Below are 121,310 nucleotides of genomic sequence, written 5' to 3'. Positions count from 1 at the left end.
GCATTTTGCATTTACGGTTTCGTGAAATAATAAATAATAAAAAAAATAAAAAACAAAATTAATGATTAATTTCAGTTCAATACATTATTTGTTTAATCCTACGAATATAATTAATGCGAAATTATGCGAGAATGGATAACTTTCTCTTTCACTGCTGAACCGATTACAATGAAATTTGGAAAAATTACTTTTGATCCCGTAAATCCCACAGGAATGGGAACTATGCGGGTTTTTCTTTGAAAACGCATGTATATCAAGTATGTAGTCAGGGCCGGATCTACCCATGGGCTTTATGGGCTGCAGCCCAGGGCCCCGAGGTTAAAAGGGCCCCCATACCCCGATAAAAACAATGGGCGATAATTTGAAAAAAAATCTGTAGTCGGTTTTCGAAAAAAAAATTGATGAAAATCGCATAACTACCTACTTCAATAACTTTTGCTAACATGTACCTAAAAGGATGTTTGCATGTTGATTTTCAACTTATAGAAAATAAATCTCATTTATTGAAACTATTTGGTTATTTTATATAGGTAGTTATGCATAATAATAACTAGCTGCGCCCCGCGATTTCACTCACGTGGCTCAGATCCTGTTGGTCTTAGCCTGATGATATAATAGCCTTCCACTATAAATGGGCTATCTAACACCGAAATAATTTTTTTATAACTATCAACGTACTATTAAAAATTTATATACTTATAAACATTTGTCATTTTTTAACGAAATGCGTTATTGAATGCGTTTTAACTCTTATGTACGAGCCCGAACGAGTTATGGCCAAGTCATGTAAGGTTAAATTAGGTAAGAATCTCGGAATTCGAGATACCCAGCTGTAAGTCTGTAAATACTTACACAGGGTGTAATCGTTAAGTGTGCACAGGCGATATTTCCGTAAGTATTACAGATAACAAAAAACTTTAAACTGATATCGAAAGTACTTAACCTTATGAGTAAAATGGCCGTAATAAATTTTTAAAAATAAATCGAGAAATATCTAAAAAAATATCTTTAAACCCTCCCATACATTAAGTATGAAATATGAATATCCCATATACATTTAATATGAAAGATTTTAGCTTTCTTTTTCTTTTTTTGGTTTTCTGCTTTAATTACTTCGCAAATTTGAAGTGGCATTTTCCACGCTTTTTCCAGACATTTTCACGCATTTTCCGGGACATTTTCACGCATTTTCCGGGCATTTTCCGGGCATTTTCTGGGCATTTCCCAGGCATTTTCCGGATATTTCCCAGGCATTTTCCGGATATTTTCCAGGCATTTTCCGGGAATTTTCCGGGAATTTCCCAGGCATTTTCCGGATATTTTCCAGGCTTTTCCCTGGCATTTTCCGAGGATTTTCCAGGCATTTTCCGAGGATTTTCCAGGCGTTTTCCACACTTTTCCCGGACATTTTCACGCATTTTCCGGATATTTTCCGGGCATTTTCCGGGCATTTCCCAGGCATTTTCCGGATATTTCCCAGGCATTTTCCGGATATTTTCCAGACATTTTCCGGGAATTTTCATTTTGAATTTTCATTTGACCTTGAAATTAAATAGTTGCATAGACCCTACCATATGTAGGTTTTGAGGCAACTTTTAGGGTGTCAATATATAACTATTTACGTTTTACTACTATTTACATATTTATTTACATTGTGATCTAACAAAAGACTTGCAATGTGATGACCAATAAAAGAATTTGCAGCACAAAAATGGAGAAAGGTTATTTCTAATTTATAATAAACTAGTGGTCTGCCCCGGCTTCGCCCGTGGTACATATTTTGCAATAAAAGGTAGCCTTTGTCCTTTCTCGGGTATCAAAATATCTCTATACCAAATTTCATGCAAATTGGTTCTGTATTTTAGGCGTGATTGAGTAACAGACAGACAGACAGAGTTACTTTCGCATTTATAATATTAGTATGGATGAATAACATTATTTTTTTATTTTTTTATTATCTAAATATGTATAAAAAAATTACGTGTTAGGTACTTTGTTTGTCTCTCTTCTCCTGAATTAATAAAACGATTTAAAATCAAATTTGAATATGTTAAAATAACAAAATTGCGAAAGTAAGTATTAAGAAAATATAAACATTTCCAAAAAAAAAGGCCCCTGGGTAGTTTCAGCCCAGGGCCCCACAAGTTCACGGTCCGGCCCTGTATGTAGTAGTTTCTCATCTATGAGAACTGTCATTTAATCAACCGTTCAATTTTCACATAGTTACACAAGTAACTTATGTGTAAAAAAATTCCAAATAAAAATTCACCTTCTTTATTCAAATGTATTTATTATGTACAGGAACAAAAAAAACGTAAGCGTAAGATTGCACAATTCTTCTAGAGTTCGAAATGCAGTGAACACAATCTAGCAAATTTCGACGGCGTCCAATCTACTCGTCTCATGTTTTATACCCATTTTTTATTTAGCTCTGGAAATCTAAAACAAAATGAATTTCAAAAATCTAAAAGAGAAAATAATAAACAACAAACTAAACACATAAGTCAAATAAAACAACCACGTGGTATTTTTTCTTTTTCTGCTGTTGAAAATTTACATCTTATTTGCAACAGCAACTACATATAAATCTGATATAAGAAACAAAATAAATAAATCAACGTTAATATGAAATAGATTTTATGTCATAAATCGATAATATACGCTGGATGTGTTACATCACTACGGTGGTAAACAAAATGCCAAAATGCCAAATATTGTAACATTTTTTAAAATCATTTAATTATTTTGTATTCCACAACCCCATAAAGTGGGTAAATGTTACAGTTACAACATATAATTATAAAAAAGCGCTTGATAAAACTTTCAAATAGGGTTAAAACATAAATATTTATCAATTTGCTGAAAATCACTTACCGATGGAAAGATATTTTTTCATTGTTTTCATCCAAAACTCCCATTCGACTAGTGATAGCCGGTAGCTAAACATACAATAGTCATTTTAGCACACTGACAAATAAAAAGAAACACTATACACTTTATATTTTCTAAATATTTCGTTAAAAACACTTGATGCACCGAGACCTCCAGCTGGAAGGCAAACAAAATATAGCCGGCGCGCTACGTTTGAAGACAGTGCAGATACTCTATCGCTATCTCAATCTGGCTTATGCTGTTATTGACTAAGAGTAAGTAGATTAGAAAATATGTATTTTGTTCTGTCTCAATATAAGAACTCTATAGGTTTATTGCTCTGAGTTGTGTGGTAACAAAAGTTTTATGCACGTCAAATTAAAATCTGTTAAAGAGAGTTCTAATTTTTCCACAACACTTTAGAAAGACGCTCCATTACCGTTTTTAATAACATTTAGTCGATTTAGAGAAATAAGCTTTTTTCTCTCTTACACTAGTATTTCGACCATTATTATCTATCTCTTTACCTTTTGTTTTATTTAACATATAATATAATATAATATCATTAATTTTTTTAAGTCGTAGATACCACAAAATATAGTGCTAGAAGTGTTCTTTAAACATACGCACTTCTTCGTCTTAACAATTTTCTTAAAAAGCGATAATAAAAATTCACGTATAATATCTCGTATACGTGAATTTTTTTGCACGACGATGCGAAGCATCAGAGAGTGCTTTACGATCGAAAAATTTTTTTCGCCTAATTTTTGCAGCTATTCTTATTATTATAGCCTTGTTAGTTCACGGAATCAAGATATTTTGCACACTATTGTCGAGATAATTTAATGGAGATTAATCCCATACTTTTTAAAAATTGATTTACTTCAATAGAATTGAAAAAAAACACCGAAATAGGTCAAAAAATTTTCCTGTCCGTCAAGTGTGAAACCTGAAAACACTATAACTTGTGAAAAAATCCATCATTGGACGCGTTTACGAATCTGACAAAAATAAGCAGTTTTTCGGTACATTTTGCGACATAATAATACAAAACCAAATTTAACTAATAATTACTATAGATAGATTAATCCTTAATCTTTAAATGGTAGCAATTTTTTAGTCGAAAATTTTGGTTTATAATATTATAAAAAATATTTTCCGTTGCCCTTTCACACAAAATTGACAATATCGTGCTGAATACAGGAACATTTTTCTTGTATTTAATAAAATAAATTTATTGATTTAAAAATATTTTAAGTAAGCAGACATGTCCAACTCAAAAAGGTAGCAAAGAAAACTATCAAAATGTTACAAATAGGCTGAGAAAAAAATTAAAATCAAATCTTATTTTTTCACATATTTAACTGTAACGCGTGATACTTATTGCATGGAAATAAGGGTTATTTTATTTGACACTATCTTGATTTATTGTACAAAAATTTGTAATGAAATATTTTAGTAATTTAGTCGGCGCTCGGACGCCTTTGTGAGTAGACGCTGTGACGCTTGTAGGCAGCTCCTCGTTTACGAAAAGATCGCTGTACGTATACAAAATATTTGACCTAATAAACTTGATCATTGACGCATTCTGCACCGACAACCAAGGCACACCAGGGAAAGATTTTATTTATAATTTTTCATACTTATGGGATTATAAATTTCATATTTAGTTTCTGACTTGATGGAGTGACCTGCATGTGTACTTCGAAGACTGCTACTGGAACTAATAGACGAGTAGAGCTAGGTGTGCCGAGTTTGGGCTCGTTTTGTTAGTTATGTTGAGACCTTATCTCCGGACTTGATGGAGTGACCTGCAGGTGTACTTCGAAGACTGCTACTGGAACTAAAAGACGAGTAGAGCTAGGTGTGCCGAGTTTGGGCTCGTTTTATTAGTTATGTTGAGACCTTACCTCCGGACTTGATGGAATGACCTGCAGGTGTACTTCGAAGACTGCTACTGGAACTAAAAGATGGTTAGAGCTAGGTGTGCCGAGTTTGGGCTCATTTTGTTAGTTATGTTGAGACCTTACCTCCGGACTTGATGGAGTGACCTGCAGGTGCATTTACAAAATATGTTTTATTAATTAATGTAATAATATAGTGTCGACTTATAAAAATACTACAGGTTTGCCGGCAGCTTCGCCTGCATCATTTTTAAATTTAACCCAAATTCGGCGCCATTTTGAAATTTTCTGTTATTGTACCGATTTCGTTCAAAATCGATATCTGAGGCTCCCTGGGATCGCAAAACAGGAAACTGGTACCAAAATTTTAAAAAGTCAGCGCCATTTTGAAATTCTTTGTTATTGTACCGATTTCGTTCAAAATCGATATCTGAGGCTCCCTGGGATCGCAAAACAGGAAACTGGTACCAAAATTTTTAAAAGTCAGCGCCATTTTGAAATTCTTTGTTATTGTACCGATTTCGTTCAAAATCGATATCTGAGGCTCCCTGGGATCGCAAAACAGGAAATTGGTACCAAAATTTTAAAAAGTCAGCGCCATTTTGAAATTCTTTGTTATTGTACCGATTTCGTTCAAAATCGATATCTGAGGATCCTTAGGATCACAAAACAGGAAACTGTTACCAAAATTGAAAAAAAGTCAACGCCATTTTGAAATTTTCTGTTATTGTACCGATTTCGTTCAAAATCGATATCTGAGGCTCCCTGGGATCGCAAAACAGGAAACTGGTACCAAAATTTTAAAAAGTCAGCGCCATTTTGAAATTCTTTGTTATTGTACCGATTTCGTTCAAAATCGATATCTGAGGCTCCCTGGGATCGCAAAACAGGAAACTGGTACCAAAACTTTTAAAAGTCAGCGCCATTTTGAAATTCTTTGTTATTGTACCGGTTTCATTCAAAATCGATATCTGAGGCTCCCTGGGATCGCAAAACAGGAAACTGGTACCAAAATTTTAAAAAGTCAGCGCCATTTTGAAATTCTTTGTTATTGTACCGATTTCGTTCAAAATCGATATCTGAGGATCCTTAGGATCACAAAACAGGAAACTGTTACCAAAATTGAAAAAAAGTCAACGCCATTTTGAAATTTTCTGTTATTGTACCGATTTCGTTCAAAATCGATATCTGAGGCTCCCTGGGATCGCAAAACAGGAAACTGGTACCAAAATTTTTAAAAGTCAGCGCCATTTTGAAATTCTTTGTTATTGTACCGATTTCGTTCAAAATCAATATCTAAGGATCCCTAGGATCGCAAAACAGGTAACTGGTACCAATATTTAAAAAGCCAGCGCCATTTTGAAATTCGTTGTTATTGTACCGATTTCGCTCAAAATCGATATCTGAGACTCCCTGGGATCGCAAAACAGGAAACTGGTACCAAAATTTTAAAAAGTCAGCGCCATTTTGAATTTTTTTGTTATTGTAGAGATTTCGTTCCAAATCGATATCTGAGGATCCTTAGGATCACAAAACAGGAAACTGTTACCAAAATTGAAAAAAAGTCAACGCCATTTTGAAATTTTCTGTTATTGTACCGATTTCGTTCAAAATCGATATCTGAGGCTCCCTGGGATCACAAAACAGGAAAATGGTACCGAAATTTAAAAAAGTCAACGCCATTTTGATTTTTTGTTATTGTACTGATTTCGTTCAAAATCGATATCTAAAGATCTCTAGGATCACAAAACCGGAAACTGGTACCAAAATTTTAAAAAATCAGCGCCATTTTGAAATTCTTTGTTGTACCGATTTCCTTCAAAATCGATATCTGAGGATCTACGATCGCAAAATAGGAAACTGGTACCAAAATTTAATAAATTCAGCCGGTAAAGAAGCAAAATATACAATTCTTGCAGTTTCTATGTCAGTTAACTGTCGAATCTTTCTGCCAGCGTAACCAGCAGAGCTGAGTTTGATCCTAAGGATCCTCAGGTATCGATTTTGAACGAAATATGTCAATTAACAAAGAATTTCAAAATGGCGCCGAATTTTTTAAATTTCGGTACCATTTTCCTATTTTGTGATCCCAGGGAGTCTCAGATATCGATTTTGAACGAAATCGGTACAATAACAGAAAATTTCAAAATGACGGTCTTTTTTTCAATTTTGGTAACAGTTTCCTGTTTTGTGATCCTAAGGATCCTCAGATATCGATTTTGAACGAAATCGGTACAATAACAAAGAATTTCAAAATGGCGCTGACTTTTTAAAATTTTGGTACCAGTTTCCTGTTTTGCGATCCCAGGGAGCCTCAGATATCGATTTTGAACGAAATCGGTCAATTAACAAAGAATTTCAAAATGGCGCCGAATTTGGGTTAAATTTAAAAATGATGCAGGCGAAGCTGCCGGCAAACCTGTAGTATTTTTATAAGTCGACACTATATTATTACATTAATTAATAAAACATATTTTGTAAATGCACCTGCAGGTCACTCCATCAAGTCCGGAGGTAAGGTCTCAACATAACTAACAAAATGAGCCCAAACTCGGCACACCTAGCTCTAACCATCTTTTAGTTCCAGTAGCAGTCTTCGAAGTACACCTGCAGGTCATTCCATCAAGTCCGGAGGTAAGGTCTCAACATAACTAATAAAACGAGCCCAAACTCGGCACACCTAGCTCTACTCGTCTTTTAGTTCCAGTAGCAGTCTTCGAAGTACACCTGCAGGTCACTCCATCAAGTCCGGAGGTAAGGTCTCAACATAACTAACAAAACGAGCCCAAACTCGGCACACCTAGCTCTACTCGTCTATTAGTTCCAGTAGCAGTCTTCGAAGTACACCTGCAGGTCATTCCATCAAGTCCGGAGGTAAGGTCTCAACATTACTAACAAAACGAGCCCAAACTCGGCACACCTAGCTCCACTCGTCTATGAGTTCCAGTACCAGTCTTCGAAGTACACTTCGGCAAGTACTTGTTTACCAAACAATCACTGTCCAATGAAATTAGATAAATGGTATCTACTTTTGTGACCATTCAACGTTACAAACTTTACAAATCAAAGTAAAGTTAAAAAAAACATAGCAATAAAAATAAGCTCAATTATTATCAAGTCGTGTCAGTTTACTCATAATTTCGCCGCTTCGCGCATTTCGATGTGTGTGTGAGCCGTGCACGTGTAGTAGTAAGACTCAATACCTAAAATTGATGCGCGTCAATTTGTAAATACGTCCTTAAATATTCTAATCGACGATTGTAGGTCACTGAATGCGAATGATTAATTAATTCAGTGTCGTTTAATTGCAATTAATAAAAAACGAAAACTACAAGACTGTATATCTATATACAGGGTGTCCCAAAAAGTAGTGATGAACGGAAGCTGGGAGGTAGAGGACCTAGAGGGCTATCCGAATCACCCCCATGTATGTTATGCGATTTTTCGTATTTTCGGAGTTATGACATTTTTTTCAATTTTTCATCTATCGCTGAGTACGATGATATTTTCACTCATGGTGACGTCAATTATTGCGCTAGATGCTTGATTTTTTTTTTGTGTGCTAAGCTGAAAGATAGGCCAATTTAGTATGGTAACATTTACTATCTATAGATCTTTGGATGGAATAAAAAAAAGAATTAAATGCCAAGAAAGATAAAATTACCCAGTATGTTCGCCACTTCAAGGGCCCGTAAAAAAATAAAATCACATAAAAAAAGTTTTCCGTTTGGCTTTTAAAAACTTGCTCCATCTATCAGGTAGCTACCCTGAAAATTTTATTTTATTATTCAGAAGACTTCAATCGAAAAATTGAAATCTAAATGTGGTAAGTGCAAAAATTGAATTAACATGATGATAAATAAAAACAAATTAAAACCAATAACAAGGTGTTTAATTACTAGAAATTTTTAAAATAACCCCGCTGTTGCTCAGTGCAAGTGCGACATCACCGTAAAAAGTTGCTTTAAAATGTCTGAATGCCCTTTTATCATTTTTAATGGTTTCTTCTGCTACTATGAATTTCCGGGTTATTTCGTCCAAATTGTGGCATTCTCTCAAGTAGCCAAGGTCTTTTTTAGTATCCCCATTGAAACAAATCAATGGGGCTTAGGTCGTGGGACCGTGGAGGTCAGGCTTTAAGGCAAGCGTCACCGGCGCATGCGCAGGCTGCAACGACCAATCCATCTTTCAGGGTATGTTTGCCCTTTAGCCTGGAGTCCACGGTCCCCGGACATAAACCCTATTGATTTTTTTTCCGTGGGGATACTACAAAGACGAGAGACTGCCACAATTTGGACGACATAACCTGGAAATTCATAGTAGCAAAAGAAACCATTAAAAATGATAAAAGGGCATTCAGACATTTTAAAGCAACTTTTTACAGTGATGTCGCACTTGCACTGAGCAACAGCGGGGTTATTTTAAAAATTTCTAGTAATTAAACACCTTGTTATTGGTTTTAATTTGTTTTTATTTATCATTATGTTAATTCAATTTTTGCACTTACCACATTTAGATTTCAATTTTTCGATTGAAGTCTTCTGAATAATTAAATAAAATTTTCAGGGTAGCTACCTGATAGATGGAGCAAGTTTTTAAAAGCCAAACGGAAAACTTTTTTATGTGATTTTATTTTTTTACGGGCCCTTGAAGTGGCGAACATACTGGGTAATTTTATCTTTCTTGGCATTTAATTCTTTTTTTTATTCCATCCAAAGATCTATAGATAGTAAATGTTACCATACTAAATTGGCCTATCTTTCAGCTTAGCACACAAAAAAAAATCAAGCATCTAGCGCAATAATTGACGTCACCATGAGTGAAAATATCATCGTACTCAGCAATAGATGAAAAATTGAAAAAAAATGTCATAACTCCGAAAATACGAAAAATCGCATAACATACATGGGGGTGATTCGGATAGTTCTCTAGGTCCTCTACCTCCCAACTTCCGTTCATCACTTCTTTTTGGGACACCCTGTATATATTATATATTATTTTTTTTTATATTTCATAATTAAATGAGCATTATGAGTCGTGCACTTTTGGATTTTCCAAATTTTTCTTTATTTTTTTTTTTTGTTGGCAAATTCTATGATTTCACCGATGTGAGCAAATGCCAAGCACTTATAAATGAAGATACCATATTTTAAAAACTTAGTTTCACCAAACATGCGCAAACAGCACATGTGTAGACGTGAAGTTTGAGGTACCTACAGCTTTGAAGTTGGCGGGAAAGCACAGTTTCAATTTGCGGCTCCACATTAGTTCCGTGAAGCATAAAGAGTAGCATACAGTGGGTAACACAATACAAAGTATAACGCCACAAATCAATAATGGCAAATAATATTATAATAATGTAATGATTTATATTAATAATTATAGTAGGTACCTATACTGCTGTTTAAGATTTTTAATTCAAACAAGTATTTTTATTTCCTAGCTAAGCAATATTTTATCCATTTTCGTTTTCTTCTTTTTTTCAAATGGATATTATAGCTACTGCTCTTACTACTGCTATTATGATCTTGTGATAAATGTAGACTATCTTTTAAAAACCGAACATTTAGAACAGCACCCACACAGCACCTTTTTTCAATCATAGACTATAGAGTTTAAGCCGCAGTTGTTTTATTATCTGTCGAACTCTACATAATCTGTACTATCTTCCAAGTAGAACAATGTTTACTCTATTCACTGTGGTGAGTGGTCAAATTATTGATAGGTTCAGCTTGCCGGCTTTAGCCTATTTACATTTTGCTAATTAACATTTTAATTACTTATAGTAAGAAAATGTGTTGACATAAAACGTGTGTCTTAGGTTATTTCAGGGCAACTACATTATATTGCCTTATCTCTATTTGTTGTAAAAAAATATGTTTGGAATTGAAACATGTACTTTAACTTTCCTCTTCTATTTAATCAAGTGTGCGACGGGTTTGGGTGAAATTATTTACGCTGTCAATGCAGGAGGACCGGCACATACAGATATTTATGGCATTCATTATGAAAAAGACCCACTTCAAGGGAGAATAGGCACCGCATCAGACTATGGAAAACAATTTGTGATGATCGGAAGAGTGAATTCCAAAGATGAAATACTTTATCAAACCGAGCGTTACCATCACAGTACATTTGGGTATGATATTCCAGCCAATAAGGATGGTGATTATGTGTTAGTGCTTAAATTTAGTGAAGTATATTTTAATGCCCCCAATATGAAAGTTTTTGACGTGGTGTTGAATGGAGACCATACAATAGTTGCTGACTTGGATATTTTCGATAAGGTGGGCCGAGGTGTTGCTCATGATGAGTATATCCCATATTCAATAAAGAACGGCAAACTATATTACAATGATGAAGAGTCTGATATAAGAGGAGGTAAAATTAAGGTAGAATTCATTAAAGGCTACAGGGATAACCCAAAAATAAATGCACTATATGTAATGAAAGGTACTATTGATGAAATACCGAAATTACCACCAATAGTTTGGCCAGAGGCAGAGGCTGAAGAACCACGGGAAGAAGTGGAAGAAAAAGCCACTAAGTCGAGACGAGCAAGCGGTCCAAAACAACCAGATCCATACTCAATAGATGACAGCTCAGTTATGGTTCCCTTATTTATTACTATTGGTGCTTTCATACCATTGTTATTTTGCCTTTGTAAACTCTAACCAATCCTGTATATTCTGTTATATTTGTAAAAACAAGGGCGTAGCATCATAAAGACTTAAAATATATATTTTGCTTTGTCAAATGCACCAAATTATTATATTATATTGAACTTTTAGATTTGCTTTTTATCCCTTAACTTCTTGCGACCACTTAAAAAGTTCTGCTATGCCAATGTTTTTTAACTATAAATATTTTGGTTTTGTCATAAATTTCCATAATGGGTTTGGAAATCAGATCTATTTAAAATTTGATACTATTATGCCAAATAGTACAAATATAACAATTCACTAGAACCCGTCCCACATAATATATTTACATAAATGACATTATATGCACTTATCACTGCAGATGCACTTAGAATATAAATAAATTATTATAAACACTTATTATTTTTATTTATTACAATATTAATTAATTATGAAAAATGTTAATACATTAATCCCACAAATATATTTTAATTGTTACCATGCAGTCTTACAAATGTTCAAATAATTATTACAGAAAATTGTCAGCTTTCAACTTGAACTACCTAATTTTATTTGTAGGAAGTAACATTATCTTCACTATGTTAATCTTCGTCCTTATTTTCTCTCCTTAATTTTAATTTCTGGGATAATTTAACTAACTTTAGTAAGCTGAAACAAAAAAAGCAACTTTATAATACAAATTAGGTAATTATGTTTAATATGTATTTTGAGATCAGATGTATTATTTTATAAAAATATTAGGCTCAGATATTCATTATCCTTTTAATTTAAAACTTTTTATTTATTAAGAGAAAAATATAACGAGATTATTCTAATTTGTATTTTTTTTATTCACACTTGTAATGTTAAATGCGAACTTTTTATGAACTTGGTAAGACTGACCCCTTACTAGCTGAGCCCCGCGGTTTTACCCGCAATTCTCCGCTCCTGTTAGTCTTAGCGTGATGATATATTATAAGTTATAACCTATACTCTATAGCCTTCCTCGATAAATGGACTATCGAACACCGAAATAATTTTTCAAATCGGACCCTACTGGTCCCTACTGGTTCCTGAGATTAGCGAGTTGAAACAAACAAACTCTTCAGCTTTAAAATATTAGCATAGATTATATCGCAGAACACGCATAATATGTATAGGTACTTCTTTTAGTTAAAAACCTATTCATACCTAATTAATTCTTAAAAATTCACTGAAATAATGTTTTCAATTAGATCAAAATAATTCTCATCTTAAAACTATAAGTAGGAATTTTGAATACTATATTCCATTTCTAAGTATACAATTCTTCCAATAAAATCGCTCAGTACAAAATATTAACTTACGCGTTTCCAGAGCTTTGCATTTTTAATTCGCAATCTCCTTTGTAATTTAATACAAATCCTTTTTTGCATTTATTACTGTTCGCTGTCGTATTCAGAGAGACAGTTTCGTTTTTATTTATAGATATTAGTTTTTCCGTTGATGATTGAATATTATTTTTGACCGTTGTACTGAAATCGGTAACCGTCACATCGGTAGGTCCATCAGAAAAGTCCGTAATTGGAGCTTTTGTTGAGAATTCTGTTTGTTCATTGTACACCGGTGTAATAGTCGCCTTACTGCTTATCCCAGCTTCACTTGCCGGTGTGGTTGTTCCGTTTAGTGGCCTCGGTGTTGTCCGGTTTTGTGGTTTTATAGTCATTTCGTTGTAATCATAAGCATAATCATAATCCTGAAAACAGAATATTCAAGACATGTATAAATATGAATGAAGACTAATGTATTCATATATTCTTCGTATATTAATATATACAATAATAATATGTGATAATAACATATAAAAAATCTTAATAAATACTGTTTTATATGATAGGTAACTTCACTCTTCGTTAATTAAATAAAATAAATTAATAATATTTCATCGACCTTAATCTTTTTTCAAAATTATAAATGCGAAAATAACTTGTCTCTTCTTAACGCGTAAACCACTGACCCAATTTTGATGAAATTTTGTACAAGAGTATAGTCTGAGACCCGAGTAAAAAATAGGATAGTTTTAATCCCGAATCTCACAAAATAGGAACTATGCTGGTTAAACCCCGTAACTATTAATTTTTTCACAGGCGTTGTTGCTAAAAAGCGGAAAGCTAGTAGGTTAGTACAAATAGGTACTTAGTATAGAATGAAGTTATGTACGTACCACATATTCTTCTTTTCCTCCTTTTAGAAGTGCAATTATTTGTAAATCCTTTAAATCAACCTGAACATTTAAATTGCCGGATTGACTTTGATCGAATCTAGCGCAATACACACATCCTATCACGAAATAAATGATACAAAAAATATTACTCTTCATTTTGATTTAATTTTTTATACCTAATTAGAATATTTATTTATTTTTGTTCCGCAAACTAACGTAACTGGACCGTTGTCATCACAAGTCGCTTAACACGCTTCTGAGACACCAAGTTATTTCCATCAACAGAACAGTTACTTCACGTACCTAACCGAGGTAAGGTCGATAGCCTTTGCTAGTGAGCTGCGTCCTGAGATTGAGTTAAAATGCCAATACATAATAAATGAATACCATACCAGTCATCGGTTAATTGAACTACGTAAATTCGCGAACTTGACAAAATTTAATCACTAGGTGATGAAAGAATCTCACATAACTAATACATTTTTCGTAATTTAATAAAAATAATTTTAAGTATTTTGAGAGTTTTTTTTTATCTATTATTTATCAGCTTTATTACCAGTTTGGTTTTAAAGTGTGTCAAGAATTAAATATTATATCAATGCATTTAAACATACCATAAGATTTAAGTTGTAATAAAAAGGTCTATTAATACTGGTACAACTTAAGATTTATTTTTATTTATTATATTTTTTCGCTCAATTATATGTTTTCGCGCATATGCCTAACTACTATGTTTCAAATAAATGTAAGTTCTGGACCTTTCAAGACGTCCACTGCAAGACATAGGCCTCCCCGTTCCCCCAAATATTTCCATAACGATCTATCACCCGCACAGCGGCCTGACTAATATAATAATAGTCTAGTTAGATACCTATATTATATGCGAATGTTTGTGAGGATGGATGCATATTGTATGTTTGTTACTCTTTCACAGGAAAACTGCATTCAAAAGGAATTTGATTATACTTGGCTGTGATATAGCTTAACTATGTACCAGAATAACAAATGAGATTAGATAAAGACTTGATTTTTAGCGTGAATTGATCCGCGGGTGAAATAAAGCTATAATACATTTTTGGAGTGATTCAAATACGAGTACTTGAATGGAATTCAACCCCCAAACTTGAAACTGTCTCTAGGACCCAGACACAAAAATTATACCATAATTTAATAGCTCCGTTACGACGTGAAAGAAAGACAAACAAACACTTTCGCACATATAATAATTCTGTGCCTCCAGTGAATAAGGGAATAACTCAAAAACAGCACTTTTCAGGAGAGACAAAAAACTATATATCAACACTAAATCTTTATAACTTCAAATTTTTAAGCTTGTATGGGTAAGATATGATGTTAGACTTTAATTTTACATATAAACAGATATTGTAACAACCCCATAAATGTACTTTTTTCGTGTTTTTTTGTAGTTGTGGCCTTATGAACGAGTACTTCATGGAATAACTCAATGTATTCACATAAATTTTTTTTTGCTCTTTGCAATATAACGACTTATGCCCTAAAGCACTATGTTCATAGTCGCATAACACGACTTATATTATTGCCAGTTTTGGTTTTATAGAAATAATGCGACTTATCATGCTTGAAATTTGTGTACTTTATGACTCAATTGAAGCCTTTTAGTGGAACAACCATGCATGTAGCTTGAAAAACGAGTGAAATCAACGGATTTTTTAACGTTATTAGATATAATAAAAACAAAACAACATTTAGGTGTTTATGTGTTATGCATTTAACCCTAGAAGTCCAATCTACGTAAATTTGATGTACACCGCGGCGAAATATCTTTGCCTTTTCTTCTATATTTTATTATTTACCATCGAATCACTTCGAAATCCAGAAACAACTCATTAGCCGTCGAGACCTAGCAGTACATAGTTGGCTCTTCCCGGTAAATTCCGCCATTTTGTAATAAAGAGGATGTTGTACGTCATTTTGACGTATAGGTAATTGGGCTTTTCGTAACTTTTACGATTGTTTAAAAAAAAATATTTTGTGATTTATGTGAATATTTTTTTTTCCAAGTCACGTTTTACATGATATAGTATTATATACTATATATTGAGTATAAAATAGGATCCAGAAAACTTTAACACTAGGACGAAAAACCTTCAATTTTAGTAAATGACTGTTGTCCTCCGCTGGATTTGGACTCCAAGAAAGAGGATTGGGTGGCTGAGATGTTGTCTGGTGGTTATAAACGAATATGTGTTATACATTGAGGATACAAGCACTATAAAGAGTTAAGAGAAGCTCGAAAACCATATTCCTGTATGTTCAGTTACCTTACAGGGAAAGTTATAGGTGGTCTGTGGCGATATTTTACGGCATGATATGAAATTTTAACAATTTCTATATCTTATAATATCAAAATAATATAGATAAATAAAGAAAAAACAATGAGCCGCAGAGATTTTATGAAAAAATTAAGCACAGATTTGAAGGTGCCTTGGATGCAAATACGACTTGAAGAGACTCTACAAGACTGGTTATAATTTTTTTTTCTATGCGTCTATAATTATAGTATTACTGGTTAGATTAAATTAAAAAAAAGATTAAAAACTAGTTATTTTTTAGAAAACTTACCCAATTAAAAGAAGAAAATATAAGTTTAACATTTTTGTTGGCTTTTTTAGATAATTCAATTATTATCGTTCTGTATTTATATAAACAAAGAGTATAATATCATTAAATGCACTTAATGCGTTAATTAAAACTGTATTTTTATCTATTGCAAAAAATAGTTAATTTCCATAGAAATATTATTAGTATTCCAAGTTGATTGATAAATACCTTTTTTTTTTTAAATATAAAGATTTATTGTTGCATATTTATTGAAAAAACGATTGAAAAATATTATTAAGCAAAAAGAAATAGTGTCTGTTGTTTCCGTGCAGTATTCAAATAGACCAATTACAACACGGCATTAGTGCGAAACTGTCTCATGTCGTCACTTGAACCAATGACACTAAGAGTTGTTCCTTTATGCTCATGTTAGAAAAATGACACAAATGCGTTTATATACTAAAATAGTGTTAGCACGGATGGAACAAAATGAATTATGTCTTTATTCAAAAAGTATAACTACACATATAGGTAAACCAGAATCTGATGGCAATTGGGGAAATCAAAATTTTGAGTGTGCAACCCTAGGGAAAATGGACTGACCGATCTTGATACTGCTTATTTTTTATTTTGTCCTCAACATCATTAGTCACATTACATAAGTGAACAATATTGTACCAAATAATGAGATATCCACTTAATATTTTGTAGGTACTACTTACATGTATAATATACATATTACTTTTATCTATATTTGTATGTTCATTATCATTATGCCAGTTGAAAATATCGATGTTATATCGATAGAAAACTAGACTGCTTATAATTTTTTATAAAATAAAATAAAAGTAAAATAAAACTATGTTTATTTTCGTAAGTATTAACAGATACACACATTATAAAATTGACTTGGACAGCTTGGACTTGACGAATAGCCGTATTGGAAACTCCTGTAATAAGTTTTCATAAAATTATATTCCAATCAACAAACAATATTATAGTTACCTACATATAATATTTTTTAATTAAAAGTATCAAAGCGGGTAAGTCCAATTTACCAATAAAATCTTCTAAATTGAAAATTGTGATGTGTTTGACCCTTCTTCATCAAATATTTTTCTATACACATTATAAACAACACCTCTTGCTTGTGATCACAGCGGCTTTTTCGACATTTTCGAAGATTTTTTAGACAAAATCCTAAAAATTATTTATCAACTGCAAAAAAGACAAATAATTTGACAACCAATTTGATAGTTGTCAAATAAGTTGCCACATGAAAATCTTTTATTTCTTAAATATAAATATGCCATCAGATTCTGGTAGACCTATACGTCCTTGTGTTCGTGGGTTATTTTGACTCGAGACGAATAGTTCCTTTGCGATTGCCTAAAATGATGGATAAGGTAACTTATACCGTTAATCACACCCTACTTATACCGTTTGGGTCTTTCGAAAAAATGGGTTAGGATGCAGCTAGAGATATGTCCTTTTGATATGTTGTGTATTTTGACGAGCTGAATCCAATGGTGCAATAAAAACCAAAGGGAATAACTCGTCTTACTCCCTTATTCACTGGAGGCACAGAATTATAATATTAAAAGGTACATACCTAGGTAATATATGTATTATCTTATAGTTAAAGTAATCTATACATATTATAATAAATCTGTAGAAGTTCTGTACATTGAAAATATTGAAAAAATAAATAGCAGGGGGTGTTACTGGATCGATACCTACCAAACCCAAATATGTGATTAAATAATTTTTTGTCTGTCTGTCTGTCTGTATGTTCAGGCATCACGTGAAAACTAACGGTTCGATTTCGATGAAACTTGGTATAATTAATAATTATACTTTATTATCCTGGGCATAAAATAGGATACTTTTTATCCCGGAAAAATACGTAGAAAAAAATAAATCTTAATTTTTCCGCGCGGACGGAGTCGCGGGCGGAAGCTAGTTTAATAAATAAATTACGTATAATAATATATTAGTACATAAGGATCTTAGTTTTGTATTTTTTGGGATTCATCTTCATTTATTAACATCAAGAGTACCTACCTAGTGTCACAGAGACATCTTCAGAGACAATATATTATCATAGAGTACCTATGGTCTAAGATCCGAACATAAGGCGAAATTCAACGGCGTGATAATAGAATGAGACCAATTTTATAATAAATTTAGTCTATTAAAAAATGTATTAAAAATGGGTTGACTGGGAAAATACTGGACAGGACATTTTTAATGAATTAAAAAAAATACATTTTTTTTAATTAATTGCAGTATCAAGATAATACCGGGACAAACGGCTAGGTTGGAAGGTATAAACAGGTATGTCGGTACCAGTTATTTTCACTTGATAGGATCATGAAAAAAAAATTATGTCAGCACTGTTTTATTACAAAATTGTTTAAATATTATCTCGAAACTACAATTAATAAAAAATTAAAATAAATGTTTTTTTTTTAATTCATTAAAAATGTCCTGTCCAGGATTTTCCAAGTCAACCCATTTTTAATACATTTTTTAATATACTAAATTAATTATAAAATTGGTCTCATTCTATTATCACGCCCTTAGAATCACGCCGTTGAATTTCGCCTTATGTTCGGATCTTAGACCAGTACCTATATGATATTCTCTGGACATGATCATGTATTTCTATATGCCTAATGTGATAATTTGATATACAATAAAGGTTATTAGTTACTATAAAGTTTCGTGAAAACCCCGCCAATTTTTTCGTGCGACACTAACAAACTGACTTACACCCATCCTCACAACTTTCGCATAAATTATTTATTTATTTATTTATTTATTTATATTTTAGGAGAATCTACAGCTGTATTCTTAAAAAGTAGTCACATAATATAATAATCACAATAAGCCATTTACAGATTCTCACGATTAGAATAACACTAATATGTAACAGATTCAAATGTAAGCGATTACGCACACGAATCAAATGCTTTCGAATTTACTAATACTTATTAAATTAACACTTATTAAATTACATAGTAACACTTATTAAATTACATATTAACTCGACCACCAAACTGACGAAAGAACTCATTTGCTAACTGACGCTTAATGGAGTAAGGACTGCTGCAGAATAAGTCAAAATCAAACTGTTTAGATAGCTTGTTAAAGTTATTGCTTACGCGCAGAATAAACGAGTTTTGACGATAGTTAGTGCTGACTGCGGAAGTAAAGATAGGAGTATATTTACGAGATAGAATTGAGGGTGTGTATAATGAAATTTTGGCTAGTAGATCTGGGCAGTCTATTTTGTTGGATGTAATACCTAAAAGTAATAAGATATCAGCAATCTCCCGGCGATTTGTAAGAGGTAGGAAATGAAATTTGCTGCAGATCTCGAAATAATCCTCAGATTTGTACGGGACATGTAATCGGTAACATAGGAATTTCAAAAACTTCATCTGTATTCGTTCTATCCTAGTTATATATTTATCGTATCTCGGATTCCATATTGGCGACGCATATTCTAAGATGCTGCGTACGTAAGCACAAAATAGAATTTTAAACGTTTTCGCCTTTTTGAAATCAGACGAAATTCTCATTATAAAGCCTAAAGCTTTAGAAGCTTTAGCTAGAATACAATCAATATGTTTATCAAACATGAGTTTTGGGTCATGTATTACTCCTAAATCTCTTATGTCAGGGCTAGTTCCAAGATCTTGATTTTTTATTCGATAGTTGAAATGCAGTGTTTGTTTTTTACGACTAAATGAGACAACTGTGCATTTACTAGGATTGAGATCTAATTTATTTTGAGAACAATAGAAGTCTAGATTATTAAGGTCCTCTTGAAGCATAGCAGCATCAGCAGAAGAATCAATAGTCCTAAATATCTTCATGTCATCAGCAAAGCAAAGAAGATTTGAGTATGTGAGGCAACTTGGGATATCGTTTATGAATACGCAAAATAGAAGAGGACCTAAAAGGGAGCCCTGAGGTACTCCACTTGGTATTACAACCCAACTTGATATGTAGTTACTTATTACAACTGCTTGAGATCTATTGTTGATATACGAAGAAAACCACCTTAGTAAGTTACCTCTAATGCCCATAATGTATAACTTATGCAAGAGAATCTTGTGATCTATGCGGTCAAAACATTTACTGTAATCCGTGTAGATTACATCAACCTGATGGCCTGTCTCCATAGCGTCAGTAATATAATCATTCAGAAGCACCAGGTTAGTCACGGTTGATCGACCTTTCAAAAATCCATGCTGACAACTCATGAAAGTGTTTTTAAATACTGCATAAACCTGGTCGTATACTATTCTTTCGAAGACTTTGGCTATAATACACAATTTAGATATGGGTCTGTAATTGACAGCTTCTAACTTAGAACCTTTTTTGTGGATAGGTGTAACGAATGCCCTTTTCCACATTGAGGGGAATTCCATAACAGTAAGTGATTTCTTAAATAAATAGGTTAGTGGAATGGCTATTGAATCAGCACATTTTATAAGAAGCAGTGGACTGACTTCATCAGGACCTGCAGATTTTGAAGGATCTAGTTGGGATAATGCCTTTTTTATCGTTTTCAAGTCAATATTAATCGAACAAAGGTCAAAATTTGATTCAAAATTACTAAGTTCCAATTCAGATACATAATTTGATAAGTTTGTGTCAGTTTTATCTAGGAATGTAGTATAAAAATATTCTGAGAATGCATTACAAATATCGTTACCAGATGTGAATAGATTTTTATTATATTTAATATTGCTAGGTAAGCCTTTAGATTTCGATCTACATTTGAAAAAGGACCAGAAATATTTAGGATTCTGTTCAATGGAATTTTCAACAGAATTTATATATTTTAGGTAACAATCATTTTCTACAGTCTTAACTCGATCCCTTAACAGTTTGTATGATTCTAAGCTACTAAGGTTTTTGTAAATCTTGTATTTGCGAAAGTGTTTAAATTTTTCTTTAATTATCTTTATTAAAGCTGGTGAATACCAAATAGGAAATTTATTGTCAACCACGGTTTTGCTTGGGATGTAAGTGTGTATTAAATTATTAACAATCGAATAAAAATAATTCACACTTTCTTCGATGGAATGAGTCCTGTCAAACTCTTGTGACCAATTAATTTTTAATAATTCTGCATTTATTGCCTCGTAATCCCCTTTGTTAAATAATATTTTCTTCCTAGTATTAGATTTTAAATACGATATGTGAACAAATTCTACATCTATTACGAGCGCTTTATGATAAGGATCAATCGGTAAAAGCGGACAGACACATTCATGCACAACGATTGAATCATTTGATAACACCAAGTCGAGTATTCGGTTGCTAACGTTATGTACGAAGTTGTACTGCTGCAAACCGTGAGTATATAATTCGTCGATAAACAAACATTCATCACCATTCGAGTAGTTTGAAGGGAGAAGCAGACCTTCAGAATTTATATTCCACGATATATTACTCATGTTGAAGTCGCCCGCAATAATTATTTTATCCGAGGGATGATTAAGAATTATATTATTTAGTGCTTCTAGAAAGTTATGCAATTGTTGAGAAAATGATCTGCCTAAGTTTTGTTTACAAAGATATAATACACATATATGAATATTTATAATTTCGTTATGATATTTAACACGTAAAGTCAACCAGAGGTCCTCAGCAGATGACTGAAATTGCTCCTGTGACGTCACGATTAATTCCTTTCGGGCTGCGATAAGCACGCCCCCTCCCCGCGTTTGTCCTGTCGTCTCATAATTCCGATCCCTACGCCACACTACATAACGATCATCAAAAAATTCGGAATCCGATATACCATCCACAAGCCATGTTTCCGTTAACAGTATAATATCATATGAGGTTAAACATAAATTACGAAAAAATAATAAGGACTTTGTCCTTAATCCTCTTACGTTTTGATAGTAAATTGATAATTTTATATTTTCGTTAGCCATTTAGTTTTGATACATTCAATAAACGTTTAAAAGGCATTTTATAATCGAATAAAACCATTAGAATATTAAACCGTGCGTACGTATGTTTGCAGGATAAAATAATAATTGTAAGAATGATAATTATTAAAACGAACGTTACACAGTTTGTATCAAGGTCAGCGCTAACTTCGGCAAAGCAGGCGAATGTAACCATTAATTTTAGTGCGATAAGTAATAAATTAGCGTATTGTAAATAATTTTGACTTACCCTCAACAAAAAGAAATATAGTTGAAATGCGTTAGTAACAACGTCAGTGTTAGGTGTGTTAAACCTTTTTTGCAATCCGGTGATCGTGTATTTTTTTAACAGTAATAATTTATACAAATCGAGTAAGCTAGGAAGTAATGAACAATGGTAGCCACACATTAAGAAATTTTGTTTAAATCGCTTTTTCTGGAGATTATCAATACGCGAGAGGTATTATTTTTACGCACGTGGATTTTCCCGTATTTGATCCAGGTGTATTGATAGTCTTTTTCTTTTGCTAACAATTTGACACTATTTAAAAGCAATTTGGTGTTTGAGCTGAGATGGTCGTTAATATAGATTCTATGGGAAAAGTCCTTAAAACCAATGTTTGACGCACATAAGTTGGTCGTTGCACGCCCAGCAGCTACAAAGTCTTCTTTAATGTATCTATTCAAAAAGCTAACAATTATAGATTTTTCTTTGGACTGACTACTCTGAATTCTGTAAATATAATTTATTTGATTTCTGTCAATGTTACAATTTATTGACTTGCTGATCGAATCCAATATAGAGAAAAGATTTTCATCTTTTTTGACCGGCACGCCCTTTATCTCAATATTGTTAAGCCTGGATCTGTTGTCGCTGTCCTGCGCCTGCGTTTTTAAGGCGGATATCTCCTCCTCAAGAGCACGCACAGCTCCATCCAATTTCTCCAAGTTAAACAGACGGTCCTCAAAGTTATTAATTTTGATTGAAAAGTCTTCCAATTTGCCTCCTAAGAATTCGCAGCTTGCTTTTATATCTGATAGCTCAGTTTTTATGTCATTAAAACTTTCGACAAGGTTAGGTAAGCCCGTGAGTTGATTTTTCATGGAGCGAATCTCTCTCATAATGGACTCGAGTGAAACAGATTCCGGTAGCGAGGTGCTGACGGTAGCAGTTTTGCAGGACCCACATTTCCATGCTGCTCTCCGGTCTGCTCCTAGTTTGCGCCAACCAGTTTCAGTAATTTGAGCACACCCATAGTCGAAGTATCTTTTGCAGGTGCCACAGAGGACACCATCATTAAATAAGGCATTGCACATACAGCACTCCATTATTATTTATATTAATTTTGAACTTTCGAACCAAGTGTTTACGCCCTCAGATTAGTAATTAGCACAGAATCGAGTAATACGCAACCGCTCACAGCTGTTTCGCGAAGCGAACTTTATTAATATAGTAATAAAAGAACAACTGTTAATTTCATTTTTACAACACAAGTAAAGCGGTGGCGGCTGTCAACAGCTTATATAAAATACGTACATATGCATTTATTTAGGCAACGGCAACCACATAGTTATAAGTATTTTATTTATAAGGCAAGTAACTGTAGCGCAGAGTGAAATCTGGAAGGGAGTAAGGCGCATAATGTCACGACTCATGCCCGTAATTTATGTACAATTCAGTAGGTACAATTACTCAGAAACCTTATTTTTTAATTATTCCCAGGTTCGGGCACAAAACAAATTTGCCGTTACTTATTGAAAAAGTCTGTAACTCCGTAAAAATATTTTTCTTAAAGTCACATTTACGTATTTTTTTACCAAGACTGTTAGAATATAAAACCATTTTCACAAGAATTAGTAACTATAACTGAAGATAAAGGCTTGCTAATACATACTTCAGAAAAAAAGCTTGAAACTTATAAGCGCTTATCGGCGCTTGTCAACGCTGGTTCGTTCTACACAAAGGAAGCAGGTTGAAGCAGACCAAAACAAATTATATGCCAGCGCCGAGCGCTGACCAGGCGCTTGTTGAAGCTTGTCGGAACTTGTCGGCGCCGATCAGCGCGTGTTCATATATTTTCCTGCGCGGGTTACCAGCGTTGACAAGCGCCGATAAGCGTTTATAAGCGCTTATAAGTTTCAAGCTTTCTTTCTGAATACGCCCTAAGACTCTAAGTAAAGGCAGCAAAGCTGATTGACGAATTTTGTGAGAATCAATATGCCCAAAAATCGAGATCTCTGGACATTTGAAAACGGTAATAAAAAAAAACAAAATGTCAGACGACAGTCATTGACATTTGACAGTTGTTATGTTGTTACACCTTATTTACAAAATATAATTTTTTGCTATTGTTTTGTAACTATAGTTTGTGAAAAAGACTAGTTTTATAGTTTGGGCCAAGTAAACCTTAGGTATCACTTGTTTAAAGTTCCAATGTAAATAAAATGATTAAGTTTTGGAAAAGTGCAGGTACCAGCATAATAATATACAATGCAATTTTCACTTACTATGTTAATGCCGACCATTTTCCTATTAGTTTAAATACCTATATCAGTTGTGTAATACAATTAAATCATTTTTAAAAGCAGTAGCTATAAATAATATATTTTATTTAAACTGTGCATCTGATTTTTAGCAAAAGGTAAAACAGGTTGTCCTGTTAGACCCCCTGAGGAAAGTTTTGTAAAAACTCCCCAATTCAGCGGTATTGTATTTGAATTGGTAAATGATTTTGATGATGGTGAGATATATTTATAAAATTTAATTTTTCCCTTTGCTGTTTGTTTTCTCTTGTACTATCATAAACTATCAATTTTATTGCAGATGTTACTGGGGTTTTTGAAAAAAAATCTAAGCTGTGTTTGACATTAAAAGAAATACTTAAAGATAAAAAAGCCATCAAAAATTTTATGATGTTCATGGATTCTATAGGAAATCAATTAGTCATAAAATGTTGGCTTGAATTAGAAAACTTTCGTCTGAAATTGCTCTCTTGGAATTCTAATAATGAGGGAAGTCATGTTAAACTAAGCCACACTAAAAGTTTAGACATTCACTGTACTTGTGATAATTTTAAAAGCGACTTGAGTGGTTTATCATCAAATAATTGGAGAGCAAGTACAAGTAATCTCAAAAAACTTCACAAAATACCTACAAGAAATTCTTGTGGAAATTTAAATGACAACACAGTATTTCAAGAATCCTGTGATTTTTGTGAAAACAGACAATATGTGGACTTAACCCAAGAAGCTGTTAAATTATTTAAGAAATATGTGGCATTGGAAGCACCTTGCCAATTAGAAATACCGGATGCTTTACGAAAGGTGCTCATATCAAATATATGCCAACCAGAAGGGCAAATAAAAGAAGACTGCTTTAAACCTGTTCAAGACTATCTGTTACATCAAATGGAGACAAAATATTTTTATGAATTCAAAAAGAATTCTTTGTACACAAAAACACAAATTGATATTTTAACCAGTGGATGCATAGAATTGAAAGATATTCTTTATAACGAAAATATATTATTTTACTTTACAGAATATTTAGAGCAAGAATCAAGTAGTATATTACTTGAATTTCTTATAGCACTTACCCATTTTCGAGATAACCTGATAAATAGTAACACAAACCCTGAACAAGCACAAGCTGATGCAATTATATTGTATGATAAATATTTTTCTCTACAAGCCACTAGCCCGATTGGTTTTCCGACAGAAATCAGGTTACAAACTGAAAGCAACATATGCAGAGAGGGTGGACCCCTCGCTACATGCTTTGATGTACCATATGTTATTGTTTATAAAACATTAAACAATCATGTAAAGGCTTTTTTAGAATCTGAAATATATTATACATATCTGTCAGAGATGGTGAAATCTGTAGATCTACTGTCACCAACTAGTTGCAAGTCTCAATCAGACTGCAGTAGTGAATATAGTATAAGTACTCAAAATACATTATTAGCGATGGGAGATCCCATTTATAGGAAAAAACGTAATCACTCTGTACCTGACATGACAATAGATTCTCATCAACTGTATAATGCTGATGCGTTATGGCAAAGAAAAAAACATGATGGACTAAGTTTAGGTAGAATAAATAGTTTAGGGAGGTTTGAATCTAAATTGGAACCAGATCCTGATAAAAAAGATAAGTCTATGCTTAAGAAAATGGTAAGTAAATTCGTACCAACAAGTACTTCTCGAGTGGAAGAAGAAATGGCTTGGCAAATAGCTCATATGATTGTTAAAGATGTAACGGATCTAACAATGGCTCCACCAGAAAATGATCATGATGATTAAATGTGATAGTTAAGATAAAATTTTATATTTAAATGTAAATATCCAAATAAATGTGTATTTAATACCTATAATATGCCTTTATTTTTAAAAACTCCCATACAGTACTGTTTTCGGTTTGATTTTTTTTATTAACTGCTTTGTCTGCTTTTTATTAGACTTAAAAAAACATGTTACCTACTGTGTCGTGATTTATTACCTTAGATCATGAGTATTCTATTTTTTACTTTGTGCATTTGTGCACATTTTTTTTATACGAGCTCATATTGTAAGATATATTCATTGATTATCCATCCTAAGGCAGAGCATAGATTTAAATAAATTTAAATATTTCGGGACTATTTTCACACACGGCACGATCCGATCCCATACTAAGCTTTCGCTTGTGTTATGGAAACCAGATGGCTGATAAACATCTATACATAATATAATAAATCTGTAGAAGGGTCAATTCTGTACATTGAAAATATTGAAAAAATAAATACCAGGGGGTGTTACTGGATCGATACCAAACCCAAATATGTGATTAAAAAAATTTTTGTCAGTCTGTCTGTCTATTTGTCTGTCTGTCTATTTGTCTGTCTGTCTATTTGTCTGTCTGTCTGTATGTGAAGGCATCACGTGAAAACTAACGGTTGGATTTCGATGAAACTTAGTATAATTATACCTTATTATCCTGGGCGTAAAATAGGATACTTTTTATCCTGGAAAAATACGTAGAAAAAAATTAAACTTAATTTTTCAGTTTTATCCATAGACGTTGTTCTGTAAAACCGCGAACACACGTTGCGTATTATTATAGGCCTAGCCGTATTTGGGTCCAATAGATATTTATAAGATGTCAGAGTTAGGTACTCAAAATGGAGAAATAAACCATCCACGCGAAGACCGACATCCGCGCGGACGGAGTCGCGGGCGAAAGCTAGTCCATACTAATATTATAAATGCGAAAGTAACTCTGTCTGTCTGTCTGTTACTCAATCACGCCTTAACTACTGAAGCAATTTGCATGAAATTTGGTATAGAGATATTTTGATACCCTAGAAAGGACATAGGCTACTTTTTACCCCGGGACATAGGATAGGTTTCATCCCGTACATCCCACGGGAACGGGAACTATGCGGGTTTTTCTTTGACTGCGCGGGTGGAAAGCTAGTACATATATAATTTTTAATAAATACTTATATAGATAATTAACACCCAGACACAGAGCAAACATCTATGTTCATCACACAAATAATTGCCCCGGGTGGGAATCGAACCCACGACCAGTGACTTGGAAGGCAGGGCCACTACCAACCAAGCCAACCGGCCAGCCAATTTTAATATACCTAGTCGAAGATTTGTGTAATTTTTGTGTGTTCAAAGCAATGATTTTAAAAATTAATAGACCCGGACGCGCGATATGAAGTCGCAAAATGATCCTAATTGAGTATCCCCAGTCAGCGAAAGAGAAAGTAAATAGATGTTTTGACAAGTGTGAAAAGGACGCAATGTTGAATGCAATGCTGTCATTGGTTGCGAATGTGTGCACTGTGCAGTGGCTCGCGACCAGAACAAATCTGTTTGTTTTGTGAGCGTATAGCGTATCTCGTATGGAGGAGACACCACGAACAAAATCTGTACGCCATTTTTTTGCTCTAACTAAGTTTTAAAAATTATTATCTAGTTAGGTACTTACCGATGAAAGTTATTCCTTTGCACTTTTCCGTTTTATTTGTGCAATATCGTAACACACACACGAAGGCATATTCGATGCGTTTCACTTTAAAACAAATAAAAAATGAGCGTGCAGTTACGCCATATGGCGTATGTTGAGCGGAACATAAGTGATGAAGGCGGTGTCGTCTCCATATTATGTATATCTCAATGGGTTCTAAGCAGTTTTCTATTACTTATACTTTTAATTATATTAAAACAAATTGAAAAAGTAAAGTAACTAAATGAAAAGCCAAGTTAAAAAAAATGTATGTATATTTATTATAAATGTACGGTCAGTAAACGAAAGTCGCTTCAGAGTTAATTATTTAAAAGTTTTTAATAAATTATGAAACATGGATCTAGTGTTATTTTTTATAACAAAATAAGTCAACATAAAAATTTGTACTTATTAAATGGCATATTAATATATTTTAATTTTATGTATTATCATTTTAACTTAATAACTAATCGACTTTCGTTAGGGACTACCTATTGTTATAAATTTTGTACATAACATTTATATAAAACCTTAACACAAACCTTGAATGTTCTTATAGTGTACCACACCAGTATCAGTGTGTGATATAATAATTCGATACATTCGTCTTAAATCATTAACCTAAATCGCAATAACATATGGCCTGATACACACACCCAACTTCGACCTAGCCCTACAAAATTAAATCATAAAAATATGTGCGTGCAAAACATTGCAAAAATGTCTTAAAATCAACCTTGTCACATCACACTTGAACAACACCCGTACTTACTACGTGCATAAACGAAACGAACTGAATCTAAATTCTAAGGTCCTTACCGACTTAAAAAAATGAGGAGGTTATCAATTCGGCCGGTATATATTTTTTTTTACACAATTATAGTGAGAAACATGACATTAACGTACTTAGTATTTTTTAAAAACACGTATGAAAAAAAAATAAAAAATACAATTATTAAAAAAAAACAACAACTTCAATTTTGTTTTGAATGGTAACTTAAAATAATCGAAATATAAAAACCTATCAATCAATATAACATAACTCTTAGCTTTAGTATTGCTCATACTCCCGAGGCCGTTGTTAGTAGATGTAAATAATAATGTTAGATAAGTCTAGTCTTGATTGGAATTTATGAAATTTTCACCTTATAAAGGGAAACATCACTGTTTTATTCTTAAACCGAATAAAACAGTGGTCACTGGTCCAAATTTCTTAAATCTATGGTAAAATGATCACAGGTTTCCACACATGCACAATATAGAATCTATACAGAATATAGAGTATAGCAATGTATCGTTTATAGTGTAGCGTAATTATTAATAGTGGAGGGAATGGGTGCTAACAACAAACGGGGTGGCTCCGATCCCAGTAGTGGTGATTGTTCATCGTCGAAATCTAATTTTTTATGTTGATATTGAAACATCGGACGAAATCTTCTATCCGTCATATTCCATTTTCGGTAAACCATCGCATTCAATAAAGCTTGCAGTGGATTCATTAATGCCTGCATTAGAAAATAATATGGCTATTGAATTTAGATAGGAACTCCACGATAATAGATTACTTTTGGAATAAAAAAAAACACTTTATGTAGTTACAATTTTACAATTGTTTGCAAAATAACAATCTTATTTCACATTGGAATTAGTAGAGAATTGAATATAAAGTGGGTCTTAAGATGTATAAGATAAAGCAAAGTACTACAAACCAAGCTATAAGTTGTAAAATAACAAAGTATCACTCACCATGATGTACCAAATTGTGATGATAACTTTTACAGGCATATTAAACCACATGGTCCAAATCAGAATACCGTTGATGAGGTTAGGCAACCAGCACACGTAGAAGACCACGTTTATCAAGAAAAACTTCAGTCGCAATGCATCAACGACTCTTCTTTCTTTACTCGTGAACTGCAACGGAAAAAGATGTGTAACCATTTAATACAAATTTTTACAAACGATTTATTAAAATTTTATTGAATTTTCAGCCAATGTTTTTAGAATTCGTAATTTTATATGTACCTGTATGAATTAATGGAAAAAAGCATTGAGATACTATGTACTACGTACTAGAGAGGATATCGCTACTACATTATTTGTAACACGAGTTAGAGTCAATCGTCTCAAACCTTTTTTTTTTTTTTTGTTACATTGATTAGTTTTCATTGATAAGTTTATTCATATTTTTTTAATAAAATAAAAATTATTTATTTGTTACATTGATTGGTTTCAATTTATAAGTAATAAGAGGCAGGATATCTACAAAGTGTATGCCTCACTAGCAGCCTCCGGATTTGGTTCGTGGTGTCTCTCTATACGTAGTAATAATACCTCAATGGAAAAAAGACAAAAATTTTATGATTTTAAGGTACAAATGTAGGTACATCAGCTTAAATACCTATTATTTCGTAAATAAAACTTCTTACCTGTGCTAAAGGTAAAGCAATCGCCATTTCGATATTCTTTCCAGCCATCATGTATATAATAGGGTTTAATATCATTACTAAGGCTATTGGTACATAAGTAGCACAATAATTTGGCAGAATTCTAAGAAGAACACTTGAAAGGGATGTTAAATTATGGCACCTGTAACGTAATGAAGTATTCGTATTAATTATCATGCAGTCTTTGTTACCAAACTCGTTGAAAATGGCTTGAAAGATGTTTTAGTTTTTTTGTGTATATTCGGAAAGTCTGAATCCTGAGAATAGTTTGTTTACTATTTTAAACCCCTTCCTGCTCGAATAACGTAAGCCAGATCAGCTAGTATTAGCTTATTCTCTAAAAATCATTATATACAATACTAGCGGTCCGCCCCAGCTTCGCCCGTGGTACATATTTCGCAATAAAAGGTAGCCTATGTTCTTTCTCAGGGTCTAAAGATTATCTCTGCCAAATTTCATCAAAATCGGTTGAAGTATGGGTAGAGGCTTGGAGTAAGTACAATAGGCTATTTGACAGTATAAAAAATAAATTACTTTTTTGTGTAATCCATATATATATAAGGTTTTAGAAGCGATTTAAATTAATAAATGATATAAATAATAACTTATTTATTTATAAATCGTCGAGAAAAAACATCATATTTTTTAAAATTACCACGTGACCGAAAACATTCATGATTGGCTGCATCTTCCATGACGTCACAGCGGCGTAAATAACAAGTGATCCCAACGTTTACTCACGTCGTTGCTGAATTTCGCTTTTGGTTTTGTTTCTTGTATAACTTATTTCTTGTGATTCAAGGTGTCTGTAATCAGTTTTGTTCTTTATGTGTTATTTTTGTTTGTCATGGAACCTAATTTCGAAAAAGCAGACAGTAGAAATCTACCTAAAGTGGACGCTATAATGGTTGGCATGTTCTTTAAAAACAACCCAGATTTTTACGCTCCTGAATTGAGAATGTGAAAACAGCTACATAAGTTAATATTTCAATCGTCATTACCTTTTTAGTTAAATGTACCTACAAACATGAATCACAATAGCACAATAATTATGAAGTATACATTTTTTAGGTTATGCCCTTTGTTTTTCATTTCAGCCATCCAGTTTATAGGATTGATGTGTTTGTATTTTCAATATCAATACAAACACGTCATCATCAATTTATATACTTATATCATTATCTTATCTCAAACAGGTAAGTAATGAAACGATTTATGTATTGCAAATAAAATAAACTGCCTACTAGGTAATAGGTATTCAACACCATACTTACATCGAAGTGGTCTTCACAAAAAAATATAACTGTTTTAATTGATATATCTAATATCACTTGGATTTCTGCGACCTAACTGACCTAACACTTTCTACGCATTTTTATATCTTTTGGAGCACATATAAATAGTTTGTCAGGGGTTTTAATAGTTCTATTTCTGCATCCAGGAACTACACACCACCTATAAGAACTCATTTTCTGGTTTTTAAACAGATTAACTTAATTATACTATAATTAAAACAAAAACGAACAATAAGTACAAGGAGCAAGTTGATGTTTACGCCGCTGTGACGTCACCATGGTCGCGAGACGCCATATTCTTCAAAATTGTGTTTTGGCGGCATATTTGAATATCATGTTTTTATTTTCCATTTTCTCAATGAATAACTACAAAAAATTACGAAACATGTGTTTTGTGTGCTCTATAAACGTATCTTAATAATTTGAGACAGTTTTCAAAACCTTGTCAAATAGCCTATTGAAGCAACCGTTCGGTTATAAGTTGTATTCGAGACTGCCTTACAAACATGTACACACAATATAACATAATATAACATTAAGCTACATATACTTCTTCTGCTTCTGCTTCACGGTCCAGTAGTTTATGCGTAAAAACCATACATACATACATACAAACCTTTCCTCTTTATAATATTAGTATAGATGTATAGATGGATACATACAAGGAAAAAACCGAATCGTCTACTTTACGAAGTTACTGGTTTATTGTTTACCTTTACAGTGCAAAAAAAAAAGACAAAATATATTAATTTGACACTCAATTAAGTACAAAAAATATCTGATGCGGCTGAACTTAACAATTTCATCATTACATCATAGGAAAAAGTACAGGCTCTTTATTGGATATGAATAAAATGCAATGAAACAATTGCTGTTGGCGAGATAATTCCAAAAACGTGGTTTGTATATACGCTGCTAGCCGATTGAGTGTCGACAATCGACATTCACAGGGTTTCTAACCGCAATCAGCGGTGAATAGCCGGCTATCGGACTATTTAGCTCTTAAGAGGCCTATGTATGCAGTGGACGGTTAAAGCCTGAGGCTGATGAAAATTTATACACGCATAGGTCTTGATTTTTGCATGTACGTACATTCAACCCTGTTAATGTTGTTTATAATTTAGATAATAATTAAAATCGATCTTAAGAGTCAGAATGTAAATTTTCGATGTAAGTAGCTATAATTTATAATAGGTATAAAAATTTACTTGTTTATAACATTAATTTTTAGTCGGATTTTTATAGTCAAAATAAGAAACTAAATAGTAGTAGAAATAGTAGTATTCTACTACCTAAATAACTTCATAAAATGATTAATTGTTGCCATAAAAATAAAAATGAATCAGCTTTGCAAGATTTAAATACATGATAAACTTACGTAGCATTTGGAATGTACAGAATGGAGAGACCAATACTAGTCGTGGCCGCTGGTATACCCCAAGCTAAAGAGTGATAGAGCAGAGGGCGCGTGTCATGACCTTTTATTGATTGCCAAGTATCTATTGCGTAGAATAGGGTCCAAAACCACGTAGCTGTATAAAAATATTGCGTCCACGCCTGAAAGTAATACGTATTTTGTTAGAACTTTTTTTTTAACGTAAATTTGTAACGTTTCCACACAAAACTACTGGACCGATTTCAAAAATGTTTTCACCATTGGATCTGTACTCTACGTGATTCATGAGTGATATAAACTACGTACATATTAAAATGTAGTAGGGCCCGCTTAATTTTTGTTATAATATAAACCTGAAATTACATAATTTAACCACCCCTTGTCATTTAACACTTGCAATCTAGTCTATCAGATATGGGGCAATCAACCACAACCACAAATAATAATAATTACATTAGATATTATATTATACCAAAATGCTTTGCCACATACCTATCTGAGACTGTTGTTACCTACTAAATATAATAAACGCGAAAATGTTGTCCCTAAAAAGCTTAATTATTCCGAACTTTTCATAAAGTTTGGAATTGATGGAAAGTTTGGATTATGATTTGAGTCTAAAATACAAATAAAGTAAACCTGCAGTCTGAAGTTTAGAGTTCATGTAAATCATGTAGAAAAGGTTATTTTTATAACAATATGTGTGTGAATTCCCATTTCAACTAGAGAATGGTAAAAAACTTTCAAAATATACTTTTTTAATGTCATATTAACTGCATAAATTCAGTATGAAAGTTAAGTGAGATCACATTACAATCATTGTTACAAAATATTTTGTTTTGAAATGATTGAAATAAACTCAAACTCAAACATTCATTTATTCAATTAGACTACTATTTAGTAGCACTCTCGAATCGTCATTACATAGGTAAGTATTTTTAACATTTACCACCGATTCGGAAAGCAGTATCTATGGAGAAGAATCAGCAAGAAACTCCATAGTTGCTCTTTTAAAATCATGTCAATATTACATAATATGTAACTTATATCTATCTAACTACTAAAGAAATCAAGCATACATATTTAAAAGATAACTTACTGATGATATGCTGCAAAATAAAACACTGAATTCATCATCAGGCAGCGGCATAATATTTTTATATCGCAGCCAAAATGATGATCGAACTAAAACACCTGCAAACAAACAATTTTATTTCCATATTTATATAACTTATACAAGTTTCTCATGAAAACATTTTTTTTAATTCAATTTCATTAGTTTCTCCAGCATCTCTATGACTTAAAATGAATTTTTTAACTTCTACTTCTACTTCTTTAGTAACTTACATAAATATGCAAGCATGATATTTTTTTACCAACCTAGAGATGCTAAAAGATCTGCAACTGCTAACCACATAATAATACTGCGACCCCTACTTGGACTGTGTAATCTCTGTGCTCCATTTTGAAAAATCTGAAAATAACAGTCTCATAATTTTTATAAAGCTACTAGCGGTCCGCCCCGGCTTGGCTCATGGTACCTACATGTTAAAACTATCCTATCTCTCAAGTTGGATCGAACTGCACATGGTGTGCGAATTTTATTATAATCAGTTAGGTGATTTAGGAGTCCATTGAGGACAAACATTGTGACACGAGATTAATATATATTAAGATTTAATTGGCTATCATTGTGATTATGTATTAGTGTCATCATTTGATATTAATTGTTTTTCTTTTTAGCAAGGAGCGAAAAAAATAAGCATGTTGCAATAATTTGTTTTAAGATAATCCATAATAAAGTAAATAAAATAATCATAGAGCAGACACTTTTGTGCAACTTGCCTAAAAAGCTTTTGTTGCATGTTGCAGAGAGCTATCTAAGTGCCGGATTAGTGAGATTATACTGTATGTATAATTAATTTTTTATTACTAGCTAAGTACATATTTATATGAGTATTATGAATAATTCATACCTGGTACATGGCACCCAATATTCCAATAGTGGATGAAACTAAACAAACAGTATTATATGATTCAGTATTAAATTCATCCATAATCTTTATCGCAACTCCGGTTTTATTATCATTGTGATGGCAGCAGAATGTTTGAATTGTAGGGTCAGACATGTTGTTATCGATTTTGGCTCAAGAAATGCGATAATTGTACTTAAAACCAGTTTTCGTTAAAATGTAATTGAAATTAAAACAAGTTTAAATACAGTGAACTTCATTACTTCCAGTAACTTTTCCGTTTATACACACGTCGAATCACAAACGAATGCATAAACATTGCAACTTTATGAAATGTATACCTGCCTGTTATATTGAGATATAGTTAATATTAGCTTAGTATAACAATTAACAAATAAATCAATCAAACAAGAAAGCGTTAACCAAGAATATCATGACGTCGAGTATCAACATAGTATCAACAAAAACACTTTTTGTCAATTGACAATTCCAATTTCCAATTGACATTTGACAGTGTACCACACGGCGTTGACATTTGAGATTTGACATTTATGATTTTATCAAAAGCTCGTTATGAAAGTAAATAACGTAAGTAAGTAGTCAACATAATTTAATTTAATGTTGGTTATATTCAAGTTATATTATATCACAGAACCAAGAAGCTTATATCTAATACACTGGAGATTTCAGTATGAACATTAAATGAGTCGATACATATCAAACTCCGGTAAGTCCATTCTAACAGAAATGTGGGAATCGAGGTATTTTTAATAACTTAAAAAAACAATATGTTTGGAGCTTTATAATTTATGACGGATATAATATAATACATTAGAATTATTTTTACGAAGAAAAAGAAATGTATTACTTGATGATTATGCCACAAAATTAGATTTAAATCTGGACATACAGGCGTTTGATAAATACCAGCAAAACTTACCGGGTTTTGAAAAACATCGTCTTGGACTTACAGGAATTTGAAAAATCTCTAATGGACTTACAGGGATTTGATAGAACTCAGTTTTGGGACGTACTGAGGTGGTGGAAATAGGTAGATAGTTTGTCGCGTTGTAAGTATAGGACATGAAAATAAAATATGTAAATTAAAAGATACAAATTATTATTATTATTAACCTTTATCATCCCACTGCTGGGCAAAGAGAGGGGTCAATAAATCAAAACGGTTGAAAAAATCTCAGTACGGCCCTGGGCTTCATGGCTGGAAATAACTACTGTGCGTGTGCTGTGCGTCAGTTTCATTTATCTTTTAGCTGTTTTCTGAGCCTTGTCTGTTTTAGCTTTTGGTATTGTTTTTTTCCTTGCTTTGTCTAGAACCACCACCTCTATAGTAAAACTGTTTTCTTCCATCATTTATCAATTAAAACGATTTCTAAGCATTGGTCACACATGTTAGCTTCAACAAAATTGAGAGAAATGGCAGCCATTTTAGTGCCATACTGCGCTGTGATTGGTCGAAATGGACTTACCTGAGTTTGATAAACCACTGTCGATGGACATACCGGAGTTTGAAAAAAAATATTAACTTTAAACCTTATTTTAATAAAGATACGATTGACTTACCTAACTTTGAAAAGTACAGACTGGTTTAGTTTTACAATTCAAAATTGGCGCCATTGTTATCTCAATTTTGGCGGGGAGTGGACTTACCGGAGTTTGATATGTATCGACTCAAATATCAGATAGCCTTTGTTTGCTTGGCCCAGATTTGACAGTAGGCCAGCGAAAAAGTGGCCACGCAGATAAGGACAAAAAAAATGTATCTACATCCCCTTCACTCACATAATGTAAGCGTAGCTATCTATCTCTTTTGACCATAGCATTGCGAATCTAGTGGTAGTATAGATCTGTGGTACAAACACTACAATAATAATTGACGTTATATTGACTTATTAGTGCCATATCACACTAGCGGATTGCGAGCGGTTTCAAAGCGGAGCGGGTGCGCAACGAACACGCCGCGGATGCGCAGCGAACACGCCGCGGATGCGCAGCGAACACGCCGCGGATGCGCAGCGAACACGCCGCGGACGCGCAAGGGTTCGCTGCGAATAGAAGCGTCAACGTCATTTTGTATACTCTCGCACAAAAGCCAGCCCTTGCCTAACTTCCATTCAATATTTCCATCGTTTCTGTAGCACTCCATTTTTTTAACCGTACTGTGGAAATGCACTTACTTAACTAAAGATGTAATAACAACTGAAGTTGTTGTAAAAGGTGCTATAAAATTGAATTACTAGGACTTTAGAATGTAACATACATTCCAAAAGTATGTAACGACTGACCAATTGACCAGTATAATCTCTCCCATAGCAACGTATTTTATAAAGAGATTTTGTGAACCTAATTATGAGCAAAGTGATAGTGAGTTGCTGGTTGCTTGATAAAATTTTCTATTCACTGCTATTTATCTAATAATAAGATAGTCCTGTTTAAGTTAAGGAGCTTTAAAATTTATTTCGCTAGTGAACTTTCATAATGAGCAATTAAGTTATCTGATTGCATTTCGACCAAGATTTAATAGATAAAACAATACCCTAAACATTAACATGTTATGAAACTCGTAAAAAATAATGATCTCATAATTATTATACTATCACAAGTTATAAGTAACAACCAGCACGGATTCCATTTTGTTAATGAGTGTACATGACTGCGACGTAAACGTTGCGCATCTGCCACGCGTCCGCAACGAATTCGCTGCGCATCCGCGGCGTGTTCGTTGCGCGCCCGCAACGTATTCGTTGCGCACCCGCTCCGCTTTGAAACCGCTCGCAATCCGCTAGTGTGATATGGCACTTAGACGTTTTGGTTTAAAGTCCAAAAATCGACCTCAGTTCATGATTTTTTTCCAAAAAAACTTGATTGTAAAATAAACAAATTAAAACAACCATGCCCTTTATCAGATTCGAAACTTTAATACTTATACATTTTTTTAGATATGTACATTAAGAATTAATTTTCGGTATTAAAAGGGAATTCTTCCCGATTCAGGCCTTAATAGGCTAACACAAGAATTACCTATCACACTAGATCACACTATAAAACCTTCCCATACAAACCACCGAGCATAGTCTACGTCACTCAAAACAACTAGGTATTTTATGCGCAGTGCGCTATTTTTAACCGACTTCAAAAATAACGAGGAGATTATTAGGTAATTTGGTCGGTATATTTATTTTGTATGTACCTACACCGATTTTATTACGGTTATCTTGAAATGGTAATAACTGATAATCTACTCTAAATCTACCCGGGAGGAGCCAGGGCAAGAAGCTAGCACGTAAATAAAGTAAATCTATAATATAAAAATGAATCCCAAAATGTGTTGGTAAGCGCATAACTTTAGAACAGCTGAACCGATTTCTTTAATGCTTTTTTATTATATTCCTTGAAGTACGAGGATGGTTCTTATGTAGAAAACGTGAATATGTACCACGGGCGAAGCGAAGCCGGGGCGGACCGCTAGTGTTAAATAAAAGTTATCATTGGTATCAGAACATACAAATTAAATAAAAGTCTTTTTTTCTTCTTTTTTTATTTCCACCTTACTTTGTAGAATTTGGGAGTTTGTAGAATTAAACATCAATATTAATTTAAATAAATTTAATTGTTATATTATAATAGTTAATTCTTTTGAATTCAATATTTCATTTAAAATTAATTTTATTTTTATTGAACATCCGAAGAAGCAAGGGGAACTACAGTTAAATTGTGATTTACACTAAAACACGGATTTATGGGATCCCGTATATCGCCTGGTTCGGAAGTACAATTATAGACGGTTGGAGAATCAGTATCTATATTTTCTTTAGAACTTGAAAGTTTTAAAGCTGAAGGTGAATTTGTATCAATATCGATAGTTGAAATTGTAATATTAGCAGTCGATTCTGTAAAACTTTCTGGCGGTGGTTCTGTCACATTATTTTGAGCTGCTGTGTTAAGAAGCACTGAGCAAGGTATAGTAGTCATAAACTCTTTGGCCGATTTTGTAACAACTGTTATAGTGCACTTAGTATTATCATTTGGGCTATCAACTTTTGCATCCTTATCACCAGCATCTGGAGTAAATGAAGTTGCAATTGAACAAGGAATAGCAAGAACTTCAGTTGCATTATCTGTACTTATAGTTAGAGTACAGTTCACCAAATCAGCTAATAAAGAATCGGACGCCGAAGTATCTGTCCCATTAACAGGTGCTACTGCTACAGGCTGTCCTCTGTTGTCATATATAACAGTGTGATGATGATGTCCCGTGGATCTAGCTAAATTCCATAACGCCAACCCAGTTAATATTGTTCCTATTCCTGCTCCAGCAATTCCAACACCAGCTAATGAGCTCCCTCGACTCATACCACCAAAACCTTTATTATTTGAATAACCACCGAAGTAACCTGGCATTTGCGGACTGTGTCCTCCGCCATATCCGCCATAATTATTTCCCATATTTCCGTAGCCTGAGTATTGAGGAGGTGGTCCGTGCTGATTATGATTATTTCCCAAACCAGGATACGGTGGTGGTGGACCCTGAGGATGATTATAGCCGTTTCCTAAATTATTTTGTGGTTTGTATGAGTTAGATGCTTGATATGGTGGAGGTGCCACATTAGAACCAGAGAGTCCCGTGCCTTGGGGATAACCTGCACCTGTTCCAGAATTTCCTGAGAGACCATTTGATGCTGGATATGAGTGACTATTAGAACCATATGACGCAGGTTGTTGTGCTGACTGCTGATTGGGAATATTACTACGCTGAATGTTTTCCGATTGAACTTGATGAGGAGCCAAATTAGCAGCAGATTGCCCTGATCGTTGAGGATTATTTACACCTGTTCCAGAACTACCCGAAAGACCATTTGACGCTGGATATGAGTGTCCATTTGCAGGTGTATGTTGTGGTACTGATTGCTGATTTGCAACATTACTGCGCTGGATAGTTTCCGATTGACCCTGTGTTTTCTTTGGCGGATCACTTCCAGATAAGCCTGTATTACTAGAAGGATATGAATGTTTTTGGTCGCCTGGCTTAGACTGGCGAGGTTGTGATTTCTGAGTTTTCTGAGCAGATTTTTCTTGCCATCCAAATAACGTAGGCTTTGGAGCTGATGCTTGTGAATGGCTCACCGATGTCGGTGCTGGATGATTACTCGACGTCCTTCTACTACTGCTACTACTACGGCTTGAACTTCTGCTCCTTGATATTTTTTTTCCCTCAGCAATGAGGATAGTCATTAACAAAAAGAACAATAATATTCTGCATAATAATTTAGCCATTGTATTCGAGTTGTAGTATCATAACAAGCACACTGTAGTTATATATTGAGACTTAAAAAAACCCGAAATATTTAAATGGAGATTCGAAAAATACTGGCACGACGCAAACACTTGCCGCATACAATGGTTCTGGAAATAAATTGGTCAGCCGCCCTATAACTATTATAGTAGGAGTTTTACCTTTGCTCGCCGTCCGCGTCGAGGTGAAACTTGAATGACACGCGCAAACAAACGACTCCAGTAAATCAATAATACTCTACGAACTCTTATATAATATATTATGTTACAAACTGGTACTTATGCAGGCGCTAGTTGATTTATAAACTCAAAGAAACATTAAACTAAAAAATGTTCTTAAAAATAACTAGGAAGTTAATTCTCATGTACATATCAATATTTCATGTACTTATTTACTTATTTTTTTTTACTTAATATCATTTAAATAATAATGGTTTCAGAAGTAACATAACAATATTTCATATTTTATTTTAAAACAGAATTAAAACGGAGCACAACGAGAAATCGTAGTAACCCACCCATTATTTAGGAGCGGATGTGTCACTTATGCTCGTTACCTCCTTAATATGAGTATTGAGAATTCTTATAGATATGTCGTGGCCATATCGTAGATTTGCTCAATTCATGAAATGATTGATCATTTCACGAAATGGTCGCATTTCATGAAATGGCCAACATAGTTTGATCAGATCGAATCGTCAACGTTTCACGATTTGGTCATCCACTTTTGGCCAGATCGTAGATCGTATAAAATATAGAGAGTCCATAAAACATTAAAAAATTCTGAATATTTAAAGAACTTGTTTATTTTCATTTAAGTTAGTGCCGCGGCAGCGGCCGACGAATGCCAGAAGCGAAGGTTTTTGCAATAGAAAACAGTTACTTAGTTTAGGTTAGGTTAGACTTTAATAAACAAAGCACGAGCTGAGCGAGCAAAGCGAGCGTGCCGCGGCAGCGGTCGGCGAGTGCCAGAAGCGAATCGCTTTTTAAAAAAGAAACAATTATAATAACATAGGATATATAAATATATTTATGTATAGGATTTTAGACGCATTTTTTCTTCAATATAAGATATCCGAATTTTCCATAGTACTCGAACCTCTTTATAATCGTAAATTATTTGCTATGACTTTCTTCATATTGTACCTAATAAAACGAATTATGAAGTTTTTAACTGCGAATAATTAAATTTTCGCCAGCGGCCGCCATTTTATCACATAAACACAGCGCTTGCAGCGCCTCTACCAATAATTAATGTAATTATTTTACGATATGATCAAATAATTTTGATCATTTCATGAAAAAACCGCGCGTTTAGTTGGCCATATCGAGAAACGATTTCTTATCATTGATCTGCTCAAACCACATCATGATGTGGCCAAATAATAGACATTCAACCATTTCATGAAATGCGACCATTTCGTGAAATGATCGATCATTTCATGAAATGAGCAAATCTACGATATGGCCACGACAGATATAACTCATAATACTGAGATAATCGTTAGAAATTGGTAATAACTAATAATCTATGTTCGAAGGTCATATTTCACGTACCTTTAGTACTGTACCTACATATAACCTCATCCTACCTGCCACTTAAGGATACGCTGATATCACTTTCGAAACTTAGATAAATTAGGTACCTCAAGAAAAACAGACGATAAAAACGTACCTAAACTTTACACTCAAGATTCAAACAAAAACATGACTTCGCTAGGTTATGTTCTTTTATATATCTTGGGAACTCTTCAGACTCCATCTACATAATAATATCTAGGAATATAAATAATACAGATCCAGCCGTAGCATTTTCCATAAACTGACATGTCATCACTGTAGATTATATACCTACCAATGTCCAATGTCCATGCATCGTGTCTGTCTGTGTGTCTGTCCGCCTGTCTATTCGTGATAAACTCAAAAAATAGTGCACCAATTTTCATTACACCCATAGATAAGTTTAGACGAAACCGCGGTCTGAAATTTAGATTTCAGACTTTGTTATCCTTTTCCTTCAAAAATATATATTCAGTGTTTATCACGCATTGTTGTTTACAATGCATTCGCATTTGCCCTACTTTCTTTACTTTTTAACGCGATGTTATTTGCTTGACCGGTTGAACTGTATGTTTGTATATAACGGACAGGTTTGTACGTCACCCGGATGGTGGAACGGGGATATAATCCATCATCCGGTGCGGAGAGGCGGCGTGAGAAGTGTTCCACTCACGCCGCCCCCCTAGGAAGGTAGACCTGGCGGCCTCCCGCCACATTCGCGTTGGGCCTGGAGATAGGCTGCCGCTGACGGGTCCGCGGACGCGGTTCTACCGAATACCCGCGGCCCCGTCTATAAAGCGGCACGGCGGAACACAGTGGAGTTTAGTCGGTAGGTCCCTGCACTCAGCAGGGTGAGTCCGACATAACCCAGGGCTCTTTCCCCGAGTGCCCTGGGTATGCTTAAATGCATTCTCCACTATAAAAAAAAAATAAAAAAAAAAAAGGTTTGTACGTCACCAACTCCTTTAGATTCGATTTTGACCCACTTTAAACGAACGTCTAACAGATTTAATCCAAACTTTGTACATTTATCAAGGATCGGTGGCAATTACGATAATTATTTATTAAACTACATACCTACATAACTACCTAAATCAATTATATTATTTCCTTGCATTTTTTGGCAATAGAACGCAGAGTACCTACACAGTTGACAGATATATACTACGTTGTGGTACGGCTGCAGCTGGTACCTACGTATCAAATCGTTTGAAGTATTTCAATTATAATAACTAAATATTTGTGTATTTTATAGGAGAATGTCTGTGGAGAATGTCAATTGACTTATTTGTTAGGTACCTAGTTATTTCTTTGTTTGTAGTACAATATGTACTTACATATATGTATAACAATTAATAAGAAATCAACACTATAAGATAACATATCGTCTATTATCTCAGGCTATACGGTAAATTATTGATAAGTTAATATAAATCTACCTGGAAGCTAATTATTTTTTAGTAGCAAATTGTTTCTCCACGCTTAATTGTAGTAGCTATAAAACACGGGTGTACATTATTTTAATTTCATTTTTAACATCATTAAATATTTTACATTTAACATGCTTACAATCTTTGTATTCATTCTATGTGTGGCGCCTTGTACTTTTGCACGACCGAATTATCAAGAAACACTTGGAACGTAAGTAACTCCATACGAATATTTTTTTGTGTAACTAATTTAATATATATATATTGATTGTTTATAAATTAAATAAGCTAGTAGATATGTATTACATGATATGTTTATTATAATAATTCCTAACGCCAAAAATTCTACGCAATTAAAACAAATGTTTATCAAAACAATATTATTTGATTTAATTCTCTATTTGATATCAACATTGAACATACAAAATCTTTTGTCCTGTCAACTGTAAGTAGGTATATGGATATGGTATATGGATAGCTATTGCACGCCTCATAAGCGAAGCGTTGAGGTGGGTAGGTACTACTGTCACTTCGCGCAAAACATCTGATTTTTCAAACTTAAAATGTCTTTATGTATCATACATTGCACTTGTAAGATAATACATACACACACATATTAAGAAAAAACACTATTTTTAACATTCATGATATTTTTGATGTCATTTTTGTTATTTAAACTAGTTAAAAAACAGTTTAAAAAAGTTCTGTCTTGGACGTCCGTGTGTCTGTATGTGCGGAGGATTTTCTTGTTAACACGATAGCGACCGAAATACTTTACTAATCGAGTCTTTTTTTTTCTCTTACGCTTGAGTATGCTCAGGAATAGAACCCTTTCATTTTTCAAGGTCTGATTCGATGTGGTTTAATTGTTATTAAATAAACAAAAAAAAATATCGACTGTTCTCCATAATTTTAGTATATCTATATATATTCTTTATTTTATTTTTTATTGTTTTCATATTTATATTGTACTCAAAATTCACCATTATAAACTCGATTCTTTATACTATAAGCCAAGGTTTAAAAAAATAAGTTGGTAGTCAGTCCCTTAAACCTGCGCAGTTTCACATCTAGGTGGGGCCACAAGAAAAATAGCTCAATTATTACGGTATCGCTTTCTTTACTTTTCCAACTGTTTTATTTTATTTCTTTTTTATATTTATAGTGTACTCTTTATAAATAATCAATTTTATTGTAAAGGATGAGATTATGAGGCGTGCACTTTTGGATTTTCCAAACTATTGATTTCTATCACGAAGGTTCAGTGTGAGTATTTCACAATCAATTTACTTGTGATTTAGTTTACATAATTAAATGAAATATGTTTTTAAAGAGCCGACTCGAAGTGGGAAAACTAGTTAACTACTATCAAATTATATTAATTAACAAATTAAAAAGTTCTAATATGTGAAATTTGAACGAAAATTTTATTTAACATATTTTATTAATTCTTCTAATAACTTTTATTTCATTTAGAAAATCAACCAACCAAATCAAAGTTCCTTTTCATAATATTAAACTTGAAAATAAATATTTTTCTTAACTATCATAAAATTCATCTACTTAACTATTAGTTCCACGGATATCAAACCCATCATTGCTGATTGCTTCAACTGCACTTCCGAACGATGACACAGCTCAGGGGTGTTGAGTTGTCACCCCAGAGTATATATGCATTATGCACGTATATTTTCTGTGGTTGTCACTAAGAAATTGCATGCTTAATCAAGTGATACGACCAAGAAGCTTATATCCTCTAATACACTGGAGATTGCACTATGACCATTAACTTGAAACAAGAAACTATGACATTCAATGACGTCAGTCATGTTTTTTGTCTCTTTCTGTCGAGTGACCACGCTGGTTTGTAAATTCAGGATTTTTCAAAATAGAAAAAACTAAAAATCATGGTCTATAAATAATAACGACATATATTTTTAACAGTATTTATATTATAATATTATGGTCATACTTTATAGGTAGGTACATACAATTTTAATTGGTATAGAATGATAGTTATAAATAATTTTTGGCTACAAAGCTTGGATATGAACCGATATATAGCATTAACATCCTTTGTAAATAGAGGAAAGTTGTGTTTTGCATCAGATGCTGTTTACCAAATTGTTAGCTACTCAGATCTTCTTTTTAAACGCGTTGCTTCGACGGGTCAATTTCAAGCCAGAATCATCAAAGAAAAACTGTTTATAGCAGCCTTGCACAAATTTCAGCTAACTTTACAAAGTTTATTTTTCAAAAGGTATTTTTTTCTGGGTCGTAATCCTCAGTAACCTTGATGGGCACATATATTTCTTTTTATTTTACTTTTTGGAAAGCTGAAATACGTAAAACAAAAAAATATGAGGTAAGTTAAAAAAGTATAAATTTCAATGTAAAAACGAACAATCTTATAACTACATGTGAGTGCAATTACCGATGTCATGTGTTGTTTCATTACTAGTAACAATCTTTAAAATGGTGTTCTAAATTTTCATCATAATATTGTTATTACAATATATTCTCTTCGCTATCCATAAAAACCTGTCATCATGGTTACCTTACTTGTTAAATCTGTTTATTGAAAACTTGTTGAAAAATGATAAAGTATTAGGGAAATAACAAATTTAACATGACTGCTTACTAAAATGATGCTAAATTAGACAATTTTTGCCATTGAAATGATTCTAAACAGGTAAATGCAGGAGTATTGAGGAATATTGTAAATAACGTAAATATACACTTGCCTGTGAAATTCTATGCCAGAATTTGGTGTCCAAACACTTCTGCAATTTTGCACAATACAATGCATTCTTTATATTCGGAAAATATTCATTAAATAAGCAACAATATTAACTTAAATATTCGAAGCGACGCAATTTTTTTGACACACATGCCATATTGACAAAGTGAGAGTTGCTACAATTTTATTATGGTGACTACCCATAATCAGGGAGTATCGCTTTTTAATAATTGGTTCAGATACTTAGTTTATTTAGCATAAATAATAATTGTCTCATCCAACAATGCTTCTGAATGACGTTGTTGGCAATTTATCAACAAACTCATGTACAAAAACTAACCTTTTGCACAGAATATTACAGCATACATAGTAGCCTTGGGAAAACTTCGTATTAACAGTGGTAATACCAAGTTAGGTGTGAAAGTGATAAAAAACATGAACTGGGCAATATTTTCTTGTTACACGTCAATGTTCATACCGAAATCTCCAGTGTATTAGATATAAGCTTCTTGGATACGACTAATATAAGAATGCCATCTTGTCATCTTATATTAGTCGTTAGTTCAGTTATAATAAATCAAGCAAAATAAAATAAACATCTAACTAGTAAATTAAAGGATTTTCGAATACCTACTAGGAACGTGGCCTTTTAAAAATATTATGTTCCCGGGTGGTTAATAACACCCGGTAGGTACGTGCCATAGCAGTAACATTACTTTTACTTTTACTTAGGATAGGGAAGCGCTTGACCACAATCTCGCCTGATGGAAAGCTGAGATGCGGTCTAAGATGGTACGCGCTTCCCTAGTAGGTACCGGTTCACTCTTCGCTTGAAGTAACAAAGCGAATAAAAAATAGTTGCTGCGATTTAGCACATTACACGATGATTGATGATTCTGAATAACTGCACCACACGCTGCCAAGCTTTGTAGTTCATAGAAAGGATCAGACATTATACTAATTAATAATTATTATTATTTTATTTATCTAGATCAAATGATGATCGGAATGTGATTCAGGTGCCAGACAACTGTCAGGACGGTCAAGTTCTTGTAAATGGCGTCTGTCGCGATATCTGGAGGCGGTTTGATACGTGAGTGGATCACTCAATTATTACAACGATAATTATTTATACAAAATATTTATTCATTTATAGATTTGGATGATAGAGCTTTTTAAAAGAAAAAATAACAAGCGAAAATCCGGTTCTACACGATGGTTCTACACAAGATACATTAGTAATTATATATTATATTTTGATCTATAAATTGTGTCCTATTTTAACACGCTTTTATAAGATTAATCCAACTAAGTAGGTACCTATGTTTTTATATTATGTTACCGACTCATATAGACTAGATTTTGACCTATAAGCCCCGCAAGTTGATATTGCGATTGGCGGCCATCTTGGTGACGTAGTCGACGTCGACCCGTCAGTACCGTTCGCAAATTCAGCCCGCGCTAATTATCCTGTTTGACTGTGCTCCGTAGAGAGAGCTCCATAGAGTGAATCAATAGGAAGGTTTTAGTGAATAATTTATTAGGTTTGAGACGAAGCGGGCAAAGCCGTGGGCGGTAAGCTAGTAATTTTGATTTACATAACATTAATTAAATTTTTTTTTCATATTTTCATCCCTAATTATTGCACTATATCAGATTGTTCGATGTCGAATAAAAAAGAACAGTGTCTCTTGCAACGGATGTTAACGCAATCCACTGCTGTCAGCTTCTTCTACAACAATTTCTTTGAACTTTATAGAGGTTAATGAGTTACTTTCTTCTCCTAATTAATGATTGCAACCTTTAAAGTCATTTAGCTGAGCCTCGAGGAGGGACAATCCAAGTTCCCGATAACTGCCCGCCTCCACAAGTTCTAATTAATGGAGCCTGCCGTTATGTATGGCGATCAGGAATCGAGTCGTAAGTTCTTTATATCTGTATACTTACGTATAATATACCGTATGTTTGATATAGCTGAGCCCCCTGGTTTCTCCTTGATAAGTTTGAGAAGAAAAACTATTAGTACATAACTAAGTTATCATGCTCCACTCACAATATTTCAACATTTTTCGTTGCTTCTTTGCTCCTATTGGTCGTAGGCCATTGCGCGATGTTGTAAATGCTTTTACAATAAATGGACATCCAACAAAAATATTTTTTTGAATGTTAAACCAGTAGTTAGTTACCGACATGATATTTGCAAATGAACATTATTGCACTATATCAGATTGTTCGATGTCGAATAACAAAGAACAGTGTCTCTTGCAACGGATGTTAACGCAATCCACTGCTGCCAGCTTCTTCTACAACATTTCTTTGAACTTTATAGAGGTTAATGAGTTACTTTCTTCTCCTAATTAATGATTGCAACCTTTAAAGTCATTTAGCTGAGCCTCGAGGAGGGACAATCCAAGTTCCCGATAACTGCCCGCCTCCACAAGTTCTAATTAATGGAGCCTGCCGTTATGTATGGCGATCAGGAATCGATTTGTAAGTTCTTTACATCTGTTATCTTGCGTTTCTTGCGTACGCATATTTCATATAAGATAAATATAAAAATTTAACACCGTTACAGGTGGAATATTTCATTTAATATACCAAGCCTTATTTATTGCCTCAACCTAAAATTAAACGCAATTTTTATAAAAAAAGTGGTATCTAGGTTAAGATAGCTTGGAATACAGTGTGAGTCTAACTGCCCATGGGTTTTGGTTCAGTTTATTCAGAGGAAAAAACTTTATAGATGTGTATGAGTTACTTTCCTCCCCTAATTCATGATTGCAATCTTTAAAGTCATTTAGCTGAGCCTCGAGGCACAATCCAAGTTCCCGATAACTGCCCGCCTCCACAAGTTCTAATTAATGGAGCCTGCCGTTATGTATGGCGATCAGGAATCGAGTCGTAAGTTCTTTATATCTGTATACTTACGTATAATATACCGTATGTTTGATATAGCTGAGCCCCCTGGTTTCTCCTTGATAAGTTTGAGAAGAAAAACTATTAGTACATAACTAAGTTATCATGCTCCACTCACAATATTTCAACATTTTTCGTTGCTTCTTTGCTCCTATTGGTCGTAGGCCATTGCGCGATGTTGTAAATGCTTCTACAATAAATGGACATCCAACAAAAATATTTTTTTGAATGTTAAACCAGTAGTAAGTTACCGACATGATATTTGCAAATAAACATTATTCCACTATATCAGATTGTTCGATGTCGAATAAAAAAGAACAGTGTCTCTTGCAACGGATGTTAACTCAATCCACTGCTGCCAGCTTCTTCTACAACATTTCTTTGAACTTTATAGAGGTTAATGAGTTACTTTCTTCTCCTAATTAATGATTGCAACCTTTAAAGTCATTTAGCTGAGCCTCGAGGAGGGACAATCCAAGTTCCCGATAACTGCCCGCCTCCACAAGTTCTAATTAATGGAGCCTGCCGTTATGTATGGCGATCAGGAATCGATTTGTAAGTTCTTTACATCTGTTATCTTGCGTTTCTTGCGTACGCATATTTCATATAAGATAAATATAAAAATTTAACACCGTTACAGGTGGAATATTTCATTTAATATACCAAGCCTTATTTATTGCCTCAACCTAAAATTAAACGTAATTTTTATAAAAAAAAGTGGTATCTAGGTTAAGATAGCTTGGAATACAGTGTGAGTCTAACTGCTCATGGGTTTTGGTTCAGTTTATTCAGAGGAAAAAACCTGTTTGTACATATCCGTTTCTGCCTCACACACAACTGTTCAAAATACATATTATCCTTTTATGCAGCATTTTTTATTGCTCCTCAACTAATATTGGTCGTAGGCAGTAGCGTAATGTTATAAATGCTTCCGAGATTTTAATTTCAAACCTGTACTTGGTTCCTTGCAAAAAAATATTTTTTCTAATTATATCCTATCAGATTTTCCATGTCGATTAAAAATAACAGTTTTTAATGCACCTAGAAGCGAGCGAACTTTATAGATGTTTATGAGTTACTTTCCTCCCCTAATTCATGATTGCAATCTTTAAAGTCATTTAGCTGAGCCTCGAGGCACAATCCAAGTTCCCGATAACTGCCCGCCTCCACAAGTTCTAATTAATGGAGCCTGCCGTTATGTATGGCGATCAGGAATCGAGTCGTAAGTTCTTTATATCTGTATACTTACGTATAATATACCGTATGTTTGATATAGCTGAGCCCCCTGGTTTCTCCTTGATAAGTTTGAGAAGAAAAACTATTAGTACATAACTAAGTTATCATGCTCTACTCACAATATTTCAACATTTTTCGTTGCTTCTTTGCTCCTATTGGTCATAGGCCATTGTGCGATGTTGTAAATGCTTTTACAATAAATGGACATCCAACAAAAATATTTTTTTGAATGTTAAGCCAGTAGTTAGTTACCGACATGATATTTGCAAATAAACATTATTGCACTATATCAGATTGTTCGATGTCGAATAACAAAGAACAGTGTCTCTTGCAACGGATGTTAACGCAATCCACTGCTGCCAGCTTCTTCTACAACATTTCTTTGAACTTTATAGAGGTTAATGAGTTACTTTCTTCTCCTAATTAATGATTGCAACCTTTAAAGTCATTTAGCTGAGCCTCGAGGAGGGACAATCCAAGTTCCCGATAACTGCCCGCCTCCACAAGTTCTAATTAATGGAGCCTGCCGTTATGTATGGCGATCAGGAATCGATTTGTAAGTTCTTTACATCTGTTATCTTGCGTTTCTTGCGTACGCATATTTCATATAAGATAAATATAAAAATTTAACACCATTACAGGTGGAATATTTCATTTAATATACCAAGCCTTATTTATTACTTCATAGTTACCTCAACCTAAAATTAAACGCAATTTTTATAAAAAAAGTGGTATCTAGGTTAAGATAGCTTGGAATACAGTGTGAGTCTAACTGCCCATGGGTTTTGGTTCAGTTTATTCAGAGGAAAAAACCTTATAGATGTGTATGAGTTACTTTCCTCCCCTAATTCATGATTGCAATCTTTAAAGTCATTTAGCTGAGCCTCGAGGCACAATCCAAGTTCCCGATAACTGCCCGCCTCCACAAGTTCTAATTAATGGAGCCTGCCGTTATGTATGGCGATCAGGAATCGAGTCGTAAGTTCTTTATATCTGTATACTTACGTATAATATACTGTATGTTTGATATAGCTGAGCCCCCTGGTTTCTCCTTGATAAGTTTGAGAAGAAAAACTATTAGTACATAACTAAGTTATCATGCTCCACTCACAATATTTCAACATTTTTCGTTGCTTCTTTGCTCCTATTGGTCGTAGGCCATTGCGCGATGTTGTAAATGCTTCTACAATAAATGGACATCCAACAAAAATATTTTTTTGAATGTTAAACCAGTAGTAAGTTACCGACATGATATTTGCAAATAAACATTATTCCACTATATCAGATTGTTCGATGTCGAATAAAAAAGAACAGTGTCTCTTGCAACGGATGTTAACTCAATCCACTGCTGCCAGCTTCTTCTACAACATTTCTTTGAACTTTATAGAGGTTAATGAGTTACTTTCTTCTCCTAATTAATGATTGCAACCTTTAAAGTCATTTAGCTGAGCCTCGAGGAGGGACAATCCAAGTTCCCGATAACTGCCCGCCTCCACAAGTTCTAATTAATGGAGCCTGCCGTTATGTATGGCGATCAGGAATCGATTTGTAAGTTCTTTACATCTGTTATCTTGCGTTTCTTGCGTACGCATATTTCATATAAGATAAATATAAAAATTTAACACCGTTACAGGTGGAATATTTTATTTAATATACCAAGCCTTATTTATTGCCTCAACCTAAAATTAAACGCAATTTTTATAAAAAAAAGTGGTATCTAGGTTAAGATAGCTTGGAATACAGTGTGAGTCTAACTGCTCATGGGTTTTGGTTCAGTTTATTCAGAGGAAAAAACCTGTTTGTACATATCCGTTTCTGCCTCACACACAACTGTTCAAAATACATATTATCCTTTTATGCAGCATTTTTTATTGCTCCTCAACTAATATTGGTCGTAGGCAGTAGCGTAATGTTATAAATGCTTCCGAGATTTTAATTTCAAACCTGTACTTGGTTCCTTGCAAAAAAATATTTTTTCTAATTATATCCTATCAGATTTTCCATGTCGATTAAAAATAACAGTTTTTAATGCACCTAGAAGCGAGCGAACTTTATAGATGTTTATGAGTTACTTTCCTCCCCTAATTCATGATTGCAATCTTTAAAGTCATTTAGCTGAGCCTCGAGGCACAATCCAAGTTCCCGATAACTGCCCGCCTCCACAAGTTCTAATTAATGGAGCCTGCCGTTATGTATGGCGATCAGGAATCGAGTCGTAAGTTCTTTATATCTGTATACTTACGTATAATATACCGTATGTTTGATATAGCTGAGCCCCCTGGTTTCTCCTTGATAAGTTTGAGAAGAAAAACTATTAGTACATAACTAAGTTATCATGCTCTACTCACAATATTTCAACATTTTTCGTTGCTTCTTTGCTCCTATTGGTCATAGGCCATTGTGCGATGTTGTAAATGCTTTTACAATAAATGGACATCCAACAAAAATATTTTTTTGAATGTTAAGCCAGTAGTTAGTTACCGACATGATATTTGCAAATAAACATTATTGCACTATATCAGATTGTTCGATGTCGAATAACAAAGAACAGTGTCTCTTGCAACGGATGTTAACGCAATCCACTGCTGCCAGCTTCTTCTACAACATTTCTTTGAACTTTATAGAGGTTAATGAGTTACTTTCTTCTCCTAATTAATGATTGCAACCTTTAAAGTCATTTAGCTGAGCCTCGAGGAGGGACAATCCAAGTTCCCGATAACTGCCCGCCTCCACAAGTTCTAATTAATGGAGCCTGCCGTTATGTATGGCGATCAGGAATCGATTTGTAAGTTCTTTACATCTGTTATCTTGCGTTTCTTGCGTACGCATATTTCATATAAGATAAATATAAAAATTTAACACCATTACAGGTGGAATATTTCATTTAATATACCAAGCCTTATTTATTACTTCATAGTTACCTCAACCTAAAATTAAACGCAATTTTTATAAAAAAAGTGGTATCTAGGTTAAGATAGCTTGGAATACAGTGTGAGTCTAACTGCCCATGGGTTTTGGTTCAGTTTATTCAGAGGAAAAAACTTTATAGATGTGTATGAGTTACTTTCCTCCCCTAATTCATGATTGCAATCTTTAAAGTCATTTAGCTGAGCCTCGAGGCACAATCCAAGTTCCCGATAACTGCCCGCCTCCACAAGTTCTAATTAATGGAGCCTGCCGTTATGTATGGCGATCAGGAATCGAGTCGTAAGTTCTTTATATCTGTATACTTACGTATAATATACTGTATGTTTGATATAGCTGAGCCCCCTGGTTTCTCCTTGATAAGTTTGAGAAGAAAAACTATTAGTACATAACTAAGTTATCATGCTCCACTCACAATATTTCAACATTTTTCGTTGCTTCTTTGCTCCTATTGGTCGTAGGCCATTGCGCGATGTTGTAAATGCTTCTACAATAAATGGACATCCAACAAAAATATTTTTTTGAATGTTAAACAAGTAGTTAGTTACCGACATGATATTTGCAAATAAACATTATTGCACTATATCAGATTGTTCGATGTCGAATTAAAAAAAAAACAGTGTCTCTTGCAACGGATGTTAACGCAATCCACTGCTGCCAGCTTCTTCTACAACATTTCTTTGAACTTTATAGAGGTTAATGAGTTACTTTCTTCTCCTAATTAATGATTGCAACCTTTAAAGTCATTTAGCTGAGCCTCGAGGAGGGACAATCCAAGTTCCCGATAACTGCCCGCCTCCACAAGTTCTAATTAATGGAGCCTGCCGTTATGTATGGCGATCAGGAATCGATTTGTAAGTTCTTTACATCTGTTATCTTGCGTTTCATGCGTACGCATATTTCATATAAGATAAATATAAAAAACGCGAATTTCTTTACGCTAGTCACAATTAATGTGCGAATCCTAAAGCGTTAACAAATACATTTGCACTCTCTACACAGTCTACAGTGTGACTGTCAAAACGATAATTTTGTATGGAGTGTCCGGGGTGTGCTAATGGTTGAGTAATTTTGGTGTTTAGGGGATGTTTGGTCATTGCAATTTGACTAACTGATTAAATATAACATTGTTATAGTTATCTTATCATAAAATGCCATAAAACCAAAAATATAAATTCAACAAAAAAAGGTCGTGTTCCATCGTTACAATATGGTATTCACTGAAAAGTGCTTCATATTGGTTGAAATGGTTGTTAATCATCTCAATAGATGGTGCGCGGTGTGTCCCTTCAGACACATACAACTGAAAGAATAGAATAAATTCGATCGCTCGGGCGGGTCACGAGTGGCTGAGTTGGTGAGGAATCCGCCCCGGAATAGCGCGAAAGGATGCGAATTCGAGTCCCGCCTCGTGATCGAATTTTTTCTATTCTTTGTAAATTTATATTTATAAAGCATTTGAATGCCATAAAACCAAAAATATAAATTTATATATTTTTTCAATAAAACTTTTTTTTTATTATTTTACGAAGAAATGATATCACACCATTTTTGTAGATTTCATTTTCATTAAGTTAGCTAAGGTTTTACAGCGCTCTGAAGTGAGTACTATTTTTCAGTACTATATTTTCCTGCGCGGGTTACTAGCGCTGACAAGCGCCGCGCCGTTAAGCGCTTAAAAGTTTCCAGAATGGTTTCCAGCTTTCTTTCTGCATACGCCATTACGTAATATCGCAGGAATGTGCGATGCGAAGCAGATCGGAATGTCTTGCGGTGCGTTCGTGCGAATTCATAGATATTTCCGATGCGATGCGAATTCGCGGTTTTGTGACATACAAACATAGGGCGTATTCAGAAAGAAAGCTGGAAACTTATAAGCGCTTACCTACCGTCGCTTGGCGCGCTTTCTGAATACACCCATACAGGTGAAGCTAATAAAAGCGTGTTAAAGTAGTTTTGACCAACTAACTTCCTTTGTAGAAAAACTAAAAAGCTTTTGAATGTTTTTTGTTTTAATTATCTTTCTATAATATAAAAATGAATCCCAAAATGTGTTGGTAAGCGCATAACTTGAGAACGCCTTAACCGATTTCGTTAATTCTTTTTTTATAATATTCCTTGAAGTTCGAGGATGGTTCTTATGTAGAGAAATCGTGAATATGTACCACGGGCGAAGCCGGGGCGGACCGCTAGTTATCAATAAATTCAACTGTCATACGTAATATTAATTACCTATGACTTGGCTATTAAAGATAGAGTAGAGAATACTGGAGCCCAGAACCGCGCTAAATAAATATAAAGCGTTATTAAAATTTCTTTTTTTTTAATTTTATAATAATTTCAGGGCTGAAAGTTTACCTAGTAATGTGATTACTGTACCAGACAACTGCCCTCCGGGACAAGAACTTGTGAATGGAGTATGTCGTGATATCTGGAGGATATTATTACTGTGAGCTTTCACAACCATATTCACACAATCAACACCTTATGGTGTTTAATCATTTTTAAACAAATATTTAGATTCTATTCCTGGCTAGGAATGTTGCTTATTTTGCAAAAGTACCAATTTATTATCTACTCGCTTCTGCCCGCGGCTTCGGCCGCGTGGTGTTTTAATAAAAGGTAGCCTATGTTCTTTAGGGTTTTAAGATTGTCTGTGCCAAATTTCATCAAAATCGGTTGAGAGGTTTAAGCGGGTAAGCGTAACAGACAGACAGACAGAGTTACTTTCGCATTTATAATATAAATATTAGAGTAGGGATGTTCTGTACTAATAACCGCTTTAACGAGAGTGTTTGTTTACTTATATCTTTGATCAAGCTAATATCAGAAACTGGAGAAGGAAGAAGAGATTTAAAAAATTCCCCGTTGGATTTATACGTGATCCCTATGTGTCATGAAGGCTCTATTCTAATGTTCTAAGACTCTATTACTTGATTTATAATAATTAAATATCGTTTCAGAACCGAAGGTGTGCCTAGCAATGTGATTTCTGTACCAGACAACTGCCCTCCAGGACAAAAACTTGTGAATGGAGTATGTCGTAATATCTGGAGATCTAATATTTTGAAGTAAATACCGACAGCTTAAAATAACTTCACTATAGTCCATACTGTGAAATATTTACCTACTTGTAAAATTTATTGGAGCAGATCAAATTGGCGCATTAATATCTACCGAAAACGATACAAAGAAAATTTATAAATAAAAATTATTTAAATGATTTTTTTTTTTTTTCAATTTTCAACGTTTAAGTAGTTATAAGTCAAGATTTTGTAAAAGTATTTGTGATTAAACGTACTCTCTTTCTTTCAAATGCAAAATATAAAACATACTTTTTAATTCTTTTTAACTACAATGATTAAGTACCTACTTAATTATATTTTTAAAAGATTAAAAAAAAATATACTGCCACTTGATTTTTCGCTAATTTCTCGCGTTCTAGTTATGCGTGCTAGCCTTAACCACAGAATAATAACTAGTAGCTAGCCTTAACCACAAAGTAATAACAACTAGTAGCTAGCTACAGAAGCTTTTCTTCGCAATGGTTTCCTAATACTTGTTGGTAAAATGCTCTAAGATGCTAGTAGACTACCAATTGAATTCGCTTTTAATTTTAAAATAAGATAAATAAATAAGGCTATCTACCTATATAATATTTATTAAACGTACCTATAGTTATTAGTTAGGCACTTCTACGAAATTCTTTATAAATATGTTATCTTTGTTATTAGGTACAATCAGTGTTATTAATTTCATTTTTATCAATAAAGAATAGGCTATACTCAAATCTATTATTGATAAGAACACCAATAGGCATAATTCATGTCCTTTGCGATCGCTATTCTTACGGGGGCGGGGCATTTACAAACGATGCCTTACTCTTAAATGATTTGGGAGTATGAAAAATATATTTTTTCCTTCTTTTCGCCGTATTCAATGTGCACACAAAATTTCATAAAAATCGGTCCAGTCGTTAAGGAGTTTAGTAAAACACCACAACACGACTATTTTAAACATAATACATAACATTTGATTTGCAGAATTATGCGAATAACAACTGTGTAGTGCGATGTTTCTTTATAGGATTCCGTACCGAAAGTGACATTAGAAATTTTTGGAGAAAATCAATGAAAATATAAAACTATAACTAAGTACCTAATATTGAAAAGTTATTTTATGCACGTTTTTGCTCGAAATTAATTCTCAAAATGAAATTTATTTTCATGAAATTTTGTGTCAGTGTTTCGGGTCATTTGTAACAGGATGGCGGTTCTACAGGGGTCTTAGTACGCAATGACAAAAAGAAAAATGATGGTCAGAACGCTGATACCGGATACCTTAAGATACTGTAATATTTTATATTAGAGAATCTTAACATCTTCACCGTGTGTGACGCGCTTAACACGTTAAATATCCAGGTTCTAGGAAAATGATAATTGCTTACTTACTTCATTTAAAGGACAGATAAAACGATTAGGTATTACGATAATTAAGTAATTAATTATTGAGAAAACAAACGCATCTAAGTATTTACCTATATGTTATTAATATTATACTAGATATATAAATTATCTACCGATATCTAATAATGACATAGTTACTATATCTATTGTATTCTTAGAAGATTCTTTATACGATACCAATGTTGAAAATATTTCTGTCGCCGTTATCTGGTTGAATCTGCTATAATTGATTAATTGTGGTGCGTTGATAATGACGACATTCAATTGAATCACTAGGACGAACGTTGATTTAACAAGCGTCACTCAACGTCCAACTACTTAGGGTATTGTAACATAACAAAATGAAAAATAAAATAAAATAACCGATTGAAGAGGGCGGTTATAATATACTCCCGAGAGATAACTAGACAACCGAGACAGTCGGCATATTTTTGACATTGAAGATGGCGCGGCGGATATATAACTCTCAGCAGTCAGCATATTTTTTAAATAATATGACGATAGAATTTACTTATTCCAAACATCCACAAGAAGACGGTGACGAGCTCCTATTTCTGTGTACTTGAAAAATAACACTAACCTAACCTGATGTACCTCCTTATCTATCCAACGATTATGCTAATTAATGATGTTCAGTCAAGACGTTGAACGTCATTAATGATTAAGGCTGGTTGCAGAGCTTGACCGACCATCAGTGCGTACGTCAGTCGCGCTTGCCATATGTATGGAAATTCATAAAACCGTTCATAGCTAGACCGACCATACGCACGCGTATTGTCATGCGCATTAGTGTCATAGTCATATAATAATTGTTGATACGCAATGACGGTCGGTCAAGCTCTGCGCAATTTGACTAGTTGTCCATTAGTCATTCAATTAAATGTCGTCATTCAATGAACGCGCTAGTCATTCAATCAAAAAGCAGATACAACCAGATGACTGCGACATATCCACTGCCTTATAAGTTATAATATAAGTCATACTTGTGTCTATGTTTACACCTTGTCTACACCTATTATGCAGTATGCTACTGTAAGTGTAATCCATTCAGTCGTTCAGCGTTCTTGAGAGATTATTTATTTTGATGTGATAAATTTCAGACAATCCCAAAGGCGCCAAATTGATGGAATTATCTTGTCGGAAATAAACTTTGAAGTGGGCAATAAAAACATAATAAGCGTCCCATCGCAATGTCCTTCTGGATACCGACCGGACGCCAACGGAATATGCCGCCCAATCCTAGATTGAATCCATTGAGCTATTATTATTGAACCACACTAATCATATACCTACCGACCGTACAGCACTTGGAAAAGTATATTCAGCGTGTAAAACTCAATAATTAAAAGATATGTAAATAAAATATAAATTTGAATTTGAAAATATAAATATTTAACATAAAATATGTAACATATTATATGATTCGGCTATTGTATTATATTATTCATTTCAAGATACAAATATTTGAATTATATTAATAAATATATACAGTAAGTACAAAAATAATCGATAGCATGCTTGTAGCCTGTGATTTAATAAAATATTTGATCCGGTTAACAAAGTGTTTTATTTTTCATCTCATATTTTCAAGTTCTCAACGTGAATAGATTTTTGTTTTCTTTTTAAACCTGTACCAAAAGAGGCCTTGCGGCCAAATTTTGACTGGCAACCTAGTCGATATAATATATTCTCCTAATTATAAATATACATAAAATTCAGGTTTTAGCAAAAAATCGATGATCGCACTAATCCTGCTGTGGGATCTTAGACTATGTATTATAATTTAAAACTTCAAGACGAAGTCTCACACGACTGACACGAGTAGGTACCTATCTAACATTTTATATTTTTCTTATTCAGGTTAACTAGGTCCAGCCGTCCAGACTTACGAATTCATTGTTATTTTTATTTGAATAGCAATGTTCCATCCATTCACTCGGAGCACTGCATGCTTTTAATTTACCATAGAGAAGGAGACTACTCTGTAGGCTGTATCTCTGTGGTAAACTTTATTATAATTATTGTAATGAAGGGATATATTATTTTAATCACATATGTACCTACCTGCTTCTTCTTTTATTAGAATATGGATAGGCAGCTATTAAGAAATAAGTATAGGTATTAAGATATAACGCTTATTTCTTACGCCTTTTAAGTTGGAACTTAAAAGGCGTAAGAAATATCACTCAGAGTACCTACTTGGCAGAACTTAAACGCAAAATAGGTACCTAGTTACCTGGAATAGTTCGTTTGATAAAAGTTGAATATTTCTGTAAACAGCAGAAAAACGATCTTCGATTGAATCAAAACGAATTGTGGTGCATACTAGTGCCTACAATGTACGAATGTTCGTCCGTATTATACTCCACATGTAGGTGAAGAAACGTTTGAAAATGTTTTCCCACAGTTCTAGTTGTAGGTTAGCGTATTGGTGAGAATATGAGTGACCGATAAGTACTATAGCTATAGTGAAGAGCAGAACGCGTAGTGGCAATCAAAGAGTAGTAATTATTACAGGGACAGGGTAGCCATTCTTCATTGCCATAAGTTTTAAAAGATTGCCATAAGGTTATGGCCCATAACCAATGACCTTTTAAAAGTAAGTACCTATGTAGTTACTTTAAAAAAATCATTGGCCATAACGCGATATATTATTATATCATTGGCCATGTGGCCACAACTCATAATGCGAATCATTAGTGCGTGCTATTTTTTGTCAATAAGCGTTTTAGGTCAAGTTCATCCTATCATAGGTATTCTTACATCATATACATATCTATACCGTATTAATTTAGACTTTAGAGACATTTTACCACCTACAGTATCACTAACTCCCCAATTCACAAACTTGTTTAGATTCATCACGACAAGAACATCGGGTTAAATAAAATAAAGTAGAAATCGCATTGGAAAATACCTATGTATTTAATTTGTACCGATTTTTATCTAAAATATTTACGTAATTTGTTGTAGGTATTAAATCTATTAAGCCGTGTGATACGATCACACTTACTTATAATGATTTGCATTATTGATAAACATTGGAAATAAAGAAAACCGCTCACTCACGTGCATATACGTACACTTAGTACGCAAAATATTCGGTGTACGTTCCAAATGTTGAAAATTAATTTTAAAAACTATATCAATAGTTACTTATCTTAATTTTAAAGATTTTGAAATTTTCATGTACCTAACATATATTTGTATAAAGCTGGAGAGTTTGTTTGTTCGTTTATTTGAAACGCGTTTATTTGAATTCGCGCGCAGAAACAACTTGTCCAATTTGAAATTTATTTCTACAACTAACTAAGTACCTACACGCAACGGTGTAATTGTAATAAATTATAAAAAAAACATTTTCCAGTAATTTAAAGTACCTACTTACCTGTAACATGGTTCCATGAAATAAGACAAATAATAGGTATTATCATGACGTATATTTTTGGGGCATATTATAAGCATTGCCGGTTCCGGAGTAGAGTTAAGTAGCGGGCTTATGCTTAGGTTAGTACCTAACAGGCTCCAAAATACATACGTAACGCAAAAAAAGAACATCTTGTCTTTTCATTGAAGATAATTTTTGTTCATATTATGATATTTTATTGGTAAATAGCAGAAAAGTCGTGAAGTTGAAATCACTGAAAACATAATAATAATATCATTTAAACGTCGAATGACTCGGTCACGAGACGCCAGCTGTAGACGTAGTAACCTAAGGTAGTAACTATTTCCTATAATGCCTAGATTTAAAATGTATATAATATGTACCTATAGTAATTAATTGTGACAGTAGTAGTATATAAGTTCACTACATAATATGAGTTAGGTACCTACCGTAACTTCTGTTTCCAGACTGCTGCAAACAATTCACATAGAAATAGCTATACAATTAGGTAATTAGGTATACGATGCCGTATTCGAGGATTGTGATCGTATTTGCATAGTAAAAAGAGAGGTCCTACTAATATTATAAAGTTTGTGAGGATGTGTGTGTGTTTGTTACTCTTTCAGTAAACCGATTACAATGAAATTTAGCACACATATAGAGGGTAACTTGGATTAACACATAGGATAGGTTTTATCCCGGAAATCCCACGGGAACGGGATCTATCATCTATGCGTTCATATACGAACGCACGCACACAACGCCGCTCAGTTCCCTCTCTGGTAGGGGAAACTTGCCTAATTCGTACCCCTTAAGGAGAACCTCAAAAATTTTGGAAATGAACAATGATACACAGTTATTTATATTAAGTAATTATAATTTCACTAATGTTCTATTAGTATTTCAACAAAAAATAACATATATCTTATAAACTTCTGAGAAATAAACAATTTTCAAAAACTTAAAAAAAGTACGATTTAAGACCATTCATCTTAAATCGTACTAGTATATTCTTAAATCGTACTTTGAGATCCTATCATTGGTTTACAGTCTTAAAAATCACAATCTTAATAATCTTCTCCTCTTTTTCTTAATTTTAATGTACCTAGATTAATTCTTATTAATACAGCGGATGGTCTTTGCCAAATCCTGACAGTCATCGCAGTAATAACATTTTGTTTTTTTAGTTGTCCCTGCACATAGCTCATGTAGGTAATTGTGAAGTATGGGTAGGTACCCATACTTCACAATTACCGCATTTAATCATGTTTTCTTTAACGTCTTCTTGACATATTTTGCAATACCAACTGTCATTTTCATCTTGTTCTTGTTTCTTTTTCTTGTTTCCTTTTTGAGGTGTTTTCGTTCGTTCGTACAGGTACGTTTTAAGAAGTTGCTGCGAGTACGAAATAGGCACAAGTATCAAAAGAATTTCAAATTTGCCGCAAAAAAAACTGTCAACGAACAAGCCGGCTTTACTATGTGAAATACATTCACAAATATACGCATAAATATAAAATAAACAGTTAAACAACTTATGAACGATATACTTGGAAGACAGTTCTTGTGAAGTATGCGAAAAAATTACTCAAAAAGTAAGAAAAAACTTACTTGATAAATATTTTAGTCGGGAGCAACGTAACAGGTATTTATTTGTCACATGGCAATATGGCCGACTATTATTGACATTTTATGCCACCAGAGGCGCTGGTAACTATTACCCAAGCCGAGATATAGACGAGGTACGATTTAAGCGCAGGTACGAATTATGCAAGTTTACCCTACTCTGTACTCTGGGTCTCGTGCTTAAAAAATGTACCTACATACTTAAAAAATTGCATTGATAATATATTTTTTTTTAATATTTCATTGAGATAATATTCAAATGTTTGGATTATTATAAGAGTACTTTGTATCACAGTTGTCAGTTACTACGATGGTACCTACTACCAAACAAAGCTCATTTCAAAAATTCATAGATAGGTATTTCTTATCTTAACTATATTTCTATCGTTTCTTAATTTTATCAGATTCCGTATCTTGAGTATTATATTGCTTTGATAATACATCACAGTTGTACCTAGTTACATCAGTTGTAAATATAAACACAACCATATTATTACAACAATAAATACACATGCATTTATCAAAGTACATTGGTACATAACATGTACATAAGGTTCTCGATCACGTAGAAACCTGATTAGAAGGACAATTATAAATTAATTACCTACGTTACAATTATATAGAATAGGTACATATTATAGGATATCACTAAATAGTAGGTATATTACAACAAAGTCGCTATCAGTCTGTCCTTCCCTATGCTTAGAGCAGAGTATGCTTAGAGCAGAGCTATGTTGCGAAAATGTAATTATAGCGATGCTGTGAAAGTCTCCAACCGTATCCACTGATACTAAGCTTCGTAATGGTACGAGGACGAGGAGGCTGTGCTATGAAGATGCGCCTCCGCAAAGTGCGAGGCACAGGTGCGAGGAAAATGCGCAGCTCGAACTATGTAATCTACGTATGTAATACATCGATAGTAGGCTCTGCTCTGCACTTCTCAGTTCTCGCGACAATCCATAGCACGCATCTATAGTCTATTAGGCATGCATCCATATATAGCAATCATCCTAATCACACACTTTGCACGCATCCTTCCATTTAAAAAAAAATCTAAGTTGAATCCGTTTCCACCCTAAGTTTCCACCAGTGCAGTGCTAAGCTATGCGCATCAATGAATATGATCAGTGGATATCAAACGCATCCATAGCAACGTAGCATAAAACATCTCTGGTTGAAAAGCACCCTAGATCTAAGCCCTAGATCTTTAAAACTACGCAGCGGATTCTGTAGCGGTTTTTTTTTATTTGAGTATAGTTTTAGCCACAGTTTTAACTTTAGTTACAAGTTTGCCACTGCTGCATTTTCCGCTGCTCCTACGATAAATTACAAGAGAGAACTGCCTTTAAATTGGCGAATATCTGGAGAATTGTTATTTAACGCGCGAATATAAGTTATAAAAATTAAAGAAAATAAGAAAGGCCCCATTCTTTCATTTATATTATTTTTAAAATTACTCTGTGGTCCGCTGATTGTATTTGTCACTTTTGAGGTCATCATAATTTGACATTTAAAATGTTGACAGTTTGACACATCATACAATTCCACTTTCAATTCATAGATCACGAATTTATTTTCGAAATTTTATGATATTTAATTGGTTTATGCGAAAATGAATTTGAAATATCAAAATCTAATCTAATGTTAAAATTATAAGTTATATCAAATATCAACGATGAATAACATATATGTTATATATGTTTTATGACTCGCCGCTGGTTTTTTTAATATGTTTCTTGTGACCAAATCAGTGTTATAAACAAAACATTTAATACCATGTCGGAAGTAAAAGGAACAAAGGCTCTTGAATTATGGTGCAAACGTCTGGTGAAAGACTGTCCTGATGTTCAAATAGATAATATGACAACATCCTGGAGAAATGGAATGGCGTTTTGTGCACTTGTGCATCACTTTAGGCCCGATTTAATGTATGTATATTGACTTATTTAGAACGAAATTCTTAATATAAACCTCCAACAATTGATATACATGCTGTACCTATTATTTCCAAAAATTTCAGAGATCTGTCAAAATTAGATCCTGAGAACATTTACGAAAACAATCGTTTGGCATATAGCATTGCCGAAAAGCATTTAGGCATTCCAGCATTATTAGACCCTGAGGATATGGTAGAAAACGATGTGCCAGATAGACTGTCAGTACTAACATATTTGTCTCAGTTCTATCAGCGACTTGGACACACTGGTGAGTGAATGAATTATTACTAATCTTACACGAACCTAATGAAGTAAAGCTTGACAAATGTATGCCTATATGTATTTCACATATGTAACATTGAAGGTACTTAAGAGATTTTAACACATTCATTTGCTTTACAGTAAATACAAAGGTTTCAGAAAGTGAGTCAAAATCATCGCCATCTTCACAATCAACAGTTAGTATATTATCACAAATTTACATATGCATAGAAATGTATCTTGATAGTATGTGCCTGCTTATGTAGCACTTATGTGTTGTCATATTTAATTTTATTCTTTGAACTTCTTTCTACTCTTTTTATTCAATCTTGTAGACACCAATCAAGTTTGGAAAAGTGGCTCTGGACAAATGCGCCGCTTGTGGACTTCCTGTATACTTAGCACAAAGACTTATTGTGTCACAAAAACTGTACCATAGACAATGTTTCCGTTGTTCCAAATGTTCTGGACATTTGAATCCTAAAAACTTTCATGTTATCAATGAAAATGAATTCTCTTGTGATACTTGTAAAAATGAAAAGAATATATCCAAATATCTTAACAATAATGATCAAATGGGAATGCTGGCATTCACTAATGATACATGTAGCTCAAACCAAGAAATCTTAAAGGGTGACATAAAGGTTACAAGAGATAAACAAAGACCCCAGTCAATATTAGGTAAGATTTTCTTAATTTTTCTCTTTCTTTCACGTGCATGTGTTTGTATGTTTTATGTTTGTGTGTGTGTGTGTTGTAACAACATAATATTATTGCAATAAATGAAGATTATAGCTCCTAATCGTAATTGGGACATTACAACTTATTGAATGTTGCATGTGCATAATGTTACAATAATTCTTTATTGCATCAATTATTGCATTTCTGATATGAACAGGTAAAACATTTCAAATAAAGCAGTGACATTCAATAAAAATCATAATGTGATAAATCTAAATAAATGTTTTAATAAAAGAAATTATAGCAGAATATACTTTTAAAATGTGAGTATTACATAAAATTGTTTTATATATTTATGTAACCTATAAGTTACTTATATCAATAATGAATTTGAACCCAATGTAAAACAAAACACATATACATATTATTTAAAACTATTTGTACGGAGTACTTATTACCTCAACTAAATATTATATTAGTCTATTGTGTATTATATCAAGGATTAATATGTTGTTTCAGAAAAAATAAATATGTTCGAGAACATAGATAAAGATATCAGTATTGAAAGTAAATTAGGAAATATTAGTATAAAAGATAATTTATATAATAATAAATATAAGGATATACATAGTGCTAATAATATTAGCAGTTCTAGTACTAAAACAGAGGAACCTGGTGTTATTGAAAGTGCTCATAGTGTAACAGATGGAACTGATGATAAACTAATGAAAAAAGAAAATGAAATATTGCACAGAACAAGTCCTGAGAAAGTTTATAAAAGTAGTATTGATAAACTAAATTTTTTACAAACACAATTAACTGAACAAGAAAATGCACCCCAAGCAAAAGAAAGAGAAATAATTAAGCCGGATATCGAAGATGATTTAACAAAAAGTGTTCCAAAGAATGATATTATTTCCTTAATTGATTTAAAAAGTAACATAACTGATGACAGTAGGTTAGCTCAAAGCACAAATAAAGAATTAGACACAGAATTGATAAAGGATAACTCTCATACGGATTTGGATATATCTACTCAAAAGGAGACAGAAGTAAAAATTAATGTACCTCCAAGAAGAAAAAAAAATAGTGCATTCAATAAAAAAATTGAACATGACAATGAAGAGAAAATAAAGAAAAGCAATAAGGATTATCCTGAAGATTTAAATCCGTTCTCGGATGAAGAGGATGAGGTTAGTAAATATATTGATGAACACTTAGAGTCCTTAATGTTTTTAAGTCATAATATTCCCTGTATACCTGTTGTTTGTCATCTTTTGTACTGAATATATTTTTATTCACTATAATTCCAAAATATACAATTATATTACTACTATAATTCCATTACATGTAATAAAATAACTAGCGCCATCCTAGGCATCGCCATTTTTTTTGTTGGATGAGTGGATCCTGATTTTACCACATTCAAACAAACAAACTTCTCAGATTTATATTATGAGTATAGAAGTAAAGCAGGGGATGTATTTTATTGTGTATTTTGCAGCCTGAGCCTCCATCACAAAGGAGAGTGAGTACCAACCCATTTGGAAGCAGCGATGAAGAAGATGATGCTGTCCCGCCTATAGCTTCTCCACCGAAAATACCTGATGTACAATCATCAACACCCATGTAAGTGTATTTAAATTTAAGCTAATTTATTGCCTGAAAATCTTCATATGAGTATATTTTTTTATTCTATTATTTTAAATAAACAGTTGTATTATGCGAATTTGAAATGTATTGGCGAATTATTTAACTTTATTAAAATTTAACCATTTTTACAGTAAACGGCACATAACAGCATATAACCCATTTTGGTCTGATGGTGAAGAACCTTCTTCCGATGAGGAATATGACAGTATGAGGTCAGTAATATAAAAAGAATGAAAAATTATATATATGAAATAATGATGGAGTTGCAACATTTTTTTATATTGTTTTCATTCTTATCATATACTTAATAGACACTGTTAGTATTATCAAATGACTGTGTAGTTGCAATTAATTTTATAAGCATGCTAATAGCATAACCATATACTGACACATGCTTATGAGTTGTTATACTTAATTAGCATTTATTAAGCAAACACATTATTTGCATAATTAATATGATAAATATTTATTAAATTTATTTATAATATTTTATATTAGTTCCTTTTACTTAATAGGGGCCATCCATAAAGTACGTCACACGTAAAGGGGGGGGGGGGGGGAGGGGGTCGACAAAGTGTGACAAGGGGAGGGAGGGGTCCTATGTTTCGTGACATCACATTTCAAAGTACTTATCGCGTAATTGGAAATATAAATTAAACTAAAAAATATGTCCAACTCTATCTTAAGGGCAATACGGTTTAAATTGTTTGGTTGACAATTTATATTTATTCATTAGTTTATTTTTTGTTATTGCTTCAAATATGATTATAATTTTGATTGTATTATGTAGGTTATCATCATATTTTATAAAATACTGAATAAGCTAGATGCGGCTCTTTCCATTTCCACCAAAGAAGCTATGAAACAATCTCGACTAACAAAACTTTCGATAACAATAATATTCAACCAAATTAACAATGTCATTTTCTACACAAACAGCGAAACTATTAGCATCAGTGGTTAAAAATTAAATAAAAATACAACAATATAATAGTTTATAAATCCGAGAGCAGACTCTCGTATTTTGTAAATAAAGAGTGTTATTGATAAATATTATTTAAGTATTTATTTAAAACTAGCTGTGCTCCGCGGTTTCAACTGCATTGCTCCGTTCCTGTTGGTCTTAGTGTGTTGATATATAGCCTATAGGCTATAGCCTTCCTCGATGAATGGCATATCTAACACCGAAAGAATTTTTCAAATCGGACCAGTAGTTCCTGAGATTAGCGCGTTCAAACAAACGAACTCTTCAGCTTTATAATATTAGTATAGATTAAATTGTATGGATTGTTTGCTATTTCCAGTAGCATGCACAAATCGCCTATCACGGCTAGTACACCGAACCTGCCATCGAGCACGCCGCGCCGCAGGAAGCCGAAAGCACCGCCGCCGCCCGTCATCAGCATTAGTGAACATCATGATATGCCAGCTACGTCTATGGACGATGTAGCCAGTCTATCGTCTATGAGCTCGCATACCTCCACTGCACATTCTGACCAGGTATTGTCTATTAATGTTTTATCGCCAATGACAAAATGCTATTAATGAAGAATGTCAGTGAACATCATGATGTACCCACCACGTCTATGGACGATGTAGCCAGTCTATCCTCTATGAGCTCGCATACCTCCACTGCACATTCTGACCAGGTATTGTCTATTAATGTTTTATCGCCAATGAAAAAATGCTGTTAATGAAGAATGTCAGTGAACATCATGATGTACCCGTCACGTCTATGGATGATGTAGCCAGTCTGTCGTCTATGAGCTCGCATACCTCCACTGCACATTCTGGCTAGGGGGGCAGGTACATGAATGACATAGGTATCAAATGGATTATGGTAAATGGTTAATGCATAATTTCGTTAGATACACGATTCACTTTTGTAATACTATTTGTGCTTGTCAAATGAATGAGGTAATTCTTTCGTTACAAAAAAAATTATGGATATATTAAAAATTTAAAAATATTTAAGATGCTAAAATTCTGCAATTCAGGGCCTGTACTGTAAAGTAACTGACTAAGTACTAGACTAAGAACTATGTTTCACTGCCTTAACTGATGCCTACTTAAAAAAAAACATACTATCCTTTTGATATCATTAGACGTCGAATTTTCTTGTTACAGAAATCGTTTGGCAAATTAACTCCGAATTCAAAGAAAAAGCGTCCCGCGCCCACACCACTAGACAGCTTGTCAACTGTGTCGGGCTGCGGGGGCTCGCTCGAACGAGGCGTAGATACTTCGGGCACACGAAGCAATTTGTCTGACAGTATGATTATATAGCTAATACTAAAAAAAAAGAAATAAAAAGAACGTGTGTGCTGAGCACATGTGTCAGAAGTGAAACTTCTTTGGTTAAATCTTGACAAAGATACTAAAATCGTCGCCTGACGCCATGACATGTCGGCATTGTCATGACGCGACTTTTAGATTTTACCCTCAACGCGCCTAAAGAAGTCTCACTTCAAAAATAGTCTGCTTGGCATTATAGCCAACACATCAGTGTTAACTGGGTAAAAAGTGTCCAACCTGCTGCCATTTTTTTCCTGCTCATAGTCCATGCCCGTAATAACATAAAATTTATGTTTAAGATTTTTATATTTCAAGAAATAAATACAAATTAGTGGGTAGTTTCACATCAATATTTATCGATTTAATCTTCTCTCAGGTGGTCGTAAAACGAAAGGGCCAGCACCCGGATTGCCTTTACCGGAAAGACGTGAAGTTAAAATGCAAATGTCACCTGAAGAACTGCAAGTGCAACTAGACTTACTTGAGACACAACAACTCGGTCTAGAGAGGCAGGGTGTCCTCATCGAGCAGATGATTCGCGACAAGTGTGAGGGTAAATTGAGTGACTGCACATTTATTCACTATACAGGGTGTCCCACTATTGGTATACTAAGCGCGAAGGGACTTGTAGTTTTGCATACACTGATCACGAAAAAAATACTTAAAAAACAAAATTACGTCAAAAATTTTTTGCAAAATTTTTCCTCAAAATCTATGTTTTCTTCTCTAGCTTCGCGCAGCCGGCATATACCGCTTCTCTAATGTGAGCATTTTGTCTATGATTGTTATGGGTGTACACAAAGAGTTTTAAGAATTCATCTACATATTTGAAAAAAAAATGCGTCTGGAATTTTATAAGTATTTTTTACGAACTCAGCGTACCTATGCAAAACTATAACCTCCTTTGAGCTTAGTATACCGACAGTGGGACACCCTGTATTTTAAGAAACTTTCCAGCACGTGCACAATGTTTTAAGGACGCTATAACGTATTTTTACAAAAACACGCTGTTTTTCGGTACCATTTTAACTTAAAGCAATTACACGTGAGAACATAGTAATATCTTAATTTAAAGATAATATTTTCAGATCTACGTTCATCTTATAAAAATTGTACGACGTCATACAAAATTGTCGCTGAAATACGTTTTTTCCATCACAATAAACGCATAAAATGCAAAAAAATGGGGTCTAAACCGGTACCATTTTAGGAAAATTAAGAGCCTAATCTATCTTCTTAACTATATCTTATTGAGGGATATATAGTCCTTTATATATGGTGTAATTTTTATGAATCTAAATCAAAATTTTATTTCAATAATGAGCTAAATTAAAAATACTTGTCGATTTCTTCATACATTTTGTTCTCGCGGTTCGTCAGACCGCGCTCAGAAGCGCTCTTGGAAGGACGGGTGTATCGCTCCTCGTGCCAAAAATAAAAACGAAATAAAAAAGATTATTGTGCGTGCACTGTCTTTTTCGTGATTTGAAATATTTGATACTTTTTATGAGTAAACTGTATAAGTTTCATATTCCAATTATTTGTAATTTAAAATTATGTTTTTAAAATTACCTTGCCTGAGATCCTCTTTTTTATGGGTTGTTGAATAGATTGGTGGGGTAAAACAATTCAAGATGGCGTCGATGAAAATTTGGCTTTTTTTCGTGATGGGTGTCATTTTCATAGTTTTTGGGGTAGCTATTACCGAATATGAGGTCAAAACTGAAATCCAAGATGGCGCCGACGAAAATTTTACATCTTTTCGTCATGGGTGTCATTTTCATGGTTTTTGGGGTAGCTATTAACGAATATGAGGTCAAAACTATAATCCAAGATGGCGCCGACAAAAATTTTACAACTTTTCGTCATGGGTGTCATTTTCATGGTTTTTGGGGTAGCTATTAACCAATATGAGGTCAAAACTGAAATCCAAGATGGCGCCGACGAAAATTTTACATCTTTTCGTCATGGGTGTCATTTTCATGGTTTTTGGGGTAGCTATTAACGAATATGAGGTCAAAACTATAATCCAAGATGGCGCCGACAAAAATTTTACATCTTTTCGTCATGGGTGTCATTTTCATGGTTTTTGGGGTAGCTATTAACCAATATGAGGTCAAAACTGAAATCCAAGATGGCGCCGACGAAAATTTTACATCTTTTCGTCATGGGTGTCATTTTCATGGTTTTTGGGGTAGCTATTATCGAATATGAGGTCAAAACTATAATCCAAGATGGCGCCGACGAAAAATTTGACATCTTTTCATCATGGGTGTCATTTTCATGGTTTTTGGGATAGCTATTAACGAATATGAGGTCAAAACTATAATCCAAGATGGCGCTGACGAAAATTTTACATTTTTCGTGATGGGTGTCATTTTCATGGTTTTTGGGGTAGCTATTAACGAATATGACGTCAAAACTAAAATCCAAGATGGTCGTCGAATTTCAAGATCGCGTCATGGTAATACTGTCGCGTTATGGAGCAAGGCGGCGATTTTGGTATCTATGAATCTCGCCAAAGAAGTTTCACTCCTGACACGTTTTCTCGGCACACACGTTCTTTTTTATTTTATTCTCTTCGTTTAAATGTTTTAGATAAACTTTATTTTAAATAAAGTTTAGCGAATATATTTAAAGAATATATTTAAAGTTACTAATATCTGTCAGAATATTAACATGATTGCCACAGAGTTGCGTTTTATATTAAATTTCTAAATATGCATTTCAATGTTCTTTAAAATTGTTTTTTTTAAGACTTTCTACAAAACTGTGGTTGTTAACGTTTTTGTTATTTTATTTAAGTTTACTTTAAAGGAGTAAGAAAAATATACCTAATTATCGACGGTTACATTGGGGATTTGGTAATAGCTGTCTCAAAAACCTTGAAAATGACACCCATGCCGAAAAGATGTAAAGTTTCGTCGACACCATCTTGGATTTTAGTTTTGACCTCATATTGGTTAATAGATACCCCAAAAACCATGAAAATGACACCCATGACGAAAATATGTAAAATTTTCGTCGGCGCCATCTTGGATTTTAGTTTTGACCTCATATTCGTTAATAGCTACCCCAATAACCATGAAAATGACACCCGTGACGAAATGATGTAAAATTTTCGTCGGCGCCATCTTCGATTTTAGTTTTGACCTCATATTGGTTAATAGCTACCCCAAAAACCATGAAAATGACACCCATGTCGAAAAGATGTAAAATTTTCGTCGGCGCCATCTTGGATTTTAGTTTTGACCTCATATTCGTTAATAGCTACCCCAATAACCATGAAAATGACACCCATGAAGAAAATATATAAAATTTTTGTCGGCGCCATCTTGGATTTTAGTTTTGACCTCATATTGGTTAATAGCTACCCCAAAAACCATGAAAATGACACCCGTGACGAAATGATGTCAAATTGTCGTCGGCGCCATTTTGGATTTTAGATTTGACCTCATATTGATTAATACTTATTTAATAGCTACTCCAACTCCTTGAAAATGACACCCATGACGAAAAGATTTCAAATTTTCGTCGGTGCCATCTTGGATTTTAGTTTTGACCTCATATTGGTTAATAGCTACCCCAAAAACCACCCACATTTGCAAATGTGTTTGCTACTTAGGAAAAGTTCATATTTAAAGATATAGGTAATTTGAATGTGTGGTAACGAATTTAATTTATTTCATTCCGACTGTTTCTCGGAATAACATACATTTACTAAGAATTGCTTACAATGCCGGGTTTAATATATTGCCGGTAACATATTATAATATTATGTATGATAATAATTCTTAAAAAAGTATTTTATACATTTCTTAAAAAGCTTCGATATTGTATACAATAATACAATTCATATTCAAATTGTTGTAAAATAGTCACACTTTTTTAAGTTGGTTGAATACACTAAAATACTTATAAGGATCGTACCTACTAATAATAGTAACAAAATGAATTTTTAAAGTTCCCAGTAATCTTCTGGAATCAATTTCAATAAAAATATAAAAAAAAAATAATATCAAGTATGAAGATGGTCTATAAAATGGAATGCGCTATGTTTACGTGAGCGCGATGTTCCCGCGAACCACGTGGCGACGTTAGATACCTAAATTTGAGTAACGCAGATTTGTGACAGCGTCCTTAATATAGTATCTTCGAGGTCTGTGGACGGTGGTGGCTAAATACGCTACTTCTTCTGTATATATTGTAAATAATTAAATATGGTGTATTTATTGAAATAGCATACATTCGCGTAAAATATTCGTATATATTTTCTATTTTATCAACCAACTTCGAAATAAAGGAGTAGGTTATCAATTCGACCGGTATATTTTATTTTATACTAGCTGCGCTTCGCGGTTTCACCCGCGTGGCTATCCGCTCCTGTTAGTCTTAGCGTAATGATATATAACCTATAGCCTTCCTCGATAAATGGGGTATCTAACACCGAAAGAATTTTTCAAATCGGACCAGTAGTTCCTGAGATTAGCGCGTTTAAATAAACAAACAAACTCTTCAGCTTTATAATATTAAGTATAGGTATTTTTAATTATTGTGATTATGTTGTTATAGGTGATGAAGCATCAATGGCACCCCAGGAGGAGATCGAAGACTTAGTTATTCAGCTCTGTGAACTAGTCAATGAAAAGAATGATTTGTTTAGAAAACAAACTGAACTAATGTATATGTAAGTTCATTTCAATTCTTCATTAAAATATAACTATTTTTAAGTTGTATCATTTTATGCTATCAAAAATTGATTGTTTATAATATTATTTAAATAATATCCTAAATTTGTACATATTTAGGATATTATTTGACTTAGTTTGCATTGAATTTACAAATAATATTTTACAGTCGCAGACAACAGCGTCTGGAACAAGAGCAGGCAGATATTGAACATGAAATTAGAGTCATCCAATCTCGTCCAGCCGTTAATCGTATAGATGCTGACAAAGTAAGAATATTTATGTTTCTATTCTAACTAATTTATAAAAAAAATAGATTAAGGTTTGTTTACAGATAAGTGTAGAGTGAAACTTTAAAACAACTAGTAAGTTTAGCATATAAAAGTGGACTGCTGTATTTGTGAGACTTACATATGCATTTGTTGATAATTTATTCAAATCACATAAAAACTGACATATATATATTATTGTATTTATTTTAAAATTAATTTAGGTTAGTCGTAAATCGAAGTTAGCAATACCACTAGTTATTTTTACTAAATATTGTCATATTTAGGCTCGAGAGGAACATTTGGTGTGCCGTTTAGTAGAAATAGTTCGCATGCGAGATGAATTGGTACAACAAATTGATGCGGAGAGAAGACGCGAGAGGCAAGAGGACCTGGCCATCGCTGCTTCCATCGCTAGTAAGAGAGGTATACCATACAAATCTATAACTTTACTTTAAATAAGTCATTATAAAATTGTAATTTGTCGAAAAATTGTGATCCGTAACATACTGCTTAGTACTCATGCTAAATTAGTCGCACTATACATTATTTTTATTATGAGCTTTATTTTTCGGTTTTTATCTATCGATCTGCAACGGTTAGATATGAAATAGGTACCTATTAGAAACATTGAGATAATATAACTTCGTATGGAGGAGACACCACGAACAAAATCGTTTTAAAGTAAGTCGTAAAGTTTTAAAAATTATTATCTAGTTATGTAGTTACTACTTACCTTTGCACTTTTCCGTATTATTTGTGCAATATCGTAACACACACGAAGGCATATTTGATGCGTTTCACTATAACAAATAAAAAATGAGCGTGCAGTTACGCCATAAGGCCTTATGTTGAGCGGAACATAAGTGATGTAGGCGGTGTCGTCTCCATATGTATATCTCAATGATTAGAAATGGTAGATTAGGTTCGGTTTTGTTTACTTAAAATCTAGGAGCCCTTCAAGGTTACAAGAAAATTTACTATTTTAATACAACATCACTTGTAGAAAACAGTTGATAATTAATAGAACATTATTATATTTCAGCTCAGAGAAACAGCGACTCTAACAGCTCATCAATTAAATCGACAGAGGTCGTTACGCCCGTGAAGAAAAATAAAGTCAAGGATAAAGTTAAGAAACAATTAAAAAAAGCTAAACATACGTTAATCTCCAAGAAAAAAGATGAAGAAAAGAAAGATAAAACGACATGAGATAATTTGGAACTTGTTTTAATTTGTAAAATGATTTTAATTGACTTTAATTTTTTTTATTTGTGATTTTTCGAAAGACCTTAACGTACTTTAATAACACAGACTGAAGATTTAACATTCCAATATTTTTTACTGAAATGAATTATATTTAAAATTGTGTATAATATCTACAAAATGAAACACATATCTCACAAATATCATTAAAATTAATAAATCATTTTATCTCATGCTAGATTCAATATGGATGCTTATAGAATCTCCAAATCGTTAAACAGATCAAAGTATGGTGTATGTTTTTATTATATTCAATGCTCCAAAAAATATGTTGAACAAAAACGTAATTTAGACAAAAATCTTTTTCTCATCTTCTTATTACCTTATTACACATTTTTTTTTCTGTTATTTTCTAAGTTTATTTTTTCCAATATACCTAAGTAAGTACTATAATGATGAAAAATACTATAAAATTAATTCTTAACATACTTCAGCTATGAATATAATGCAAGGTTTATATTATAAACTAACAAATAACAAGTATTAACAGTAGCATTATAAGTACTTTTTTTTATAAGGGTGTGTTCAAATGCTTTCAAATCACATTTCAAATTAACCTCCAAATAGCTAAATATAAACAAAGTAATACTCATAACTACACCTTGTTAAGTTTCAGACGACTGAATGAATTTAAAACATTTAAAAAATGATATTATTAAAAACTAACTACTTAACATAAGCGCACATAAAATATATTATATAAAAAGCACAAAAACAAATATTTATACAATAAAGAGTTCTATTATTTATGTTTAGTTTTTCATTTATAAGATGATTTTAAAATTGACTACCTACCACTATCCCTACTACTAAAGACCTTTCAAATCTTTATATGAAATTGGCTTATTGGTTTTTTATTTAAAAACTAGCTGCTTCTTTCACCCGCGCGCGTGATCGAGTTTTTCCTTCACCCTCATGTTCCTCAGTGGTAATATCGGTATAATAAATAGCCTAAATTACTCCTTTTAACAACAGTTATCTGTCAGTAGAAATCCGGTAAAAATCGGTCCAGCCGTTCCTGGGATTAGCCGGAACAAATAGACAGACAAAAATTGTAAAAATGACTATTTTATTATATGTACAGTGTTGTTGGATGGTATGTACATCCATATGCATTTAGTAAAATCTGTTTATTTTAATATTAACCCATTGACCACCGAGCGGCCCAATGAGACCGCGACACTAGATTTTCGATTGTGTCTGTGATTCCGGGGGCTGATGGGTTAAAAACAGACACTCCAATTCAATTATTGGTATAGATTAAAGAATACAGATAATCAGAATGATATTTGAGAACAGAGTAAGTTACTCAGATGTAAGTTTTTGTAACCAAGTTTTTTTCTTTCATACATGTAACAGAATGTTAAAAAAATGTTGTGTGGTTTTATGAAACCACGGTAAAAGTGAAACTTTTTTTCACACTATAGACATTTAACTAAAAATTATCGTATTTGTACGATAATTATCGTACGTTTCGTGCGTCACGCGACATGCGCTACACAGACCAAAAAGTTTGAGACGATGTAATAAAAGTTTCACTTTAAAAATTGTTTATAATTTGGTTATACAGATTTGCAAGAATGAAACAAGAAGTCATTAATAAAAAATATTATTTATTTATTAGTCTGCATAATTATTGTCTATTTCAATTCTTAAATTTGTTTTAGTTTTACCAAGTCTTTCTCTTAGGTCATCTCTCGGGTCAGATTTTTTATGCTTTCTTGTCTTTAAAATTTGTCTCAAATCTGTTTTATCATTTGATAACCCGGGGTTGGCTTCTAACCTTGACCAGACACTTGAAGTCTTTGTATTTCGAACATTAACTTTTTGTACTCTACTCATTGTATTGTAATCAGAATCATCTGAACAGCTATCACTGAAAGACCTGTCATCTTGTGGAACAACTTTAACACCAAGACGAGATTGTATATTTTTACTAGAATGTACACTTTCATGTTTCTTGAACTTCTCTGATATCAATTTTGATGAAGATCTATTTGGCATTGGGGCACTTTGAGAGTTTATAACTTCAATTGATAATGGAGCATACTCATCTTTGTCACTTAAACTATTTGATTCAACCTTGATACGACTTTTCCTTTTACTTTCTTCATCATCAGCCCTCATTCTCATTCTGGGCACTTTCGATTTTTTATTCCATTCAGAATCAGAGTCGCTGGATTCTTCCGCATTTTGTATTTTCTGAGACCTTTTACCCAATCGCATTGCAAGATTCTTGTTTCTTGGTTTAATAAATTTTCTAGGCTTAACTTCAACTTCTTCATCGTCACTTCTGCCATGAAATTCAGGCAACTTACGTTGAAATATTTCTTGGTGATCATAAACTCCCCAAGATTTACAAAGCTCACCCCAGGGATTCTTTTCATTAGAATCTACATTTGTAGACTCCCTTATTTTTTTCCCAATTTTTTTATCACCGTTTGTAGCAAATCTCATCAAAATAACATCTTTCTTAGGATGAGGCATGCCTTCTCGCCAATGATATGACGACCTCTCTGATAATACATTTTTTAAATCCTCATCAGTGATTTCACGTGAATGAACAAGTAAAGCTAATGCTGCTGCAATATGGTCCTGACACACTATATTACCTGTAATAAATCAGTCATTATTTAGAATTTGTTTGTATTATCAATTAAAATATTAACTAGGTACACATAAATACTAAATAACCTCTGATTTCTGTACAACAATAAGTTATAAAAATACTTATCAAAACCAACTACCTGTTTAAAATGCACTTTTACAAAATAAATGAAATATAAAAATCAATCCTCAACTTACATGATGTTTCGTCAATCCACTCTAATGATACTGGTTTATAATCTTCCAGATACTCGAACACATCTTTCGTTGTTAATCCATCAATACCAGTTAGGTGCAATGCATCCAGTCTAAAATGTCTTTCATTTCCTTCAATACCAACATTAGCGTAGAGATCATCAATTTGTTTTTGGGTAACGACCCGATTCCCACTTAAATTCAGTCCAAAGCGCTGAGCCCTCTCCTCAAGTTTTAATGCGTCGACTTTATTTAAATGTTTTACAATTGGTCCAGTTTTGTCTGCCTTATAAAGCTAAAAAACAAATCGATTAGACTGAAGCATTATATAATAAGCATAATAAGTACTCACAAATCTCACCAAAGTACTTCCATCGACAGGAAGAGTTTTAATATCTTCCTTCGCTACATCTACGTCCATTTCATTTTCATCACTCATTTCCCCATCTTCTCTGTCATTATCCATTATAACTTTGGTATAATAAAAATTCGAATATCAGAAGTATAATAAAAAAATGTTAATTCATTAGTTAAATATCAATTCATACGATTAAACATGAAAAAAAATATTTACAACTTTGTAAACTTAAACATCTGTGTTAAACATGGTCGTGCAAATTGCAAAGAATTGCAATGACATGACATCTTCACAGATTATTATATGACAAATGCAATGACAAAATAACAAGCTTCAAACAGTGTAAAAAATATCAAAGAAAATCTGAGATTTACTGTGGAGATTTATGAAATACAAAGTAATGTTTTTTAAACACTTTCAAGTAGTTATTCTATTAAGAAAACGACTAACTTCGACTTCCTTCACGTTAACGTACCACCTATGGGTATAATAATTAATATATAAATTATTTAAACAATGTCGCTCATGCGCATGTGACCGCCCGTAATATTCTGAATATTCATGAAGAAATATCGAAAATAAACTTCCTTACCTTATTTTCTTCTAACAGTCAATTTTACTATTTTCCTTGGGGGGGGAGGGCTGTTGTTGGGCTGTCGCTGTTACCTGGAAATCTTAACAGGGGTTCGTAGAGCTGAAAGTTTGAGAAACCCTGAACTACAGCAACGCTTCGCACAATCGAGCACTCTTAAAAGTAATGCGCGTGATCCGTGCAATCGATGCCAACTCAGTGACAGAATTTTTATTTTACCCCTTTAAATTTGGCATTGTGCGCCACTGAGTCACATTATAATATATGCTCTATAATTAATGTACTCTGTAATTGGAAAACACGGATAAAATCCTAGTTTAAAAAAAAATTGGTTGCCTGTAAAGTCGGTATACGGGCGAAAGTTTTACGTGACAACGACTTTTTATGTCTGTCTCTCTCGCTCTTAGGCGGGCTAACCATGCCCGAGTGGAAGGGACGCGTGCCTCTCACTCGCTCTCATTGTGAGCGCACACAGTGAGCGCATAACGTGAGCGGAGCGTAAAGCAGTTTCTTGAAGTGTCACCCGGCAAACCAATTTATAAGACGTTGTCACGTCAATATAAAAAGATTCCATCCAATATATAATCTATTTCCGGTTTATTTCCTAATCTGTCGTAGACAGAGAAACTAATCTGTGTTCAGTATACTTGCTCTGTGGCTCGGAGCAATTCTGACTAATATATAGTTATCTGTGGAGCAATTACGAGCTCTGTGGATATTGTGGATATTACACAATATTACACTCTGTGATTTTGACATTTATAGGATGTTGAAACTTGAAGCCTGAAGGCTCAACCTCAAGCACAGAGTACTTTTTTATATATATGAAAACCTCAAGTCTGTTTGGATTTTCTGTAGAGTGTAGTCCTATGGAATAATATTCAGATCTTCATAAAAGTTGCAATTTGCCTTTGGTGAAAATACAGTTACAAAGGTGTCCTTCTAGGTAAAAGATGGCATCGTATGTAGATATGAGCTTAGATGATATAATACAAAAAAAGAAACGAGGAAATCAAAATAGGTACGTTTTTAAAAAATCGTTAAAACGCAAAGAATTTTTGTAAAACTCAATAAATACTTTACATTGTATGTTTTTAAAACTTGTAGACATTCATTTTTGTGGTGCCAATCTCTATTGTCAAAATAGTAATTTCAGAAAAACCGGCAAACCAAAAGGACCTCGGGTATTAAATCTAGATATAATTGATGCTAGGAATAAAATCGTCTCTAAGAAAAGGACTCAAATTAGAGATGCAAGAGAAAAATTAGCTGAACTAGCTAAACAAAAGGATGCTCGATTAAAATTACAACAATTGAGGGCGAAAAAGGTATAAATGTTTAGAATTTTTGAGTAATTTTTTTAACACATTTTCACAGTCAGGAAGTTAGAAATTATTGGTAAAGGTTTACTTCTTCTCAAAGTGATGATGTATGTTGACACTAGGGGTTATATGTTGCACAGTCTTATTTGAATTCATTACAAATTTGAACAGAACATGTTTTAATTATGTTCTAAATTATATACTAAAACCTTCCTCTTGAATCACTCTATCTATTTAAAAAATCCGCATCAAAATCCGTTGCGTAGTTTTAAAGATTTAAGCATACAGAGGGACATAGGGACAGAGAAAGCGACTTTGTTTAAACTATGTAGTGATTATTAAATGTTCAATTTGTTAGGAAATCTGATGCAGATCTAAGAGTATATACTATATATAACAAAATTATTTATTTGCTTAAATATATTATTACACAAGAAAGTAATTTAAAAACAATTGGAAAATTGAATATAAGTATTTTAGGCTACCAGTAATCCTTATGGATATCTGATGGGTATATAATATGACAACTTACTGTAATTTACCACATTTTTTGTCAGGCTTCAAATAAACCATCAGGATCACATGGAATACAAAACAAGCAGAGGCCAATGAAAACATATATAAAAAGAGATAGACGTGAGTTATATTCTTATTTGTTTTTTTTTTTTATTAAAATTTTTATTCTAATATAATATATAACATTTGCACATATAAATGCATTGTTCTACATTCTTTTACATAATATTTATAATTTCATTTACAGTTTTTACAGACCCGTCTCGTCAAGTTGTATATCAACCCTTACAAAATAAAAACTTAGGAAGGAAACAAAGAAATAATCAAAGATTTTTAGAAGAAAGAACATTTGCTTCAACTTCTTTGCGTAAGATATATTCCATTATATATTATAACTTTCTTATATTGTTTGGGGATATAGGATGGTCCCAGCCATTTATATAATTATATTTATTATTTTTGCACATAAATATTTTTAAGATAATAAACATAATTATATTGCTGTTAATTCACTAAATAATTAGCATATGATTATGTTAAAAATATTTCTTAAAGGTGCCTTATTTCTGAAAGGTGCCAAAGTATAAAACTTACTATCTTATAGTAATAAAACAAAAAAAAATGGAAAAGGTAATGCTTATCTATATAGCATACCAAACTTTTAAATAAATTTATCAAGGCAGCCAACAATTTAAAGCGTGTTAAGATATCCCACTTTTGTGCCTTGGGTTAGGTCCTGTCATAGCAGTGCCCCATATTCTGTGTTGTTATGAATAATTTATATATACTATAAAAAATTTTTGAAAGTACTGAATTTGTTTTCATAATATTTACAATTTTTTTAATATTTTAGTATAAACTGCATTTTGTTTTGTAGCCAAGTTACCGATAAAGCCTATAGTGCGTACCATAGAGAATGATCTTGAAATCATTGATGATCCTATGGGTGAAGATTACAATCCTGCACCCATATTATCCAATAGAAAAGCTAGCCTACAGCTGAAAATAATAGCACACAACAGTGACAACCAGAGGTAAAGAATTTTTATAAACATGACAAGGCATCAACATAACTATTTCTTTTTTTATTTGTTTGGGATTTTAATTTTATTATTTTTAGGATGGCAATCAGGGAAAGAGAGATAAGTCCACCAAGACCACCGTCAATTCTAAAAAAACGACCTATGGCAGCTTTGCGTATGGAAAAATCTGAAGAGGATATTGAAAAACCTCCTCTTGAATACAGAATTATTGTTAGCAATTTACGCAATACTGTTACAGGAGGTGACATAAAGGTATGGACAATGGACATTATCTTCTTTTATATAATTCTATAGTATATTTTATCCATCCAATTTTGTTTGCTTTCAAAGGCTTTTTCTCCCATTTACTACATTTTTGAATGCTGTTGTACCTTTTGACCATAGCCTGATATTCCTGACATTAGCATTGTAATGTACTTTTGATATATTATGTGAAAACTATTATTTGTTTTAGGAATTATTTGATGATGTTGGTGGTATGCTAGAATCTCGTCTCGTTAGACCTGGTACTGCTGAGGTAATATATAAAAGTCTGGAAGATGCACAGAGAGCTGTGGACTTGTATCATAATCGACAATTGGATGGCCAACCCATGAACTGCCTCCTTGTCACTCCGAGAACTACATCCAAGTAAGTATTTGGTAAAAATATGATGTATTTTTAGTGATTTTTTTTCTAAAATACTAGAATATGCCCCTGGCTTTGATTGTGTTTTTAAATTTAATTAGAATTAAAATTTAAATCTAAACCATTTCCAAATCCATAATTGAATTTAATTAAAATCAACCCAGTTTTTTGGATTTCAGTGACAAACACATGCACATAAGAAATATATTCAGAACTAGCGGTCCGCCCCGGCTTCGCCCGTGGTACATTTTTACGTTTTCTCTCCATAAGATCCATCCTCGTACTTCAAGAAATGTAATAAAAAAAGAATTAACGAAATCGGTTCAGTTGTTCTCGAGTTTTGCGCTTACCAACACATTTTGCGATTCATTTTTATATTATAGATTATTGTTTCACTAAAACATGAACAATCTATAATACATATAAAAATGACGCTCAATTTATTGCTAAGCACAAATCTCGAGAATAGCTGAACCAATTTCGTTAAACGGTTTTTATAATATTCGAAGATAAATTAGGGCGGGCGGATCACTATTAGATTAAAATATTTAAGAGAAAATGTTGTTAGATAGTCGTAAATAATAAGAGCTAGCGCGCAAGAGCAACTTTTGTCTCCGCAACTATGTTTATTTATATTGATGGGAGAGACAAAATAGTTGAAGAGACAAAAGTTAGTCTTGCGCGATAGCTCATATATATAGGGGGTAAAATTTTCGTATCCTTTTTTTTGAATTTGAACCTCAGTCAAATGTAACAAATCTTGTAAGTATCATAAATTCATAAATAAAGATTTAATGTGAGTGTGACCATGTGAAATAGTATTAAAGGGGCTAAGATTTTTGTCGCCTTTTTAATCTAAATCAATAATTGTTTGTGTACTTTGTTTTTATAGAAGCAGTTCGAAACCAGCTCTAATAAGCAGCAATTCCACCGTAGAACCGGATTTATCGACTTTTCATAAAGTGCTCTTTAGTCACTTCTAGAGTTAAGACTGGCGACGTAAGTAGGCAGGCTTTTTGCACGCATTTTGTCTTTTGATATTAATTGATAATGTATGATTAAAAAATAAACAATTAAAATCGATTCTATTTTTTTACTCCCCCATTCCCCTAAAATAATTATTAACCTATTTATGGAGCAAATGGAGGTGGTTAAGCAAGAAAGAAAGGCTGAAGCCTTTAGGCTGGTTGCAGAGCTTGACCGACCGTCAGTGCGTACCATCGGTCCTGACGATACGCATCAACAATTGTACGACTATGACTCTAATGCGCATGACAATACGCGTGCGTATGGTCGGTCTAGTTATAAACGGTTTTATGAATTTCCATACATATGACAAGCGCGACTGTCGTACGCACTGATGGTCGGTCAAGCTCTGCAACCAGCCTTAATAGGTTAAATGCTTTGTTTATACAGGTGTCCAGAATTAATGGACACTCTTGAAATAATAAAAATATTTTTAAAAGAAAACTATCATGACCAGTAACTAACAAAAGTATTAAAAACTAAAAATAATTTTCAATAATCGTATAAAAAGTCACATGAAGTTATATATAATATTATAAAGCTGAAGAGTTTGTTTGTTTGTTTGAACGTGCTAATATCGGGAACTACTGGTCCGATTTGAAAAATTCTTTCGGTGATAGATAGCCCGTTTATCGAGGAAGGTTATAGGCTATATTATATATATCATCACGCTACGAACAACAGGAGTGGAGCCACGGGGGTGAAACCGCGCGGAGCAGCAAGTAAAATATATACGGTAGAAGAGAGTAAAGCCGGTCGTACACAGACCGCTTCAAGCAGTTGAGACCGCGCAATGAACTATGTGATGTGATGGTGATGTGAATGTCTCATTCACTGCCGTACACATGACTGCTCGAACTGCACATGACCGCTTCAAGCCAGTATTATCTATGGCTTCAAGCCGTCAACTGCGCGGTTGGTTGTGGAGCGACAGCCGACAGCTCGAGCAATACGACCGACCGCTCGAGCACTACGACCAACCGATCGAGCAGTACGACCGACCGCTCGAGCAGTCCGTGTACGTCGCTCAGCCCCTAACTGCCCGAGCTGCCCGTGTACGGCCGCTATAAGAACCAAGAAAGAAGAAGAAAGAACAATCAGTGGTAAGAAACCTAATTATTACAGCATTTATTTTATGAGAATTTTTTGTTAGAAAAGGTTTTTTGTAAGATCTTCGCACCTTATCTTAGCCTTCGATCCTAAAAATATATTTGTATTTAAAATAATAATACATTCTTTATAATACTTATAATAAATTCAAAATATTATATTTATATAAATTATATGTAGTCAATAATATTTAAAAATGAGATTGGTATTCATTTTAAAAATTTAATGAATTTCCGGTTTTAGTAATAGTAAAACCACTAAAACCGTTTTTTTTACTATTACCAACCATAGAGTACTAGAAACTTAGACCACAGACTGACGCGTCTTGCGTATTTCCGTTCTCCATATTGAATTTTGCAATAATCATTTCTTTGCGGTTTACGACTAATCGCGTCTAGTGTGGTTTTTATTTGTAAAGAATGGTATTGATTTTTAATTATTGAAATTCTTCATTGTATTAATTCACTAAACAAAATCATGGGTGATCGTAAGTGCAATTATTTTATCTTCCAAAAGTACACATAACTTCATGTTAGGAGGCTAAAAAACGTGGGGTTTTTGCTTTTAGCGTACGCATCGTCGGACTATGGCAGTGGATCCTATGGAGGTCAATATTCAATGCCACCTCCGTCCTTAGGCTCTGGTGACAGTAATTACAGCGCACCTCAACAACAGCCTGGTAATTATACTCCAGGAAATTATGGAGCTGGTGGTCAAAATACTAACCAAGCGTGGAGTCAACCGAGTTCTGGCGGGGGTATGTATCTACTAATTATTGTGTTGAATTCGTTATAATAAGTTATATAGAAATATGTTTCACGTATTTGTTATTTTTAGGAGGTAGTGGAAGCTACGGCAGTCAGGAAAATAATTATGGACAGCAAAATTTTGGATCAAATTATGGAGGCGGTGGTGGTAGTGGATTTGACCGCAACGGTAGCGGTAATAGCAGCTACAATGTGAGTGGAAGTGGAAGTGACCGTGGAGGCAGTAATTATGGCGGTAGTGACCGCGGTGGGAGCTATGGAAGCAATGAGCGCAGCGGGGGAGGCTATGGAAACAATGATCGTGGAAGTGGGAGTTACGGAGGAAGTGACAGAAGCGGTGGCTCCAGCTATGGTGGCGGCGGCGACCGTGGGAGCGGTTACTCAAGTGGTGGTGATAGAGGCTATGGCGGAGACCGATCAAGCTATAATAGAGACGGGGGGAATAGAGATGGTGGATATGGGTAAGCATTACCTAATTTTACATATTAAATTAAGGAATATAGGATGGATTTAAAACATAAATAAAAAGCATCACATTAAGCAAATTTTAATGTAAAATAGAACAATTTTATTTGAGCACTATACATCAAAAGTTTGCAAATGATAGTGTCAGGGCAAAATGGAAAATTATTACTTTAGTTTGGTTTTTGGTTTATTTTATAAAAGGGTGATAACTCAGCCCCCGGAATCACAGACACAATAGAAAATCTATTGTGTCGTGGCCAGATCGGGCCGCTCGGGGCTCAATGGGTTAGTGGAGACTTATTTAGAAATTCATCTACTTAGAAGGAGGAATTAAAAAAAAGTTTAGTTGGTTTACAAGCAGCAAGATTAACTTAGATTAAGGTGTAATTAATATTTATTACATAATCAACAATTTAACACAAAAGTCATATATGTTTAAATGGTTCTTGTAGTTATGCTATTCAGGCTATACATAGATAAGGTACCTACATAGAGGTAAAACAGGAATATGTGGTTTTAATTAATGTACCTCTAGCTTTTCACATATATATTCTTTCATAAGTAATTATGGTAGTGAGTACTTCTAACTACACAACAAAGTTTTTTTTTAATCTCACATTGTCTTCTGCTTCATGATGGTTAATGCATATATCATATTGTTATAATTTGAAATGTTTTATTGAACTGTCTTGTATGCAAAGGACAAAAATATCATTGAATATCATAATATCCTTCAATATAAACTCACATGTTGTCCTTTGCTGATAAATGGCAATTAGAGGGATCTAAGGGACTATGCCTCTAAAATTTTGTTGTATTTACGTTAATCTATATTACGTTCTTCATGCAGTAAGGGATTATTTTTGTTTGCTTTCAATTATGTTTGTATTAAAAATGTTTACAAGACCAATTATGTTACAGCAAGAGAAACTTATCTTAATTCTTCTATGGGTATGGTTGAGATTTTATATTTGACTAGTTTGCATTTATAAAACAGTTATAATTTATAATAATCTGCAAAAATTTCAAACATCAAATATGTGCAATATTTGTGTTTTAAAAATGCAAGCTTTCGTCTATAGTGAAGATATATATTCCATCTTGAAAAAGTGTTACATTTTATAACAAGTAAACCTATTCAAACTACAGTGATATCATCATCGGAATACTGCTTTCTCGGCGGTAGCGGATACCACTGGAGATTGAATAGGCTTTAAAAATTTTAAATCACAAAAAGTTATACTTTTAAAAGTATATACCGTGAACTTTGCTGTTTACATTTTTTATTATTTAAACTTATACATAACGCTACAAATAAACATTTTGTTCTACCTTGAATTACTATTATTTGCTTCTTCAAAATGGAATTCACTAATTTTGTACACTTTTTCAAGTGAAATAGAATTCTGCATGTGTCTACCTTTGTGTCTACATATGTTTTATTGTATGCTGTTGTTGTCAACCAAAAATTCTAAGGTTTTCAAGGTTTTTCATTATGGTAAAGAAAAGGACCCACATTATGGAATGAGGTCACTAAAAATGGACCTTAGGTGTGCTACGCGCTTCATTCAGTGTGCCCCCAACCTGCCAGTGTGAACTAAATGGTGTTTTATTGTTATAGTGGCGGCGGCAGGGGGGGTGGTTATAATAAAGGTAAAGCTCCTCATAACTAACGAGTGGTGCTTTTGTTATATTTTTAATTTGTAAACATAAGGGCTGCCAAATTTGTCGTATTACATATTGATAGTGTTATACTACCTCCGAGCAAATAAGCTCTTCAACATACATTTAAATTTACATAGGTATTTCACAGGCAAAACATTAGTTATAATAAATAATAAAAATACTAATAGTATCAAAAAATAATTGGTGAATTCAGTCATTTCTATATTTAAGTGTGTTGATCTATTAATTATTTGTTACCAAAAATGTGAAACTATTTATTTTTAATTGTCGACATGTGTATATAAACTGGTGTAATTAAAAGGATACATATATCTGGACAATACGAAATAATTCAGATGGAAAGATAATTTTTTGTGCACTTGGAAGTTAACTTTAAGCTATAAACCAACAAGGTGCAGGTGGTATTTTTATGTGAACTTTAAAATATTGCACATATGGTTATGAGGTTTTGTGGCGTAGTGTAGTACATATTCCATTATTCTGACTGTTAGACAAACCATATGAATTCAGTGTTCATATAATCATAACTATGTCAGATAAAAATTTATGGTAATGACTACGGCGTTAAACTACCTTGACTGAAATGTGGAGAGATTTTGAGGTTATGTAGGAAGGCAATTCGGTACCTACTATATTAAGGAGTTTGGGTTATTTCAATAAGTAGCGATACATCATCGTCATATTTGTAAAAAAAAACGTATTCGCAATTAATCAATCTAAGTGGTTAATTTTTATACACAATTATTCATATGATATGAGAAGAAGAGGAAACAATTGAGCAGGATGGTTGTTTAATTGGAATTCTACCGGAAGCAATCCATCGTCACATGAATAAAATATATATATATTGGTATATCCATTAGTTTGATTGAATAATATATTATGGTGTGTTTAATATATCCTCTGTTCATTGGATATATGTTTATATCATTGACGACGCGACGTCCTTACGGAACCACTTGGGCATATTACAAACCTTATTTAGGGCTTTGTACAAGATAAGGTAATCTTGTACAAAACTTGCATATAGGATGTTATATAATTGCGCGTTGATGTAAAATATGCGTTGTTGCCGTATCAGTCGTCATGTTGAACCCAAATTATTTTTATGAATCAAAGGATCTCCAATGGTGTTCCACTGACTATATTTTTGGCAGCCCTAATCTTCTACAATAGTGTTAACATGCGCAATTTTCTGGTCAGTTAAACATAGCTATATGGTATTTTTGTTATCTACTATTTTATACCAAGGTTATACTGTAACAATTACAGGTTTATTTTATCGCTGTTGATATTCTTAAAAATATTTTTTTTTTAATAATCGTAACAAAGGTGTTAAAATGTTTCATATCACGAATAGTAAAATCTTCTGCTTTAAGGTCGATGCAAGCTAGAAACGTTGTAATAGCGTTTTCGTTATATTATTTTATTAAACTTATTTAATATATAGGAGGCGGCGGTGGCTATGGCGGAGACAGGGGTGGTGGAGGTGATATGGTGACCCAAGAAGACACTGTCTTCATTCAAGGCATGAATCCAGAGACTACTGAAGAAGAATTGTGTCAGCATTTTGGAGCTATCGGTATTATAAAAGTAAGAGAAATAAAAATTTATATCTCGTATGTTAAGACATTTCATAGACATCTATACTATATATACTTTAAACGCGCTAATCTCAAGAAGTAGTGATCCGTTTTGAAAAATTTTTTTAGAGTTGGATAGCCTATTTATCAAGGAAGGCAAGGCTATAACCCTTTAATCTTTATATCATCACGCTAAGATCAACAGAAGACCACGCGGGTGGAATTGCGGAGCGCAGCTAGTTATTTATATAATATTCTGTATTATTGTCTTTTCAGACTGATAAAAAGACACAGAGGCCTAAGGTATGGATGTATAAAGATAAAGCGACGGGACAGCCGAAGGGAGAAGCTACCGTAACATACGAAGATTCCAACGCCGCTTCCTCTGCTATTCAATGGTTCGACGGAAAGGAGTTCAACGGAACCACAATTAAAGTGTCCCTCGCCCAGCGGCAAAATACGTGGGCCGGAGGCAAAGGTGGCGGCGGCGGCGGCGGTGGTGGTGGCTTCCGCGGCGGTCGGGGCGGCGGCGGCGGAGGAGGCGGTGGGGGCGGCCCGCCGCGCGGGGGCAGGGGCGGTGGCGGCGGGGGCAGCGGCCCGCCGTCCGGCAACCGCGAGGGCGACTGGAGGTGCCCCAACCCCAGCTGCGGCAACACCAACTTCTCCTGGAGGAAGTCGTGCAACAGATGCAACGAAGAGAAGCCCGGCGGTGGTGGCGGCGGCGGCGGCCCGCCGTCAGGCGGAGGACGCGGGGGCGGTCCCCCCGGGCGGGGCGGGCGCGGCGGCGGGGGGCGCGGGGGCGGCGGCGGCGGGGGACGCGGCGGCGGCTGGGGCGGTCGCCCCGACCGCGGCTCGGATCGCTCCGGCGACCGCAGGGGCTCGGGCGACCGTGGCTCCAGCGGCGGCGCCATGCGAGGCGACGGAGGGTCAGTATTTATGTCTCATTCCATTTACACTATCGTAACAATTTTCTTTTTCCTATATAAAATACTAATTGCGCGTCCCCATTGTTCATGGTTATCGGAAAGTATCAAGTTAAATCCATTATTACGAAAAGTATCAAACTAAATACGTATTTTGTTTTTTTCGTGATCATTTACTTATTTATCTTATTTTTTGTTACAGTGGCAGAGACAGACAACGGCCGTATTAGTTATTAAGTTTTCTTGACTGATGTAAGATAGATTCTTGACAGATTTGAAATAACTGAGTTGGTACAGATTGAAATGAATTTGTTTTGTTTACTGGACATATAGAGCCTATTTTCTAAGAGAACATTAATATCTCAATTGTAAGCAATATAAGACTGTGGTTTAAACGTAATTTAAGTTTTATGTAAAAGTAAAAAATATACTAATCTTTCCACAAATTTTTTCCTCAAATTCATCTATATTAATAGATTGTATTTTATATTAGAAATCAGTTCTGTACCAACACAGTAAACTCCCAATATTATGTAATATTATTTACATAATGAACACGCTTTTAATAAAATATTACACTAAGACTAGGAGATAAAATCAATTTGAGACACGCTGATACAAACCTAAATAATTATTATTAATAATATCTTATGGTCAATTTAGCTAAGATTTATTAGAATATCTGTATTAGGTATAATTCTTTTGTGTTTTAATAAATACGTATTCCACAATTCCTTTTGTTTTATTTTTTCATGGAACCTTGACTGTGTATGTAAGTATGTATTATGTACTAGCTGTTTGTCCTGGCTTCGCCCGTATGCACTTGAGATAAAAAAGTAGCCTTCTAGTGGTGAAAGATTTTTTTAAATAGGTCAAATACGTTTGTTTCTAAACATTACAACACGAAAGTTTCCTCTCCAAAACATTAGTTTCTATATTATCTATATTTTAATAATAATAATTTATAGGTTTCTTTAAACGAACAGCTACTGAACTGAACACCATTATCAGAATATCAGTACAATAGCCTAAAAATAGTAGACATGTGCAATCTATTAACTGCTATTAGCCACATTTATTTTCGAAGTTATACGTGAAATTAATTTCACGTGCTGCGATGATCTCTTCATTAGTAACTGAATATTTTTCGTTGCCGTGGTAGGCGAGTTAGGTTTGATTTATGAGTAAATTGAGAGGTATTTACGATGCACGCCGCTCGCTCTGAAAATGCTTAAAAATTCAGCATGTGTTTCGTGGCCATATCGTAATTTGCTCAATACAAAGTTTTGATCATTTCATGAAAAACACGTACGTTTAGTAGACCATCGAGAAACGATTTCTTATCATTGATCTGCTCAAACCACATCATGGTGTGATGTGGTCAATCGTTTCATGAAATAAGCAAATCTACGATATGGCCACGACAATATTATGTAGGTTCATATTTGGTTAATTGTTGCACGGTGATAATATTGCGCTCGTGCGTTTTTATGAATTTATTAGGGAAAAGGCGAAATGCATATAATATATTATTTATAAATCCTCATAGATAACATACATTGAATTTTTAGGCAGATTAAGGACTCGAAAAACTAAAGGTACTTATGCTTACCTATTTTGATAATACGAAACGTAGACATTTTTTACAAGATTTATAATTAATAGACTTACTAACATATGCAGTTGCGCCATCGGCGTCTATTTGTTAGGATTTAATTGAAATGAAAGTCAATATATTCAATTTAATGCGTTTATTTACAACTCAAAATAAAAATATTTTATATACGGGAGCTTCTTTGGTGGTTTATTATTATAATTTGTAGGTTTACTAATATATATTTTATATTACATTCTTGTAATTTGTAACGTATTTGCACTTTTCACCAAGAAAGCAGTTTCTCCTATTTTCCTACATCTATTGTCTCTGGAAGTTAAGTATCTTGATAAGAACGAGGCCCATTATAGTAGCAGCGGCGACCCCAATACCAGCCTTCCACCAGGACGAGTTATCGCCAGCAAAACTCGCAAACTGTTTGAGATGTCTGAAATAATGATAGCTTATTAGTTAATTTGACGTATTCCAATATAGTTATGAGAAATGAGAATATTTATTAAGTATTCGTAAACTAGCGAACATGTAGATTGTAGACGGACGCTGGCATGGTTGAATATTACAATAAATTAGAAATTTAACCGTTAAATACTGACAATAGCGCCATCTATCAATCCCGATAGCATAACTTCATCTAAATCGGTCCAATTGTTTACGATAAGCTTAGTGACAGATATACATACAGAAGGCCCTTCCTTTAAATAGTCGGAAGAGCTCGTAAATTTTAAAAATAATATGGGTAACTACACTATGGTCCAGTTAAATAATAATTGATATCACAATACATACAACTAACCTGTGTTTGCTGAACAAAATCCAAGCAGCTTGAAATTGACTGGTTAACATATTGTGAATTAAAAAAACAGTAATACTATATTATATTATCAGCCAATTGTAACTTACAGTTAGGAATTATCTAATCTAATCTAATGTATACTAATATTATAAAGCTGAAGAGTTTGTTTGTTTGAACGCGCTAATCTCGGGAACTACTGGTCCGATTTGAAAAATTCTTTCGCTGTTATATAGCCCATTTATCGAGGAAGGTTATAGGCTATGTGTCATTACGCTACGACCAACAGGGGTGGGGCCACGGGGGTGAAACCGCGCGGAGCAGCTAGTATATTATAAAGGCGAAAGTTTGTAAGTATGGATGTATGGATGTTTGTTACTCTTTCACGTAAAAACTACTGAAACGATTACAATTAAATTTAGCACACATATAGAGGGTAACTTGGATTAACACATAGGATAGTTTTTATCCCGGAAATCCCACGGGAACGGGAACTATGCGGGTTTTCCTTTGCAAACGCGGGCGAAGCCGCGGGCGGAAATCTAGTATAACATATATTCTATTTATATCAATAAGTTTAAATTAAAATGTATTTGATAAAAAAGACCATGATCTGCTTGTTTAACGATTACAAAATAGCTTACAGTCATTAGTTCCATATAATATGTAATACCTAGGTCCTAGTACATTATGTGCATTAGATAAAATAAGTCTTTAGGAGACTTATTTTACTTCTACATTTAAATATTAATAAATTTTAATGACAAATAATTACAGTACAGTAATTAGAATCTCATTTACAATACTTACGGAAAAGCAGCCATTGTCGCAAGTTTCACAAGAACATCGTGCTTATTCTCTTTAATATTAAAGAGTTGCGGTGGAAGCAATTGGTACTTGCTACAAAATACTTCTGGTTGTAGAATATATTCCTGTCTGGTGATCATGCCATCTCCTTTGGTTCCAACAATCAGTACAGGGATGTGACTTTCAGCAAAATATTTCTAAAAAACATGGATGGTGTACAAAAGTCGTAAAATTTTGTTCTATAAATTATACCATGTTGATCTAATGTAGTATGTTATGTTTATACTTCAAATAACAAATAACAAGTTTTTGCGAGGGAGCTGCTTATTTCAAAAATATAATCTACACTAATATTATAAAGAGGAAAACTTGTTTGTTTGTTTGATTAAAATGAATAGGAATAAATAAACTACTGGACCGATTTTAAAAATTCTTTCACCATTCGAAAGCTACAATATCCACGAATAATATAGGATAGGTTTTATCCCGGAAATTCCACGGGAACGGGAACTATGCAAGTTTTTCTTTGAAACCGCGGGCACAGCCGCCGCGGGCGGAAAACTAGTAATTTATAACCAAGATATCAAACTCTCAACTGTGTTCAGAATTTTTATTTAATTTTATGACTATGATTATACACTTATATCATTAGTTAATTGGTGTATGATCACGATTTCAATAAAATCTATACTAATATGAGCTGAAGCCCCTCGAGGTGGCTCAAAGAGCAGTTATGAAAGTCTCCACGTTTAAACCTATGCAGTATTGTACAACCGACCTGTACAAAGATTGGAAGGTTCTCACCGTTAGACAACATTTTATTTTACAGACTATTATTTTACAACACCGATTAACACCTCTAGTTACAACCTCGTTTCGACGAAAGAACAAAATCTGCACTGTTCCTCAGCCAAATAGCATGTTCACCAAGAGGTTCTTTTACTTCCTCGGACCCTATTTGTATAACAAAATTAATGATAGTCTTAGCATCTATGCCTTACCGTATTCTAAATGTAAATTAACCGTACGCTTCTTTCTATTAGGAAAAACTTATGACGAGACAGAACAACTTCTTGAGATACTGGCTTAAGTGTAAACGTGACTCTTGCTTAGATATCTATAATATAATATTTCACACACACACACACACACACACACACACACACTTACACAAACACACGCACACACATACACATACACACACAAATATATATACATTCATAAGATACAGTTTCATTCGCCACACCCGCATTCTCTTATACACCTTAAATTTTACACATATTTTTTTTTCTCTTACTCCCTATTGTAACCAATTTTAATTTATAATAATTAAGTACTTGCTAAGAGGCTTTTTGTGTATTTATTTTAGAGGCAAGCTGTTTCTCCTAAACACAGGTTGCCCAGTAACCTAGCTAGGGAAACATTGGCTTGTATAAATAATTGTTTTGGTAGCCTTTTTATTTATATACTTTTACATGAATTTTAATTGTATACCTATTGTAATAAATTGTAATTGTAATTATTGTATGTATGTATGTTTAATAATAATAAATAAATTTGAAATTTGAAAATTAAAAGAAAAAAAAAAAAAAAAAAAAAAAAAATATTATAAAGCTGAAGAGTTTGTTTGAACGCGCTAATCTCGGGAACTACTGGTCCGATTTGAAAAATTATTTCGGTGTTAGATAGCACATATACCGAGGAAGGAGAATGGCTATATATTATCACGCTAAGACCAACAGGAGCGGAGCCACGCGGGTGAAACCGCGGAGCGCAGCTAGTTAAAAATAGCACAGTTATAAAATGTAAAGACGAATATTGTAATGTTGGGTGTTCATTTAGCCTAAAGGACATAGGTCTGGTCTAACAAATAATTTATCTTTATACTCACAATATATATTCTAGCGATGAACTCAAAAGATCGACTAGCGGTGACGTCATAAACAAGGCAAGCTACATCACAATTAACTTCATGAGGCTGCAGAGGGTCGGAGACACGTGTGATTGGTATTTCCTTTAAAACTAAGTACTTCTCTTGCCCATACACTAATACTGTATTAATACAACAGTTGTTCTCTGTAGAGTATCCATCTCCTCGCTCATTGGAATGAGGTTTGATTTTCTGTAGATATAATACAGTGTTAAACTAATTAAAGTTATGAAAACTTTATAAAATTAATAAATAACATACAAATTTAACTTATAAACTTCAACAGGCAATTTACATTATAACATATACATTATACATACATAGATGGGTTGAAGAAGACATAGCTATACATTAAATAATAATTTAAACACTACCTTATGTGCTATTCCTAAAAAACTCCTACATATGGATGTTTTACCACAACCTCTGGGTCCAATGATATGACACTGGTATACATTACGGTTTGATTGTTTTTTAGCTATATCAATTTTTTTCTCCCGAGTAACTGAAATAAAACCAAACAGAAACATTAGCAGGAGCTCAAGAAAAAATCTGTTTTGTTGAAAATATAAAAAAATGCAATAAGAAGTGCTAGAAAATAATTAATTTAGGAAAAACAACACATGTTTCCGATTCCGATTTAAAAAATTCTTTCAGTGTTAGATAACCCATTTATTGAGATAGGCTATAGGTTATTTATCATCACGCTAAGACCAACAGTAGCGGAGCAATGCAGGTGAAACCGCGGAACACAGATAGTTTAAGTTAATATGAAAGTACTTACCATGAAATGCAGATTTTTGGGATTCATTTTCTAAGAAATTATATCCCAAATAAGCTAAGTAAGCACTTGTACTTTGCAAGTCTAGGAGGGTCATTAATGTCCAACGACACATCCAGCCTTGTAAAGTCAAGTACCCCTGAAAAAAGAAAAACAATTTTCAACACTTATTTATATAATATGTCATACCAAATCATTATGTGAATAAATATAAAAATGCATACCTTATCATTGGTTGGTACAGTATACCTTAAGTTATGCCAGGGTATGCGAGGACAACATGAAAATACATTTTTAAGTTCAGTAGGATTTAGCATTCCATCTTTATCCCTATCATACTTCTCAAAAATTTGCGTCAAAAATTGTTGGCCTTTGTACGAAAGTTCTGATGTGCTGCCTGCTGGTATTTTCAGACTAAAATATAGATCAGATATTTCATTCAAGATTTTATGTTGTTCATTAATTTAATAATGATTCTAAGAGCTAGCGCACAAGAGCAACTTTTGTCTCCGCAGCTATTTTGTCTCTCTCATCAACTCTATGGGCTAGTAAGAAAGTTCGCGCATGTAGCGACGCGACTCCCCATAGAGTTGATGGGAGAGACAAAATAGTTGCGGAGACAAAAGTTGCTCTGGCGTGCTAGCTGACTAGCTCTTATAAGACATTAAACATACTTAGCATATAAATAACTTTGTGTCAATTCCAAACTCTCATCATAACCAAATTTACGTAGTACTGTCCATGTTGTCTCATTTCTTCCTCTCTGTATGAAAAGACAGTGCAAGAATATAAATCCCTTCATTGTGATGCATTCATTCTCTATTCCCCCAGCAATATTTTGTGCTATAACAGATTTTACTTCATCTAGAACCTAAAAAAATATGTTCATTATTATCATTCTGATACAAATCATACCTAAAGGAATTCTCATGCAAAATATTATATTGCACCTGCAGTTGTAATGGAGAGTCAAAGCACTTTTTCTGGAATACTGTTATTTCATAATCATCCAAAACTCCATCACCATCTAAGTCACATATTTTGAATATTCTTGACAATGCCTTTTTACACCTTTCTGTGAGCTGCAAAGTTCAATACAATTAAAATATTCTTCCAAAGTATAGAATTTAAGAAAGGATATTATAATATATAAAGCTCTTTTATCTTTGTATTCTATATTAATACTCACTTCTTGTTCTTCTATTGAATAAATAGGATGTATTGGGTGCAAAACAGCTTTTTGTGCATTATAGAACATTTCAGAGACATTAGTCAATGTCTTAGCAGAACATTCAATACATCGGTCTACCTCCGGGTATTCCTCTGCTATATCCCAAATATTCTAGAAACATGTAATAATTGCATAATTAATTATTACTATAATAGTTAATACCTATATGATGCAAAAATGAGAAAAATAGAAATACAGTAATGGTAGTCTAAAACTATATTGTGTACTATTATCTCTTATAAGAATTATATACTTACATCTATAATCGAATAATCAATTAAGTCAATTTTATTTCCTACTAAGATCACTGGTTTCCTATAATCTTCTGGACAATTGTCCCTCACAAACGGTAGCCAGTACGATGCGACTTTATTAAGCGTTTCTTGCTTGTCAACAGAAAATACGATACAAATCACATGAGCCTTTTCTATTTCTTCGGCAACTTGTTCAATTGTTTGTTCACACACTAAAATAAATAATCGTTTATTAATACCTGTGCGTGGGAATTTAGAAATAAGTAGAATGTTATATGGAACTTGCGATACGTACAACATACATCAACAATATTCGTCGGTACTTGTTCTGGTGTAACATCAGCAGGAATTGTGATTTCTTCTGCCTTCGGTGGAACATGTTCTGTAAATTCTTCAGTAACTAAAGAGAGAATGAGTGATGTTTTGCCGACTCCTGGTTCACCCAGCAAAATAATGCGGACAGTTCTCGGAATCGGCTCATAAACCATTTTGTATAGTAATAAGTAATATTTACTATTCCATATACATTAAATGTTCATTTTAGAGAAACAAAAAACGCAGTATATAACTATTTTATTATAATTCCATTCATGATTAATATTTTTATGTAATTTTGGTTGTAAAGTAAACTTCATAAACCACAGAGACTAGAATAGGCATAGAGTAAGAGAGTAAGATATAGATTTTTTTTCAGAGACAGATAATATATTAAGAAAAAAATCTGAACGACGCGCAGATAACAAAGCATTGAACTTATGTATAGACGAGAAAAATAAAAAAATAAATAAGACTTTTTTTTTAATTTTGGCAATATTATTCAACTGTCATTTGTCATTGTCACATAAAATTGGATTTGCCCAAGAAGCTTATATCTTATACACTGGAGATTGCACTATGACCATTGACTTGTCACAAGAAAATATAACCTTGAATGACGTCAGTGTTGTTTTTTGTCTCTTTCTGTGGGTGACCACACTGGTTTGTATATTCAGGATTTTTCGAAATAGAAAAAACTAAAAATCATGGTCTATAAATAATAACGACATATATTTTTAACAGTATTAATTATATTATAATATTACTGGCCATACTTTATAGGTACATACAATTTTAATTGGTATAGAATGATAGTTTTAAATAACTCTTGGCTACAAAGCCTGGATATGAACCGATATATAGCATTAACATCCTTTGTAAATAGAAGAAAGTTGTGTTTTGCATCAGATGCTGTTTACCAAATTGTAAGCTACTCAGATCTTCTTTTTAAACGCGTTGCTTCGACGGGTCAATTTCAAGCCAAAATCATCAAAGAAAAACTGTTTATAATAAACGCCTTGCACAAATTTCAGCTAACTTTACTAAAAAAAAATAAAGTTTATTTTTCAAAAGGTATTTTTTTCTGGGTCGTAATCCTCAGTATTTTTACCCTTGATGGGCACATATATTTCTTTTTATTTTACTTTTTGGAAAGCTGAAATACCTAAAATAAAAAATATGAGGTAAGTTAAAAAAGTATAAATTTCAATGTAAAAACGAACAATCTTATAACTACATGTGAGTGCAATACCGATGTCGAGTGTTGTTTCATTACTAGTAAAAATCTTGAAAATGGTGTTCTAAATTTCATCATAATATTGTTACTTATTACAATATATTCTCTTCACTATCCATAAAAACTCGTCATCATGGTTACCTTACTTGTTAATTTTGTTTATTGAAAACTTGTTGAAAAATGATAAAGTATTAGGAAAATAACAAATTTAACATGACTGCTTTCTAAAATGATGCAAAATTTTACAATTTTTGCCATTGAAATGATTCTAAATAGGTAAATGCAGGAGTATTGAGGAATATTGTAAATAACGTAAATATACACTTGCCTGTGAAATTCTATGCCAGAATTTGGTGTCCAAACACTTCTGCAATTTTTCACAATGCAATACATTATTTATATTCGGAAAATATTTATTAAATACGCAACAATATTAACTTAAATATTCGAAGCGACGCAATTTTTTTGACACTTATGCCATATTGTCAAAGTGAGAGTTGCTACAATTTTGTTATGGTAACTACCCATAATCAGGGAGTTTCGCTTTTTAATAATTGGTCCAGATACTTATTTTATTTAGCATAAATAATAATTGTCTCATCCAACAATGCTTCTGAATGACGTTGTTGGCAATTTATCAACAAACTCATGTACAAAAACTAACCTTTTGCACAGAATATTACGGCATACATAGCCTTGGGAAAACTTCGTATTAACAGTGGCAATACCAAGTTAGGTGTGAAAGTGATAAAACACAACAATTTTCTTGTTAGAGCGTTTTCACATTGTCCGGTCCGATATCGGATATCGGAAGCCGATAGCCGATATCCGATATCGGACACAATTTGCCCTTTCACATTATCCGATAATATCGTCCCGATATCATGAGTGTTGCCAGAAACTGGAAAAGTAGATATATGGAGAATTAAAAAAAGACAGTGGATGCATTTAAGTTACAAAAAATAAACTTTATTTTAAATAAAATAAATAGGAATAAATAAATTATGTTTTTCAAACCGGTTTAATCTGCTGACTGCGGAGTTTGGATTTGTACCCTCTGCAGAGTCAGAATCTAGTTTCAATATTCAATTTCATTGTGAGGCTTGTTTTTTTTATATGCTGTTTTTCTTTTTTTAATAATAGAACATGTTGTGTGGTCGTAGTGAATTTTAGAACTTTTTTATATTAAATCATGTACGACTGTTATGTTCATAAACAAATAAAATAAAATAAAATTCAACTCAGTATTAAAGCGACGAAACTGGCAAATATAAATTCAAATTACATTTACAAATGTAGGTGCTGTTATTACAATTTTATAGTGCTAATAATAATATATATATTATACCTATAAATAATAGGTAGAATGTACATCATTCTACCTATTATCTGGGTGTGCAAATATTAAACGAAATAAATTAAACTAAACTAATTCTTCGTTGTCACAGATTCCGCAATGTAATAAATTCTTGAATGTCATAAAATTGTTTCTCCATTAACTATTTCGTCAGTTTCTTCTAAAATATTTCATACAATTTTTGTTGATTTATTGTACATGTTGGAAAGTGCAGTATATTTTGATACCTCGTTAACATAATATGCAAATTTACTTTTCCTTTCTTAAATATTCTGGGTAGTATTTAACAAATATTATAACTATCCCTTTCTTTCCAAGCTAGTACCTATTTGAAAAATCAGTAGATCACCCGAAAAATCATAAGGTCTAGCAACACTGGTCATCATGGCAAACTATAATAAAAAACTTTATTTGTTGTATTTATTATATTTGAGACGTAAAAAAAGATATAGATATTTTTGTTTACTTCAGTTCAGCCAATTGCCGTATATTATAGGACGGTATTAAAATAGCTCCCGTAAAAATAGTATTTTTAATGCCTTTAAATACTTAAATGAATGTTTTCTTAATAAAAAGGTTTAAAGTAAATGAAAGGATTTTTTTTTTTACATTTAGCGCCTAGAAATGACTGAAAATACACAAACTAGTGCTTTTTTTGCTGTTGGTATACTACCTTTTCGAAAATTGAGTTGGTAACACTGAACATTATCGTCCGATAGTTCACGGGAATATCGGTGTTGGCTCCGATATCCGATATCGGACCGGACAATGTGAAAGACAGGTACCTAAATCATACATTTTACTTAGCCTCCGATATCGGATATCGGCTATCGGCGCCCGATATCCGATATCGGACCGGACAATGTGAAAACGCTCTTACACGTCAAATGTTCATACCGAAATCTCCAGTGTATAAGATATAAGCTTCTTGGATTTGCCTGTCTGAGAAATGGGAAACTATTTGAAAATGAAAACATGTCTTAAGAAATAAATGTATGATACATTGATGCTATAAAATCTTGAACTTTATCAATGGTTTAAACAATATTTAGAAAAATGGGAGAAATCAATAAAAAGCAGACAGAATGGGATAGCTCGAAAGGATTAAGAGAACAGGTTAAAACTTTAGAGGTTAGTCTTCATTTGGTTTTTCGCTGTTAATTATATAAACAAGCTAATATTTATTCTTATAACACATACCTCATAAATCGTGAAATAATATATCCTTGTTACTTGAAATCATACCTTGGAAACTCATATATATTTTGCAGGATAAGTGGAAATTGGTTCCATCATTTCTCCAAGTAAAGGGCTTAGTAAAGCAACACATTGATTCATTCAATTACTTTATAAATGTTGAAATAAAGAAAATTGTGCAGGCAAATGAGAAAATATTTTGTGATTCAGATCCACTGTTTTATTTAAAATATTTAAATGCCTATGTGGGGACCCCAGATCTGGAAGAAGGCTTTAATATCACAAAGCCAACAACACCGCACGAATGTCGCCTCAGGGACCTTACTTATTCAGCACCTATAACAGTTGACATTGAATATATAAGAGGGAATCAGCGGGTTATTAAAAACAAACAACTCATAGGAAGGTAATTCAGTAGGCTTGCTCTAAAATACACATAAAAATTAACATGTTTTATTACTAACAGTGTACTTATTACATATAACAATGTTTCAGGATGCCATTAATGCTTCGATCCTCAAACTGTGTCTTAACAAATAAATCTGATTATGAACTCTCTCAGTTGAATGAATGTCCACATGATCCTGGCGGTTATTTTATTATAAGAGGTATTTATATCTTGTATAAATACAGCTGCTTTTAGAAAAATGAAAATGTCTAACAAATTAATATTTATTTCCAGGTCAAGAAAAGGTTATATTGATACAAGAACAACTCTCTAGAAATAGGATGATTGTAGATGAATTTAAAGGAGCCATTCAATGTCAAGTGACTAGTTCGACTCATGAGAAGAAAACAAGAACAAATGTTATTGTGAAGAATGGAAAATATGTTCTGAGACATAATGCATTGTCAGATGTATATTATTTTTCTATTTTATATTCTTACTTAGATTTAAAAATAATAAACAGTATTATACAATACTTTTTATGAATTTTAGGATATCCCTATTGCAGTTGCATTTAAAGCTATGGGAATTTGCAGTGATCAAGAAATAATGCAATTAATTGGTACTGATGATAACACCATTAAAAAAATGGCACCATGTATTATGGATTGCCATAACTTAAAAATATTCACCCAGAATCAAGCCCTTACATATATTGGACAAAAGTTTAAAGCTAAAAGGTGTGATTATATAAACTTGAAACTATGTTTGCAGATAATATATTATCATGATCATATTTATTACCATTTTCTTTTCTTTTAAGGTTTCCATCATCACAGTCTAAAATTAAAACTCCTGTAGATGAAGCCAGGGAACTGCTAGCCACTACTATATTAGCTCATGTAGCAGTAGAAAACTATAATTTTTATGTTAAAGCTATCTATTTAGCAATAATGGTAAGGAGAGTTATTGAAGCTGAAACGAATAAGACCGCTATTGATGATCCTGATTATTATGGAAACAAGAGACTGGAATTGGCCGGTTCACTATTAGCTTTAATGTTTGAAGATTTATTTAAAAGATTTAATTGGGAACTAAAATCTATTGCGGAAAAAATAATACCTAAGGTCAAAGCTGCACCTTTTGATATTGTCAAACATATGAGACCTGACTTGATAACTAATGGACTATTTACAGCTATTTCAAGTGTAAGTATACCTTAAATTCTATGTACCTTTTACAATGTAGTAATATTTAACACTACCCACATTAATTTTATAATGAGTATACTTTATTTCAACTATTTAATATATATATTTATGTTATTGTAATTTGAATTAAAGGGTAACTGGACCATCAAGAGATTTAAAATGGAGAGACATGGTGTGACACAGGTTCTGAGTCGACTCAGTTACATATCTGCATTAGGTATGATGACAAGAGTGAACTCACAGTTTGAGAAGACTCGCAAAGTGTCAGGTCCAAGATCCTTACAACCTTCTCAATGGGGTATGCTTTGTCCTTCTGACACGCCAGAAGGTGAAGGGTGTGGTCTTGTTAAGAACTTGGCTTTGATGACGCACATAACAACAGAGTGCTCTGAAGAACCTATTGCTAGGTTGGCCTGTAATGCTGGTGTTGAAGATGTTAGGTTGTTGGGCGGAGAGGAGATTAATCATCCAGCTAATTACATGGTTTTTCTTAATGGTAAGGAAGCATTCTGAAATATCTTTTTATTATCCTTTCATTCCTCTAAAATAGCATTATGCATAATCCATTAGATATAGATATGAATCATTACATAATTTTTCTAAGTTACAGAAGTTACTCTTTTTACTCAAAAATTATTTATTTTCAGGTAATATTTTGGGTGTAACAAGGCAGTATAAAAAGCTCATAAAAATATTCAGGATGTTCCGACGGCGAGGATTAATATCCGCATTTGTTTCCATCTATCCAAATCACAACCAAAGGACTGTATATATCTGTAGTGATGCAGGCAGACTTTGTCGTCCTTACATAATTGTTGAGAGAGGATATCCATTGGTTAAGCAACAACACATAAATGAACTTAAAAGAGGTTTAAAAAAATTCCAAGACTTTTTAAAGGATGGCCTTATAGAATATTTAGATGTAAATGAAGAGAATGACAGTCATATAGCTACTGTGGAGGCTGAGATTGATCCGTATGTGACAACACATTTAGAAATAGAACCCTTTACAATATTAGGAGTTTGTGCTGGACTTGTTCCATATCCTCATCACAATCAGAGCCCTAGAAACACTTACCAATGTGCTATGGGTAAACAGGCAATGGGTGAGTTCATATTATTTTAATATTTTCATCATGAAAATGCTTGTTATAATATATTTTTGATATACTTTTTTCTAGAAAATAAATTTTACTATATTGTTTTTGTATTTTTTTAGCAGTAGTCTAAACAACTTAATACCTAATAATAAATGTCAAATGTATGTAAAATATTTGAAACATATTTACTTTCAACATTACAGGAACAATTGGCTACAACCAGAAAAATAGAATAGATTCTCTTATGTACAACTTAGTATATCCCCAATGTCCAATGGTCAAGACTAGAACAATAGAATTAACTAACTTCGACAAGTTGCCTGCTGGTCAGAACGCAACTGTCGCTGTAATGAGTTACAGCGGTTACGACATTGAAGACGCCTTAATTTTAAACAGAGCTTCCATAGACCGTGGCTACGGCCGATGTTTAGTGTACAAAAATGCGAAGACAACCATGAAGAGATATAGCAATCAAACATCAGATCGTATATTGGGACCATCCCGAGATGCTAACACCGGCAAAATTATAAAAGCACACGAAATCTTAGATACTGATGGAATAGCGGCTCCTGGAGAAATGGTCGAAAATCGGCAAGTTCTCATCAACAAACAAATGCCTCCAGCCACATTAAATCCCATTAGTCAAGGGCAACCCCAACAAATAGACTACAAAGATGTTCCTATCACATATAAAGGTCCAGTTGAATCTTATATCGAAAAAGTAATGGTCTCTTCAAACTCAGAGGATGCATTTCTGATAAAAATATTATTAAGACAAACAAGGATTCCAGAGATTGGAGATAAGTTCAGTTCGCGTCACGGACAGAAGGGTGTCACTGGTCTTATAGTGCAGCAAGAAGATATGCCTTTTAATGACAGAGGAATTTGCCCTGATATGATTATGAATCCACATGGATTTCCCTCCCGTATGACAGTTGGAAAAACTATTGAACTTTTAGCTGGAAAAGCTGGTCTAATGGAAGGAAAATTCCATTATGGTATGGACATTCAATTTATTTAAGTACTAGTGTTATATGACGTCGTTGTAATTATAAATGTTATTTTGTAATGTTAATATTTATTTCTCAGGTACTGCATTTGGTGGTTCCAAAGTAAAAGATGTGTGTAATGAATTGGAGAAACATGGTTATAACTATCATGGCAAAGATATATTTTATTCAGGCTTAACAGGAGAACCTCTCGAAGCTTATATTTATTCTGGACCTGTAAGTATATTTTTACTTTTCTTTAAAATTATCATTATTATCAGTCAATGGATTATCTATAAGTATAATGTATGAATGTATTTGTTTCGAATATTTAAGTATAGTAATACTATTATATAAATTACGTCTTCGTCTACGATTTACACTTCTTTATCAAACACGAAATTGACGAATACATTAAAATATTATCCTAACATGATATATTTTGTGTTTACAAACAAGATTTCTGCAATAAATTAACTTTAACATAACGAGAGCCGCTTACCTCCATGCAGGTGTATTACCAAAAGCTGAAGCACATGGTGCAAGACAAGATGCACGCTCGCGCCCGCGGGCCGCGCGCGGTGCTCACGCGCCAGCCCACCGAGGGGCGCTCGCGGGACGGCGGCCTGCGCCTCGGAGAGATGGAACGCGACTGCCTAATTGGTTATGGAGCTAGGTATGTACGTGTGATATGCATCTATGAATAACGTCTATATAACGTCCATTAGAATCGAATAGAAAAAAAAATACGTGTGGCACTCGGGGACTGCCGCGGTTAAGCTATTGCATAGCATGCCTTCAAGCCACACCTCTGTGCCTGTCGGAGTGGGGAGCGTGAGGTTTTTCGTTACGCAATTTTTGGATTCGGTCCCCGCGCTAAGGCCCGCGGTAGAATCTATGCAATAGCTTAAAATTCATTGCAAGTTAAATAAATTGTTAGATTTAGGGTTGGTACAGTTGGATAAGTAAAAATACACGGCGCAGCGGACCCGACAAGAATCAGCGAGCTTGACGTATCAATATGGCAATGTCGTGACTTCCGCAGCATGTTGCTAATGGAGTAGCATCCCGTCACATCCATAAAAAATTGAATAGAAAATACATTGTTAACAAGTTAAAAATTTTGTTTGATTTAGGAATTGTCAGTTTGATCAATTCAAATACACGGTGTAACGCACCTGGCTTTAGCGAGAGAAAATAGTAACTATCTATAATAATAGTAACTCTGAATAGTAAGGAGACTCAGCGAGATGAGCCTAATAAAACAATGTTGTGTCTTGCAGCATGTTGCTTATGGAGCGCTTGATGTTCGCGTCGGACGCGTTCAGCGCGGACATCTGCGGCGCGTGCGGGCGGCTGGCGAGCCGCGCGTGGTGCCACGCGTGCCGCTCGTCCGCCGCGGTCGCCGCCGTCGAGATGCCGTACGCGTGCAAGCTGCTCTTCCAGGAACTAGCCTCTATGAACATCGTGCCACGGCTCACGCTCAAACGATATTGTTGATTAAATGCTTTTTTTATGACAATTTTGTTTTTATTAACCAACTTCAAAAAAAAGGAGGAGGTTATCAATTCGGCCGGTATATTTTTTTTTTTTTTTTTTTTATGTATGTACACCGATTACTCCGAGGTTTCTGAACCGATTTACGTGATTCTTTTTTTGTTCGATGCGGAATGGTGCCGAATTGGTCCCATAAAAATTTTATTCGGCTAGGCCTAGTAGTTTTTATTTTATGAGCATTTTTGTCTGTACTCGATGACTTAATTTCAATGTAGCAAGTAACTTTGATTCACTTCCCGGTAACCGATTGAGCTGAAATTTTGTATACGAATGTAAATTGGATAGCGATGAAACATTATCATGACATGGAGCTGATCTGATGATGGAATCGGAAGGTGGCCATAGGAACTCAGTAATATATTGACTCAACTTTATCGAGTTTGGGCTCGTTTGATTCGTGTTGAAAAATACACTAAAAAGTATTAAATAAAAATAACTGCGTTAAAAACAACCGACTTCAAAAACGGAAAAGTAAGAAATAAAAAAGATTTGATATTATTAATTACTACATATTATTTTTATGTGCTATTTATTAAATAGGTTTGAAGTCGGTGCCAAACACTAAGCACTTAGTATTAAGCCCATGCACCGACATCAAACCTTTTTAGTAAATAGCACATAAAAATAATATGTAGTAATTAATAATAACAAATCTTTTTTATTTCTTACTTTTCCGTTTTTGAAGTCGGTTGTTTTTAACGCAGTTATTTTTATTTTGAGTTTTGAAGTTAAACATATGGAAAAACTATTTACAAGGACATAATATGTAGTCAAATAGAAAAATTAAAATATTAATTACAAAATCATATACATTGATGCAATTTAAATTTGTAGATATGATCTAATTTTAATACATTAGTTTTGCTGATATTTTTAAGGGCATAAATTATTTGAAATGGTCACCATATAATTATTGATAAAACAAACAGCTGTACAAAAATAAATTTATTAAAATAGTCAGTTAGGATTTAATAATTTTACACATTTTCAAAGAGGCTTTAGCCAATACAATCATTAGTACCATCATGATCAAAAAGAATACATAAAATAGTCCATTATATGATAAAAGTCTAAAAAATATATAACCAATTGTAAGCCACACGACAAATATGTTTGATCCAAATCTCCTAAAGGATAATCGCGGCGGTAGATCTTTAGACACAATATTATTTTGATGGTTGGTTACATCCTTCATATAATTTTGAATAGTGATTGGTTTTTGTAATATTTCCCGAGCAGCATATCCCCAAAAGTCTTGACGATTCCACAGTGAGGTAAATTCTTCAGAGTACTGCAAAGGAGAATTTTAATTTATGAAATAATTTACAAGGATTTAATAAAGTCTAAAGATGCAATAAACAGACAGAATAAGTAACAGAACCATCAGAAAGCGCACTAAAATTGAAGATGTAACAACTAGAATCAGAAGGCTTCAATGGAGATAGATGGACTGGTCATACAATAAGAGGTATTAATAAGTGGAGCAAAGATATCATCTATTGGTACCCAAGGAATAGGAAAAGGAAACGAGGTAGACAGTTTCGAAGATGGGAGGATGAAATTAAGGCCATAGCTGGAAAAACATGGTCAAGGAAAGCACTTGATAGAACAGAGTGGAGGAAGATGGAGGAGGCCTTTGCCAGGATTGGGCAAACAGACCGTGTTGTTGGTGTCATTGACTCATCAGAGTCGTCAGAAATAAGTGTTTAATTACCTATATTATGTATCGTGTTTTGTGTCTGAATAAAGGCTTATATTTTATATATTATTATTATATCTTTCATTTTTATAAATGATTTTATGTAAACGTAAAAAAACATACCAGTTCGTTTAATTTCGTCGCCAATTGGTAAAGCAGTCTAACAAGAATTGTGTTTTCATACGACATTATAGGCATCAAATCAGGATCGCCCATGTAATGCAATCCTGTGGGTTTGCTTCGTAACTGAAAGTAAAATGATTTTTATTAATTTTTTTTGTATGATATTATGTCATTATGAACGACCGTAACCACCAATGAACATACAATGAATGGTTCTCGCATTGAAATGGAAATGAGACTTTAAAACTATACTTACTTTTTGTGCAATGGAAAAAGAGAAATTGTTTGAATTAGCAAAAGACGAATGTTCCAGTGAATTATCGACCTCATTCGCCTCCGCCAATAACAGCATATTGTCGTTTACCTGAAAAATGAAAATCATTAACCCATTGAGCCCGAGCGGCCCGATCGGAAAACGACACAATAGATTTTCTATTGTGTCTGTGATTCCGGGGGCTGAGTTATTAATAGGATATTTTAATTAACATTATTATTTTAATTAACATAATAACATAAAATAAGTTAGGTATAAGATACTTTTATTCATATTTTTAAAGCAGTGAACTATACATGCATACTATGCATCTTAATGACTTATATCAGTTCTCCTATATTTTTTTTATATTGATGAAGAAAATCTTTACATAAATAGGTCCTGTATACCTGTACATACAGTCAAAATGTGTAAATCAATTTGGTAAATACATACACATTTACTGACTTGATTAATGGACTAATTTCTATAAGATAGGAAAACAAGAGCATGATAGTATACTCACCATAAATATATTAGAGAAATAATTTATACAATGATTCAAATACACCGGCACTTTTTCAGACTCTTCTAATATCATTCTGTCTTCATCATTATTATTTATCATGAACCATTGCTTAATGCTACCCCAGAAACCTACATTAAGACAAATTGAAAGATTAAAATAAAACAATTTTTAAAGATATATTAATTAAATTAATTTATTAATTTTTACCATTGTTTTGTTGATGATATCTACTCCTATATTCTTCCATAAATTTTTCAGATACTTGTTTAGCAGAAATCATTTTTTTAACAAGTTCTATATAAAGTGGCTTTTTATTTTCACTCCAAATTGGATCATATTCGAAAGTGGTCATCATATTCAATTCAGAAATAGCTTGTTTCGCTATTGACACCCATTTATGCAAAGATATACCATTGTATGTGTAACTGTAAGAGAAAAATATATATTTTAAATACATATATCATTGAGAATTATAATTATAAAAAAAATATACAATGTTACCTTTGATCTAGATTGGAATTATTAAAGCTTGTTTCAGGTGTGTACAAGCCAGATATACTATCAGTTATTGCCTTTTCTAAGTTCAATAGTATGGGCATCAAGTGTTGTTGTGAAAAAACCTAAATGAAAAATAAAAATATGACAATTAATCTACACTAATATTATAAAGAGGAAAACTTTGTTTGTTTGATTGTAATGAATAGGCTCATAAACTACTGGACCCATTTTAAAAATTCTTTCACCATTCGAAAGCTACATTATCCACGAGTAATATAGGATAGGTTTTATCCCGGAAATTCCATGGGAACGGGAACTATGCGAGTTTTTCTTTGAAACCGCGGGCGGAGCCGCCGGCGGAAATCATACCTTTCCTAATCTAAATAACATGACCGCATTTTTGTATGTAGATAAATCAAGTCTCATAAATCTAGGCAAAACAAGTTGTAGTATATAGGTATATGTTGGATAATTTTCTGCAATGAACTGTATGTAGCTTGGATCTAAATTTGCACTGGCTCCTTCATCTTGATTAATATTATGCCTGAAAATTAAATAAATGTATTATTAGTATTTTATGAGTCAATATTTGATTAGAAATAAAGCTAGCTTATATATAGATGAGAAGAAAGCTTTTACCTATCTCTGGAAACATTATTGTTAGTGTATCGCCAAGGTTGTATGAGGCTTAGCCACAATTCCATCACAAGTCTAAATGAGGCATCCAGAGGCCAGGTTGATACCAAATGTTTCACGTATTGGTATGCTCGCGTGCACATTATTTGCTTGGCGTATTTACGAAGAGCTGATGACCTTACAGCTGGATCGGAGTTGTACTTTGCAGAATATGAGTATATGTGTTTAATAACAACTCGCACTAATCTCACTCTTTCAGGGCTTGAAAATGTTGCTGGATAATTTCTTTGGTACATCTGAACAGAAAAATATAAAGATTATGAAATACAATAATTTACTATCTTGATACTCATTTTTATTACACTAACCTCATTCAAGTTAAACTAACCTCAATGTTGCGTGAATTAAACTGTTCCACACTCATCCAAATGTCAATAAAAACTTGTAATACGGTTTCTGAACGCCATATCTCATTCCTTGATTGATTTTGGGAAGATGGGTGTTGGTTACTTATACCAGATAGGTCAGGTACAAGTAATAAAGAAGGGGAACCCAGAGGCCTGTGAATATTTAAATTAAATACATGAAAATGTAGAAATGTTGCTTATGCATGTAAATGCTTGGTCGTTATTAATTAATTTATAAGTTAGTGGTTTTCTCATAACAAATAATACTCTCTTGATGAAGATTGTTCTATTAAAATATACAGCATAAAAGGATTACCTGTTAACTGACTGAAGTGGTGCAACTAGAGGTACTTTGCCATTATAATGTGGTATCATTGGTAGAACACATATATTTGGATCAGTTGGCAAAAAATGTGTGAGGTAGTCACAAGCCAAAGCAAAATAAACACTATTCCATATCTCCCAGGAGCTTTTGTTCTGATTGTTATTTGTCAAATGCAAAGCAAAATTGAATATGTAATAATCAAACGGATCTGATTTTTTGGTTTAGGAAATAACATTATATGGTAGTTGTTGGTGGTAATACAAACATATTTATAAGTTGTATTTAACATTTAAAGATCTGAGGGCACCATTTAACGCATTAGATACAACACTCAAAAGTAACTGCAGTGATAAGGTTAGCTATCATAGTATTTTATTCATGATATTCACATAATTTAATTAAATCTTAAAGTTGCAAATGTACTTTAATTGTAAGTTTCATGACAACTAGGTATTGAATAAGAAATTGGTGTTAAAATTATAGATTTATAGAGAAAATATTTTTAAAAGGATACTTAAGGCTAAAGCAACCACATTCAAGGAATTTGAATCCAATGTTAACATGTCTGAATAAAATTGTGGACACCTTCCTCCTCTCTCCAACATCATTTGTAACTCAAACTAAAACAAAATATTATATAAACATTAAGTACTCCATTGCCAATTATATTGCCTGTTGGCTCAACTATAAAATAACAATTTCTTTACTTACTGGCAGCATACTCAAAGGAAGATTATATTTCAACTGAGGATCAAATAGTAATTTGTAACACATTCTAAATAATGGTCCATGTGGTTCTAAAAAACTCATCAGTGCTTCAAATTCGTATCTATTATGTTCACATGTTATTTGTCGTAAGCCCCAACCATTGTTATTGGGTGATGCAAAAATATTGTTTACCAATTGAGGAAACAGTGCTTGAAAGTCTTTACTAGGTCCTGCCTGGTCTAAAATTTTTGTGAGCTCAATAACTTTTTCTAATACTGGTAAATTTAGCGCAGAATAAAATTGACTCTGTAATATAAAAAGAAGTTTTTTAGATACAGTTCTATATTAATTTACATTAACTATAGAACATTTTAAACATACCATTAAGTCGCTAGACATTTTAGTTTAGATTTCGAATTCCGGTAAAACACTTTATTGTATATCTATCTATTTATTAATGTGGATAAGTTGAAACAACAAGCTCCATTTAATAATAGTGCACTATTTATTTATAACCTTCACTTTTAATGGAATATTTACGAAACAATTAAACATATAGAAGGAATGAATATTCTTTAATTATTATGCACAATCGCACAATTATATTATTTTTTGAAGATAAATCATTTAACGTTCAAACTTTCAAGTTTATTTTCTGGCAGAAGCAGAACGCGCCGGTCTCCTCTAAAAGTTGACAAGTTTGAACTTTGAAGTTTGTTTGAAGTTGACATCACAGAGTGTGTTGATCACAGATAACTATGTATTAGGTGTTGATATTTTACAAGAAGCTTATATCTAATACACTGGAGATTTCGGTATGAACATTGACGTGTAACAAGAAAATATTGCCCAGTTCATGTTTTTTATCACTTTCACACCTAACTTAGTATTGCCACTGTTAATACGAAGTTTTCCCTAATCCCTATGTATGCTGTAATATTCTGTGCAAAAGGTTAGTTTTTGTACATGAGTTTGTTGATAAATTGCCAACAACGTCATTCAGAAGCATTGTTGGATGAGACAATTATTATTTATGCTAAATAAACTAAGTATCTGAACCAATTATTAAAAAGCGATACTCCCTGATTATGGGTAGTCACCATAATAAAATTGTAGCAACTCTCACTTTGTCAATATGGCATGTGTGTCAAAAAAATTGCGTCGCTTCGAATATTTAAGTTAATATTGTTGCTTATTTAATGAATATTTTCCGAATATAAAGAATGCATTGTATTGTGCAAAATTGCAGAAGTGTTTGGACACCAAATTCTGGCATAGAATTTCACAGCCAAGTGTATATTTAGGTTATTTACAATATTCCTCAATACTCCTGCATTTACCTGTTTAGAATCATTTCAATGGCAAAAATTGTCTAATTTAGCATCATTTTAGTAAGCAGTCATGTTAAATTTGTTATTTCCCTAATACTTTATCATTTTTCAACAAGTTTTCAATAAACAGATTTAACAAGTAAGGTAACCATGATGACGAGTTTTTATGGATAGCGAAGAGAATATATTGTAATAACAATATTATGATGAAAATTTAGAACACCATTTTAAAGATTGTTACTAGTAATGAAACAACACATGACATCGGTATTGCACTCACATGTAGTTATAAGATTGTTCGTTTTTACATTGAAAATTATACTTTATTAACTTACCTCATATTTTTTTGTTTTACGTATTTCAGCTTTCCAAAAAGTAAAATAAAAAGAAATATATGTGCCCATCAAGGTTACTGAGGATTACGACCCAGAAAAAAATACCTTTTGAAAAATAAACTTTGTAAAGTTAGCTGAAATTTGTGCAAAGCTGCTATAAACAGTTTTTCTTTGATGATTCTGGCTTGAAATTGACCCGTCGAAGCAACGCGTTTAAAAAGAAGATCTGAGTAGCTAACAATTTGGTAAACAGCATCTGATGCAAAACACAACTTTCCTCTATTTACAAAGGATGTTAATGCTATATATCGGTTCATATCCAAGCTTTGTAGCCAAAAGTTATTTATAACTATCATTCTATACCAATTAAAATTGTATGTACCTACCTATAAAGTATGACCATAATATTATAATATAAATACTGTTAAAAATATATGTCGTTATTATTTATAGACCATGATTTTTAGTTTTTTCTATTTTGAAAAATCCTGAATTTACAAACCAGCGTGGTCACTCGACAGAAAGAGACAAATAACATGACTGACGTCATTGAATGTCATAGTTTCTTGTTTCAAGTTAATGGTCATAGTGCAATCTCCAGTGTATTAGAGGATATAAGCTTCTTGATATTTTATGATATTTGACATCTGAAAATTCAAGGAAAATTCATAATCAGAGATCCAACCCAAACCGCACTGGACGTAGGTCGCGTCAAGTAAAAAGAACGCTGACGGTTAAGCTGCGCATTGGCGATTAACCGGTCTATTTGGTGTTATGAGGTGGTATAAGAATAACAAATAGGTAGTTGCGAAGCCACGATTCGCGAGCCTAGTTCAAAAATAAAATAATCGGCACATAGCTTACGTGCAAAACGCGATCCATGCGCAAACGCATCCCATCACTTTCATCCAGCGTTCTTTTTACGTGACGCGTACTGTAACTATGCAGCAGCGCAGCGACGCGACGCGACGCGACGCGACACAGCTAAATATTCATTCTATGTAATTGTATATGAGGTACAAAGACGTCATCAGCTAGACTGTGCACCAGCCACCATGGCGCAAAAACCGGTCCGAGTGAGAGCGTTTATTGTAGAGACAAGTTGGAACGAAACAACTGTCTTTAAAATAATTATTTTATTGCGCCCTTTAAAGCCATAGTAAGATACATATTTAACATATTGAAGTTTGCTTCGATGATATATGTATCCTTTGAAGTTTGAAGCTGTTTTTGCTTTTGCTTGTAAGTTGACGATGGTTAGATCAAAAACCATTTCGAAGACTACAGAGGAAAGGATAAAAAAAAATGTTGTGTGGTTTTATCACAGGTTTTATGAAACCACGGTAAAAGTGAAACTTTTTTTCACACTATAGACATTTAACTAATCGGCAGCCGACCGTCACGCGACATGCGCTACACAGACCAAAAAGTTTGAGACGATGTAATAAAAGTTTCACTTTAAAAAAAACTACAACGAAACCACAGAACGAAACTTATACCAAAAAAGTCAATCAATAAGAGCTAAAATATAAAACCAACTAATAAGAAGTAAAACTATTATTTCCGAAATAATGCCATACCCTTCCAACATAGACCCAGCAGCCAGCTTACGAGACTGAGAATGAAAACCTATCAAATGTTTTGCTTTCTCAGTGGTTTCTTTACATAGATCTTACGCATTTCATTCTACGAGTGAAGCAGATCTTCCTGAACAACTAAGACCTAGGATTCCGGTGATAGCGTCAAATGTGAAGTCTGATTGTACTGATATAAGTTATAAGTTCTGATGAAATAAGCATTCAAAACTATGTTCTTTGGATGCTTTTAATATGACAGAGACTGAGAGATGATATTTTAGTTATAGCATTTCATGATGCTTCTCTTCAGGCCGGTAACTAGATCAACACAAGAAAAACATTTCGTTCAATAATTTTTCTCGTACTTACCTGAACAGACTCTCTCTGTTAAGTCTACAGAAGACTTCAGAATCTGCTGATGACTGAATCTCTTTCCACTAGTCTCTCTATATAAACGTATTCATATTTACAAAAAAAAAAAATCGAACAATACATATAAACACCATCCCAATATTTTTTCACTTTTTGTCAAAATCACCAGTGCAAACTTAGCACCCCATCTATGGAATTTTGGGTCGAAAATGACCTTGATCGTTAGGTCCCCGTTAGGTCCTTTAAGGTCCAACAATTTTTTCGTTAGGTCCCCTTTAGTTTTTTTTTAAATATTTTTTTAAATTTTAGGTATAAAAAAAGTGCACTTTAGCACCCCATCCATAGAATTTTGGGTCAAAAATGACCTTAATCGATAGGTCTCCGTTAGGTCCTATAAGGTCCCACAATTTTTTCGTTAGGTCCCCTTTAGTTTTTTTTTAATAATTTTTTTTTAATTTTAGGTATAAAAAAGTTACACTTTAGCACCCCATCCATAGCAAAATTGGCGAATTTTATCAAAATCGTATTCTTTACCGTTAGGTCCGTAGAGGCCCATCATTGAAATTGTTAAATTATTTATGTTATTAAAATCTATATATGTATATAAAAGAAAGTCGTGTTAGTTACTCCACTTATAATTACTCAAGAACGGCTGAACCGATTTAGCTGAAAATTGGCAGGGAGGTAGTTTAGAGCCAGGAGAAGGATATAGGATACTAAATACGTACCACGGGCGAAGCCGGGGCGGACCACTAGTTATAAAATAATTGAAACCTGCGCATGCGCCTTAGAGCATTAAGGCATGCGCACATCATACATAAACAGTGCGAAATTTAAATTGGTATCGTTTCATTTATTAAATTAAATCAATAAATAAATCTATACTAGTCACGTCTATAATAATTTAACAATTTCAATGATGGGCCTCTACGGACCTAACGGTACGGTAACGGGTGCTAAAGTGTATCTTTTTTATACCTAAAATTAAAAAAAAAAATTATTAAAAAAAAAACTAAAGTGGACCTAACGAAAAAATTGTGGGACCTTATAGGACCTAACGGAGACCTATCGATTAAGGTCATTTTTGACCCAAAATTCTATGGATGGGGTGCTAAAGTGCACTTTTTTTATACCTAAAATTTAAAAAATTATTTAAAAAAAAACTAAAGGGGACCTAACGAAAAAATTGTGGGACCTTAAAGGACCTAACGGGGACCTAACGATCAAGGTCATTTTCGACCCAAAATTCCATAGATGGGGTGCTAAGTTTCCACTGGTGTCAAAATCGTCAATTTTTTAAATTGTACTCACTGGACATTTACCCGCTTGCTATTCAAGAAATTCGTCCCTTAATTTGTTGAGCCGTGGTCACCTAGTTAGAAAGAGAAAAGTTGGAACTGTGGTTGGAACCACAGTTGGAACCACAGGTTGGAACGAAAAACGATCTCACTTGGGCCGGTTTTTTCGCCATGGTGCACGTTGCATGTTGATTTCATAACATGTCAAATTGTCAGCTGTCAAATTGACAGTATCATTAATGTCATTATCATGTTGGTGAACGTAAAATAAATTACAAAAAATATTAAAATGCTCTTATTCTTAGTAATATTAATTCGATTTTGAAATATAGTGAACGAAAATTGTTTATTGTAATTCAATAAAAAATAAATATATCCATAAAATGTCATACGAATGGTTTGAACGTATTGGGCGACCACGTTTTGTTGTGGCACCTATGGTTGATGCGAGTGAACTCGCATGGAGACTATTATGTCGAAGACATGAAGCAACGTTGTGTTATACTCCTATGCTACACAGTGCTATATTTATAAAAGATCCCAAGTACAGAAAAGAGAACTTTACTACATGTACAGAAGATCGTCCATTAATTGTTCAGGTTTTTACTAATTCTAATGTTTCTATTCCTTTAATTTAATAGCTCTTATTTACAATAAATGACCATTACTTTGTTATAGTTTTGTGGAAATAATCCAGAAACAATGGCAACTGCTGCAAAGTTAGTTGAAAAAGATTGTGATGCCATAGATGTTAATCTTGGTTGCCCTCAATCGATAGCCAAGCGTGGTAGGTATGGTGCGTTTCTTCAAGATGACTGGGACCTTTTAAAGGATATTGGTAAGATAACTCTCCCAGTAACATAAATAAGGCAACCCAATGCACTAATAATATGTATTTTGCTTTATATGTTTACATCAATTTATATAATTCTCATTTAAGTAGATTTGTTATCCTAAACCTATTTGTGGAATGGAAACTGTGACTTATGAGCATACTAAATAATAATTTTTTTTTTTTTTTTTTAAAGCATTTGAATGCCATAAAAACCAAAAAATATAAATATTTTTTATTTCAGTATCTACCATGTCAAAGGCAGTATCAATACCAATTACATGTAAAGTAAGAATTTTTGAAAGTGTAGAAAAATCAGTTGAATACGCATTGATGTTACAAGCTGCAGGATGCAAGCTTCTCACAGTTCATGGGAGAACTAGAGATCAAAAGGGACCATTAACAGGTGTTGCAAATTGGGATTATATCAAAGCTGTTAGGTTAATCTTTATTTTAATAAAAGTTTTTTTGGTATGAAAATTATTCAGATTATATTACTTTTCCTTCTTTTCAGGAGTTCTGTATCAATTCCAATGTTTGCTAATGGTAATATTCAATGTTTAGAAGATGTATATAGATGTCTTGAGTATACCAAAGTTGATGGTGTTATGAGTGCTGAAGGTAATCTGACAAATCCTGCAATATTTGAAGGGATTAATCCTGTAACGTGGGATATAGCTCTTGAATATCTTGAATTGGTGCAGAAATATCCATGTCCTACATCTTTCATACGAGGTCACTTGTTTAAAATATTCCATAAAATGTAGGTATTCCAGTACAAACAAAACAATCAAATGTCGTAAAATATTTATTAATTCCATTGTATTTTTTTTTTACTGTTTTTATTTCAGTTTTTCTTTTAATACCAATAATGATGAAAGAGAACTTTTGGCCACTGGTCAAAATTTGAATGACTTTATAAAAGTATGTGAAGCACTAAAAGACAAGTACTTAGGATACCACCTGGGTGAGCAACAATTTGATGACAATGAGAACATCACAAGACAAGGCTTCAATTTGATATTACCACCCTGGATATGTCAACCATATGTTAGAATGTCTCCTGAAGCACATACAGAAAAAATGCAAAATTTATGTAAAGTTCAGGTACATAGTTCATTTACAATTTACATATTTTTTAATAATTATAGCATGAAACATTTTTGTTATTTATTCTAGAACAGCACACCAGATATTAAAAGATCACATGATGATCTAGATGGGAATAGCATTTCTAGAAAGAAAATGAAAAAACTGAAAAGGATAATGAGATGGCCCAATAAACCAGATAATGATAAACAACCAAGCAGAACAGGAGATATTTGTGTCAACCACTCCTGCCCTAATCCTCTTGTGAGTGCACATTGCTTTAAAAATGTTTGAAAAATCTTAATTTCTTTTTATGTATTTGTTAACTGTTTTTCAGGGTGGAAAGTGCTTATTTCGGTTTTGTAAGAAATGTTGTCGAGATAAGTGTTTTGAAGAAGATTTGGATTGTGAAGGGCATAGAATATTAGTCCATACCCGACGTCAAATGGCAAAGAAATTTGCTAAAGAAAATGGATTGGAAGATAGTATAAAAAATATTGATAAGTAATTGAATTTAATCTTATATTTTTATAAATATCAAGGTTGCCTTGATACTTGTACAAAATTGTATATTTTATTAATAATATAAAAATAATATTGAATGAAAATTTAAGTCTTTCAAACAGTCTCCTAAATATTAATAAAATTAATATGTTAGATACTGATCAAAATGCAGGAAAAAATAGTTAGCAAGCATAGAGAATCAATCAAGTAGATTCATCATAATTTTTAACCCAGGGTGGGTTAAAAATATATTAAGATTTATCCAATAGAAGAACTTATATTTTTAATCTGACTTTTCATGCTTATTTATTTCACTATTGTATAATTGCGTATTTTATATTATATTGGGATATTAATTTTATTTTTTGTCGCTACGTATTATGGTACCCAGGTACGTAGTCCAGGATAATGCGTGATACTTGCAATTAGTCCTAACCAAGTCCTAACGTAAGTCGTTGTCGTCCTAAATTATTGTGGTCATTAAAATCACGTAAAATTTCTACCATCAATGCAACTTGCAAGGTACCACCAACAAACAATATTTCGTAAAAAGGATGGATTGTAATTTGTGTGCACAGAAACACTTTTCGTCATTTCTCATCAGTAAAACAATAATGGATCAGAGGACGGTTATTTTTTATTAATACCCTCATAATCATATCATGATCATTTACTGAACTAAATCCTTGATAGAATAAAAATCCAAAAAATACTTCTCTCTTTACTCAAGCTGAATGGTGGCGTGACCTGGTGGCGATGGTATCAAATGCGCGCGCAGAAATGACGTACTTTTTCATTAAGTTAATTGTGAGTACCTATTTGTGTAGACTCAGTGTCCACGGAAACCAAAAAATAAACTACGTTTATTAAACACAAATGGATGAAAGTGGTACACATGGACAAAAATTTAAGTACCTAAATAAACGACGCCTTCATGGATTACAATTACCCTTAAATTTGCAACAGATTTCTTTATGGGGAGTGTTACTGTTAACTGCATTGATAAACTGTTTAATTTTAGTGAAAATACAATTTGATGTGTTGGAAGTTGCCTCGTTAATAGTTTTTGTGGTTTTATACGCATGCCATGTAGTATCACATATGTTTGCAATGATACTAGATCCTAGTGAAGAAGAGCTTCGCAAAAGAGACACTATCGACGTTCCAGAATTTGATCGACACATACACGCCCATGTTATTGAGGATGGACGATGTCATTTATGCAACATATATACTACGGACAAAAAAACAAAGCATTGTGGACTATGCAATAAGTGTGTTTATAGATTTGACC

The 121,310-nt window shown here is 33.3% G+C and overlaps 15 protein-coding genes across 25 annotated transcripts in view; 9 read left to right on the top strand and 6 right to left on the bottom strand.

Moving 5' to 3' along the window:
• The first annotated feature begins 10,462 nt into the window (after positions 1-10,462).
• On the top strand, positions 10,463-11,832 carry LOC123691239 (malectin-A). Its single transcript, XM_045635541.1, has one exon. It carries the CDS (start codon positions 10,652-10,654, stop codon positions 11,447-11,449), a length of 798 nt encoding a protein of 265 aa, XP_045491497.1. The 5' UTR covers positions 10,463-10,651; the 3' UTR covers positions 11,450-11,832.
• Positions 11,833-11,888: 56 nt separating this feature from the next.
• On the bottom strand, positions 11,889-14,459 carry LOC123691240. Its single transcript, XM_045635542.1, has 3 exons — positions 13,620-14,459; positions 12,763-13,151; positions 11,889-12,085 (listed from the first exon to the last, which is right to left on the bottom strand). Exons 1-3 carry the CDS (start codon positions 13,773-13,775, stop codon positions 12,019-12,021), a joined length of 612 nt encoding a protein of 203 aa, XP_045491498.1. The 5' UTR covers positions 13,776-14,459; the 3' UTR covers positions 11,889-12,018.
• Positions 14,460-24,509: 10,050 nt separating this feature from the next.
• Positions 24,510-26,538, top strand: LOC123691369 (A-kinase anchor protein 10, mitochondrial). The gene is made up of 3 exons (XM_045635720.1): positions 24,510-24,632; positions 24,799-24,903; positions 24,987-26,538. Exons 1-3 carry the CDS (start codon positions 24,608-24,610, stop codon positions 26,465-26,467), a joined length of 1,611 nt encoding a protein of 536 aa, XP_045491676.1. The 5' UTR covers positions 24,510-24,607; the 3' UTR covers positions 26,468-26,538.
• Positions 26,539-28,420: 1,882 nt separating this feature from the next.
• LOC123691154 (G-protein coupled receptor 143-like) lies at positions 28,421-35,724 on the bottom strand. Its single transcript, XM_045635413.1, has 7 exons — positions 35,278-35,724; positions 34,682-34,775; positions 34,401-34,495; positions 33,284-33,462; positions 30,593-30,752; positions 29,910-30,077; positions 28,421-29,668 (listed from the first exon to the last, which is right to left on the bottom strand). The coding sequence occupies exons 1-7, from the start codon at positions 35,428-35,430 to the stop codon at positions 29,462-29,464; spliced, it is 1,056 nt and encodes a 351-aa protein (XP_045491369.1). The 5' UTR covers positions 35,431-35,724; the 3' UTR covers positions 28,421-29,461.
• A 3,159-nt stretch (positions 35,725-38,883) lies between these two features.
• LOC123691420 (basic salivary proline-rich protein 2-like) lies at positions 38,884-40,727 on the bottom strand. The gene has a single exon (XM_045635800.1). It carries the CDS (start codon positions 40,564-40,566, stop codon positions 38,965-38,967), a length of 1,602 nt encoding a protein of 533 aa, XP_045491756.1. The 5' UTR covers positions 40,567-40,727; the 3' UTR covers positions 38,884-38,964.
• A 2,845-nt stretch (positions 40,728-43,572) lies between these two features.
• LOC123691507 lies at positions 43,573-59,410 on the top strand. Of its 8 annotated transcripts, XM_045635933.1 has the most exons (17): positions 43,573-43,785; positions 47,306-47,407; positions 48,124-48,234; positions 48,694-48,804; positions 49,108-49,215; positions 49,675-49,785; positions 50,345-50,452; positions 50,912-51,022; positions 51,337-51,444; positions 51,904-52,014; positions 52,574-52,681; positions 53,141-53,251; positions 53,566-53,673; positions 54,135-54,245; positions 55,736-55,840; positions 56,355-56,462; positions 58,958-59,410. In XM_045635933.1, exons 1-17 carry the CDS (start codon positions 43,706-43,708, stop codon positions 59,103-59,105), a joined length of 1,860 nt encoding a protein of 619 aa, XP_045491889.1. In that variant the 5' UTR covers positions 43,573-43,705; the 3' UTR covers positions 59,106-59,410. The 8 variants fall into 8 exon arrangements, with proteins under 8 accessions (XP_045491889.1, XP_045491894.1, XP_045491891.1 ...); XM_045635938.1 differs by lacking the exon at positions 49,108-49,215; XM_045635935.1 differs by lacking the exon at positions 50,345-50,452.
• Positions 59,411-64,385: 4,975 nt separating this feature from the next.
• Positions 64,386-76,230, top strand: LOC123691506 (MICAL-like protein 1). Of its 3 annotated transcripts, none has more exons than XM_045635931.1 (14): positions 64,386-64,799; positions 64,892-65,076; positions 65,211-65,266; positions 65,405-65,750; positions 66,270-66,943; positions 67,255-67,379; positions 67,535-67,615; positions 68,711-68,903; positions 69,531-69,675; positions 70,075-70,251; positions 74,271-74,385; positions 74,556-74,655; positions 74,943-75,081; positions 75,701-76,230. In XM_045635931.1, the coding sequence occupies exons 1-14, from the start codon at positions 64,648-64,650 to the stop codon at positions 75,865-75,867; spliced, it is 2,655 nt and encodes an 884-aa protein (XP_045491887.1). In that variant the 5' UTR covers positions 64,386-64,647; the 3' UTR covers positions 75,868-76,230. The 3 variants fall into 3 exon arrangements, with proteins under 3 accessions (XP_045491887.1, XP_045491888.1, XP_045491886.1); XM_045635932.1 differs by having other exon boundaries at positions 68,708-68,903; positions 70,075-70,245; XM_045635930.1 differs by having other exon boundaries at positions 64,387-64,799; positions 68,708-68,903.
• Positions 76,231-77,514: 1,284 nt separating this feature from the next.
• LOC123691505 (nuclear cap-binding protein subunit 3-like) lies at positions 77,515-79,353 on the bottom strand. The gene is made up of 3 exons (XM_045635928.1): positions 79,085-79,353; positions 78,727-79,018; positions 77,515-78,533 (listed from the first exon to the last, which is right to left on the bottom strand). The coding sequence occupies exons 1-3, from the start codon at positions 79,187-79,189 to the stop codon at positions 77,542-77,544; spliced, it is 1,389 nt and encodes a 462-aa protein (XP_045491884.1). The 5' UTR covers positions 79,190-79,353; the 3' UTR covers positions 77,515-77,541.
• Positions 79,354-80,488: 1,135 nt separating this feature from the next.
• LOC123691504 (polymerase delta-interacting protein 3-like) lies at positions 80,489-84,264 on the top strand. 2 transcript variants are annotated; one of them, XM_045635927.1, is made up of 8 exons: positions 80,489-80,694; positions 80,830-81,001; positions 81,553-81,631; positions 81,759-81,878; positions 82,389-82,545; positions 82,632-82,806; positions 83,009-83,184; positions 84,074-84,264. In XM_045635927.1, exons 1-8 carry the CDS (start codon positions 80,627-80,629, stop codon positions 84,162-84,164), a joined length of 1,038 nt encoding a protein of 345 aa, XP_045491883.1. In that variant the 5' UTR covers positions 80,489-80,626; the 3' UTR covers positions 84,165-84,264. The 2 variants fall into 2 exon arrangements, with proteins under 2 accessions (XP_045491883.1, XP_045491882.1); XM_045635926.1 differs by having other exon boundaries at positions 80,490-80,694; positions 80,821-81,001.
• Positions 84,265-85,635: 1,371 nt separating this feature from the next.
• Positions 85,636-91,472, top strand: LOC123690907 (RNA-binding protein cabeza-like). Its single transcript, XM_045635037.1, has 7 exons — positions 85,636-85,804; positions 85,886-86,074; positions 86,155-86,545; positions 88,171-88,202; positions 89,686-89,828; positions 90,095-90,744; positions 90,944-91,472. The coding sequence occupies exons 1-7, from the start codon at positions 85,795-85,797 to the stop codon at positions 90,969-90,971; spliced, it is 1,443 nt and encodes a 480-aa protein (XP_045490993.1). The 5' UTR covers positions 85,636-85,794; the 3' UTR covers positions 90,972-91,472.
• Positions 91,473-92,493: 1,021 nt separating this feature from the next.
• Positions 92,494-98,783, bottom strand: LOC123690906 (mitochondrial Rho GTPase). The gene is made up of 11 exons (XM_045635036.1): positions 98,445-98,783; positions 98,153-98,361; positions 97,854-98,006; positions 97,615-97,746; positions 97,339-97,535; positions 96,889-97,078; positions 96,668-96,803; positions 96,258-96,388; positions 95,845-96,075; positions 93,957-94,150; positions 92,494-92,783 (listed from the first exon to the last, which is right to left on the bottom strand). The coding sequence occupies exons 1-11, from the start codon at positions 98,635-98,637 to the stop codon at positions 92,657-92,659; spliced, it is 1,893 nt and encodes a 630-aa protein (XP_045490992.1). The 5' UTR covers positions 98,638-98,783; the 3' UTR covers positions 92,494-92,656.
• Positions 98,784-101,992: 3,209 nt separating this feature from the next.
• LOC123691252 (DNA-directed RNA polymerase III subunit RPC2) lies at positions 101,993-107,465 on the top strand. Its single transcript, XM_045635554.1, has 12 exons — positions 101,993-102,189; positions 102,330-102,661; positions 102,751-102,863; positions 102,938-103,113; positions 103,196-103,383; positions 103,467-103,851; positions 103,987-104,350; positions 104,502-104,960; positions 105,158-105,952; positions 106,044-106,180; positions 106,456-106,619; positions 107,227-107,465. Exons 1-12 carry the CDS (start codon positions 102,115-102,117, stop codon positions 107,441-107,443), a joined length of 3,405 nt encoding a protein of 1,134 aa, XP_045491510.1. The 5' UTR covers positions 101,993-102,114; the 3' UTR covers positions 107,444-107,465.
• A 965-nt stretch (positions 107,466-108,430) lies between these two features.
• LOC123691353 (sphingomyelin phosphodiesterase 4) lies at positions 108,431-113,359 on the bottom strand. The gene is made up of 13 exons (XM_045635687.1): positions 113,060-113,359; positions 112,682-112,984; positions 112,485-112,590; positions 111,962-112,178; positions 111,627-111,798; positions 111,242-111,534; positions 110,972-111,146; positions 110,606-110,724; positions 110,312-110,529; positions 110,102-110,232; positions 109,579-109,686; positions 109,323-109,445; positions 108,431-108,791 (listed from the first exon to the last, which is right to left on the bottom strand). Exons 1-13 carry the CDS (start codon positions 113,075-113,077, stop codon positions 108,462-108,464), a joined length of 2,313 nt encoding a protein of 770 aa, XP_045491643.1. The 5' UTR covers positions 113,078-113,359; the 3' UTR covers positions 108,431-108,461.
• Positions 113,360-117,809: 4,450 nt separating this feature from the next.
• Positions 117,810-120,209, top strand: LOC123691105 (tRNA-dihydrouridine(16/17) synthase [NAD(P)(+)]-like). Its single transcript, XM_045635344.1, has 8 exons — positions 117,810-118,190; positions 118,270-118,429; positions 118,668-118,863; positions 118,938-119,186; positions 119,275-119,530; positions 119,603-119,776; positions 119,850-120,016; positions 120,171-120,209. The coding sequence occupies exons 1-8, from the start codon at positions 117,975-117,977 to the stop codon at positions 120,175-120,177; spliced, it is 1,425 nt and encodes a 474-aa protein (XP_045491300.1). The 5' UTR covers positions 117,810-117,974; the 3' UTR covers positions 120,178-120,209.
• Positions 120,210-120,882: 673 nt separating this feature from the next.
• LOC123691106 (palmitoyltransferase ZDHHC1-like) overlaps positions 120,883-121,310 on the top strand; it is a 2,680-nt gene continuing 2,252 nt past the window's right edge. Inside the window, exon 1 of the mRNA XM_045635345.1 lies at positions 120,883-121,310. This exon is cut by the window's right edge and continues 2,252 nt beyond it. Within this exon, the coding sequence (XP_045491301.1) occupies positions 120,893-121,310 (418 nt within the window). The 5' untranslated portion in view covers positions 120,883-120,892.

This window comes from Colias croceus, chromosome 4 (assembly GCF_905220415.1).
Source record: "Colias croceus chromosome 4, ilColCroc2.1".
Taxonomy (NCBI): Eukaryota; Metazoa; Arthropoda; class Insecta; order Lepidoptera; family Pieridae; genus Colias; species Colias croceus.
The sequence above is the reverse complement of the archived record's forward strand: the minus strand, read 5'-3'. Positions and strand labels throughout refer to the sequence as shown.

What these genes read in the sequence shown, in the direction of transcription:
- LOC123691506 (XM_045635930.1), top strand. Translation starts at nt 64,648, where the DNA reads ATGTCGGAAGTAAAAGGAACAAAGGCTCTTGAATTATGGTGCAAACGT. An exon ending in GAGGAATATGACAGTATGAG is followed by an intron (nt 67,616 to 68,707) that starts GTCAGTAATATA and finishes TGCTATTTCCAG; the next exon opens with TAGCATGCACAAATCGCCTA. An exon ending in TTCCATCGCTAGTAAGAGAG is followed by an intron (nt 75,082 to 75,700) that starts GTATACCATACA and finishes ATTATATTTCAG; the next exon opens with CTCAGAGAAACAGCGACTCT.
- LOC123690907 (XM_045635037.1), top strand. An exon ending in GGGGGGTGGTTATAATAAAG is followed by an intron (nt 88,203 to 89,685) that starts GTAAAGCTCCTC and finishes TTTAATATATAG; the next exon opens with GAGGCGGCGGTGGCTATGGC. An exon ending in GAGCTATCGGTATTATAAAA is followed by an intron (nt 89,829 to 90,094) that starts GTAAGAGAAATA and finishes TTGTCTTTTCAG; the next exon opens with ACTGATAAAAAGACACAGAG.
- LOC123691252 (XM_045635554.1), top strand. Translation starts at nt 102,115, where the DNA reads ATGGGAGAAATCAATAAAAAGCAGACAGAATGGGATAGCTCGAAAGGA. An exon ending in AACAAACAACTCATAGGAAG is followed by an intron (nt 102,662 to 102,750) that starts GTAATTCAGTAG and finishes ACAATGTTTCAG; the next exon opens with GATGCCATTAATGCTTCGAT. An exon ending in TATTTACAGCTATTTCAAGT is followed by an intron (nt 103,852 to 103,986) that starts GTAAGTATACCT and finishes TTTGAATTAAAG; the next exon opens with GGTAACTGGACCATCAAGAG.
- LOC123691105 (XM_045635344.1), top strand. Translation starts at nt 117,975, where the DNA reads ATGTCATACGAATGGTTTGAACGTATTGGGCGACCACGTTTTGTTGTG. An exon ending in ATCGTCCATTAATTGTTCAG is followed by an intron (nt 118,191 to 118,269) that starts GTTTTTACTAAT and finishes ACTTTGTTATAG; the next exon opens with TTTTGTGGAAATAATCCAGA. An exon ending in ACTCCTGCCCTAATCCTCTT is followed by an intron (nt 119,777 to 119,849) that starts GTGAGTGCACAT and finishes ACTGTTTTTCAG; the next exon opens with GGTGGAAAGTGCTTATTTCG.
- LOC123691369 (XM_045635720.1), top strand. Translation starts at nt 24,608, where the DNA reads ATGATTAAGTTTTGGAAAAGTGCAG. An exon ending in TAAGTTTTGGAAAAGTGCAG is followed by an intron (nt 24,633 to 24,798) that starts GTACCAGCATAA and finishes TCTGATTTTTAG; the next exon opens with CAAAAGGTAAAACAGGTTGT. An exon ending in GGTAAATGATTTTGATGATG is followed by an intron (nt 24,904 to 24,986) that starts GTGAGATATATT and finishes ATTTTATTGCAG; the next exon opens with ATGTTACTGGGGTTTTTGAA.
- LOC123691504 (XM_045635926.1), top strand. Translation starts at nt 80,627, where the DNA reads ATGGCATCGTATGTAGATATGAGCTTAGATGATATAATACAAAAAAAG. An exon ending in ATATATAAAAAGAGATAGAC is followed by an intron (nt 81,632 to 81,758) that starts GTGAGTTATATT and finishes TTTCATTTACAG; the next exon opens with TTTTTACAGACCCGTCTCGT. An exon ending in TTACAGGAGGTGACATAAAG is followed by an intron (nt 82,807 to 83,008) that starts GTATGGACAATG and finishes TATTTGTTTTAG; the next exon opens with GAATTATTTGATGATGTTGG.
- LOC123690906 (XM_045635036.1), bottom strand. Translation starts at nt 98,637, where the DNA reads ATGGTTTATGAGCCGATTCCGAGAACTGTCCGCATTATTTTGCTGGGT. An exon ending in CCAAAAATCTGCATTTCATG is followed by an intron (nt 96,389 to 96,667) that starts GTAAGTACTTTC and finishes GTTTTATTTCAG; the next exon opens with TTACTCGGGAGAAAAAAATT. An exon ending in TTTTAGGAATAGCACATAAG is followed by an intron (nt 96,076 to 96,257) that starts GTAGTGTTTAAA and finishes TTATATCTACAG; the next exon opens with AAAATCAAACCTCATTCCAA.
- LOC123691353 (XM_045635687.1), bottom strand. An exon ending in TGTTATTTAGATTAGGAAAG is followed by an intron (nt 110,725 to 110,971) that starts GTATGATTTCCG and finishes TTTTTCATTTAG; the next exon opens with GTTTTTTCACAACAACACTT. An exon ending in CTTTTTCCATTGCACAAAAA is followed by an intron (nt 109,446 to 109,578) that starts GTAAGTATAGTT and finishes TTTTACTTTCAG; the next exon opens with TTACGAAGCAAACCCACAGG.
- LOC123691239 (XM_045635541.1), top strand. Translation starts at nt 10,652, where the DNA reads ATGTTTGGAATTGAAACATGTACTTTAACTTTCCTCTTCTATTTAATC.
- LOC123691507 (XM_045635933.1), top strand. Translation starts at nt 43,706, where the DNA reads ATGCTTACAATCTTTGTATTCATTCTATGTGTGGCGCCTTGTACTTTT. An exon ending in ATCTGGAGGCGGTTTGATAC is followed by an intron (nt 47,408 to 48,123) that starts GTGAGTGGATCA and finishes CAACCTTTAAAG; the next exon opens with TCATTTAGCTGAGCCTCGAG. An exon ending in TGGCGATCAGGAATCGAGTC is followed by an intron (nt 53,674 to 54,134) that starts GTAAGTTCTTTA and finishes CAACCTTTAAAG; the next exon opens with TCATTTAGCTGAGCCTCGAG.
- LOC123691505 (XM_045635928.1), bottom strand. Translation starts at nt 79,189, where the DNA reads ATGGATAATGACAGAGAAGATGGGGAAATGAGTGATGAAAATGAAATG. An exon ending in CTGTCGATGGAAGTACTTTG is followed by an intron (nt 79,019 to 79,084) that starts GTGAGATTTGTG and finishes TTTGTTTTTTAG; the next exon opens with CTTTATAAGGCAGACAAAAC. An exon ending in GTGGATTGACGAAACATCAT is followed by an intron (nt 78,534 to 78,726) that starts GTAAGTTGAGGA and finishes GATTTATTACAG; the next exon opens with GTAATATAGTGTGTCAGGAC.
- LOC123691154 (XM_045635413.1), bottom strand. Translation starts at nt 35,430, where the DNA reads ATGTCTGACCCTACAATTCAAACATTCTGCTGCCATCACAATGATAAT. An exon ending in TATTGGGTGCCATGTACCAG is followed by an intron (nt 34,776 to 35,277) that starts GTATGAATTATT and finishes TGTTATTTTCAG; the next exon opens with ATTTTTCAAAATGGAGCACA. An exon ending in CTGTACATTCCAAATGCTAC is followed by an intron (nt 30,753 to 33,283) that starts GTAAGTTTATCA and finishes ATTACGTTACAG; the next exon opens with GTGCCATAATTTAACATCCC.
- LOC123691420 (XM_045635800.1), bottom strand. Translation starts at nt 40,566, where the DNA reads ATGGCTAAATTATTATGCAGAATATTATTGTTCTTTTTGTTAATGACT.
- LOC123691240 (XM_045635542.1), bottom strand. Translation starts at nt 13,775, where the DNA reads ATGAAGAGTAATATTTTTTGTATCATTTATTTCGTGATAGGATGTGTG. An exon ending in GAGGAAAAGAAGAATATGTG is followed by an intron (nt 13,152 to 13,619) that starts GTACGTACATAA and finishes TTCTGTTTTCAG; the next exon opens with GATTATGATTATGCTTATGA. An exon ending in ATGCAAAGCTCTGGAAACGC is followed by an intron (nt 12,086 to 12,762) that starts GTAAGTTAATAT and finishes TTTTTGTTTCAG; the next exon opens with CTTACTAAAGTTAGTTAAAT.